The 144076-nt window shown below is 44.2% G+C and overlaps 1 protein-coding gene across 2 annotated transcripts; it reads right to left on the bottom strand.

The window, feature by feature from the left end:
- Positions 1-22979: 22979 nt before the first annotated feature.
- Positions 22980-90036, bottom strand: LOC147446473 (uncharacterized). Of its 2 annotated transcripts, XM_086526244.1 has the most exons (8): positions 89834-90036; positions 62732-62988; positions 62275-62425; positions 62149-62181; positions 61881-62063; positions 61748-61810; positions 23470-23673; positions 22980-23372 (listed from the first exon to the last, which is right to left on the bottom strand). In XM_086526244.1, exons 2-8 carry the CDS (start codon positions 62782-62784, stop codon positions 23202-23204), a joined length of 858 nt encoding a protein of 285 aa, XP_086382370.1. In that variant the 5' UTR covers positions 62785-62988; positions 89834-90036; the 3' UTR covers positions 22980-23201. The 2 variants fall into 2 exon arrangements, with proteins under 2 accessions (XP_086382370.1, XP_086382371.1); XM_086526245.1 differs by lacking the exon at positions 89834-90036 and having other exon boundaries at positions 62653-62791.
- Between the last annotated feature and the right edge of the window lie 54040 nt (positions 90037-144076).

Below are 144076 nucleotides of genomic sequence, written 5' to 3'. Positions count from 1 at the left end.
CACTCTCCCCCCACCCTCCAGCGCGCGCTGCCTAGCCCTGCTTGCCCGCTGCCTGCATTCAGCCCCAGCGCGCAGCAGACTCAGCGCGCTCTGAACCCACTCCAGCCTGCCGTGTCGCAGCGCCACAGCCCGCCTGCTCGCTCGCCTCAGCCTCAGCCCGTGCCGCCCCAGCTTCGCACTCCCTTTTCTTCCGTTTCGCTACCCCCAACCCCTCCCCCTGGGTCTTGCTCAGCTGAAGTCGTCAATAGTTTCGGCGTTTTCGGCGTGCTCGTCCAATAGAGGGCCATACCTCGTCGTTACCATTTCGCCCTTCTCCAGGGCAACAGACACAGATGGAGGCTCATGCTCCGCCCCAGAGGGACTCCTCAGAAGCCCCCTTGCCCGACCCTGCAGAGCCCACCATCCGACTTGCTCTTTCACCGATAGAGCAAGTGAGCCTCGCAGCAGAGGTGGAGCGCCTCCAGGCGACCTCCGTCATCTGCAAGATTCTCGGCACCACACCTAGCAGAGGAGAGCTGCGCGACCTTCTCCAGGCCCGCCTTCTTGCAGAGGTGGGCAAGATCTTGGACGTTCAGTTCCTCGGACGAGGCTGCTATCAGATCGAGTTTGATACCTCTAAGATGGCGTCCAAGGTCATCGCCATGAGCCCCTTGACCATCCGAGCAGTTCGAGCCCAATTTCGACAGTGGAGACATGGTTTTGACCCTGCTTCAGATGTTTTGGTAGAGGAGGCAGACCTTCCCATCTCCGTCTGCTTTCCTGGTTTGCGGCGGGAGTACCTACCACTTTTATCCAGGATAGGCTCAACGATTGGGACTGTCCTGGAGACACCTTGCACGGCAGCCTCAATAGCTACCAAGGCGGCCGGCATTCCCTCAGTTCGCGTCCTAGTTAGGGACACCCACACTCTCCCGAAGGTCATCCTTCTTCCTCGGGTGACTGGGGGTTGGTTTAGACAGAGCGTGGAGTATTCGGGCCTCCCGAATCAATGCTTCATTTGTCGACAGATGGGCCATCTTGCGAAGGCCTTGCCACGGAGGAGGCCCCGACCTACACCACAGGCCCAGCCCCAGCCTTCAAGGGCTGGCTAACAGCAACAAGCAGAGACACACAGCGCATAGGCAGAGCCACCCTCTGAGCCTGGGGCTCCAGCGGAGGAGGGTTGGCAGCAGGTTCGTGGTTGACGACGGCAGGGGCCACAGCGACAGCCTAGCACTCAGAGTGGTCCTCAGGCGCCTGCCCAGCATCAGTGGGTTCCCACGGGGATCCGATTCAGTCCTCTTCAGCAGGACGACGTCCCTGCCCCAGCCTCCACCTCAGCTTCACCCTTGATAACCCACCCCCCCGAGTCCCCCCCCTCCTCTTCAGCCTCCCGTCCGCCTACTGCAACCTCCGCCTCTCCTCCTCGCCCCCCTCCCCTTGCCAATCCCCCTCGCCCCTATTCTCCCCCCCTCCCTCTGCTCCCTCACCCCCCCTCCCGCTCCAGTCCCACTGTCGACCCAGGGGGCAGGGCCATCCTCGGCTGCTAGGAGATCTCTTAGCAATGCCTTTGCCACGAGTTGCTTGGCAATGGAGGGACAGCCTTTCTTGCGACCCCCTCTTCAGGTACAGACGTCTCTCTTTGCAGCAGTCCCTCATGGTCTGACGAGCTTCGACATTAGGCGCCAATGGGACTTCTTTGCCTATGACTTTACACGTTTTCTCGGCGACTCCTCACCAGACCTTGAGGCAGCCTGCTTCGGGGTACAGGTTCTGTTTCTTGCAGCTAGGGGGATAGAGGCCTTGGACTCGGCGGTTGGCTTCTCTTTTCCTCTTTGCGGCAGGGACCAAATTGAGTGGACTCTCGACTCAGTTTTGGAGTGGCTTTAGACACAGGCCCTAGAGTTCTCTCATCACATGGGAGACCTAGAAGTTACAGACATGCTTCAGACTCTTTGTCCATTGGCCAAGTTTACTATGACGCCTCCATATGCAGCAGGATGTACACACATTGTGGTTCACTTCTTTGCTGATACGCAGTGCCCGCCATGCTATGTACACATTCATGAGGATTCCTGGACAGAAGAGGTTGCTTTACGCACGGCTTGGTCTACTTGGGCTTGGGGCCAGGCACACTTTGCAGTCACGCCTATCTAGAGGACGCTCGGATGCGGATTACTCCCCATCCAAGCCAGCCTCGAAGATAGCACGTTTAGCTGCTGCGGTAGCATCTGCTCTCTCTCACTCCCCATGAGGATCATCTCATGGAACGTACAGGGATTAGGTGGGCCCCAGTTTCAGCGGCAGAGGGGCCGACTGTGTCAAGAGCTTCAGCGATGCCTTGTGGGAGGAGAGATTGACCTTCTTATGGGAGCACCATCTGTGTGAGAGCCGCATTAGACGTTGTGGTCAGCTTTTGCGTGGACGATATGATACTTTATGGTCAGCTCCTTTTGGACATTGAGGCATCCAGGGTGGGGTATGTATGACTATTGCGGATTCTTTGCAGTAGCAGGCCATTGTGGGCAGAGGGATTATTGTGCCAAGCACGGCTCAGTGGATCACTATGCAGGTTCAGGGTTGTCTTGTGGGCTTCCTGAACATGTATGCGCCGAATGTGGCGAGTGCCCGAGTAGAGTTTTGGTCACAGATTGTTGAGTCTTTGCCACAGGCAAAGCAGTGGTGCATAGAGGGTGACTTCAACATGTTGGAGAACCCCTCTGACAAAATTGGTGGTAGCCACGCTACTGTGCATGGAGTTGAGCTGGCAGCTTGGGAGAGGTTTTGTATGACTCTGAGGGTTTCGGATGTGTGGCAGCATTCTAGCTTTGTGAGGCCCCCAGACAACCTGGCCTTCTCTCGTTCGGACCGCAGATTGGGAGGAGTAAATCTATCGTGGATAGATCGCTTCTACACTAGTGATCATTTCTGTGACTTGGGTGGGACAGTCGGCATTCTCGCAGGGGCTTCCTTCTCGGACCATGCACCAATGATCCTCACAGTGGCAGATAGGCAAAGGAGGGGGAGCACGATGCTTCGCATCCCTGAGCGGGTCTTGATGGACTCTACACTCCGAGAGCGAGTGGAGGCACTTTGGACAGAGAGCTTAGACATGCAGGATTCTCCAGCTGACAGAGTGGCCTCACGACTAGCTCAGCTTAGTCGTTTCTTTCTCCAGAAGTCTATGGCTCGCCTGGCTGCAGCGAGAGAGGAGGGGCAGCGTCTTTGACGGGGCGTTGCTTCCTTGCAGAGGATGCAGGAGCAACATCCAGACAGTCCTTGGTTGGAGGAGCATTTACAGCAGGCTCGCCAGGAGCTTGTTAGTAGAGATGAGCGGCGCCATGAGTTTGCTTTCCATGGACAGGCATCTCAGTGGACATAGGTGGGTGACAGAGTGACTGGTGCTTTCTTTGAGGCAGTGGGACCTCGGCATGCCCATGCCAAGGTCAGTCAGTTGAGGAGGCCAAACGGGTCAGTTGCTTCTAAGTTAGAGGACATGCGCACAGTTGCTACTGACTTTTACCGTGAGTTACTGTCTACAGAGCCTCAGTCAGCGCATCAGGATGCATGCAAAGAGCAGGTGTGGGCACAGATGCCTTGTCTAGTGACTGAGGAGATGCGTCAGAGGCTGGAGCTACCACTTCAGCTTGAGGAGTTGCACACGGCTCTCAGTGCACTCCCCCGTGGTAGCAGTCCAGGTGAGGATGGCTTGACTCCCAGTTTTCTCTTAGAGTAATGGGACTTCCTTGGCCCAGATCTCTGTAGTGCTTTTCAGTACATCTTGCACACAGGAGAGATGCCTGACAGAATGAGTGAGGGCCTGATCTACCTCATTCCCAAGGAGGGTGGATGGGATTCGACAGTGGTGCCCCATCACCATCCTCAACTCAGCCTACAAAATTCTTGCCAAGGCTCTGTGTTTGAGGATTCAGCCACTTCTAGAGAGCCTGATACATGGGACTCAGACAGGTTTTGTCAAGGAGCGTAGTATCCTTGACAACATCTTTACTTTTTGGGAGGCTTCTGTCCTAGCGCGGCTTCGTGGTGAGGAGCTGGCGATTCTTATTCTCGATTTTGAGAAGGCCTACGACAGAGTTGACTGGGACTTTGGGCACTCTACGCGGGATGGGCTTCTTAGATGCTTGGATCAGAGGGCTGTCAGCTTTGTACAGACAGGCACACAGTCAGGTTCTTTTGTCAGCAGGTAGAGGTGATCGTTTCATGCTCACACGTTCGGTCAGACAGGGCTGCCCTCTTGCCCCCTTCCTCTTTCTGCTCTATACTGAGGCGATGAGCAGGTTTTTGGTGTCGCAGGAGGTTGGTTTACGGAGCTTAGCACGTCCTATTCGGGGAGATCAGCTACTGGACGCTGAGTTTGCAGACGACTCAGCCATGTACTTGGATGGCCAGGAGGCCAACCTTCACAGGTGTGAGCAGGCTCTAGAGACTTTCTGTTGTGCATCTGGCGCACTAATCAACTAGAGAAAGATAGTGGCTTTCTCGGTTGGTAGTGCTCATGTGCTCGATTGGATGCAAGGTGAGGGTTTCAGGTGGATTCCCCCGAGGACTGCACTTCGGTACTTGGGCTGTCAGGTTGGTTTGGACTTGTCTCCCGAGAAGCAGATTGCTCCCCTCCTCCTGTCTATCAGGAGGAAGCTGTTACATTGGAGCTCCGCACGACTTTCTCTGGCACGCAAAGTTGTAGTGGCCAACCAGGTGTTGTTGGCTACTATGTGGTACATTACTTCTTGCTGGATCTTTTCGAGTTCTTGTATCAGCCAGGTAGAGAGGCCGATCAAGAACTTCCTTTGGTCAGGGCGTGACACTAAGATAGCCCGGGCCAAAGTGGCTTGACAGGTCATCACTCTTCCTTGTTCTCAAGGAGGGCTTGGGATCATAGACCCAGCACAGCAGAGCAGAGCCCTTCTTGGTAAGTTCATCGTCAAAGGACTTCTTCCAAATGAGGAGCCCTGGAAGGAGTTCTTGCTGCAGCGGCTTCGTGCTAGGGTGCCTCAAGCTGGAGGCCCCTAGTGACCTTCGACCAGATGGATTTTCACAGAGTGCGCAGTGTTGGCTTGAGCAGGAGACTGGAGGACCGTTTCGCTGTGAGTTTGCTCTGATCTTGGGAGCATCTGCGGCAAGGCTTGGAGCAGCGTTAGCCTACTTGCACGGAGGAGCGCCTGAGAAAGCCCCTTGTTTGGAACCCCATGGTTAGCACTCAGAGAAGCCACTTGGTTGCTAGTCGGCCTCATGTTTCCTGGGGTCCCATGGCAGAGGATCCGGCACGCTCTTTAGGTGATTGGTTACAATTTTCAGGCTTGTCAGAGGAGCTTCAGGGCTTTCAACCTACAGAGCATGAGAGGGGTGCAGAGCATGTGTCAGGACATCTCAGAGGCAGTACCAACTGAGTGGCTCACACCTCTCGAATCTGCAGCGCCCAGATGGATGGGAGCCTTCACGCGACTGGAGGTTCTCATCTCAGTTCGGGCTTGCTCAGAGACTGTTCCCTCCCTGTTTTTCAAGATACAGGGTGAGGGACGCTTACACCGAGTTGCAATAGAGGCCCCGCACGTGACAGAGTGCTGTTTTCAGAGGATCCGAGTGGTGGGCATCTGTGGGAGGACTTGTGTCATCGATCGTGACCCAGCAGCTCTTGAGACTGGACACTGGAGACTGTAGGCTTGGGAGAGTTGTCCACTGGCATGGAGAGTGGCTTTGGAGGGACCCTTTCTCCTCTGCAAACCACCCAGGTGTCCCTTTCTTTCAGTACACCGTTCGACTGGGACGTCACATACTAGCAGCACAGAGAGAGGCTCGTCCTGCTTTGCAGCACTTCATTGGCAAGAGGAGGGTCTCACAGCTGAGTTCTTGGTAGCTTTTTGGGAGAGGTTGTGGGACTCCAGACAGCCGAGCCGAGTCACTTTGTTCGAGTGGCTGGTTGCACACAGAGCTACAGCAGTTGGGAGCTGGCTTGTACATAGTGGTCTCTCGGCCGTATGTGCAGCTTGTGACCATCTTGTGGAGAGTCAGCGTCATTGTCTTTGGGACTGTCCTTTGGCACAGCAGGTGTGGCTTCGTGTTCTTCGGTTGATGCCAGCTCTTTCCACGGCTCAGCAGTACACTTGGGGGGCAGTTGCTTGGTCCACTCTCACGGGCCCGGCACTTCGGTTTGAGCTATCTTCCACCAGCAGGATGATAGTGATGCAAGGGGGGCGACCTACTCTTCAGCCTGCCACAGAGCTTACTCCACAGAAGTGGTGTAGTGAGAGAGAGGAGTGCTGGGAGCTCATCAGTGGCCTGACACTCCGGTTCATCTGGCGGGCCCGCTGCTTCCGCATCTTCGAGGCTCGCCCTGTACCACCAGCAAAGACTGTTCGGGAACTTTGGCTCGAGTTGATCCATACTCTCAAAGGACAGCTCGAGAGACTCCAGGGCAGCTCCGACCGCATGAGGGAGCGCCGAGACGCTTTCCTTCGACTCTAGCGTCCTGGGCCTTTTTTCACCATTGTCCAGGGTGTACTCAGATGGCATTACCGTCCACCTGTGTGGCTTTTAAGTTTTCCCCCCTCCCATTTCTTGATTTAGCCTCATTGTACATATGCTTTTTTTTCATTGGGAGAGTCTCCCCATCATGATTGTTGTAGCCCTCTCTTGTAGAGGTGGTTGTAGCCCTATGGGCAGTTTCATTAACTAATAGAAGGATCTTTTTCTCGGAAAAAAAAAAGAATCTAGAAAGATTCACTCTTGATAGGGCAAAATTGTATGATGCAGCAACATTACAAAACCCATCAAATCTACTACAACCACATGCCCTCGTTTACAACTTTACCTATTAAAGAACGAACTCGAAGATGCCCTCACTCTCTCTCGTTCTCGGCCTGTATTCTCTTCCTCTCTCGTCCTCATCTACGATCTAAGCATTTTAGTTACAAGAGTCCAAACAACACCAAACAGCTCTGGCTTGTTTTTCAATAGATTTATCCTCTAGGGCTCTCTTTAGACATTGCTTGCGCTTTGAAGGCCTGCGGCACTGCACCCAACATTGACAAGGCTGACAGACTTCACAAATTCAGCACTTCTCTTTAACAGGCTGCTTGGGTCAAGAGACGCGTAGGCCTCATGCGAAAAAGGGAGAGTGTGAGAGAGAGAATCTTAGGAGTAGTATTTTATTTTACATTGAGCCAGTGGATATGTATGTCTGGAAGTTTTAGATGAGATGCTGTTACCAAGGAAAGTAATGTTTTCAATCTCTCTCTCTCTTACAGATTTCTTTTTACTAGATATGGGACAGCCACAGGAGCAGTTATCATTGCAGACTCGGCCCACACTCATTCAGCCACTACCGGCACTCTCATCGACCGAGCACAAGAGCTACGGAGATCCAGACGGCCACGATTGAGGAGGGGCTACACAGCATCGATGGAGACTACAGCAAAGGATTCGAGCCATACTCTCTCGATATCCAGAGTGCAGATGAGGATGGATTCTAGTAGTAGTATCTAGTTCTTTTGTACCCAGACATGGTATTAGATTCACCATTTTGTAACAAATTGGTCTCATAGGTCATTTTGGCCTTTTGAAGACGTTAATATAACATTTCATTTCATTTCCTCTCTCTCTCTCTCTCTCTCTCTCTCTCTCTCTCTCTCTCTCTCTCTCTGGTGGGCGGCGGCGTTGCTTTTATGAGCGAGGGACACAGGAGCACGACAACAGTGAGCGTGGAGGAAACGCAGGGGAGAGTGCAGGGTGTGCAGAAAGATCTCGACAACAACTGCTCTCTCTCTCTCTCTCTCTCTCTCTCTCTCTCTCTCATCATGGTTTCAGGCGCATGGGTTCAGCATAGACAGATTGCCTCTCTTCCAATACTCACTGGAAGCACCCTCTGACTCTTACACAATCCGAGATCACCAGGCTCATCCACCAGGACTTGACTCAGCTAGACACCAAGAGGACATGGATATAGCCAGCACCGGAGCTGGGCATGAAGATGGCTTTCTACAGAGAGCATCTCCTCTAGCTTATGGTGGATGGTTTTGTGACGAGGCCCAAATACATGGACACCCACTTGTCTCATGGGATACGATGTGCTATTGGCCAGATACGCACATCTTCACACCAGCTGCGGATCGACACTGGGAGATACAGCGGAGTACCAACAGAGGCCAGGACATGCCCCCTGTGTGACATCGAGCCTGAGACAGAGTTACACTACACATGCCACTGCCCCGTCTACTACGAGATACGAGGCCGCTTCCATTGCTTGTTCAGAGAGGGCTTTGGACCATTCTCCAGAGTCATGCGGTACGAGGATCAGAGATGCTTGGGTTTGTTTTTGCTCGAGCTGTGCAGACACAGAGAGAGCTTGATGAGAGGAGATGCGAGCCAGTCTCAGAGACAGATCACAAACTTCTTTAGAGCTGCCACTGGACACCCGGAGGAGTTACTACCACAGCAGAGCTCGTCACCTCACACCAGAGGCACACTGATTGACCGAGCGACTGAGCTGGGGAGATCCAGACGCCCACGACTGCAGAGGACTACACAGCATCGACGGAGGCTGCATCAGAGATTCGGATCACTTTGGCCCAACATGCACGATGCCCGGTCAGACTACTGACCATGGAGGAGATTGATGAGATCCACTAGCGATCGATGCTGGATCTCTTGTGATCTAGCTATCCCAACTAGCTGCTTAGTTCACACCTAGCAGTTTAGGATTCCATAGTACTAATTTTATTTTGTCATTCTGTCATTTCATTTCATTTTTGTCATCTTGCTACTCTGACTTTGTATCAGATCCACCACATTGTAACTTTCTGGTCTCATAGGTCACTTTGGCCTTTTGAAGACGTTAATATAACATTTCTCTCTCTCTCTCTCTCTCTCTCTCTCTCTCTCTCTCTCTCTCTCTCTCTCTCTCTCTCTCTCTCTCTCTCTCTCTCTCGCGCGCGTTCTCTTTCCTGCAGACAAGGACCAACAGGGCAAGCTAAGGCGAGCCGTGTGTGTGTGTGTGTGTGTGGTCTGCAGACGCACCCATGGAGAGTCTCTCTCTCTCTCTCTCTCTCTCTCTCTCTCTCTCTCTCTCTCTCTCTCTCTCTCTCTCTCTCTCTCTCTCTCTCTCTCTCTGTGTGTGTGTGTGTGTGTGTGTGTGTGTGTGTGTTGTACAGCACGCGAGCAGGCTTCAGGAGACCATGGAAGGCTACTGAGCGCGCATGCACACACCACAGCATGCGAGCAGCCTTCAGGATGCCATGGAGGGCTGCTGAGCGCACAGGGCTACAGGAGATCACAGCGGGCTAGTGAGCGCGCAACTGAAACGCAAGGAAAGCAGGTCGGGTAGGCGCACCCTCTCTCTCTCTCTCTCTCTCTCTCTCTCTCTCTCTCTCTCTCTCTCTCTCTCTCTCTCTCTCTCTCTCTCTCTCTCTCTCTCTCTCTGTGTGTGTGTGCGTGAAGCGCGTGAAGGGAAGGCAACGTGAGGGAAGCTCTCAGCAGTCCTACACGTAGCAAGTCCCACCCGGCACCCCCTTCATCTATGCGTAGGAAGTCAATAGCACTTACGTTAAAGTTCAAAGAATTTTTAAGGTTTAAGATAAGAAATTTTTAAGTTTGCCCTATTCTCAGTCCCTCACCCTAGTACCCTAGTACCCTACCCCACATTTGTGGCTCGGGTTTGATGGCTCCGCCTACCGAAGGGGAAGGGCCGGGTGTAGATAGCTACACCACCCCAAAAAAAAACAACAGCTACATTTGAACGGAGAAACAGAGATAATGTACTATCACCAGGATCCTTAAGAGTGGGGAAAACCTCCAGGATACATGATGATCTAATGATGGAGAAGGTCCAGGTGATGCTCAAATCAGAGCTAAACTATATGAGGGATGACATCAGGAAGGAAATGCACGCGAGCGCTGAGAGCTACAGGAACTCCATGTATGGAGACATGATGAGAGAACTAAGGAGAGAGATCCGGGGGATACAGAATGAGGAGATTCAGATCTTGAAAACAGAATTACGAAACCTAATCAAGGCCGAAGTAAATGTAACAGAATGCATTATGCAAAAGAAACTCGATGCGGCAGTAGCAAGTTTTGAAGCATGGAGAACAAATATGGAAAAGCACATGGGGGAAAAAGATGCAATAATCGAGGAGCTAAAAGGAGAACTTGCGGCTTGCAAATCTGCAACTAAGGAGAAGGGAGACGACCAACCTTCGGTGCTGAAGGAGCTCGAGGACACGACGGATCAGATGAAAGCTCTACAGGAAGGAGATGAACAGAAATCGAAAACGGCATCTTCATGGGCGGAATGTCTTTTTAAGACACAAGAAAAGGTTGATGAAGCAGAGAAATGGATTGAGGATGCGAAGAAAGGGAAGGCCCAGATGCTCGAGACCACACCTACTTCTACCATTATTAATATGACCATTGAGGAAGAGCAGAAAAGGAAGAATCGGGCTCTGCATGTGCGGGTCACAGGAGTCAAAGACAAAGAGAATGTAGATGAAGAAGTGAAGGAACTGCTACAACGCATGGGCATCCAAGAGCCTACTCACACAAGTGCATGGAGAGTGGGCAAGAAAGGAATCGATGAGAAGGGAAACGTAAAGGATAGGGCACTTATTCTCCGCTTCCCGAATATAGAAAGAAGAAAAGAATTTCTAAAGAAGAGGCCAACTCTTAAGAAAACCGGTATTTTCCTGGGAGATGACCTTACATTGGCACAAGTGGCACACATGCAAGAGTTGATGCCAGAGATCAGGGCAGCAAGAGAAAAGGGGAAAATCGCCTTTTATAGAGGAGGGAAAGTAGTGGTTCTGTAAAAGCGCTCACCATGACGGTGTGAGACCTACGCTCCAGATAGCGGCGTGGAATTGTAATGGATCATATAGGCTAGATGTAGGTGCCTTTGAAGACAGCTTTAGGGATAGAGACATAGTTTTCTACTCAGAGACACACCAGATACCGGGACAACGTATGCCACATGTGAAGGGTTATTTATGGGAAACAGCTGGTCGACCAGACAAGAGATCTCTACGGGGTAGCCGGGGTTCAAGAGGAGTAGCAGTCTTATTTAAAGAGGAGCTGAAACCACTACTACAGATTATCAGGAAAGATGAGCAAGCAAGGTATATGTGGGTGAGAATGAGAGCCGAGACAGGTAGATTTCTATATATCGGTATATGCTACTTCCCTCCAAGTACCTCAGTCTACTCCTCACCTAAAGGACAATCCCCTTTCTCCATATTGAATAATGACATCCGGGAGTTCTCTAGAGATGGAGACATCGTTCTCTTAGGAGACTTTAATGCCAGAACGGCCAACTCTCAAGCAGTACTCTATGATACTTCTGAGGAAATGCTCAGAAAAGTGGATTTATCACAGAAGGGGCTTACTAGAAACTCATAGGATAAAGAACACACTGAATATGGGAGACATCTCATGGAGATGGCAACTATACATGGTTTGGCCATACTTAATGGTCTAGAGAATTTCCCTTTATCTGGGGGATTCACATGCTTCCCGCACAAGCATAGGGCAAGTACAGTGGATTATGTCATGACTTCACCAAGCTTTATTTCTAGTATCAAGGACTTTAAGGTGGGACCTAGACCGGTTCGGATTGCAGTGGATCATGCTCTCTTGACCTTATCAATCTCCTTCCAATACAATGCCTCTCCAGTACAAAGGAAGAAGACACACACAAGATATACTTTCACGCCAAAGACTGATTCAGTCTATGTGGAAAAGATCTATAATAGGATGTGGGCAGCCGAGCTAGTATATATTGTAGAGGAGATTACTTCTCAGTTAACAGAGATACTACATGGAGCAGCACAAGAGGCATACCCACATACTCAACTTGAGAGGATCTGGGAACATGCCTCAAAACAGTTGGTATGACGAGGAATGCAGAGAGACGAGAACCCACATCTAGAAAGAGCTTACACTTGGGATCATCACATATAAGCAGTCTCGGATTGCTCTTCGGCGTATAGTACGTCGCAAGAAAAGGGCATTTTTAGCCAAACTGGAGAACGATTTATATCAGCTCTTCTTGAGTCAGGACTCACATGAGGCCTGGCACTTATTTCACAAGCACTCACCGCCTCCAACGATTACTTCTCCTGAGATTTGGGGTCAATATGTAACATCATTATATATGCTATCTGGACACCCTCCATTACCAGATCCGTTAGAGCCATGCCCTGCTACTAGTACTTTCTTTACTACGGAAATGGTGAAAAAAGCCATTGATGAGATGAAGACAAGAAGAGCATATGATCATGATGGTTTAGTAGCAGAACATCTGATCCATGCCAAGGATCTACTTTCAGAAGTCCTTGCTCGTCTGTTTAAACTCACCGCCTCCGACGATTACTTCTCCTAAGATTTGGGGTCAATATGTAACATCATTATATATGGTATCTGGACAGCCTCCATTACCAGATCCGCTAGAGCCATGCCCTGCTACTAGTACTTTCTTTACTACGGAAATGGTGAAAAAAGCCATTGATAAGATGAAGACAAGAAGAGGATATGATCATGATGGTTTAGTAGCAGAACATCTGATCAATGCCAGGGATCTACTTTCAGAAGTCCTTGCTCGTCTGTTTAATCGGGTCATGTGTGAAAGATCACCTGAATCTTGGAAATTATCTACTATCGTACCTATTTTCAAGTCAGGGGATCCTATGATACCCGGGAACTACCGTACCATTATGGTAGGTCACACATTGACCCGATTGTACGCATCCATTATTGAACAAAAATTGAGTAGATGGGCAGAGAATGAGGGCATAAGTGCAACAAGACAAGCTGGATTCAGAAGGGGTAATTCCACTTTAGATCATATTCTTACGCTCAGAGCCATTGTTGAGGAAGGAAGAGCAAACGGGAGAAGGATGTATTGTTGCTTTGTGGATTTTCGGAAATCTTTTGATACAGTACCAAGGGCCAGATTGATGCGCAGAATGCAAGAGTTAGGGGTCCCCAAAGAGATTATTTGGGGGATCATGGCCTTATACAGGTCAGTAAACTGGTTATGTACGTACTCCAGAAGGGGATTCCGACATTGTTCATTCCACCGTTGGAGTAAAGCAGGGATGCCAACTGTCCCCTACTTTATTTGGTATGTACATAGATGAGGTATCAGATTACATTGATAGAGAGGGTGACAGAGGTGCTCAACTAGCACGGTCATGGATCCCTTTGTTGTTGTATGCAGATGATATTGTATTGATAGCAGAATCACCAGATGGAATGCAGAGGCAGCTAGATGCATTACATAAATTCGCGGAGGACAGAGGACTGTCGATAAACTTGGGTAAAACCAAAGTTATGGTGTTTTAACACCACACCGCAGTGGGTTAGGAGATAGACACCTACATTTGCATATGGCCAGGATACAGTAGAGTACAAAGATGCATACACATACCTTGGCGTGGTATTTGTAGGACCGAAGTTTACTCTTAAGAAAGCAACGGATGCTAGATTATCCAGAGCCTCTGCGGCCTTGGGAGGGTTGGAGAGGATGTGTTCACAAGTGCAGTTTCAGGAACCACGAACAAAACTTTGGCTTTTTGATACTGTGGTGGCTTCGGCTATGCTTTATGGGGTCTAGATTTGGGGACCATCTGTGGATCGGGATAATTGAAAGTCAATGGAGAGACCTTTGGTATCTATGATTTCCCGAATGATTAGAGCCAAGGCCTCCGTACCACACGCGATTACCCGAGCGGAACTAGCTGCCCCTCCGATAGAAATTGAAGCTCTTACCAGATCAGTGTCCTTTATACATGGTTTGTGGGATACAAATAATTGCCGATATACTAGACTAGCCCTCGAATCCTCTCGACAATTAGCAATGAAAGGGGATACATCATGCTGGTATGCGCAACTGTCCTCGTGGTTTCAGAGACACAGGTTCAGTATGGAAAGATTACCCCCCTTCCAATACTCTCTTCAGGCTCCATCACTGGCAATTACACGAATGAAGATTAATAAAATCATCCGACAGGATCTTATACAGTTGGATACTAAGAGGACATGGGTAGACCCTACACAAGAATTGGGCACCAAGATGGCCGACTACAAAGAAAACTTTCTACGGCTATCTGAAGATGGATTTGTGATTCGCCCGAGCTACATGGATACCCACCTGCCTCATGGTTTGAGATGTGCTATTGGTCAGATTCGTACATCCTCACACCAGTTGGAAATTGAATTTGGCAGATTTAGGGGAATCCTACCTAAGAGCAGAATTTGCAAGTTATGCGGAATGGAGCCGGAGACAGAATTACACTACATATGCCACTGCACCGTATACTATGAGATACGTGGGCGTTTCCATTGCCTATTTAAAGAAGGCTTTGGACCTCTAGATAGAATCATGCACTACCAAGATCAAAGATGCTTAGGCTTGTACCTACTGGAACTACATCGGCACAGGGATAATCTAATGAGAAGACAAAGAGCACTACAGCCTCAGAGGCAGATCACAGATTTCTTCGAATCGAGAGAAACAGGAGTGGAAGGAGAAGCAAGAGGCCAGCAGCCAGCACAAAGGAGTACCCACATTCATACCAAAGGCACCCTAATTGACAGAGCGATTGAGCTTAGGAAATCGAGACGACCACGACCAAGATGCAGAAGCACACTTCACGAAAGGAGACTACAACAAAGGATTAGAAGCATTCTAGGTAGACACCCAGAATGCTCCTAAGAAGTTTATTTAATACTTTGTATTTAGTTTTTCACATTTATTTTCACACTTTCACACTTTTCACACTTAGTACTTTAGTACTAAGGTACCCAGACATAGTAACAGATTCACCACTTTTGTATCAATTTGGTCTCATAGGTCATTCTGGCCTTTTGAAGACGTTAATATAACATTTCATTTCATTTCATCTCTCTCTCTCTCTCTCTCTCTCTCTCTCTCTCTCTCTCTCTCTCTCTCTCTCTCTCTCTCTCTCTCTCTCTCTCTCTCTTCGATGCAAGAGTACGGACTTACATCACAGAGGATGTTGGGGGGGGGGGGGGGGGGGGGGGGGGGGGGGACGGAGGAGGGGATTCAGGTAGGTGAAGGGGGCTAGGGGAGCTCGTAGCTACATCGTTCTTTTTTTGGGTGAGGCGGATTATTTGGGGGGGGGGGGGGGGGTTTATATATCTTGGATATTTGGGTTCTGTTTATAGTTGTGCCATTACCTCTCTCTCTCTCTCTCTCTCTCTCTCTCCTCTCTCTCTCTCTCTCTCTCTCTCTCTCTCTCTCTCTCTCTCTCTCTCTCTAAAGAAGAGGCCAACTCTTAAGAAAACCGGTATTTTCCTGGGAGATGACCTTACATTGGCACCAGTGGCACACATGCAAGAGTTGATGCACGAGAAAAGGGGAAAATTGCCTTTTATAGAGGAGGGAAAGTAGTGGTTTTGGAAAAGTGCTCAACATGACGGTGCGAGACCTATGGGACGGCGCTACAGATAGCGGCGTGGAATTGTAATGGATCATATAGGCTAGATGTAGGTGCCCTTGAAGACAGCTTTAGGGACAGAGACATAGTTTTCTACTCAGAGACACACCAGATACCTGGACAGCGTATGCCACATGTGAAGGGTTATTTATGGGAAACAGCTGGTCGACCAGACAAGAGATCTCTACAGGGTAGCCGGGGTTCAAGAGGAGTAGCAGTCTTATTTAAAGAGGAGCTGAAACCACTACTACAGATTATCAGGAAAGATGAGCAAGCAAGGTATATGTGGGTGAGAATGAGAGCCGAGACAGGTAGATTTCTATACATCGCTATATGCTACTACCCTCCGAATACCTCAGTCTACTCCTCACCTAAAGGACAATCCCCTTTCTCCATATTGAATAATGACATATGGGAGTTCTCTAGAGATGGAGACATCGTTCTCTTAGGAGACTTTAATGCCAGAACGGCCAACTCTCAAGCAGTATTCTATGATACTTCTGAGGAAATGCTTGCAGGAGTGGATTTATCACAGAGGGGGCTTACTAGAAACTCACAGGATAAAGAACACACTGAATATGGGAGACATCTCATGGAGATGGCAACTATACATGGTTTGGCCATACTTAATGGTCTAGAGAATTTCCCGTTATCGGGGGGATTCACATGCTTCCCGCACAGGCATGGGGCCAGTACAGTGGATTATGTCATGATTTCACCAAGCTTTATTTCTAGTATCAAGGAATTTAAGGTGGGACCCAGACCGGTTGGGATTGCAGTGGATCATCCTCTATTGACCTTATCAATCTCCTTCCAATACAATGCCTCTCAAGTACAAAGGAAGAAGACACACACAAGATATATTTTCACGCCAGAAACTGATTCAGTCTATGTGGAAAAGATCTATAATAGGATGTGGACAGCCGAGCCAGTATATACTGTAGAGGAGATTACTTCTCAATTAACAGAGATACTACATGGAGCAGCACAAGAGGCATACCCACATACTCAACCTGATCAGAAGTGAGGAGCTGGGAACATGCCTCAAAACAGCTGGTATGACGAGGAATGCAGAGAGACGAGAACCCAGGTCCAGAAAGAGCTTACACTTGGGATCATCACATATGAGCAGTCTCGGATTGCTCTTCGGCGTATAGTACGTCGCCAGAAAAGGGCAGTTTTAGCCAAACTGGAGAAGGATTTATATCAGCTCTTCTTGAGTCAAGACTCACATGAGGCATGGCGGTTATTTCACGAGCACTCACCACCTCCGACGATTACTTCTCCTGAGATATGAGGTCAATATGTAACATCATTATATATGGTATCTGGACAGCCTCCATTACCAGATCCACTAGAGCCATGCCCTGCTACTAGTACTTTCTTTACTACGGAAATGGTGGAAAAAGCCATTGATAAGATGAAGACAAGAAGAGCATATGATCATGATGGTTTAGTAGCAAAACATCTGATCCATGCCAGGGATCTACTTTCAGAAGTCCTTGCTCGTCTGTTTAATCGGGTCATGTGTGAAGGATTCCCTGAATCTTGGAAATTATCTACTATCGTACCTATTTTCAAGTCAGGGGATCCTATGATACCCGGGAACTACCGTACCATTATGGTAGGTCACACTTTCAACCGACTGTACGCATCCATTCTTGAACAAAAATTGAGTAGATGGGCACAGAATCAGGGTATAAGGGCAACGGGACAAGCTGGATTCAGAAGGGGTTATTCCACTTTAGATCATATTCTTACGCTCAGAGCCATTATTGAAGAAGGAAGAGCAAATGGGAGAAGAATGTATTGTTGCTTTGTGGATTTTCGGAAAGCTTTTGATACAGTACCAAGGGCCAGATTGATGCGCAGGATGCAAGAGTTAGGGGTCCCCAAAGAGATTATTTGGGGGATCATGGCCTTATACGGATCAGTAACTGGTTATGTACGTACTCCAGAAGGGGATTCCAACATTGTTCACTCCACCGTTGCAGTAAAGCAAGGATGCCCACTGTCCCCAACTTTATTTGGTATGTACATAGATGAGGTATCAGATTACATTGATAGAGAAGGTGACAGAGGTGCTCAACTTGCAGGGTCATGGATCCCGCTGCTACTGTATGCAGATGATATTGTATTGATAGCAGAATCACCAGATGGAATGCAGAGGCAGCTAGATGCTTTACATAAATTCGCGGAGGACAGTGGACTGTCGGTAAACTTGGGTAAAACCAAAGTTATGGTGTTTAACACCACACCGCAGTAGGTTAGGAGATCGGCACCTACATTTGCATATGGCCAGGATACAGTAGAGTACACAGATGCATACACATACCTTGGGGTGGTATTTGCAGGGCCAAAGTTTACTCTTAAGAAAGCAACGGATGCTAGATTATCCAGAGCCTCTGCGGCCTTGGGAGGGTTGGAGAGGATGTGTTCACAAGTGCAGTTTCAGGAACCACGAACAAAACTTTGGCTCTTTGATACTGTGGTGGCTTGGGCTATGCTTTATGGGGTCCACATTTGGGGACCATCTGTGGATCAGGATAATTGGAAGTCAATGGAGAGACCTTTGGTATCTATGATTTCCCGAATGATTAGAGCCAAGGCCTCCGTACCACACGCGATTACCCGAGCGGAACTAGCGGCCCCTGCGATAGAAATTGAAGCTCTTACCAGATCAGTGTCCTTTATACATGGTTTGTGGGATACAAATAATGGCCGATATACTAGACTGGCCCTCGAATCCTCTCGACAATTGGCAATGAAAGGGGATACATCATGCTGGTATGCGCAACTGTCCTCGTGGTTTCAAAGACACAGGTTCAGTATGGAAAGATTGCCCCCCTTCCAATACTCTCTTGAGACTCCATCACTGGCAATTACACGAACGAAGATTAATAAAATCATCCGACAGGATCTTATACAGTTGGATACTAAGAGGACATGGGTAGACTCTACACAAGAATTGGGCACGAAGATGGCCGACTACAAAGAAAACTTCCTACAACTATCTGAAGATGGATTTGTGATTCGCCCGAGTTACATGGATACCCACCTGTCTCATGGGGTGAGATGTGCTATTGGTCAGATTTGTACATCCTCACACCAGTTGGAAATTGAATTTGGAAGATTTAGGGGAATCCCACCTGAGAGCAGAATTTGCAAGTTATGCGGAATGGAGCCGGAGACAGAATTACACTACATATGCCACTGCACCGTATACTATGAGATACGTGGGCGTTTCCATTGCCTATTTAAAGAAGGCTTTGGACATCTAGATAGAATCATGCACTACCAAGATCAAAGATGCTTAGGCTTGTACCTACTGGAACTACATCGGCACAGGGATAATCTAATGAGAAGACAAAGAGCACTACAGCCTCAGAGGCAGATCACAGACTCCTTCGGATCGAGAGAAGCAAGAGTGGAAGGGGAAGCAAGAGGGCAGCAGCCAACACAAAGGAGTACCCACATTCATACCAAAGACACCCTAATTGACAGAGCAATTGAGCTTAGGAAATCGAGACGACCACGACCAAGATGCAGAAGCACACTTCACCGGAGGAGACTACAACAAAGAATTAGAAGCATTCTAGGTAGACACCCAGAATGATCCTAAGAAGTTTATTTAATACTTTGTATTTAGTTTCACATTTAAACTTCACACTTTTCACACTCAGTACTTCAGTACTAAGGTACCTAGACATTGTAACAGATTCACCACTTTTGTATCAGTTTGGTCTCATAGGTCATTCTGGCCTTTTGAAGACATTAATATAACATTTCATTTCATTTTCTCTCGACACACACTCGGTACACCTTCACGAGGGAGACGGATTCTATGTATATGGATGAGATATACTGGCAACTATGCACTCAAGAGCCCGGACGGCCACTAGATGAACTTACTCAGGTACTGACAAAGACGCTCCATGATGCAGCATCAGAGGCATACCCCCATAGCTAGCCTACACGGAGACGATCTGGGAGCATGCCCCAGAACAGCTGGTATGATGAGGAGTGTAGAGAGACGAGGATCAAATTACAAAGGGAAGTGCTCATGGGAATTACCACACATAGACACTCACGGATTATCTTTCGCTGCCTAGTGCGACAAAAGAAAAGGGCTTACCTATCTCAGCTTGAGCGGGATCTGTATCAGCTATTTATAAATCAGGACTCGGGCAAAGCATGGAAGCTATTCCACGAGCATTCACCACCACCAACGGTCACCTCCACTGAGACATGGGGGGAATATGCCACATCTCTCTACACGGCATCAAGGCAACCACCTCTACCGGACCCACTAGAGACATGCCCGGAGACATGTTCTTTCTTTACTACCAAGAGGGTAAGGAAAGCCATTGACAGGATGAAGACAAGGAGAGCACATGATCATGATGGTCTGGTAGCAGAGCACTTCATCCATGCCAGAGATATGCTTGCAGAGCTCCTAGCTATGATGTTTAATCAAGCCATGTATGAGGGCTTCCCTGAGACTTGGAGTATGTCTATGATTGTGCCTATTTTCAAGTCAGGAGATCCCATGATTCCCAGGAATTATCACACCATCATGGTTGGTCAGCTAGGCTGTATGCATCCATTCTTGAGCAAGAGCTAAGTAGATGGGCAGAGCGAGAGGGCATAAGAGCACCAGAGCAAACAGGTTTCAGGAGAGGTTTCTCCACTCTTGACCAGATTTTGACACTCAGAGCTATTATTGAGGAGGGTAGACACCATGGCAAGAGGATCTATTGTAGCTTTGTGGATTTCCACAAAGCTTTTGACACAGTGCCGAGAGCCAGACTTATACGCAGACTACGACATGGGTGTGTCTACAGAGCTGATATGGGGTATTCTGGCTCTATACAGGACAGTGATGGGGCGGGTACGCACCACTGAGGGAATGTCTGACATGGTCCACTCCACTATTGGAGTAAAGCAAGGATGCCCCCTATCCCCAACTTTTTTTGGGATGTATGTGGATGAGTTTTCGGACTATGTAGAACGTCAAGTAAACAGGGGGGCTCAGCTAGCAGGGCAATGGATTCCGTTGTTACTATATGCTGATGATATTGTGCTGATTTCTGACTCTCTAGAGGGGATGCAACGTCATTTGGATGCTCTGCATACATTTGCTCGTGATAGTGGATTGTCTGTCAACCTGGGGAAAACCAAGGTAATGGTGTTCAACACCACACCACAGTGGGTCAAGAGGTCAGCACCCACATTTATGTATGGCCAAGAGATTGTGGAGTACACAAATGCATATACTTATCTTGGGGTAGTCTTCAGTGGACCGGTGTTTACACTAAGGAGAGCATCAGAGACTAGGCTAACGAGAGCATATGCAGCTTTGGGAGGGCTAGAGAGGATGTGTTTGTAGGTTCAGTTTCAGGAACCGCGAACAAAGCTCTGGCTTTTTGACACTCTAGTGACTCCAGCTATGCTCGATGGAGTTCAAGAATGGGGACCCTCAGTGGACCACCATGGGAGATCTGGCAACATAGATGGATGGAGATGTATGGAGAGGCCTCTGGTCTCTATGATCCCTCGGATGATTCGCGCTATTGGACAGATACGCACATCCTCACATCAGCTCCAGATCGAGACTGGCCGATTTCGAGGGGTGCCAACAAGGGCCAGGATATGTCACCTATGTAACTTAGAGCCAGAGACAGAGATGCACTACACATGTCATTGCCCGGCGTACTATGAGATATGCGGCCGCTTCCACTCCCTGTTCAGAGAAGGTTTCAGACCTTTTTCTAGAAACATGAGATACAAGGATCAGAGATGCCTCGGATTGTTCTTGCTACAGCTGCGCAGACTTAGCGAGAGCTTGCTGAGGACATCAGGGGAGAGACAGTCTCAGAGACGAATCACAGATTTCTTTACACCAGCCAGGGGAGAGCCAGAGGAGCAGTCATTACAACAAATCTCAGAACCCACCCATACTAGAGGTACGCTGCTTGACCGAGCCACTGAGCTAGGCAGATCAAGACGCCCACGACCTCGGGGGGTCTCCCACCACCGACGAAGGCTGCAACAAAAGATACAAATCACTCTAGCTTGACATGCACATCGCCCAACCAGAGTACTGACCATGGAGGAGGTTGATGAGATCCGACAGCGACCGATGAGAGATTTCATCTAAACCCACCAAACCCCCCCCCCCCCCCCCCCCCCCCCTATCTCGTCTCAATCCCGAATCAACTTTCTGATTTATTTCCTTTCTCCTTAGTGTTTTAGTGTTAGTTCTTCGTAACTTGGTACTTTGTAATTTCCGTACTCAGACATGATATCAGATTCACCAATTGTAACTTTTTGGTCTCATAGGTCATTTTGGCCTTTCGAAGACGTTAATATAACATCTCTCTCTCTCTCTCTCTCTCTCTCTCTCTCTCTCTCTCTCTCTCTCTCTCTCTCTCTCTCTCGCGGCAAGCCCTTCTATATCTTGGGGCATTCGCAAGGCAAGCCCTTCTATATCTTGGGGCATATAAGAGCAGGGAAAACAACTGGCTGATCTTGAAATATTAAAAAAATTGCTGAATAAAGAATTTAACCTGGCAGCATAGTACAACTATCATTTAGACAGCTGCTACTAAAATTGGAGTTGATCTCCCCCCACCTGGCAGCTCTTGCTCCCTCGAACCAGGTTTGAGCCAGGTGCCTTTATCCTCCTCGATTCTATTCTCACTTAGAGCCGCGTCACACCAAGGTGTAGTGGGGGAAGTGGGGGTAGAGCATTAGCCATTTTCGGAAAATGAGAAAAGCAAGCCATCTTTTTAGAGTGGGAAAGATAACCCCACTACCACTTTGGAAAAGGGAGGTACTAAGCTAAGTTTACGTTCAAGAGAAGCTCTCCTTATTTCTAGAAAAGGTAGACCAATGAGGAAGGAGAATATTACACACATGTTCTCCTAGATTCAAGATGGCTTTTCTTTCTCAAGTGGGTGCGACCCAGTGTTACAACTACCCCTCGCTAATCCCACTACCCCTGGGTGCAACCCAGCCCTTACACACATGCTACGCACATGAGGCGTTCGAGAGGTCTGTTCAGCAGGAAAGTGCAGGCTGGCTCACCACACACCTGTCTTCTCACGAACGGTGGGAGAACGACTGTACTGTAATGAAGCCTCCCCTCCCCCCCAAAAAAAAACCAATTCTTGCTCACGTGAATGCTTAAGCATTCACTGCGCGGGAAGAGAGAAGGGCCGCGCATCTGCAAAAACTGTGAGCGAGGAGATGTGCGGGGTGCTGATTGGTGGCTGGTCTGGATCACGGACGTCAGAATATAATCAGCTTAAAACGTTGGATGACCGACCGTCACCAATGTGCGCTAAGAGGCAGGCTTTGGGAGGGCATTCATGGTGCCAACGGCTGAACCATGAACGCACCATGTGCGCACTACACCAGACAGAAGCTCAGCAGGCCATGTAAGTAAGTGTCCATCCAAGTTGAAAGTCGTCGAGACAATTTATCTAGCTTTGGAACGGATGTGGGAGTGCTTACACATAAAGCACCAACTCGAGAATACTACCTACATTCTAGAAACAAAGGAATTGGTCTCACAAAGCCAACTTCCAAAGTACATTTACCATCAAAATCAAAACTGATGGTGGTTAAATTCAACAATGTCAATGCTAAGGGATGCAGCGAAACACTAGGCTTCCAAAAATGATCTCTTGCGGCTTTGCAAGGATCGCCAGATAAGCTCTGCTGCTATCTTTCTAGTTGGAAACTTTCCTCTCAGTACACAATCGGCAAAGCTCGGTTTTGATTAAATTTGCGCTCAGCCTGTTCCCACAGCTTCTGCATGCCTGTAACATGCAAAGCACCAACTATACAAACAATACTTCCCTTCATCTCTCTAAGCTTTTTTACCATGTGTTCATTCCTCTCATGCACGATGGTTAGTACCTGCCACAACTAAGTCACGGTCAGAGAATTGCAAGTACCACCACTAAAAAGATAATATAGCATGCCAACATATGTTTTACAGATAAGAAAAACACACCAGTCCAGGAAAAAACCTCTCCCCAATCTCTATAGCCTCTTTCAGAGCTTCCGGTTTCAGCATCGCTTCGGCGCAGTGGGTGACGTCTTTGTACCTTAGAGCTCCGAAAAAGTTGGGATACATACCATTAAGTTCCTTGTGGTCCTTCCAATATCTGTATAGTTCTTTAAGAGAAAAATTATCTGCAGCTCTTTGTATAATGACCTACAAGATCACATTCACACAAGCAAAACCTTAACGATCTCACAGAACCAATTCCAGAGAAATTGTTGCATATCTTACACATCACAGAATGCTGGCATCATAATTTGTAATTAACAGCCCAAACAACACTGACCTTGCTCTATTTGTAAGTTTAACTCTTCACAGTAAGAAAACGCATGCAAGATGCACACAAACATATGGATACATGTCAGGAGCAGCAAAAGTGTTTATCAATTCAGGCTTGGATCTAGTACTCCGAACAAACATAGGGATTACTTTACTTCACTTGAAAGAAATGAATTGAACTGAAAGAAAGAGAGAGAGAGAGAAATGAAATGAAATGTAATATTAACGTCTTCAAAAGGCCAAAATGACCTATGAGACCAAAAGGTTACATGTGGTGAATCTAATACCAGGTCTGGGTACAAAAGTACAAAGAACTGAAAAGAAAATAAAATAGTGGGTATGGGGGTGGGGTGAAAGCTGATACAAAGGGTGAGTTGATACAATGGAGCTCTCTGACAGTCGAGGCATCAGTATCCGGGACGGCTCCTATGTCGCGCCAGTATGGTATGGATCCTCTGTCGCACTCTGCGTCGATATCGAGAGGGCCCCCTCATCCGTGGGCGACGGGACCGCCCCACCTCTTATCGCCCGATCAAGTACTACGCCTCTGGTGCCTCTGGTGTTGTTATGTTGTGGGGGCTTCTCGAACTCCTCTGTCTGTGACTGAAAGAAATCTGTAATCTTTCGCTGTCGCTGGATCTCTCTCATTGTGCCCCTCTTCAAGAGGTCCTCTCTGTGTTTGTGAATCTCCAGTAAGTATAATCCGAGGGGGGAGAGAGAGAGAGAGAAAGAAAGAAAGAAAGAAAGAAAGATTTTTAACGTCTATGTCAGGCCGAAATCGGCCTATGAGACAAATCAAATGTACATGGTGTGTATGTCATCTGTCTATCGGAAAGACAAATGAAACAAAACTGATACAAAACTGAACTGAATGTAGGTAGTGGGGTATCTGAGGAGGGATGGAGCTCTATCTCTAGGGGTATATGCATGTCTATATGCTCAAGGTAGTACAATCATAAGAATGCATCAAGCTATCTAGCTCCATCCTGTACTAATGGGGGGATGTAAGATGTGGTACATGGGCGGGTCTGGTGCCAAGGCTACCCGAATGAAAGCTGTCGGGTCGGCCCTCATCTGGGCCACTCGCTCCTCAGTGGCACGGCGCTCCCGGGCTCGGATCTCCTCGATCTGTCGGTGGTGGGAGCTCGCGCCCCTGTAGCCTGTGACTCGTGGTCGTCGTCTAGCTCGGCTCACCTCCGCCTGTGGGAGTGTCACTCCCCTCTGAGTGTCGGTGAGGGAGGGGCGGCAATCCTCTAAAAGAAGTCTGTGAGTTGCGACTGTCTCCCCTCTGTCTGTGTAGCTGTGTGTGGCTGTAGTAGTGTGTCCCGATGGCTCTGTATCTCTAGTAAGAACCGTCCGAGCTGTCTCTGATCTCGAGAGTCCATGATCTCTCGGAGAGTGGGCTGTCCTCTGAATAAGGCCTCATACCTGCCTCTGATCTCAGTGTATGCTCTGCATCTACATACAAAGTGCTCCTCACTCTCCACCTCCTCTGTGCAGGCTCTGCAGACTCGCTCCTCCCTGGGAACACCAGTATGTCTCCCGATCTCAATCTCTAACCTGTGTGAAGCCACTCTCAGCTGACCAATCGCCACCCGTGAGCTATGTGGCATATATGTGTCCATGTAGCGTGGTCTCTGTATGAACCCCCCAGACAATATGGTGAGAAACTGGTCTCTGTAATCTGACATCCTCGTCCCCAAGCCAGGTGACTCCCAGACTCTCCTAGTGTATAGCTGCCACAGATCCTGTCTCAATACCAAGTTCCTCTCACTGCGAGAGAGGTGAACATATGGTGAGTGAAGGTCGTACTGGAATGGTGGTAGGCTCTCCATGTCAAGACCGTGTCCCTCAAACCATGCTCTGACCTATGAGTACCATGCTCTCTCATGCCCACTCTCTGATAGCTGTATAGCTGCCTCAAATGCTCTACGAGTAAGTCTGTCAGGAGGTAGCTCTCTCATCCTTTGGATGAAGCAGACTGTCTGGAATAGTGCCTCTACCACCATAGGTGGTGTGGCGAGCTCGGCTCTAATAATGTCATGTGGCACTGTCTTCTTGCTGCGGAGCAAGCGTGAGATCATACATACCTGTGGCCTCTCAAGCTGTGTCCACTGGTCAGCTGTCAATCCTGGTGCCCATACTGCCACCGAGTACATCAAGGCCGGGGTGACTAAGGTGTCGAAAAGCCACCCCTTCGTGCGGGGTTCCTGAAAGTGTGTCTGGTGGCATCTCCGCTCTAGCATGGCCAGAGCTGCATATCCTCGGGTGAGCCTGTCAGCAGCAGCCTGCCTCATAGTGAAGGGTCCTGGTAGGTTGGTGAATGTGATGCCAAGGTAGACATAGGAGGTGACTACATCAACCTGTCCTCCTGCTGCAGTGAAGGTGGCAGCGCTCCTCACTGCACTGGATGTGTGAAAGATCATAACCTTGGTTTTGCCAAGGTTCACAGTCAACCCCCTGTGTGTGCTGAATTCGTCCAAGGCCTCAAGATGGCGTTGCAAGCCCTCGGGTGACTCTGAAATCAACACAATATCATCAGCATATAACATGATGTGGACCGGAGTACCTGCCAAGTCGCTCCCCTCTCCTCCTGCTCGCAGTATGTAGTCGGAGATCTCGTCGATGTAGAGCCCAAAGAGTGTCGTGGAGAGTGGGCATCCTTGCTTAACACCAATGGTGCTAGCAATGGTCTCTGAAAAACCGCCTGGGCAACGAACTCGACCCGTCACCTTCTCGTAGAGAGCATATATGGCCCAAATCATCTCTGTTGGTACCCCAATGCTGTGAAGGCGCTGGAAGAGTCTCTCGCGTGGGACTGTGTCAAAGGCCTTGCGGAAATCCACAAAGCAGCAGTAAAGCCTCTTCTTCCACGCCTTTGCCCCATCAATGAGGCAGCGCAGAACGAAGATGTGATCAGTGGTGGAGAAAGCTCGTCTGAAACCTGCCTGGCCTGGAGCTCGTAAACCCTCGATCTCTGCGTAGTAGTTGAGAGGTGCCTCAAGTACTGCTCCATATAGCTTGGCCATCGTGTGGCCAATCATGATAGTCCTGTAGTTCCCTGGGTCCAGGGTGTCGCCAGATTTGTGGATAGGCACTATGGTGTGCTGTGTCCACTCCTCTGGGAAGCCCTCCCCTATAGCCCGGTTGAAGACATGTGCAATCAACGGGGCTATAGTGGAGGCCGCATAAATGATGTGCTCACTCTGTAATCCAGTATGGTCAGCTGATCGTCTGTGCTGCATGCGGCGTATGGCCCTCTCTACCATCTCTGCTGTAAAGAAGGAGGAGCACGTGGGGCATGGCTCGTGTGGCTGTGGGATAGGAGGCTGCCCTGGCACCTCGTAAAGTCGCTCAGCATAATCATGCCATATCTGTGGATCCTCAATAGCTGTAGTCGGACGTGGCTCGCGCAGGGTGCGCCATGCCGTCGCGCTATCCATGCTCATGAATAGGCGGTATAGCTCAAGCTCCTGTGCCTCTTCGAATGCTCGCCGCTTTTGGCGTGTCAGCGTCTTCATATGCCGTCTGGCCTCTCTCTCTGTGATCTCTCCTAAGGCTCGCCGTGCACGGAGGCGTCGGTATAGCTCTCTGCACTCATCATCATACCGGCGGTTCTGAGGCATAGTCCCGGGGGGGGGGGAGTGCGTCCTGTGTGAGTGGTGTGTGGAAAAGAGCTAATAGCTGAAGTGTGGAGAACGGAAGAGATATGTGATGTGAGAACTGAGAGTGGTGTGGATGGGTGGAGGAGGCATAGGCCATGCTCGACCTCGGCCGAGTAAAGAGAGGCTAGCTCATGTGTGAAATGGATGGTGGTGTGTGGAGTGTGTGCTGTGGAGCTGTGTGGGATGGTATCTCCGGTGATGGAGAAAGAGAGGTATGTGTGGTCGGCTCCGATGGGTATGGGTGGAATGGTGAAGGATGTGATAAGGTGTGCAGCCTCCCTGGGTCCCAGAATATAGTCGACTGTACTCCCCCCTCCCTCTGCAACTCCATGTGACATACAAGTCAGGCCCCCTGAGGTGGGCCACTGGACCATCCCGTTATAAATAACGAGACGGTGCTGGGAGCCAAGTCGAAGTAGATGTCGTCCGTAGGCTGTGACTGGAGCTCTGTCTGCTGTATCTCTCATAGTAGCCTCCTCATCTAGAGTGTGTAGTGCCTCTGGGTCCTCGTGGTCATATGCCTCACACTGCTCACTGCGCGTACGAGCATTGAAGTCTCCCATAAGGAAGACTTCACCCAGTGTGGAGTACTCCATAATCTCCTCCGTGAGGCATGCGTACGGTGACTCCTGCTCAATAGGGGCGAATCTGGAGCCTGTGGGAGCAAAGTAGCAAAGGGCAATGTAGACGATCCTGTCTCGTGAGAGCTCGAGGCGAATCCACAAGTAGCGGGCCTGTGGGTCCCGGGCAACAATCTGTAGTCTGCTGTGAAGCCCCTGTCTAAAGAGTATGGCCACTCCTCCTGAGCCGCGAGTGGTGGGCTGGCGCATACATCCCCGATGTAGAGACTCCCACTAGAATCCATGTATCCGTGGTAACCCTCTCTCTGGGCTCTCGTGTGTCTCTGTAAGTAGAATGATGTCTCGACCTCTCATCACCTCCTCAAGTCTCTCTGGGTGTGTCCATAGGTCTCCATTGCAATTCCAAACCGTGACATGAATCTCCTCGTGTGTCCCACAGGCCGCGAGTCCCTATGCGATGGTCTTGCCATCAATGATAACCCTACCATCTCGATATACTGCCTTCTTCCCTTCTTTGCGGGCTTGGTGGACTCTAGGCATGCACGCGCGACGGTGATCTTGTTGCATCTTTGTGAGGTCATCATCAAGATAAATCGGGGGGCCTTCTAGCCCTCTCAAGATGACCCTCTTTCGGAGGAAAGAAGTTCGAGACTCCTCGGAGATGAATTGGAGGATGAGAGCTCTCTTCTTTGGATCTTTGCCGGCTCTCCAAGCTTTGGAGAAAGGGATCTCTTCTTCCTTGTATCCCACTTTCTTGCATAAAGCTTTCCCATCGCTCTCGGGTGTAGACCCTTCTTCTTCTTTGATGCCGGTCACTCGCACATTGAGACGGCGAGCTTGTCGCATCTTCTCCTCCTCGATGGTTGTGTGTACGATGAGTACCTCATCTTTTTGGGCCTCTTGCTACCTTCTTGATGTTCTTTTTGACCACTTCGACCCATCCTTCTTTGGTGGCCTCTAATTTGTCCTCAATGCTTGCGGTGAGGGCTTTGGTGATCTCCTCCTTGAGGGCTTCCTTAGCCTCCTCTTTAATCTCTCCTTCCTCGGGGGTGAGGGATGTGATGGAAGCATGAAGGAGATCGATTTGTGCCTTCATCTCTTCTTGCTCTTTCCTCCATCTCTCCCTCTCCTCGTTCTCCCGTTCCCTTCTCTCCTTCTCCTCTTTGAGATTTTGGATGTCCGCTCTCATGTTCTCCTTCTCTTCGTTCCATAGCTTGATGAAGGTGGCTTTCTCCTCCTCCCATATCTCTCTCTCCATCCGCCATTCTTTCATGTCCTTCTCCAATTGTGCAAGCCTCTTGTTCGTGAGCATGAAGGTTGTCTTCATTGTCGATGCCGGCGTCTTGATGATGGGGGAAGACATGGTTGTCTTCGTAACTACCCTCTCTTCATATTGTGAAGAAGAGGGGAGAAGGGGAAGAGAGGGAGTACGTGTGTGTATGCGTGTATGTGTGTAGTGTGTGTGTGGGTATGTATCCATGTGTGAGAGATTGGGGGCAGCGGGCCTGGTGCACTTGGTAATGCTGCAACAGTGAGGCAGCGGCAAGTGCTACAGCCTTGGCAACGTGCAGTCGCAACAGGTCAGCCACAACGGGTTCAGCAGCAGCAGCAGTGGCGCGCGCAGAGAGAGAGAGAGAGAGAGCGAGAGAGAGAGAGAGAGAGAGAGAGAGAGAGAGAGAGAGAGAGAGAGAGAGAGAGAGAGAGAGAGAGAGAGAGAGATTAGAGTCGGAGAGAGAGAGAGAGAGAGCGAGAGGAGCCCGTCACCTGCGCGAACAGCGAGCCCGTCACCTGCGCGCGAACCCTACGAACAGCAAGCCTGCGCACGCGAACAGCTGCTGCTGCAAACCTGCGCGCGAGCTCTGCTGTTGCCACATATCGCGCACGCAGTCTGCTGCTGCAACAGTTTCTACACCCGAACCTTGCTGCAACAGTTTCTCGCCTACTGGCCTCTGAGTCCCCCCTGAAACCCTAATCTCTGCAAACCCTAATTTCATGAAACCCTAATTCCCCGAAAACCCTAATTCTCTGAAACCCTGACAGTCTGTCAACCCCACCTGTTTCAACCCTTCCCGTGTGCATCGTTCTAAACCTTGCAAGGGAAGGAGAGAACGAGAGAGAGAGTGAAAGAGTTCAAGCTTCGCTTTGGGTCTTGCTTTTCCCGTTTACCAGTCTAGCCCATTCTTCATGGCGGCTTTGCCGGTCTTGAGTGCCACACACGGCGCTCCATCACCAATTGCCTATCGCGTGGATTGTACTGGTGACTTGTTGACACGCATTGACTCCAAAATTCAACACTTGGCACAGCATGCCTTGGTTGGCCGGATGATTGGACAGTCTCCACCTCGCTCTTCTATACGTGATTGGTGTCAGACTGCAGGGACGTGTCTTGGAACTTACATTACTTGGGAGAGGCATATTCATGGTACGTCTTTCAGATCCCGCCACTGCCTCAGCTCTCCTGGCTCGCTCCCCGATACTCTCTGATCGCAGAATGATATACTTGACAAGGTGGTATCCAGAGTTCACTATTGAGGAGTTTGACAGTAGACATCTTATCCCCCGATTCCCTCTGACGCTTTCCTTCCCGGATATGCCTCTCCATTTTATTGATGAGCATCTCCTTCAGATGATTGCTGCTCATTTTGGCACAGTAGTCCCAGGATCCTGTATCTTCTCATCTGGTCCACCTCGCATTCAGGTCTTGGTGTTTGGGGATACTACATTGCCAGATAAAGTTACAGTGGCGGTGCGTGATCGAGACTACTCTTGCCGAATGGTAGTCACTGGACGCCCAGGACAATGTTTACATTGTCATGAGATGGGACACTTGGCACGCGATTGCCCCACTCAACCACGCCATCGGCGACAACAACAGACAGCTCGTGGCACCCACACTCAGTCACGTGGTCAGCCACAGCCGGCTCCTACTGCTACTACTCGAGCACCTCAGCAGCCTAAGGGTGCTCCCAGAGCTTCAATCGTCCATGTTCCTCCCTCTACTTCAGTTCCTACTGAGACTGCATGGCAAACAGTAGGTCGTAACCATTCCTTCCGTCCTCGTCAGCAACCCACTCCGCAAGCAACCCCCAGTGTTAACTCTCCTGCTCCCTCTCAAGTTTCTGCCACTCCCTTATCCCCAGCTTCTCCTCACCATTCTTCTTCCTCAGCCCAGGATCACTTACCTCTGCTACCAGCTCCTCCTTCCCTTGTCGTAGTTCCCTTGCCTGCTCCTTCCCCTATTCCCGAGGTTCCTATTCCCATGCAGATGGATCCTTCACCGTTGCTCCCTCTTCCTTTTCCTCCTCTCCCTCTCGCCCTTACTCCCCCCCCTCCACCTTCTGGTCCACCCCCTCCCTCAGCCACCCATACTTATGTCCCTCGTAGTTTTCTAAGTTCTTGCCCTCTTTCGTGGGGCACTCATCGAGCTGAAATGTGCGGTGACTCAGAAGGACCATTGCGGGTGCAGCTCTACCTTATGCATCACAAGTCAGGTTGTGTTCCCTCTTTAATAGGCAGTCGCTCTCAGCCTACCCATTCCTTTTTCCTTCCATTCCATGCAGCACAGGAATGGAACGAGGATCAGGTTCTGCATTTTGTGCATGCACAAACTATGGTTCAGCTTAATTTATGGTTGACTACTTCCGCTCCAGATGTATTGTCTCCACACTTCCCTTCCTGTATTGGTGCAATGGAATGGAGTGATGTTTATGCTTGCTATTCATTGCCTATGATCATTCATGTATCCTCAGATGTGGTGCTTCCTATGTCTATGCACATTTGGGGTGTTAAAGCTGCAGCATCGGTCATGCAATGTAAACAAGCAGTTGGTGCAATGAGACGCCATATTTTAGAGAGGGCTTACGTGTTGCTTTCCTCCCGCCAGAAGCTCATCCCTTGGATGGCCCAGCTGCCTCCAAGAAGATGCGCAGTTAGTCAGATGCTTTATCAATTCTTCCATGCAGACTATGGATTTACATGTAGTTTCTTGGAATACTAATGGTTTACAGACTTCTCGGGTAAGAGGTTCACGCAAGCTTTTACTTCGCAGAGATTTACATGCTCATGTAGTAGGCACTGTGGATGTATTACTAGTATAGGAGCATAAGATTGCCAGTCCCTTTGGTAATCTCATGCCCTCGGGCGCTCACACTTTTTGGGAGCCTGCTCTAGGCATTCATGGACAGAGTTGCGGTGTATGTATCTCAGTGGGGTCACGATACTTGGCATCAGTTCAGCAGCATGGCACCCTTGTTGCTGGCAGAGCAGTCTATGTTTCTATTCGGATTCGGGACTCTACCATTGGCTTTATGTCAGTATATGCACCCACTACTCCTCGGGAGAGAGCTACTTTTTGGTCGTCCTTGGTTGCTGCTCTACCTACTGTGGACTCTTGGGTTGTTGGAGGCGATTTCAACAACGTCGAGAGCGACTCTGATTGGCGATCGCTCACTCCCCCAGTTCTATCATCCATTTCTCCAGATGAGCAACCGGCTTGGGATCGATTTCTTCTAGCTATTCAAGGTGTTGATGCCTGGCACATACCCTCTTTCGGTCATCACCCCGCTTCACTTCATTACTCGTGGGGGTTTCAGAGACAACAGGGAAGACTATTAGAGCGCCTTGATCGTTTTTACATTGGCCCTTGGGCAGCAGCTCTAGGTGGATTTACTACTATTTGGCGAGGGAACAGCCTCTCAGATCATTTTCCCAGCTCATTGTTTATCTCTTTCACTAGATCCACTACACAGAGACGAGGCTGCCGCATCCCTGACAGTGTTCTCACCACTGAAGTTTTGCAGCAGCAGATTCGCGACTTGTGGTCCACGGGAGCTTCTTATTGTGGTTCCCCTGGAGAATTCCTTGCCCATTGCATTACTCAGTCTAGTATTTACTGCCGTGCTCAAACTGCTAGTATTCATCGTCAGTTGAGAGTACGTGAGTCTGACCTCCACATTCCTCTTGGTTCCACACAGCGCTTGCTTGAGGAGTGGCCTCAGGATGCTTATCTCGCTGCTAGACAGACAGAACTCATACAGGAAATTCGTAGCATACAGGAGGCTAGGTCTGAGTTCACTCATCATGCTTCAGTATCTCATTGGATAGCTAAAGCTGATCGAATGAATAAGGACTTCTTCACTGTGCATAAAGAGCGCCCTCCTGGCACCACCCTCAGGACTTTGTGCGATGCTCAAGGAACACTTCATATGCATCCTGATGTTATTCTTGATATGTCTGCAGATTATTTTGAGGCATTGTTCACTGCTGATGTATGCACTACTGAGGTTTTACTTGCCCGTGAGCAGATTTGGCAGCACACTCGCTATCGTTGTACAGACACTATGGCAGAGATCTTGTTAGCCCCATTCACACTTGCAGAGCTTCATGATGCTATCGAGAGTCTAGATCCATCTTCCTGTCCAGGAGAGGACGGCCTCACTAGAGCTTTCTTTTTAACCTATTGGGATGTATTGCATATACCACTGCTTCGTGGTTGTCAAGATATCTTTTCATCAGGCTATATGCATCCAGATCTTTGTTCAGGACTCATATCTCTTATTCCGAAAGGGGGTGACACCAATCAGCTTCGCCAGTGGAGACCTATTACTCTCCTCCCTTCGATCTATAAAATATTAGCGTTACTGATCAACCATCGCTTGCGACCGTTCTTACCAGATATTATTCACACTTCTCAGACAGGCTTTGTTATGGATCGATGCATACTGGACAATATCTTCACCTTTTATGAGGCAGTAGAGTGGGCCAGATCATCTTCGGAACCTCTCACTTTTTTCATCCTTGACTTCGAGAAAGCATACGATCGTGTTGAGTGGGAGTTTCTCGAAGGATCATTGGCTAGGATGGGTTTCCCTTCAAGATGGATCTCAGGCATTTCCGCTCTCTTCAGAACTGCCAGCAGTGCTATTACTATTGGTGGTCGTGTCAGTCGCAGTTTTGAGCTCTCTCGATCTGTCCGTCAGGGATGCCCTTTAGCAGCATATCTGTATCTGTTTGTGGGCGAGACTATGTCAGACTTTCTTCGTGCTCAGAGTCATGCATTTCGTGGCTTGACCATGCCAGTACCTTCAGCTCCGGACCTTATCGATCAGGAGTTTGCTGATGACACTATGCTGATGTTGCGCTATGAGTTAGCAGCTCTTGATGCCATGCGGGGAGCCCTGGAGGTTTTTTGCATTGCCAGTGGTGCACGCATTAACTAGCATAAATCCTATGGGTTATTGGTTGGCAGTGATGACTTACCTACTTGGGGGGTAACTGATGGTTTCACATGGCTACAGCCAGGTCAAACATGCAGATATCTGGGCTTCCAGGTTGGATTTGACGTTTCCTCACAGCAGCAGTTTGCACCTGTGCTACAGTCTATTCGCAGGAAGCTTTGTCATTGGTCTTCACGTCATCTGTCGTTGGCTGGCCGCGCATTGGTCGCCAACCAGGTCATTCTGGCTACAGTATGGTATACGGCCTCCTGTTGGATGCTACATTCTGGTGTGATAGCTCAGCTACGCAGACTCGTGCGGAACTTTTTATGGAGTGGCACAGATGGGACTACTGATACTCGTGCTCGAGTTCGCTGGTCCACGATTATTCGTCCTAGATCAAAGGGGGGCCTTGGCATTATTGATCCAGAATTACAGAGTCGCGTCAATCTTACCAAGCTTATTGTTCGGGGTCTTTTTCCCGGCCAAGAACCTTGGAAGATGCTTCTTCAGGCCGCTCTTTCCACAGCGACTCCGCACCTTGGAACTAGAGATGGCCATACTTGGCAAACAGGGTATCGTTTTCTCTTCACGGATGCCCCCTTGTGCACCAGCACTCTCTCACCCTTCATTCGTTCGCTCCTTCAGATTTGGGTATCCATGCGACGCGCTATCAAACGCTCACCTCCCTCATGCCGTGAGGAGATTGAGGGCCAACCTCTCATTTGGAATGATGCAGTTCTTGATTCTTCGGTTAATCCACCTCGTCAGCTTGGAGAGAGGACTCACATTGACTGGGCTGCTTGGGACACTGGACCTGCTGCCTCTATGCGGTTGTTTCATGAGACGCGTATGCTGGAAGCAGATTTTGTGGCAGAACATTATGACATTGGTCGCGGGGTAACAGACAGACTGCTTGAGATTGGCTCCGCCATTCCTTCACACTGGGACACAGTCATGCGCGGTACAGTTCAGATGCCTCCACATTGTGGCTGGGAAGGCCTCTTCTATCAGAGCACTCTCTTACTAGTTCGTTTCGACACTATGCTGTTCACAGTTGATACTGACTACTCTTCGGGGATGCATGCTAGACTGACTTATGCTACTACCTCTCCGCACCTTGTCTACCCCGATGCTCGCTGGGAGGCCATACGAGTAGTTGGCTCCCGCGGGAAGCGTCGTTGTGTTGACCCCCGTTTCGCTTCCGCTGATGCTGCACTCTGGAGGCTTTGGGTGTGGGAGGGTTGTGCCCTATCTCAGCTTTATTGGGACCCAGGAGAGTGGCATTGGCCTCACTCTAACCCTACCGGCGCACATGTATCATTCTTTGAGTATACAGTCAGAATTGGAAGATTCGCATTGATGAGACAACACCCAGAGCAGCCCACTCGTATGCGTTTCTGGTTACATTCAGGTCTCTCACACGCCTATCTACGGCAATTTTGGTCAGCCATCTGGGATTTACATGTGGCTCGTCGTATTTCCTTTTTCCTTTGGATGATTGCACATGCAGGACTTCCAGTTGGGACTTGGTTAGCTTCTATGGGTCACGATCTGTTATGTACTCGATGTTCTTTGCGCCTACCTGAGTCACCTGCGCATTGCCTTTGGTCATGCTCGTCTTCTCATGCAGTTTGGCTAGCAGTTGGTTTTTTACTTAGCAGAGCTGGAGTTCAGCATGGATTTCTCACTTGGGGATCTGTTTCCTGGTTGATGCCGATACTCGGACCGCATCTTTTCTACGAGGGCTCAGACACAGATCCAGCTCTTATGCTTACCGCGACTGGTTACAGACGAGGGACTTTGGCTATGTTACCACAGATTGCTTGGCAAGGAGATCCTCAAACACGTGATGAAATCTTCTCAGTAATCACCAGCATTGCACTCTGGAATGTTTGGAGAGCTCGTTGTCTTCATATTCTCAGTGCGGCACCGCAGCTCCTTCAGGATACCCTCACTATCATTTGGCTGGACATCATTCACACCCTCATCTGGCAGTGGGATTCTTCCTCAGGCACATCTAGAGCAGCCGAGGCTCGTCGATTTGATTTCCTTCGGCGTTGGGCAAGATCTCCACTCTTCTTCACACTTACAGGTGGACAGATTACATGGCATTATGCGCCTCCTCAGTGGTTTCTCCTCCACTCATCACACAGACCACCATGAGATTGTACTAGTCGAGTTGTCACTATAGTGGCTCTCATCCTTACATTCAGCTTGTACACCCCACGTGACAGGCTATTTTGGCATCCGTTGGGGATTCTGTTGTACTCAGTAATATACAACCCTTATTTTTCCAAAAAAGAGAGAGAGAGAGAGAGAGAGAGAGAGAGAGAGAGAGGACACGGTATGTCGGGTCCCAAACCCTCAAGGGCCCCCTTGCTCTGTTGCCAGAGCAAGTACTTTCTTTATTCTTGCACAATGCTGATACAATGACTAAATGCTGAGATGTTGATGCTAATGGGTACTGACGCTACTGATGTTGGGTACTGGTACTGATAATACTGATGCTAGGTACTGCCGAGCACTGAAGGGTACTAAGGTACTACGGGGACTATCGGGTTCTATGTCGTCGACGATGATGTTGCCGATGACGACGACGGCGGCGCCACTATGGCTGAATGCGGGAACTGCAACCATGACGAGACCAAGGGCTGAAATCTGATGCAATCGTGCTGGCTGAAAACGCTGATCCTCCTGGGCTGAAAACGATGATGGAGAACTGCTTGTTCCCGTGGCACTTGGTACAGCTTGGTTCTTGAGAGGCTCCTTCACTACTCCTTTGCCTTCTACTGGTGCCCAAAGGATTTCTTTTATAGGTCCTTCAGCCATTTGCCCTACCTACATTCCAACAAGGGTAAATGAAAAGTCACTTATTAATAAAATGCACTTTAAGAGGTGGTTCACGCGCAGTAAATGCCTAAGTGCTAAAATGCGGTATTGTGCAAGAGAGGGTATGCTACTATGACTAGCTTGGACATGCACATCTTGCTAGAGGCTCACAAAGGTGCCAGGCTAGGTCCTAAACTAATGACTCATGCTTGACTGTCGCAGAAGCATGTCTACGTAGCGCAAGTGAAGTGATCACGTGACAATATATATTTTTGCATCACACATACACACATTGTTCGAGACTTTGTAAAAAAATTCCCTTGAAAGCATCATAATTTCCTCTGCTATATTCTTACATTTGCGTTATGCTTAGCATTCCTCCAAAAGAAAATAATTGTACTAATAAATTAATTTTTAAAGGATGCCTTAGTAAGGAGGAGGTTCCAATTCATCATTGTGCATGTCAGAGTCTTACATTACACGTTACATCGCTTGAAAGACTAGGAGCTAGAGACTAACAAAATCTTTTCGAGGTCTTAGGTCCCCTCCATCTCTACCAATAGCTCTCCAACTCTCTCCATCAGATCTTACATAGATTTATCATTCTCTATAACAGATCTCCATCGAGTGTACAAATTATCCTACATTGGATGCCAAGTGGATGGAGGGGGATTTGAAGCATCATCAAGCATGTCAATATGAGTAAGGGGCCGAGATTATTTATCTAAAGTTTGGGTGAAGCAAGGACAGTGTGTGTGAGTAACTCTATCTCTAGTTCTATATGGTAGAACTGGCAAATTTTGGCCTCTCTTGGTACTCTCCTAAATCTCCCAGTCTCAATCTCTAACTGATGTGATGATGTGCGCATCTGACCAATACCACATCGTATCCCATGGGACAAATGAGTGTTCGTATAGGCCGGTATGATCACATATCCATCCTTTGTTAGTTGGAGAAGATGCTCTCTATAGATAGCCATCTCGTGCCCAACTCCTGTGTCGGCTGTATCCATGTGATCTTGATCTCCAACTGAATTAGATCCTAACGTATGGAGTCTAGTGGTCTTATCCGTGTGAGAGATAGGGAGGGTGCAATCTAAGGAGTACCAAAACAAAGTCAATCTATCCATGATGAAACCATGATGTCATCTGCCCATGCCAACATGTTGTATCTGTCACAAACTGGTGACGTGGCTGCCCATGTGTACAAACACACAGTGGCATGGACAATCCCGGATACAATTGGCTGAAATGCTGACGTGGCTGGCTGTACGGCAACCCCGGAAAATGCGGCTCACTTTGTGGAAATTCAGCCACATGACAGCATGTACGGACGCCCGCGTTTTACAGTGCTGATTTTGGGCAGCTTTTGCGTGGCCTACTTTTCTACGCAAAAGAGGGGAGAGAGCTAAAAGCTCTGCTTTATTTACAAAAAAGAGAGAGCTTGTGAGAGACAGAGAGCTTTTGCTTTATTTGGCAAGGCTTTTGATTTTGAAGCTTTTGGGCTCTGCTTTTAGCATCCCTTGTAAAAACCTATTTATTAGTGGTTTGGGCTCTCACTTCTCAGAGCATTTGGACGCAGAGTCTGAGAGTGAGTCCCGACCACTCCTTTGTACTTTGAGTTGCAGATTAATATAAAAAGAAAAATTGGCGCCGATCTTTGGGGCCAATATCTCTAGGCATGGAACTCCGTCGGGCTAGTGTCGAATCAATTGTGAACTGTGAACTGTTTTGAAGTGAATTCTTGTGGTGTTGCGGTAGAATCTCGACTTGGAGTGTCCAAGTCTGTTACAATATCCCCTTGTAGCGCTAGCTGTCGGGATGACTCAAAGGCTAGCCGAGCATATCTGTCTTTGGGGAGGTGCCATAAACTATGCATGAAGGATACTGATCTAGTAAGTGCCTCAACCACGAGAGGGGGGGCAGCTAGCTCGACTCGAATAATCTCATGTGGCACTGAGGCCTTGGCTGAGAGATCATAGAGACTAAAGGCCTCTCCATACATCTCCATCCATCAGTGCTACCAGATCTACCATGGTGGTCCACTGAGGGTCCTTAAATCTGAACTACATAAAGCATAGCTAAAGCCACTAGAGTGTCAAAAAGCCAGAGCTTTTTTCGAGGTTCCTGAAACTGAACCTGTGAACACATCCTCTCCAATCCTCCTAAGGCTGCATAAGCTCTCGTCGGTCTAGTCTCTGCTGCTCTTCTCAATGAAAACATTGGTCCACTAAAGACTATCCCAAGGTAGGTGTACGCATTTGTGTACTCCACCGTCTCCTGGCCATATATAAATGTAGGTGTTGACCTCCTGACCCACTGTGGTATGGTGTTAAACACCATAACCTTGGTTTTTCCCAGGTTAACAGACAATCCATTATCATGAGCAAATGCGGACAAAGCATCTAAGTGACGCTACGTTCCCTCCAGGGAGTCAAAAATCAACACAATATCATCAGCATATAACAATAGTGGGAACCATCTCCCTGCCAACTGTGCTCCTTTGTAACCATCCCTCTCAATGTAGTCAGAAAGCTCATCCACATACATGCCAAATAGTGTAGGAGGTAGCGGGCACTCCTGTTTCACTCCGATAATGGAGTGAACCAAATAAGAAATCCCCTTTGTATAGAGCCATGATCCCCCAAATCAACTCTATAGGTACCCCCAACTCCTGCAGTTTGCGCATCAATCTAGCTTTGGGCACTATATCAAAGGCTTTGCAGAAATCCACAAAGCAACAATAGACCCATCTCCCATCTCTCCTGAAACCCACCTGTCCTGCTGCCCGTACACCCTCTCTCTCTGCCCATCTACTCAACTGTTGTTCAAGGATGGATGCGTACAACCGTGCCAATGTGTGTCCAATCATGATAGTGCGGTAGTTCCCAGGCTCCATGATGGGGCCCCCTGACTTGAAGATAGGTACGATAGTAGACAAACTCTAAGTATCATGTAAGCCCTCGCACATGGCACGGTTGAACATTAATTGTTAGAGGCTCTGCAAGCAGATCTCTCGCATGTATAAAAAGCTTTGCTACTAGGCCATCATGATCATATGCTCTCTTGGTCCTCATCCTGCCAATGGCCTTCTTTACCATCTTGGCGGTACAGAAAGCACATGTGGGGGACATAGTTCTGGTAGATTTTTATTTATTTTTTTTGGGGGGGGGGGGGGGGGGGGGGGGGGGGGGGGGGGGAGAGAGAGAGAGAGAGAGAGAGAGAGAGAGAGAGAGAGAGAGAGAGATGAAATGATATATTAACGCCTTCCAAAGGCCAAAATGACCTATGAGACCAAACCATTACAAACTGGTGAATTTGATATCATGTCTGGGTACAAAAAAGAGATGCTAAAATGAATCTAGGGATGCTACTAGCTGGAACTATGTGGGGTATGTGTGATCATTGATACGATGGGTGCCCAGTACAAGAGGGTGATATAATGGGTCATAAGTCTATCCTCATCTATACTCTAGATGTCGAGATAGTATGGCTCAAATCCTCTGCTACAGTCTTCATCGATGTTGTGAAGCTCCTCTCCTTAGTCGTGGGCATCTCGATCTCCCTAGCTCGAATGCTCGGTCAATAAAAGTACCACGGGTGTGAATATGAGCCGAGCTTTACAATGGCAGTTTCTCCTCTATCTGTCCAATGTTTGGTCTGAAGAAATCTGTAATCTATCTCTGGGATTGTCTCTCTTCAGATCTCCCTTGTAAACTAACTTTGTCTGTGTAAGTCTAGTAGATGCAGTCCAAGGCATCTCTGGTCCTGATAGCTCATGACTCTGGAGAAGGGTCCGAAGCCGTCTCAAAATAGACAGTGGAAGCGACCCCGTATCTCATAGTATACTGTGCACTGACATATATAATGCATCTCCGTCTTTGGCTCTATATGGCATAGGCGACATATCCTGCTGGCTGTCGATATTCCTCTGAATCTACTAGTCTCAATCCAAGCTGGTGGGAAGATGCTCGTATCTGACCAATGGCACACCGTAACCCATGAGATAGATGTGTATCCATATAGCTAGGTCAAATCACAAATCCATCACCTATGAGTTGGAGAAGATTCTCTTTATAAAAAGCCATCTTTGTACCCAACTCCAATGTCGGCTCTATCCATGTCCAACTGGGTCAGGTCCTGGTGAATGAGTTTAATAATTTCCACCAGTGTAAGAGACAACGATGGCGCATCAAGGGAGTACTAGAAGGGGGGTTAGTTGTCCATGCCGAAGCCATGTATCTAGAACCATGATGACCTCTGTTCATACTAGCATGATGTGTCCCCCTATAAAGCTAACTGTTTGGAGGATTCAAGGGCCATTCTAGCATATCTCTGGTAGTATCCCATAAGTTGTGCATAAAGGAGACTGATCTAGTAAGCGCCTCTATCTCGGGGGGGGGGGGTCGTCCCTGCTAACTCTACTCTAATGATCTCACATGGCACGGAGGCCTTGGCTCTAATCAGCCAAGAGATCGTAGATACCGAGGGCCTCTTCATACCTCTCCACCCATCTTGGCCTATAGAGGGTCCCCAAACCTGAACCCCGTAGAGCATAGCTGAAGCTACCAAGGTATCAAAGAGCTAGAGCTTTGTTCGGGGTTTCCTGGAATTGAGCCTGCAAACACGTCCTCTTCAATCCTCCCAAGGCGCATATGCTCGAGTCAGTCTAGTCTCTGCTGCTCTCTTCAAAAAAAACCTTGACCCAGTGAAGACTACCCCAAGATAAGTGTATGCATTTGTGTACTCCACAATATCCTGACCATAACTGAATGTAGGTGTTGATCCCCTAATCCATGTGGTGTGGTGCTAAACACCATAACCTTGGTTTTACCAAGGGACAATTCACTATTCTCTACAAAGCTACGTAATGCATCCAAATGTCGTTGCATACCCTTCGGTGAGTCAGATATCAACACAATGTCATCAGCATATAGCAACGATGGAATCCATGTCCCTACCACCTCGGCACCTCTTTCACTCTCTCTGTCAATGTAATTACAACCTCATCTACATACATACCAAATAGAGTAGGGGACAATGCACAACCTTGTTTCACTCCAATAGTGGAGTGCACAAAATCAGATATCCCCTCTGAAGTGCGTACATGTCCCACCACTGAATTGTATAAATCCATGATCCCCCAAATCAACTCATTGGGCACTCCCATCTCCCGTAGTCTGCACATCAATCTGGCTCTAGGCACGTTAGATGCTTTTCAAAAATCCACAAAGCTATAATAAATATGTCTCTCATGTGCCTTACCCTCCTCAATAATGGCTTTGAGTGTCAGAATATGGTCAAGAGTGGCGAAGCCTCTCGTGGAATCGGCCTGCCCGTCTCCCCATACGCCCTCACTCTCTACCCATCTGCTCAATTTCTGATCAAGAATAGATGCATACAACATTGCCAATGTGTGTTCAATCATAATAGTCTGGTAGTTTCTAGGCTCTGTAAGATCACTTGCCTTGAAGATAGGCACAATAGTAGACAGTCTTCAAGTCTCAAATAGACCCTCACACATGACACGATTGAACAAAACTACAAGAACCTCTACTAGCGTATCTCTAGCATGTATAAAGTGCTCTGCTACTAGACCATCATGATTATATGCCCTCGTGGTCCTCATCCTATCAATGGCCGTCTTTACCATCTTAGTGGTAAAGAAGATACTCGTAGATGGGCATGTCTCAGGAGGATCTGGAAGGGGTGTCTGTCCAACGATCGTATATAAGGATGTTGCATACTGACCCCATACATTGGGGGAAGTAATCACTAGGGAAGGAGAGTATTCATGAAAGAGACGCCATGCCTCATGAGTCTTTGCTCAAGAACAACTGGTATAAGTCTCGCTCCATCTGAACTAGGAACGCTCTCTTCTTCTGTCGCACAAGGCGCCGAGGCCCGAAAGGCTATTCGAGAATGTCTGTGATCAATGACCCCTATGAGAAGATCCCTCTGAAGTTGTACTCTCGTCTCTGTACATTCCTTATCATACCAACTATTCTCAGGCATGATGCTCCCAAGACGGCGTCTCTGATCAGGCTGAGTGTGTGGATATGCCTCTGCTCCTACATCATGCAATGTATCAGTCAATAAAGTGGTGAGCTCCTCCACTGAATGTCCTGGCTTGGCTACTATACATAGACAACCACCTCTGTATAGACAGGGTCAGTCTCTGGTGCAAATGTATAGCGGGTATGTGTCCTCCTTCTTGACACTTGAGTTGTACTATATTAAAAGGAGATTGAAAGTGTCAAAAGAGCCTGATCCAATGCTACATCCACTGATATGGGTCCTACTGTGAAATCCTGAATGCAGGGGATGAAGTTCGGCTGTGTTATGATATAGTCCATTTTGTTGACCCCATGCCCATGTGAGAAGCAAGTAAAACCAACTACTTCGGCAAATTGTTGTAGGCCATTAAGTATGGCCAATCCAAGTGAGGTCCCCCATTTCCATCATAAATCTCTCGTACTCAATGTATTCATCCTCTAAGCGCTGTCAAGCCCCATATCACTCTTATCTAGCTCTCTCAGTATCTCATTTGAGATATTATGAAAATTTGTCTCATGACTTCTTGTGCGGGTATTAAAGTCCCCCAAGAGACTGACGTCACCATCTCTCGAAAACTCCCAAATATTCTCGTCTAATGCAGAGAAAGGGGACTATCCTCTAGGTGCAGCATACACTGATGTGCTGGGAGAAAAGTAACATACAATAATGTACAAAAATCTGACTCTCTCAGCTCTCAATCTCACCCACATGTAGCTGGCCTGATCATCTCTTCGAACAATGTGCACAAGTGGCTATAACTCCTCTCTGAATGGAACTCCTACTCCCCCTGACCGTCTTTCCATGAGCTCTGATCTCATCTCTGCTCGACAAGCTGTCTCCCACCTATCCAGTCACATGTGGCATAAGCATAAGCTGTCCCAATGCTTGATGTGTGTGTGTGTATGTGTGTGTGTGTGTGAGAGAGAGAGATTTAAATGTCCTAATTTTATTAAATATTACTCAGAATATAAGACAATAGTCCATTTAGCAACACAAAGAGCATGATACACTAGACTATGAAATAAATATAATTTTAATGCAAATGCAAAAACTATTACTGATGAATTTTTGGATTCATTAACTTCTCCTGAATCAATTCATGAGGACAAAGATTATTTTGAGCAAGAAGTTTTTCCAAGTGATACTTCGTTACCAAATAAAAATATGGTTGCAGATTCTAAGTCTGAAGACAATTATGCTTTCTTTTATTCTTTGTTGGATGACGTGTCAATTGCAATTCATGAAGTAACAATTTCTCAAGATTATTTTAAAGAATTTTGGGATTCATTATTTGAGATGATCAATCTTAGTCAAAAATCCTCTCCACAGATTAGTGAAGTTGAAGGTACCCCCTTAGAAGAACTCTTAGTCGAGTCATGTCTCTTCATCAACAAACATGCCTCTTCATATGTGTGTTTTCATCTCCTACATAAAGGAGGCTATGTATACATTTTAATCAATCAAATCAATTCAGTATTCTCGCATCTTGAGTCTTAGTTTAATTTTAAGTATGAAGTTTTAGTCTTAATTATAGGATTAGCACCCCTAATCCTCACAAGGTGTACTCTCAAATACAAACTTCTCCACTCAAATTTTGTATGGAAAGAGTACATAACAATCGCAAACTATGTCTTTGAGCCATGCTCTCACATTGCTCCATATAGCTACATCATGTCGCTGTGGGTTCCATTTGGAAGGCTTTAAGATATAGTTGCAACTACTGAAGCCTTCCATTTAGAAGGCTTCAAGGTATAGTCGCAACAATTGAGAGGAATCAACTAACTCAAATTCTTTCATCCATTTGGCATCCAATGATAGATAGTTCTTGAACTTCACTAAGTAGCGCCTTATAAACTTTTCTCTAACCTCCTTTTCCTTATGTGCCAATATATGTTCATGAACAAAAATCTCATCCAATTCTTCTACTTCGGGTTGTTTCTCATCAAGCATATTCTTTGGCACATTACCAACAAAGGGTCTTAGAAGGCTCAACTGAAAAGCATTATGCACTTTCCAACCTTTTGGTAGCTTTAACTTGTAAGCTACATCGCTAATCTTATCCAAAATTTGAAAAGGACCATAATATCACATACTGAACTATGGAAACAAACGTTCTTTGCCTTTTCTTTTCCTTAACATTTTCGTTTCCTTAACTTGGGCTTTTCAAAGGACAAAAGTATCCAATCACCAAGTGAACATACCAGTTCACAATGGTGACAATCAACAACTTTCTTTTGCTTGGCATATGTTATATCCATATTGATGCATGCTTTTCACAGCCCCCTAGGAGCAATCACTTGTACATAACTAGGAGCCAAATTCAAAAGGGAGGGAAAAAAAAAAAAGTAAAAGAGAAACTTGGCTTCACTAAAACTCTAGTTTTTGCTAGGGTTTGTACAAATTCTAAAAATAAAAGCAAAAGTAAAATTAAAAGAGTGGATCCTGTGGCAACGATGCTCGGTGTGCCAAGGAGGGTTCGACAACGGCTAACATAACTTTTATGAGGAAACGAAGGCTATACAATAAAGAAGCTATGGGGAGAGAAATGAAAATGGTTTTATTTATGAGTTTCAAACGGTGAAGTGTTGGAAACCACCATCTGTGTATTTTCTAATAAGTTACTAGTTGTCTACAAGGTATTCTACTAGTATGCATACAAGATGCCCTCGTGACATCATGAAGATAAAGAGCATCTATAGGTGTCCAATTCCATGTGGTGCATAATGAACAAGTTCAAATTGAATTGCATTAGTGGGTCATCTTCCCTTTGGCTCATAAAGAAAAGAAGGAAAAAACAAGCCTATTTCATCATTTCGTCAATAGATTGCTAAAGGAATAGGTACCCTATCATAAGTAGACCCCTTTAAGATCCTCTCCACTCCTTTTCGAATTCGGGAGGGAATCAATTAGAGCCCATAATAGAACCATTTTAATTTTGGATTGTTTTCTATCATCTAGTCTTCTCTCATCTTACCAAGTATACACAAATTTCCTTCATTCCTCACTCTTAATCAACTCTCTCAAGCTTCCATGGCTGCACTTCGACCCCTTCCCTTGCTTGTGAGCATGTACACTAGTTAACTACACACACTATGACTAAAAACATACAAGTATTAAGGACTCGTTATGAATTCCCATTGTCCATCACAAGCCCCACTTTATTTCGTTCAAATCATCGATAAAACCTCAAAAAAAATTAATCTCTTCACCCTTCCCCACCCAAATCTCACTCACCCTCACATATATGCATCAACCTCTCTACTATGCCTCATTTATCACCTCTCTCTACCACCAATGGTGAAATGGAAGCACAATATATTCAAAATGCCCAAAAATAAAGATAAATTTTTGCAAGTGATTGATGAAGAAGTACCATCTCAAGTAGCAAGGTGAAGCTTTTAGGAGGAGTATCTACAAGGTCAAAGTGGTGGCTCTTAAGGCATCTCAATTTGCCCCCCTAGTTTGACTTTGTAATTGTAATTATCCCCAAATGTAATCACGCAAGAGAGACGATATAAAGAAACACAATCTCAGCGATCGGAGAGTCCCTTGACATTGTAGATTGCCATCATTAGGCAGTTTGTGCAACACCAAGCTACCACTAGTGTAGTGATGAAGAGGGTTTTCATTCACCTCTTGTTGTTAGCAATTTTAGTTTTGTGTGTATGTTTTAGTACATGCAATCTCTCCCTTGATAGAATCGTAATGGTTATTCTACTCCACTTATCTTGAAGAGTTTCTAATGTTTAGATTCTTTTCTTATTGGTGTGTGTTTTGTAAACCATAGATGAGTATGTTAAGCGTTGTGGAGGTTTGATTTAGGTCAAGGCATTGTACCTCATTGTCCTTCATCCTTCTCCCTTTCCCTCTTCTACTCTCCAATATACTCTTTTTTCCTCCTCTCTCTCTCTCTCTCTCTCTCTCTCTCTCTCTCTCTCTCTCTCTCTCCCCACATATACATAAGAGAGAGCAAAAGGGAGATAGAGGGAGAAACGAGAACTCTTAGACACGCACACACACACGAGAGAGAGAGAGAGAGAAAGCGAAAGGGAGATTCAAGGAGAAATGAGAGAGAGAGAGAGAGAGAGAGAGAGAGAGAGAGAGAGGGGGGGGGTGGGAGGGAGAGCAGAAAGCAGAAAAAACTAGTGTATTAGAGAGTAGAAGAGGGGAAGAAGGAAGGATGAATGAGTGAAGGGGTGAAGAGACGGATTTTTTTTAGCTTTTATGGCTGATTTGAATAGAACAAAGTGGGGTTTGTGATGAACAATGGTAATTTATAACGAGTCTTTCACACTTGTGTGGTTTTAGTCATAGTGTGTTTAATTGACTAGTGCATATACTCACAAGCAAGAGAAAGGGATGAAGCTAAGCCATGGAAGCTTGAGAGGGTTGATTAAGAGTGAAGAATGAAGAAAATTTGTGCATACTAACTATGTGAGAGCAAGACAATGACTAGGGTAAGATAAGAGAAGAGTAGATGTTAGAAAACAACCCAAAATAGGTGTTTTTTCACTAAAATGGCTCCAACATGGACCCTAGTTGATCCCCCCTCCCCCCTGAATTCTAAGTGTAGGTGGCAAGCAAAAGGTGTGGAGGGGATCCTACGGGGGTCTACTTATGATAGGGTATCTATTCCTTTAGCAACCTATTGACAAAATGATGAAATAGGTTTGTTTTTTCGTTCTTTTGTATATGAGCAAAACGGGAGATGACCCACAACTTATGCAACTCAATTTAGACTAGTTCATTATGCACCACATTGGGTTGGACACCTAAAAATGCTCTTTATCTTCATGATGTCACGAGGGCATCTTGTATGCATACTAGTAGAATACATTATACACAATTAGTAACTTATTAGAAAATACACAAATGGTGGTTCCCAACACTTCACCATTCTACACTCACTCATCCTTTAAATAAAACCATTTTCATTTATCTTCCTATAGCTATTATATTCTCTAGCCTTCGTTCCCCTATAGATGTATTGTTGTCGCCGTTGAAACCCTCCTTGACGTGCCGAGCATCGCTGCCCATAAGATTCACTCTTCCAATTACACTTCTGTTTTTATTTTTAGAGTATGTACAAACCCTAGCAAAATTAGAGTTTTATTGAAGCTCAAGTTTCTCTTTTACTATTTGTTTTGTTTGTTTTTTTCTTTTGAGTTTGACTCCTAGTTATGTGCAGGTGACTACTCCTAGGGAGACTGTGAAAAGCATGCATCATATATCTTACACATACTAGTCTACCTCAAATATCTTGTCCTTAGTGTGTAAAATGGGTGGGACTTTCTTCTCTCCTTTCACTATCTTAAATGGCGCCTTGCCTGTTGATGTATGCATAGTGTTATTGTAAGCATATTCAACCAGTGGTATATGGTGCTTTCAACTTGCCTTATGCTCGGACCCATAGCATTTACGCAGATCAAAGACAGTAGAATTTGCCGCTTCTGAGTGTTTATCTATTTGTAGATGAAACGAAGATGAGAACTTTAGCGTTGTGTCCATGTTCTCAAACAATGCCTTCCAAAAAAGTCTCGTCATACGCGGATCCCTGTTACTCACAATGTGCCCAAGAAAGTGAATGTCTTCCAAAAAGAATTTGCTCTTCTTTGCACTAATGAGTATTAATGAGTAGAACGTTCCTGCGTAGCTCACTCAAAACTACGCTTAAATGATCCCAATGCTCCTCTTCAAACTTTGAAAAGACAATCATGTCATCAAAGAATATACCCACAAAGTTTCTATGTGGTCTAAATATTATGTCCATCATTCTATTAAACATGGCAGAAGCGAATGGCATGACAAGTAAGTCATTAAGACCAAAATGTTGTCCTGTATCTTCTCGCATAATGCAGATTTGATGGTATCCACTTCTTAGATCTATCCTGCTAAACAATGATACTTCCTCAAGGCGATCAAGAATGCCATCTATCCTCGGTATAGGGAACCTATATTTGATGGTATTCTTATTCAAAGCACGGTAGTCGATGCATATGCGCCATGAACCATCCTTCTTTTGCACTACGGGTACAGGCGAACAACAAGGGAATGAACTGGGCTAGATCAACCCCTTCTCTAAAAGCTCGTTGTCTTGACTCATAATCTCTTTTTGTTGGGTTGCAATAACCCTGTATGGTGGCCTATTCAGCGGACTAGAACTTAGCACAAGATCTATGCTATGATCCTCATGTCTCTCAACAGGTAACTCCCCTAGCAAAGAGTTTTCAAGAAAACATCATTGAAACCACTTAGAAAAGTTGTCCTATCTTTATCTAAAGTAGACAAATTAGATACAACTTCATGTACTTCTTTTGCAAAGATCAAAGACGTAGAAAGATGATACTTTATTATATATGAAATAGCAGAAGCAAAAACAATTGAAGCAGACTCGTCTTAAAGCTTAACATCAAGGCCATGAGTCTTTCCTCTATGCAACACCATGGGATACCCAATAACACATTTCAACCCTCAAGTGGCATAATATGAATCAACATAACTCTAAATGTGCCGACGAAGCAAAATGGGAGTAGCACGCTCTCAATGACCTAGACATGCGAAACCTGCTTTGCCCTTCATACCCATCTCCACTGCTCGAATGCGTAACTTTGATGCCAATTCTGATGATATGAAATTTGCACGGGCTCTTGGATCAAAGAAAACCAACATTGTTTGGTCCCTAGCTTTGCCCCAAGCTCTGCACAATTCCGTGGCATCTGCGTTTGGCTGATCACCAATTAAATCTGGGACAAGTCTTGCACTCGGCTTTAGCATTTTGCCTTTATGCTCTAACTTGTCATTCTTATCCTATGACTTCATTTGTGGGCATTCACTTGTAAAATGTCCCTCTTGTTCACAAATGTAGCATTTCTTGGCTTCTCTTAGAGATTTCCTTTCTTCCAAAGATTTGCCAAAAAAGTGTCTTTTCTGTTCTTGTTCTCACCCAAAAGAAGGTTTGAATTGCTTCTTGGACTTGTCAGCTACATCAGTGGAGGGTTTCTCTGAGAAGGCTTTGTTGCAATATTGCCCTTGGCTGAAAATTGTTTGCCCTAGGACTCTCTCTCTTATTGCCCTTAAATCTATAGGAATTTCCTTTCGACAAATTATTCGCCACTATCACATTTTCAATCAACTGCGCCATATTTGTGACCTTAGTCTTTGTACAATAGTCCCTCATTTCCTTGGGCAATCCACAACATTACTTCTCAATCTGTTCTAACAATGGCAAAAACCTGTAGGAGCTTACTGGCAACAGTGCGGCCAGGACTATTTATTGTACTCTTCAAGGTTCGCATAGTTTGTCGCATTTAACTTGTGCCATGTTGTCATAACATCCACTTCTGAAGTGTTTGTAAGCCACACAAGTGCGAAAAGCTGCTTGAACTAGACCCATATTGCAGGTACTTGACCCTAGTTCAACACGCGGTCCACCACCGAAGCGCATTTCCTTTCAAGAAAGTGGCAGCCTTGCGTATCTTCTTAGATTCTGTGAAGTTTCCTTCTGCATGAGCTGCATCAAATTGTTGTATGAAGGTCAAAGCCTTCAAGTGATCCTCTGTTCCTTGAAAGTTTCAATTTTCACTGCTTGCCCAACCTTCCTTGTAATCGTTACTTTGACTCAAAGGAGTCAAATTGTCATAAACAGGCACCCTTAAGAGTGGTGCTCTAGAATTGACCATTTTGGCACTCAGATCACCTGTTTTACCTGTCATCTACATTTTGGGATTATGGCTATGAAAAAACAGCAATACCAAAGCGTGTTCCAAGCATTCGAAAATGGCCTTAGGCACCCTGAAAACCTAGTTGGACACCTATGTTTCCATACATAGAGTTAACCATGCCTGGTTGCATTGTCCCAACGCATTCCCTGGCATATAACCTTGCAAACTTGTGGAAGGTCTAGCCATAGCTTGAAACACTCAACCACCTTGACAATAACATAGGTGTGTGTGTGCACTTCCGTCAAACAACTATCAGCGTGAGACAAACCAGAACTTAGAACCAAACATAAAAGGACAGTCTTACCACTTATATATGTGGCAGTGTGCCAGTGTCTATAACCCGTAAAAAAGTTTGGCCTGACAATAACTGACAAATGAGAGGCTAAAACAAGGCTTGGACATTGATATTGACAACATACCAAATTTAAAATAAACCTATGACACTTAACATAGAAAAATACTTTTTGTATGTTGTGTTGTTGATGGATCAAGTGCTCGGAGAAAATCTTCTTTGAAAGCAGTCTGTAGTTGCATCTTGTAGACATAGCAGTATCTGTTCCAAAAATCTTACAATACTTCATAAATTTTTTGCATCGAGTAGCCCTTGATTTTCATCTACCAAGGATATAAGCCGAGATGTGTAGAGGTGAATATCATATCCCCTTCTTTACCTTCAATCGGTTGTGCGAGCGCAATGAACTGCAGCGTTTTGATAAACTCCTTATCGAGAAATGAATCATAGCAAAATGTAGATCAAGTTGGTGATATCAAACTCAGAAGATTTGAAAGATTTGAATTTGCTTAGGCCAAAGAAAGGCCGAAGAAACACTTGCTTTGTGTGACTGCCCACTTGCTTGAAGAATTTATATTTAGTCTGGTTTCCTTCAAACAATGAATTACACCTTGGAGGCTTTTACTACTCACGATGTTTAAGAGGCTTCGCTTGCTGAGATACTGCCAAGCTACCACATTTTGATATGCTCCGACAAAGGACTGTTCCAAGGCAGCGTTGTGAGATGCTATCGACTGCAGTCCAAGGGCGTTTCGAAAAGCACTTAATGGCCAACACTGCAAAGCAACGTTTTGAAACGCTTTGCCTTCCTGTCACAAGGCGGGCACCACGTGCCAATAGAAAAGAACAGACTGAACAACTTTTAGCACTTCAATAGCAACTGAACTGAAAGAGAGAGACGACACGCGACACAGAGTGGCGAAATTCCACCCGAGAGTATTGACCCCAAACCTTGGCGCCCCTTTTGGTATTTCTTTATATTGCATCAACTCAGTACAAGCCAGTAGTCCAGACTCTGCACCTTGTCCAGGAAGCATGCCAGAGAATGAGCCCTAACCTCATGTTTAAAGGCCCTTGGCCTAAAAATCAATTACAATGAAAAGCCTTCAAAACTCAAAAGCTCCTGGTCCAAAAAGCAATGCCAAAAGCTGCCAGCTTTTTGTAAATTGCGTTGGTGTCCGTACAGCAGGCCACGTGTCAGCCCGCCACGTCAGCAAATCAGGGTTAGGGTTTCTGATTTTAGGGTTAGGGTTTCAAAATTAGGGTTTTGGATAAAATTAGGATTTTGGGCAGAATTAGGGTTTCTGATTTTAGGGTTAGGGTTTCAACAAAATTAGGGTTTCGGGTAAAATTAGGGTTTTTTATTTTAGGGGTAGGGTTTCAGCAGAATTAGGGTTTCGACACGTCAACAGTTTGTTACATCTCCCCTTCTTGAAAGAGAGTAATCGTCCGCGATTACAGCATATCTGCAAAACAACTCAAGTTAGCTCAAAAATTTCCGAGGGTCATTCTGAGGGACAATTAGTTTGCTCTTTTTATTAAGGAGTTAGCTTCTCCTTTTTGCTCTTTTGATCAAGGAGTTAGCTTCTCCTTTCGGCTGTTTTGATCAAGGAGTTAGCTTCTCCCTTCGTCCAGATCGGAACTCTTGATATTCCGGCGTAGTAAAATTAGCCATCAAACCCAGACCGTACTGATCTTCCACGAGTGTCTTGATGCATTAAAATTACATACCCAGACAATCTCATCCATTTAGGAATATTCAATGGTTGGCACATCACAATGCAACACAAATGCTTACATATGCATGTTACAAGACATAGAAACATAAAGCCACCGATGAACACTCCGCCCGTATAACCTAACAAGGTCCGGGCCGGGAGATATTCAACGACTCCCTCATCACTCCTCCCGCATAACCTAAAAGGTCCGGGTTGGGAGATATAGAGGCCTTTTACAACCAAACACCCCCCAAACCGCAGCCTGCGTCGTTTGGAGGTGCTGAGAGTAACCACTGCTCAGACTTCTCAATACTCCTCCCGCGTAACCATCCAGGTCCGGGCCATGAGTAACAACAACAATACTCCCCGCGTAAATAACCACAAGGGTCCGGGCAATGAGTAAAAACAGCACTTTTCAACCATTCAATACTCCCCCCGCAAATAACCACAAGGGTCTGGGCCATGAGTAAAAACATCACTTTTCAATCATTCAATACTCCCTCCGCAAATAACCACAAGGGTCCAGGCCATGAGTATGAACAAGCATTCTCAAACGTAATTTCTCACTACTCCACCCGGAAGTAAAATCACCAATCATTGAAACCAATATTAAAACCAGAGTCAAACAATTCAAATCGGCACCAAGACGGGTTCAAAACAGATACCATCCATTTCAAACAAATTCCAAACAAGATCAAAAGAACTCAAACTTAAAAAGCAATCTCGACATCAGTCGACCTCGAAAAGTCGACTAAATTTCTATCCTGAAACCTGCACCAAAAATTAGAGTTAGGTTTCTTGCATAAGGTTGTAGAGAACCACAGCATGGTCCATCAGCTCTGGCGGCGATGGTAGTCCCAAGATAGCAATTGCACCTAGCCACCAAGGTTATCAACTCGAGAAGAGACATCTACTGAGAGATGTCAAGAAATTTCAAGATATAATCTGCTAGGGTTTTCATGGAAAGCATTTCAAGATACCCCACTCTGCCAAAAGTTGCACTTCGAAGGAAGATGTATTCGGGCAAAAATTTTCTTGAAAGCTTTCCAAGTGCTTGGAAGTGTGCGGCTTGGTAGCTATAGAAATCAACATCTGCATGGCACTGCTTCTGAGAAAAACAGTGACTCGAAACAAATATGGATCCTTCTCTTGTAAGTGATCTTTATGGCTTATGCCCTATAAGACATGAGCGGTGAAGACGGGAGCGCGCCCGATGCGCGATGAAGTAAGGGTGGGAGTGGCTAATAAGTCCAGGTTGGAGGGCGAAAATCTCTCCAATAAAAGTCCATCAATAGCTCTGTCTGCTCTTTTGTAGGACCGGTATGCTTTCAAAAAAGCACACGCCTGATGCTCTGATACCACTGTCACAAGGCGGACACCACGTGCCAATAGAAAAGAACAGACTGAACAACTTTTAGCACTTCAATAACAACTGAACTGAAAGAGAGACACGATACGCGACACGGAGTGGCGGAATTCCACCCCAGAGAGTATTCGCCCCAAACCTTGGCGCCCCTTTTGGTATTTCTTTATATTGCATCAACTCAGTACAAGCCGGTACTCCAGACTCTGCACCTTCTCCACGAAGCATGCCAGAGAATGAGCCCTAACCTCATATTTAAAGGCCCTTGGCCTAAAAAGCAATTACAGTGAAAAGCCTTCAAAACTCAAAAGCTCCTCGTCCAAAAAGCAATGCCAAAAGTTACCAGCTTTTCATAAATCGCGTTGGTGACCGTACAGCAGGCCACGTGTCAGCCCGCCACGTGAGCAAATCAGGGTTAGGGTTTCTGATTTTAGAATTAGGGTTTCGTGCAAAATTAGGGTTTTTTATTTTAGGGTTAGGGTTTGAACAGAATTAGGGTTTTGGGCAAAATTAGGGTTTTTGATTTTAGGGTTAGGGTTTCAGCAAAATTAGCGTTTCGGACAGAATTAAGGTTTCTAATTTTAGGGTTAGAGTTTCAGCAAAATTAGGGTTTCGAAATGTCAACAGTTTGTTAGACTTCCTGCCGGCTTGAGAGCCTGATGCTCTGATACCAGATGATGGGAGTCGAGGCTATGGTGGGTGCAGTCGGTGAGGTGCCATGGCTAGGAGAAGAGCAGAACGAGAGAGAGAGAGAGAGAGAGAGAGAGAGAGAGAGAATTCAACACAGAGGAAAACAAACAACACACGCTATGCTTGATATTATTTTTTTGTGTAAACAACCTTACAATATATAAAGCCAAACTTGCCATGAGGCCTGTTCCTACGGGTTTGACACTTGACACACTGGGCTTGCATACCCAACAGACCAATTGCTGAAAAATTTCCATGAAGCTAAGTAGTTGAGCTTTGAACAACCTGTCCTCTTCTTGAAGGGTTGTAGAAACTTTCTCTATGCCATGTGAGGAAGATCCCTCTTCAAGTAACTAGTCTCTCTTCTATGCCATAATGATATGCTTTGTGTTGCTCTCACCACTAACAATCCACACTGCACTCTTTGAAGAAAAAATGACTATCCCGTCGATGGAACCATATAACCGGTTAGGACACAGTAGAGGGTCGTACTAATTCAATTACCTATTATTTCACGCAGAGGATTGAGAAGAAGAGAGAACACAGATGCATCCAAATCTTTGTAGGTCAAAAGTACAAGTTTAGGACGGATTCCCTTGCATTTTAGAAGCTTTCCGATGAGTTGTAGTAAATTTCAACATGTTGTAATTTCCTGTTTTGGTCACTAACAGATGCCCAAACTCTTGTATACCCAGGCCAAGGCTTCCCCAAAGCTTCCCAGGTGTTATCATGCAGTTTCAATGCAAAACCCTAAACCTACAAATAAACGCAAAAAGCTGAAATCTCTTGTTTTGGATTGTTTTGAGCAAAGCAAACACGTCTATGAGTATCTTAAGAACTCTCGCATGCAATGGAACACTTCCCTTTGTTTTGGACGAGTTTTCGCATGAGAAAACTCTCCTATTTCGCAATGTATCGTGATAAAACTGTGTGTACCTGTGGGGATTAGCAATTAGCTAATCTAGTTTTTGTTCAGATGGTTCTTGCCTTGGCAAACGCACATAAAATCCACAAGACTGCAGATAGTCATCTATGGAGCCCAACTGGTGGGGTAGTACCAAATACGTAAGGGAGGGAGAGATGTACGAGAGCGGAATCATGCTATACGAGACAAGGGAGAAGGAAAGCTTTGCATTGAAGCTGTGCACCTAAAAATCCACTCACAAAAGAAAAAAAAAATCAGCCCCCACCCTCTTTTGGGCGCCCCCAAGGTGGGAAAGAGCTTTTGGAGAGTGTGTTGTTTTGTCCAACAGGTTGATCTCCTACTTACATGTATCCACTATGTCCCTTGTGGTTCAATTTCCTAACCCCTCCCAGCTTATAAGGTTGTCAAGAACTTGCCGCGTGGCCCAAATTCCATTTAGGCGCACACATGCTTCCATACTCATTAGAATTTAGTGCTGACTGTCCTCGATTCCGGATGTGAGAAACCCATTTGGCTACAGCCATTTCACACTGGCCATGCAATGTCCACTTGCACCTTTTCAAGGGTTTCGAGGAAAACAAGCAAAAATAAAATAAATAGAAATATGTAATACATATTTAAAAAAGCCAACAGTAAAAATACACCTCCTAGTGACAACAAGTATCTACCATTGGTGGAGTTATCTTACAATAACACTAGCCACATGTCTACTTTGAAGCCACCTTTTGTGATAGTTGGGTGGCAAGAAGGTACCGCCTATCTTCTGTAGCAAGAACAAGATCTTTCAGACAGATCACTTTGTTGAGGATTTAGCAACATCTTTTGCTGAGGTTAAGGAGGCTTTGCAAAAGTCTTAAGATAGGCATAAGAGAGCAGCGGATAAGCACCAACATGACTTGCCGTTGAAGGAAGGAGTTTGGGTGCTTCTCAAGTTTAAGCAAGGCAGATTGCAAAAAATGAAGGGAAAGGAGAGGCTTCGCCCAAAACTCAATATGTGATACTATGGACCTTCACATAGCTCAAAGAAGATCAACGGCGTATCCTTCATATTGAAATTGCCAAATCACAATGCTTTTTATGTGAGTCTTCTACAACCTTTCAAGGGACAAGTGCCAAAGGATTTGGAGCTCAAGAGTAGCCAAAGATAGAAGAGAAAGAAGAATCCTTCAACTTGAGCACATCCTAGCACACAAGGAAAGGAAAGTGAATGGTCTAGAAATAATTAGTTAAGTCCAGGATCTATCGTGCACAAATACTCCTCTGTTGTTACAGCTTTACCTTGAGGCTTTTGGATTGCCAAAGACCGCCAAGATTGCAAGCCAATTCAGCCGTTAAAAGAGCCTCGTGTAGTATGTGGTACACAAGAGGGGAGCCACTCTACTCACTTGTCATAGATCGACACATTGAGATAAAAATTAACCAATTTTTTTGGGGCACTGAGCTGATGGTACTTTGCATGATGACTACTATTTAGTGCTATATATGTACATATGATATGATTTGATGTGAAACGATTGTTGCAAGAAAGATGTTTACTCTTTCAAATTGTAATTTTTGATTGCGTATGTGAGATAGAATGTCTGCACCATTTTATCATTGTTTACTAGCGAGGGGATACTAATGATTCTAGTGCATCCAGACATTCGTCAAGAGGTCAGTGACACCTAGATAAGATGGTTAGAAAGCTGCATATGAAGTCCAATGAGGACCAAGATGTAAATGTGACTAATGATGTTGTTTGAAATCTAGTGTCCATTAGGATATGTGCCAGTGCATGCTTAGAGAATGTACCGTCTTGTAGGGATGGTTAGTGGCATTTTTGCATGCAGCGAGTGTCTACGAGGTGTCTACTGAATCTTGGTTTTATGTATGTCATGTAGGCATAATCGAGGACCCCAATGACCCTTCTGAGCAATCATAGCATGCTCTCACACATCATGCTTTCCAATTCCGCCCAATACATGACCACGAATACGCATTCCACTCTTCTAGCTTAATGTTTTTGGTTGCACGATTGCACCATATACAATCTCGTATGCAAAGAGGGTTATGCAGGGGTTTTAAGTGATCTAATGGAACAATCCAGACATGGAGGTCGGCAAAGAGGCCCACAATGGTGCCGGCAAAGAATCCGCTACGTTTCCTAGTCTATAAATTGGCTCTAAATTGTAGTAAATGTCCATGTGGCACATTGAGCCTATGTGCGCACGACATTAAATTGGGAGCAGCAATGCTGTCTCCTAAAGGAAATTCACTAGTAAGAATAAGAAAGGTTGAGTCGCAGAAAAAGACTTATGAAAACTTAGTGGTGGCTGCAAGTTTTTCAACAGCGAGGGTGAACAAGCTTCCATGCTTCTCCACATAGTGTCACAAATTGCTGACGTGTCAAGTCACTCAAGACCCTAGCCAACCTGCAGATCCTGGCCGAGGGGCCTAAACCCTAGCAAAAGCTCAAGAAGTCCTCACCAACTTACAGATTCTTGCTGAGTGGCCTATGGGTTAAGATTAAAATCCTAACCCCCAACAACTTATGGAACTCCGGTCGATAGGGCATAAAATAAAGAAGGCACACACTCACACAATAAGTTGTATAAATATTAAAGGCTCATGACGTGGCATGCTATACGGACGTCCGCGTTTTGCATTAACATGATGACGTGGTACTTGTACGGATTTCCGTGATTTATGTTGGCCGCCTTGGGTGCTAGCGCTTTTCGGACCAGATGCTTTTAGACTCGATGCTTTTCATGTAAATTGCTTTTGGCCAAGGGCCTTTGAATATGAACTAAGGGCTCACTCTCTAGCATTCTACCTACAAGAGATGCAGAGCAGAGCATCAAGTGTTGTACTGTGTTGAAGCAATATAAAGAAATACCGAAAGGGGTGCCACTGTTTAAGGCCAGTGCACTCTGGGTGTGGAACTACGCCAGTCCATGTCTCATTTCTCAGTTGTCTTCAAGGGTCTAAAGTCTGTTCAATCTATTCTTTTCCGTTGGCATGTGTGCCATCCTGTAATAGTGGTATCAGAGCTTCAGTCATATGCTTTTCTAAAAGAATATTAATCCTTCCAAGAATTGACAAAGCGAGATACAATCAATTTTATAATTGCATTGTACTTAGATACTTTTTGACCTTTGATTGAAAATATTGTTTGGAATTCATTTGAAATGGATTTCGTATGTTTTAAACTTGCCTTGCTGCCGATTTGAGATTGCTCGATTTTGATTTTGATACCGGATTCAATACTCTTGGACAATTGTTAGATACTCATGGCTATGCCTTTCTCGGGAGGAGTATTGAAGAGACTAATTGATGTTTGATAGGGTCTGAATATACTCATGGCCCGAACCTTGTTGGTTATTTGCGGGGAGAGTATTCAATGATTGAAAAGAGGGGTTTTTACTCATGGCCTGGACTTTCTTGGTTATTTGCGAGAGGAGTATTGAAAATAAAGTTGGATACAGCCTGAGAAATGGGACCTCCAAGCGACGCAGGTTGTGGTCTAGGGAGCGTTTGGTTGTATATATCTCATGGCCCAGAACTTTTTAGGTTATTTGTGGGAGGAGTGATGAGAAAGTCGTTAAGTTGCTCATGGCCCGAACCTGGATGGTTATTTGTGGAGGGAGTGTTCATCGGCGGCTGTATGTTTCTGTGTCTTGTAACATGCATTGTGCCATCCTACTTGAGTGAGATTGCCTAGCTATGCAACTTTTGCGCATCGAGACACCCGTTACAGATCAGTGTAGTCTGGATGTGATGGCTAATTTTACTACACCAGAATATCAAGAGCTCCGACATGGATTGAGAAACGAAATGACCCTCGGATATTATTTTTATCTAACTTGAGTCTTTTTGCAGATATAATCGCGGACGATTACTATTCTTTCAAGAAGGGGGGACACATAAAGGCTGATGACGTGGCAGGCTGCACGGACGTCCGCGTCTTGCGTTGACATGATGACGTGGTAGCTATACAGATTTCCAAGATTTACGTTGGCCGCCATGGGTGCTAGCTTTTGGGACCAAATGCTTTTAGACTTGATGCTTTTCATGTAAACTGCTTTTGGATGTTGCAGAGCAGAGCCTCAAGTGTTGTACCGTGTTGAAGCAATATAAAGAAATACCAAAAGGGGCACCATAGTTTGGGGCCAGTGCAATATGGGGGTGGAACTACGCCACTCCATGTCTCATGTGAAGTGTCTCTCTTTCAGTTCAGTTGTTTTGACGCGTCTAAAGTCTGTTCAATATGTTCTTTTCCGTTGGCACATGGTGCCGTCCCATTACAAGAGGTTGAGTAAGAATGGTTCAATGTGGGGCACACTTCTGAAAAGTTTTGAGTCACCAAAGGTGAGTAAACAGATAAAGTTCATCTTTTTTCATTTGCAATGAAGTTGGGAAAGAGGTTGAGAAGTACCGTTAAGAATTAAGAGTTCAAAGAAGCTAGAATATGGCATTAAAAAAGCACAAAGTTTAAGGTAATGAGATGTTGAATCGACTCGAGACAAATCAGCAAGATACGATATGCAGAAGAGACTCCAGGGGTCTGGCACAAATTTCATTGAAGAATATCAGGCTTGTTAAGAGAGAAACAAGTAGAGCTCATCAATTTACGTATCAACCACAAAAGTTAAGTTTCAAGAGGAGGAGGAAATTTCAGAGTTAAAGAGCCATGGAATGCAGAGAGGATGTAGTTGCATGCAAGAAAGTCATCGGCATCATTAGAGAACTATACTACTTAGTCACAAACCGTGGTGGATGAGGAGCTACCAGTTTTGTGTGAAAAAAATATGGCTTTCCAAGTGAACAATCAAACAATTGGCGTACTCACACCAATTAAAAATAGGTGCTTGTAGGTAAAGAAGTGGATGTGCAGGGTGTCTTGATATCAGAGCCTGACCTGAATGTTATGAGAGCGGAGTTGACAAGCAAGGTGAAGATGTTTTGGATAGGGTTTGGATTGAGCAGGTGATTGCAAACCCTACCATTCTCCGAAGGAGGGAGTCTTCTCTGAAAGAAATGTAATAAAGTTGCAACAAGGGTTGTAAAAATTAAATGCAGCAAGTAAAGAGAGTGGTGAAGAGGGGTCAGAGTCTATGACTCCAATGGCAGATATTCATTGAAAGAAAATCATTTTTTCTAATTGAGACCGAGGAAAGCAGTGGGTAAGAGCTCACTGATGTCAGTCGAGCAAGAGTTGCAAAAGAAATAGTGGAAGAGGAGAAGAAGAATCGGGAGAGGGATCAGAAATCCGATCTCTTAGGATCGAATGGACCATGGACCTTAAGTGATGCTGACAGATTCAGGACCTATGTGAATGTTGAGGGAGTTGAGAGCAAGCACTAGGAGACGTTTCTAGTTGTCGATGTCTAGCCTTTGAGCCATGATACACATGTACTTTTCACTGAGGTTATAACACAATCACTTGCACAAACACACACAACCAACCCCCCCCCCCCCCCACCCACCCCCCCGCCCGGCACCGGGCGCCTTTTATCCTTATTTCATTTTTCCTTTCTTATTTCTTTCGCATAAATCAAAAGCCAGAGCCTCTCTAAATAAACAACTCTTCCTGACGTCACTTCCCAGTTTGATAGACTAGAGGGAAAGGAACTGAAGTCACTTAATGATCGAGCTCAATCAGGGCATTTTTCTTATTCCTTCTAGACATGGACCATTTGAACATTTCTGCAAAAATCCTCAATATTATTACTCATGTCAGGGAGAAACTCCAAGCTGCACAAGGACTCTGGATTATCCTTTCAGCTTGAATTTGACCATGATTCTTAATCATAGCTTGCTCAGAAAATTCCACCCTAACACATAACTATCTGCTTAGTCAACACAATGTGAAATTAGTACAATTAGCCAAAAAAGATACAAGCTTTCTAACCTCAAAATCTTCATCAATAAAAGCAATTTTTGCCCCAACATCCTTTCCCTGCTGGATTGCAAGCTGCAAAACACTAATGTTTGCTTTAAGTCCATGTATTAGAACAGGAGCTCATCAGAATGTACCTTCTTACCCTTGTCTCTTCTCCAGGCTTGAGACCAGTGCACGCAAGGTCCACATGCATGTTGCGAATAACAGAGGTAATGAGCTTTTGGCCAAAGCTCCCTTTGATCGCCAAGAAATCCCTCAATCTTAACTTTTCAGGTTTCTCCTGGCCAGCCATTAGTCGTTTGGCTCTCCCCTCACAGAGTTCCACCTACAAAAAAACCAATATAGTATCATGCATGCAATCACACAAACATGTGCCTGTTGCAATCTCCAAATGAAGGTCAAGGCATTACCGCAACCACATGTGGTTTAACGTCTTTGATCAGCTGGGGCCCAAAAAGGCCAATGTTACAATTCAAAAATGTGAGTTAAATGAAAAGAAATAAACAGAAGTAGAAAAGGAAAAGGTTGAGTCTCACATTTTGAACAATCTCTGCACTTTTTAGAGTAACATGGTCGACACCCATAAGAAACAGCTCAGCCCTTGTACTCGAGTTATACAAGTACAATGCTGGCCGGATGTTAATGGAATAGTAGCGGCAAGGATTCAAGAACGCATCGGTAATGTTTCTGCCAAACAACCAGCGTCAAAAGTTTCACAATAACCTCAACAAAACAACTGTAACACTTCATAGACCATGAAATATCAATGCTTGCTCACAGACACCTTTCTGTTACTTTACACTTCTGTTCCAAAATTGTCCAGTTCTGTCTTTCTTTTTTTAAATGCATATAAAGCACAGAACAAATAAATAGCTGTAACAGCAGATTTAAAATATTGATGAAGCAAAGTCTACCTTTACACACATAAAACATAGATAAGCCATTTTGCAACAGATTCGATTCTTTTTCAGTTTGAGGTTGAAAAATCAAAACCTTGCATTCGGCAAGCCCACCAATCGCAATTGGCCAACACCTGCTCTCCACATGGCAATAGGGTTAAACTGCTTCCACTTAACCTGCTCTGCAGAGGGTCGAAGAAACAAAAACTTCGGTAGGGAGTGATAGCTACTTTAAGTGCACACCCACGTTGCACCCAATTACTAACTAACTAGAGACCCTTCAAAGATGTCTGAAATATGATTGTCAGCATCAACCACCCAGCCCTTCAGCTTTGATCACTAAGCCTGAGTCTGTATCATAGTAAGAGAGAGCAAGTTCAGTACATAGTATGTCTTAAGAATCCAAACATGTGTATCGTCTTAAAGCAGACAATTTATGTAAAGGGATCACAAACATATCCAGGCAAAGGCAGTGCAAAATTCTCTGAACATATGCAATGCTCAAATAATGCAAGGGCATGCAAGGCCACTGTCTCACCAATGGTAGCCAATGTAACTATTTGACTTCAGTTAAATCAATGAAAAATAATTTCATATATTTTAATGTTGTGCACATATAATTTATTTTGGATCCTAAAAGACTTGTAAACAGGAAAATCCCTGGTGCACTATTTATGGAATTTTCCCTGTTCAGGACAAGAAAGTAGTAGATAAGTAGCCAGACACCGTGTAGAGGACACAAGTACAAGCACATCTGTGAAGTTGGCTTCTCATGACGGCAGAATGAATTACTCTATTATTAATTGTCGATACCTAATGGCACCCGAAAGTTGCCAGCACAGTTAAATTAATGGTTTCTCATACTGATAGACTATTGCCAGTGAAGAACGGGTATTTCTCGCTTGGAAAACGCTCTGTAAATTATGTTGATAGTTTATTTTTGAGGGGGAGGGGGGCGTGTGTGTGTGTGTGTGTGTGTGTGGGGGGGGGGGGGGGGGGGGGGGGATTAACCCCAAGGTGTTAAAAACCTTAAAAAGTAATGGTCACGTAAGTGTGAAAGTGGCCAAAGGCCCTTAATATACAGAAACGTAAAATGAGCCTCCAGCACTCCTTGCCATCTTGAGCCAATCTCTTGCTACTTATTGGAAGCGCCCCATCTTCTAAGATGGTTGGCAGAGGTTGCTACAAAGAGCAACACTCCCACCGAAAGGGACATACACTCTCCCTCTCTCACGCACAAGCTTGAGAGAGCTTCAGGCAAAAGAGAAGCAACCTGTGTGTGCTCTCCTCGTGTGAGCACACTCAGACAGGCCCCCTCTCTGATGAATCTCCACATCCAAACATGAAGAATCATCACAAAAGGAAGCTGAATTTCATTCATTTCATAGAAGAAGATGGCTGTCCAAGAAAATTTCAGCCCTTCAAATCCTTCTACCAACACAAATTCAGCAAAGGAGACTATTGCCATGCATACACAATCAACTACGCAACGGAAGTAGCATAGCAGTCTACCAGTGCTTTTCGGATACAAATCAGCCCATTGAAGTGTGGGTGAGAGAAAATTCAGCCTGTGCTATGTCAAAATTAAATGTTTTGAAGATTCATTAGGAACTTCCAAAGGGAATTGAAGCTCACACAGCCGGAGGGACTTCCAGCCATAGCGTCCTTAATGAAATTTCAGCAGAGAGGATCTCACTATCCTCTCAAAAAGTGAATATGGTCTATTACTGCATAGATTTCTATGTCTATGGAGGAGGCAAAGGACTAAGACTAAGACTCATGACAGAGGAGAGAGCAGTAATATTGTCACAAAGTGATGATGTGGCTCACACGACTGGAAAGAACTAGCCAAGAGGACAAGAGGAACTGAATCCAGAAGATAAGCCGAGAGGCCTAAGAGGTTAGGGATTAAAATCCTAACCCCTACCGACTTATGGAGCACAGGTCGAGGGGCCTAAAACCAAAAACTAAAAAGCTTGAACCCTGAGGCTGATTTTCGTAAATTGCGCCGACATGCTGATGCGGCAGGCTGTACAGATTTCCTCGTTTTGCTATGGCAGTTTTGGCAGCTTTTCACCGTAGGCTTGTGAGGGCAGATGATTTTGGGTACAAGAGCTTTTAGAACTGATTCTTTTGGGGCTTTGCTTTTGGGTATCCCTTGTACGTTCACAGGTGCCTTAGGGCCACTTCTCAGAGAGGATCTAGACACAGAGTCTCGGAGAGAGTTGGACTCTCGGGAGTTGTACCTTGGCGAAGTAATAATAAAGAAATACCAAACGGGAAACTAGTCTTTCGGGCCAGTGCATCCAAGGACGGAACCCCGCCGTTCCATGTCGTCTCTCTCTCTCTCTCTCTCTCTCTCTCTCTCTCTCTCTCTCTCTCCAAGTTCAATGATTTTGCAGTTTTTGTTCGTGTGTTGCTATTGATTTCTCGCTTGGAGTGTCCAAATCCCTAATGATGGTATCACAACTCAAAACCATTCTTCTTCTACAGATGAACCAATCCTTTTTAGAGCACACATGGGTTCTCGCGAAGAATCAGACAAAGATTACACCCCTTCGACCTTTGAGATGAAGAAAATGTCTGACGTGGCAGCAGACTGTACGGACAGATGATGACGTGGCAGAGACTATACTGACAGATGATGACGTGACAGAGATTGCACGGACAGCAGACTAGAGATTCGCACTAACAAGCCACGTGGCAGCAGTAAGGATTTCCGCAATACGACTGGCATGCTGACGTGGCTGCTGTACAGGATTCCACAAATTACGTTGCTTGCTTTTTGGGGCAGATTTTAGACCAGATGCTTTTGGGGCTATTTGCTTTTGAGTTTGGACGCTTTTGGGGCTCTGTTTTTGAGGCATCCCTTGTAAGAATAAATAGACCCAAGGGGCCTCACTCTTCAGGGCATCTGGACGCAGAGTCTGAGAGCAGAGGACCCCTCGGGTGTTGTACTTTGCTCAAGCATTAATACAAAACTAAATACCGAAAGGGGCGCCAGCTTTTGGGACCAATACCTCTGGGCACGAAACTACGTCGAACCGTGTCAAGTAAAATTCAAATATGATTTAAAGTTGTGAAGTGTTTTAAGGGATTCTCTCTTGTGTTGTGTGAGACTTCTGACTTGGGGTGCCCAAGTCTATTACATGGTATCAGAGCAAGGCCGATTTCTCTTCTATCGGGAAATCCGATCCACTTACCACGACACACATGGATTCAAACGACGAATCCCGCAAGAATCAGACGAACCCTCTTGACACTTCTGAAATGGGAGGCAGCACGGGAAATTCAAATGAATCAGCAGATCTAGAGTACGGGCCACCTCGGCCTACGGGATATCAATTGATGGAGATGCAGCATCAACAACACGTTGATGATTGTGCAAAGCAGATGCTTCAGTTTGCAAAGGATCCCTAGTATGCCAAATTTTTGACCCGGCACCCGATTGATGAGGTGCATTCCCATTGGCAAAAAGCCATCGATTCGCGATAAAGTCAGCCCTCAAGAAACCTCCTGTCTCACGGATGTTTACTGAAGATGAACTCGAGGACGTTGTCGAAAGACGAGTCAACCAACTGTTGGGGGTAAAGAAGAAGAAACTAAAGAAACGCAACAAGGGAACTGACTTCCTTGGTTACTTGGGCCAAAAATCCTCTTTTGTGAATGCAAGAAAACAGAAGAAGCATGTATGTTTCGAAGGATTGTCCAGTTCATCCTCGTCTTCTTCTGACGCTCGGACAACTCATCCTCTTCTGACCCAAAGATTGGAAGATCAAGAAGAAGGCCAAGAAAAGCGGATGCCGACACTTTTCTGACAGTTCTAATGAGGATCCGTCCTCTTTTGAGAGTTCGGACTCTGATGACCATACGTTTTACTCAAAAAGGAAGCACTTTTACAGAGCCAACCAATATGGTTTCCTCGAAGACAAGGGCAAAAAGACCAAGGAATTCAAAGAGGGTGGACAAGCAGTAAAGTTTCAAACCTTTTCACGGTTTCGAGATGCTCCCAAGGCTTTAGCCTTTATCCAACAATTTGATATAGCATTTTCTGGAGGCCGCTATACAGAGCACTCCAAGATTAGATGGGCAACGTCCTTTTTAAAAGGCAATACACAGACATGGTGGTCCACTCTTTTGTTAAGAAAAGAAGCATCCACAAAGTGGCTAAAGTTTAAGAGACTCTTTATTTCTTCGTGGCTCACTCAAGAATACGAACGGGACGTGATTACTGACTGGAATCATCTTCGGATGGTCAAGGGGGAACCCTTGGATACTTACTGTGAGAGGTTTTAGAATGTTTTTCTACTTGCTTCATCCTTTAAGAAGATCCGTTTCAAGCAGCAAATCGAGCGGTTTTGCTGTGGACTTCCCAAAGAGATCCGAGATTATTGCCTTGAGCAGAAGTCCAAGTCCATACAAGAATTGATGGGACATGCATTTGTTTTGCATTCGGGTAACTTGACTTATCCACCAGATGAAACCTTCAACAAGTCATAACAAAAGCAAACGATAGAGAGAGAAACGATCTCGACTGACTGAAGAACAGAAGGACGAATATTTCAAAGCGCGAAAGTGTTTTGAATGTGGAGAACAAGGACATATCTCTGCACAATGCCCCAAAAATGCACAAGAATGAGAATGACTGACAGATTCAAAAGAGAAGTCGACGAGGAGATACTCGTTCCAGGACAGATATTAGGACGGATGAACTGGCATTACTTTTGCTTTGTGAATTTATGAATGAATAATTTTGAAGTAGGACTTTTTGAAGATGATTATGATGAAACTAATGTTTTATGGAAGATCCTACTATTTGTGACAGACAACAGGATCAAGAATGCGACGATGATGATTTCAGAGCAATGACAGCTCCGGAATGAAGTTGATAACGATAAGAATCATGAATTTTGAATCATGATGAATGATTGAATGGAACTGTCGTAAGCGCATCAAGAGTTCCCGCGGGATGAGATGGCCACACAACTAGAAATGATGATTGAAACACTCTATTCAGTATGAACTCGGTGTCTGATTGATGTATTGGCATTCCCGGAAATGATTATTTGCACATGACTGTACTAGAGTGAAGATGGAATGATTGACGAAATGACTGCAATATTTCAGTCTCGAGAAATCCAAGGACATGATCGCAATATGGGAGTTAGTTAATCCGACATAAGTGAGGTCCGGTGCGGATCTAGTGTCACAAAGTGGTGACGTGGCTACACAGTGTACACACACTACCCCTTGGTACGGGAAAGGTGGACAGTTTGCTGACGTGGCAGCCCACGAATCGCGGCGCAGATTCCAAAGGCTGACGTGGCAGCACTAGCAGCTTTTGGGCGATGCTTTATTCCACGCACTGGCAGATTTTGGCATTGCTTTTCCCTACGCAAGATAAGAAAGAGAGATAATTCTTTTGCTTTATTTTATTAAAGCACCAGAGAAAGAGAGAAAAAAAGAGCCTTTGCTTTATTTTGAAAGCTTTTAAACTTAGAAGCTTTTGGGGGATTTTGATTTTCAGCTTTTGGGCTCTGCTTTTAGCACCCCTTGTAAACTATAAATAAGCAGGTAGGCCTCTCACAACTCAGAGCATCTGGACGCACAGTCTGAGTGTGAGCGCTTGCCCACACTCTTGTACTTTGAACTCAGATTAATACAAAAAGAAATACCGAAAGGGGCGCCAGTCTTTGGGGCCAATACCTCTAGGCATGGAACTCCGCCGGGCCAGTGTTGAATCAATTGTGAAGTGTGAACTGTTTTTGAAGTGGTTATTTGTACTGTGGAGTGTCCGAGTCTGTTACAGTGGTATCAGAGCACGGCCGATTTCTCTTCTACGGGAAATCCAACCCCAATTTTTTTTCCGCGGCACCTATGGCTTCAGGCAATGATCAGTAGACTCCCCCTGCGTCCGAAGATGCGGGAAGGGATCACAATGAAGATTCACGCGAGGAGTATGGCCTGCCTCGGCCTACTCAGGCGGAGCGTCAAGAGATGGAGCGCCGACAATTGATCGGCGATGCAACAAAGATGATGCTTAATTTTGCCAAGGACCCGAAATTGGCTAAACATATGAGCAAGACCTCTTTGGAGGAGGTGCACACGCAGTGGCAGAAAACCGCACGACCACCCCCAAAACCCGCTCTCAAGAAACCTCCTACTCCGAAGAAGTATACAGAGAAGGAATTAGAAGAGGTGGTTGATGCACGAATTGCTCAGCTTTTTGACGCGCAAAACAAAGCTGAAAAGCACGGCAAAAAGCTTTCCCGGGCTGTTTGGGTCATCAATCGACATTTGAAAAGGCAAAGAAACAGAAGAAGCGTGTTCGATTTGAAGGAGTACCCAGTTCTTCTTCTTCTTCTTCTTCTTCTTCTTCTTCTTCTTCTTCTGATAGTTCTTCTAGCTCATCTGACTCGAGCGAAGAAGACCGAAAAGGCAAAAAGCGAAGCAAGAAGCTACGCTTCGGAAAGGGCAAGAAAAAGACAAAGAAGTCTAAATCTCGCCCCATGAGTGACAGTTCTACAGAGGACTCGTCTACAGACAGTTCAAAATCTGATGAGAGCAACTTTTATGCAAAGAAGAAGAATTTTTACAAAGCCAACCACTATGACTTTCTCGAAGACAAAAGCAAGAAAGTCCGATAGTTTAAGGAAGGGGGACAGTCAATTAAATTTGACACGTTTTCTGGATATAGAGATGCTTCGAAGGCTTTGTCTTTTGTACAGCAGTTTGACATCGCTTTCACGAGAGGGCGTTACTCAGAGCACTCTAAGATTCGAAGAGCTGCCTCTTACTTTAAGGGGAATGCTCGAACTTGGTGGTCGCTTCTATTAAGCAAGACTGCACAAGTTAAATGGCTAAAATTCAAGAGGCTTTTTATTTCTTCTTGGTTGACTCGAGAGTATGAACGTGATATACGAACTGCTTGGAACCATCTTCGGATGACCAAGAAAGATACAGTGGACGCTTATTGCGAGAGATTCTAGAGCTCTTTTCTACCCGCCTCTTCATTTAAGAAGATCTCGTTCAAGGAGCAAATTGAGAGGTTTACCTTGGGTCTACCTACAGAGATCCGAGATCACTGCTTGGAATAGAAGTCAGCTTCCATTAAGGAGTTGATGAGTCATGCGAAACGGGGTTTTGCCATTCACTCTGGCAGTCTGACTTACCCCACCGATGAGATCGTGACACAAAGAGCTGAACAGACTTCGACAAATGAAAGTAGAAAGAGAAAGAGCAACTCAGAAAAGAAAGATGCACGACCCAAGCTTACTCTTCAGGAGCGAGCTCGCTTCATCAGGGAGGGGAAGTGCTTTGGATGCGGGGAAACTGGACATATCTCCTCGAAGTGCCCTAAAAAGGCACAAAAAGAACGAAATGACAAGGACGACGAAAGGCCTGAGAGTTCAAGAGCAGCTGAGGAACATGGAAGGAAAGGCAAGATGAAAACAGGACTGGTTCCAAATTGCGTGGGTACCGATCCCAGCACGATGGACGAGAATACAGAACTTTGCCGAGCTTGGGGCAAAGTGAAAGACCAAGAAGCCCTGATCTTCTTTGATGGAGGAGCCAAGGCCAACTTCAGTTCACCGGAATTGGCGGCGCGGCTCGAGATCACTTCCGATCGGATGGGACCACTTGCGGAGGCAGTTCTAGCGGCACCCGACAAGGACGTAGCCATTACACCTGTCATTGGCAAACTTCGGTTGCATTCTCAGGGGTATTTGGGGCATGAGGACTTTTACATTATGCCTTTGGAAGGTTGTGATGTCCTCTTGGGAATTCCCTGGTCAACTCCGTGCTCGACTATCGGGCGAGGAAAGCCACATTGACTACAAAGAAGGGCAAAACAATTGTACTTGATATTAAACTTAAGGGCGAGTCTGTCCCTATTGTATCGGCTTCGACCATTTCAAAGTTAATGAAATCCAATTTGTTTGTTTACTTAATCTTTATGAAAGAGTTGAGTGATGAGGATAGGACACATATGTCTAAACTTGATAAAGAAAGCCAAGATTTTCTCCACTCTCATGCCGATTTCTTCTCAGAGGGCCTGTCAGGCGAGTTACCACCTGCTCGTCCTGAAGATCATACCATTGATCTGATACCTAGAAGCACGCCACCGAACCGGCCACCTTACCATGTGAGCCGAGCACAGAACGAAGAGATTATGAACCAAGTCTTCGAAAAGGGTCTTGTCCAACCTAGTACTTCACCGTATTGCTCTCCAGTGTTGTTGGTTTTGAAGAAAGACGGATCTTGGAGAATGTGCATCGATTATAGAGCTCTCAACAAAATCACCATCAAGATCAGATTTCTGATTCCTAGGATTGATGATATACTCGACAGATTACAGGGATCCTCGTGTTTTAGCAGGATTGATTTGAAGAGTGGATATCATCAGATCAAAATCGCGCCAGGAGACGTCTATAAGACAACTTTTCGGACGACTTTTTGGTTATTTGAGTTTTTGATGATGCCTTTTGGCTTAACCAATGCTCCTGCGACATTTAACCGGATGAAGGACAGGATTTTTCGAGAGTACAGGCTATTTGTTGGCACTTTCTTTGACGATATCATTGTTGTCTCTAAGAATGAGGCAGAACATAGAGATCATCTGTTTCAGGTCTTTCAAGCATTACGAGATCACAAGTTAGTGATTAATGCAAAGAAAAGTGAATTTTTCCTACCAGAGATACACTTTTTGGGACACATTGTGTCAGCAGCAGCAGGAGTGCAAAGGGATCCGGCCAAGATAGAGACTATCCATGATTTGGCCCGATTTGAAGAATGTCCATGAAGTTCGAAGCTTCTTGGGATTGTGTTCGTACTACAAGCGGTTCATTCGAAAGTTTGCAGAGGTTGCTTCCCCTTTGCATATCTTGACACAGAAAGGAGTCCCTTTCTCATGGGGACCCACGGAGGTGATTGCCTTTCAGACATTGAAAGAGAAATTGACTACAGGACCAGTTTTGACTTTGCCTGACTTGCAGAAGTCATTTGAAGTATATCGTGATGCTTGTGGTCGTAGTCTCGGTGCGGTCTTAATGCAAGAAGGCCATGTCATTGCTTACGAGAGACGATTGTTCTCAAGGCTGGAAATGACAGCACAGATTTATGAGAAAGAGCTTTTGGCGGTTATCCATGCTCTTACTCAGTGGCGGCATTACCTACTTGGAGCAGATTTTATTGTCTTTACAGACCATCAAAGTTTACGCTACTTCTTGTCACACAAGAAACTACCGAAAAGCAGATGCGGTGGACGAACATCTTGTCACAGTTTCACTTTCAGATTGTCCATGTTCAGGGACAGAAGAATGTGGTGGCAGATGCTTTGTCTCGGAAGCCGTTGGTTCTGGCTATTCCCGCGATACATCATAGGAGCTTCGAGGATACGGTAGACCAGTATGCCACAGATCCGGATTTTGCATTCGTTTTCACACGGATACGGGATGGGGAGACAATAGCGGGATATTCCATTCGGGATGGCTATTTGATGAGAAAAACCATGTTGTGCATTACACAGCCGTTGAGGAAATAGGTTATGACCGAATGTCAATATCCACCTTTTACGTGTCACCGCGGCATTGCTACCACCATGAAAGGGATAGAGAGATAATTCTTTTGGCCAAGACTCAAGAAGGATGTGGACGAGTTTGTGCCCAGTTGCTTAGTATGCCAGAAGGTCAAGTTGGACAGGCATAAAGCACAGGGATTGTTACAGCCTTTGCCCATACCCACCTACCGCTGGAAAAGTATTGCAATGGATTTCATTTTTGATCTCCCAAGAACACAGAGTGGTCACGATGGTAGTTGGACTGTTATTGACAGATTTAGCAAACAGACTCATTTCATTCCAATAAAGAAAACAGTCAGGATCACTTAGCGAGACTGTTTGTGGCCCAGATTTTCAGATTACATGGCATGCCTGAGACGATCGTCTCCGACAGGGACCCCAGGTTTACGAGTTTGTTTTGGAAGGCAATTTGGAAGAACATTGGCACGCGGTTGCAGTTCTCGTCATCTTTCCACCCGCAGACTGACGGGCAATATGAGATTGCCAATTCAGTGGTTTTAGATTTATTGAACTCTTATATCTCGGATCAGAAGACTCAATGGGAAAAGTATCTACCTTTGGAGGAATTTGTCTACAATAACACGATACACTCTTCGACGGGGAAGGCGCCATTTGAGATTATTGAAGGTGTTGCGAAGGTTCCACCCTTCCTGAGAATGAAAGATAAGATTTTTGAAGCTGATGAGTATACGCACGACTTGGACCGGCTTTTACCAAGGTCCGCGAGGCTTTGCAAAAACCTCAAGAACAACAAAAAAAGGCAGCAGATCGCCATCGTCGCGATTTGAAATTGTAGGAGGATGATTGGGTGCTCTTACGTCTTGAGAAGGCACGCCTGAGAAAGAAAAAGGGAAAGGAGAGGCTTTTTCCAAAGCTTAGTATGAGATACTACGGACCTTTCCAGATCTCTGAAAAGATCAATGATGTCTCCTTCCGACCGAAACTGCCTGACACTTGGAGGATTCACAATGCATTTCATGTGACTCTCTTGAAACCTTTTAAAGGAGATGTGCCTGATGATGGGGAGCCCGATTAGCAACCCGAAGTGGAAGAAAACGAGGAGATCCTTGTTCCTCAACAGATTTTGGCACATAAGGACACAAAGAATAAGGGTAAAGTAAGAAGGCGGTCCTTGGTTAAATTCAAGAATTATCCTGCATTGGATGCGAAGTGGATGGAGGAGGACCTAGCAGATACTCCTCAGATTGTGAACCTTTACCTCGAATCTTTTGGTTTAGCATAGCCTACTCCAAATGGAACCCAGAATTCAGCTTGGCCGCAGATCTGGTGCAGTGGGATGCACAAGAGGGGAGTTACTCCGCTCCTTTGTCAACAGATACCTTGATTTTTGTATATTAGAGTCACTAATATCTCTTTGAGCTTCAGGGATACTGAGAGCTGACAGTATTCTGCTGTATGACTTTATGAAATGGAATTCCTCAATATGAAACTGATTTGGTCTTGACTTGTTTTTAAGTGCAGGAACTGATAGACAAAATGACTACAGCATTTTGGTCTAAATGATCTCGAATAGACATGGTTGCAATAGGGGTTAGTCAATCGGGCATCTATGAGGTCCCGACTAGATCTAGATGCGATTGCTAGCTACATTATCGATAAATCATGCTCTAAGATACGAATGAATGTTTAATGTCATGTGATGTCCTGTGATGTTGAGTGATGTCCTGTGATGTCGTGTGATGTGACTGTCGATTGGTACATATGCTAGATGCGTGTTCCTAGTGCGTCGGTACTAACAGTCAGTGTCTGCTAAGACAGTTTATGGCCTCTGTCTGTTTTGCAGGCGTAATCGAGGGCGATTACAATGCTTTCAAGAGGGGGGTATGTCACAAAGTGGTGACGTGGCTGCACAGTGTACACACACACACTACCCCTTGGTACGGGAAAGGCGGACAGTTCGCTGACGTGGCAGCCCGCGAATCGCGACGCAGATTACAGAGGATGACAGCGCTGGCAGCTTTTGGGCGATGCTTTATTCCACGCACTGGCAGATTTTGGCATAAGCTTTTTGGCATTGCTTTTCCCTACGCAAGATAAGAAAGAGAGAGAATTCTTTTGCTTTATTTTATTAAAGCACCAGAGAAAGAGAGGAAAAAAGAGCCTTTGCTTTATTTTGAAAGCATTTAAACTTAGAAGCTTTTGGGGGAATTTGATTTTCATCTTTTGGACTCTGCTTTTAGCACCCCTTTTAATCTATAAATAAGCAGGTAGGCCTCTCACAACTCAGAGCATCTGGACGCAGAGTCCGAGTGTGAGCGCCTGTCCGCACTCTTGTACTTTGAACTCAGATTAATACAAAAAGAAATACCGAAAGGGGCGCCAGTCTTTGGGACCAATACCTCTAGGCACGGAACTCCGCCGGGCCAGTGTTGAATCAATTGTGAACTGTGAACTGTTTTTGAAGTGGTTATTTGTGCTGTTGCGGTAGATTCTTGACTTGGAGTGTCCAAGTCTATTACATCTAGATGCGATTGCTAAATACGTTGCCAAGAATCATGGTCCTAGATCACAATAGATTTTATGTGATATGATCTGTATGTAATGTGAATGTGATGTGACTGTCGTCTTTGTACAAGTGTTGGATTTGTGTCATCTAGTGCATCGGTACTTAGAATCAGTGTCTATTGCATTGGTTTATGGCTTATGTCTGATTTTGCAGGCGTAATCGAGGGCGATCACAATTCTTTCAAGAGGGGGGTTATGTCACAAAATGATGACATGGCAACAGACTATACGAATAGATGATGACATGGCAGAAATTGTACGGACATCAGGCCCGGGATTCGCATTGGCAGGCCACATGGCAGCAATACAAATTTCCGCAATATGCGCTGGCATGTTGACGTGACTACTCTACGAAATTCTGCAAATTATGCTACTTGCTTTTTGGGACAGATTTTATGCTTTTGGGGCTATTTTCTTTTGAGTTTGGACGCTTTTGGGGCTCTACTTTTGGGGCATCTCTTCTAAGAAATAGACCCAAGGGGCCTCACTCTTCAAGGCATCTGGACGTAGAGTCTGAGAGCAGAGGACCCCTCAGATGTACTTTGCTCAAGCATTAATAAATTCATATAAAGATAAATACCGAAAGGGTCGCCAGTCAATACCTTTGGGCAGGGAACTACGCCGGGCCATGTCGAGTAAAATTCAACTATGATTTAAAGTTTTTTTTTGTTCCGAGAAAAAGATCCTTGTGTTAATTAATGAAGCTACCCATAGGGCTACAACCACCTCTACTAGAGAGGACAACAAGGGGGAGACTCTACCAATGAAAAACAACATACGTACAATGGGCTAAATCAAGAGATGGGAGGAGGGAAAAGCCACACAGGTGGACGGTAGTGCCATCTCAGCACACCCTGGACCATGGTGAAGAAAGGCCCAAGGCGCCAGAGTCGAAGGAAAGCCTCTCTACGCTCCCGCGTGCGGTCGGAGCTGCCTTGGAGTCTCTCGAATTGTCCTCTGAGAGTATGGACCAGCTCTAGCCAAAGATCACGAGCAGTCTCTGGTGGTGGTACAGGGCGAGCCTCAAAGATGCGGAAGCAACGGGCCCGCCAAATGAACCAGAGTGTCAGGCCGCAGATGAGCTCCCAACACTCCTCTCTCTCACTGCACCACTCCTATGGAATAAGCTTTGTAGCAGGCTGGAGTGTAGGTCGACCCCCTTGCATCACTAGCATCCTGTTGGTGGAGGATAGCTCAAACTAAAGTGTCGGGCCCGTGAGAGTGGACCAAGCAACTACCCCCCAAGTGTATTGTCGTGCTGTGAAAAGAGCTGGCATGAGCCGAAGGACACGAAGACAAACCTGCTGTGCCAAAGGACAATCCCAAAGACAATAGCCCTGACTCTCCACGGGACAATCCCAAAGACAATAGCGCTGACTCTCCGCATGCTCTGCCGAGAGACCACTATGTACAAGCCAGCTCCCAACTGCTGTAGCTCGATGTGCAACCAGCCATTGGAACAAAGTGACTCGCCGTGGCTGTCTGGAGTCCCACAATCTCGCCCAAAAAGCTGACAAGAACTCAATTGTGAGACCCTCCTCCTGCCAATGAGGTGTTGCAACAAGACGAGCCTCTCTCCGTGCTGCCAGTATGTGACGTCCCAATCGAACAATGTACTGAAAGAAAGGGACACCTAGATGGTCGGCTGAGGAGATAGGGTCTCTCCAAAACCACTCTCCAGGATCCCACTGCACTCGTGCCAGTGGACAACACTCCCAAGCCCACAGCCTCCAATGGTCACTCTCAAGAGATATTGGGTCAGGATCTATGACACAAGTCCTCCCGCAGATGTCCACAACTCAGATCCTTTGAAAACAATACTCTACCACATGTGGGGCCTCTACTGAAACTCGGAGTAAGCGACCCTCACCCTGTAGCTCAAAAAACAGGGAGGGCACAATCTCTGAGCAAGCCCGAACTGCGATGAGAACGTCCAGTTGCATGAAGGCCTCCATCCATCTGGGCGTTGCTGACTCGAGAGGTGTGAGCCACTTAACTGGTACTGCCTCTGTGATGTCCTGACACATGCTCTGCACCCCTCTCGAGTCTCATGCCCTGTAGCTAGATGCTCTGAATATCCTCTGAAAAGCCTAAAAACTGTAGCCAGTCACCTAAAGTGCGTGCTGGACCCTCTGCCATGGGACCCCAAGAAACATGAGGTCTACTACCAACCAAGTGGCCTCTCTGAGTACTAACCATGGGGTTCCAAACAAGGGGCTGTCTAAGGCGCTCCTCCGTGCAAGTAGGCTAATGCTGCTCTAGGCCTCTCCGCAGCTGCTCCAAGTAGCGGAGCAAACTCACAGCGAAACGGTCCTCCAGTCTCCTGCTCAGGCCAGCTCTCCACATCTCTGTGAAAATCCATCTGGTCGAAAGTCGCAAGGGGCCTCCAACCGAAGGCACTCTAGCCCTAAGCCGCTGAAGCAAAAACTCCTTCCACTCCCCTGGAAGTAATCCTCTGACAACAAACTTCCCAAGAAGGGCTCTACTCTATTGTGCTGGGTCTATGATCCCCAACCCTCCCTGAGAACAAGGAAGAGTGATGACCTGCCAGGCCACTTTGGCCCGGGCTATCTGAGTGTCACGCCCTGACCAAAGGAAGTTCCTGGTCAGCCTCTCTACCTAGCTGATGCAGGAACTCGAAAAGATCCACCAAGAAGTGATGTACCACATAGTAGCAACAACACTTGGTTGGCCACTCTGCCTGCCAGAGAAAGTCGTGTGGAGCTCCAATGTAACAACTTCCTCCTGATGGATAGGAGGAGGAGAGCGGAGCAATCTGCTACGCAGGAGACGAGTCCAAGCCAACCTGACAGCCCAAGTATTGAACTGCAGTCCCTGGGGAATCCATCTGAAACCCTCACCTAGCAGCCAATCAGGCGTCGGAGCACTATCAACCGAGAAAGCCACTGACTTTCTCCAGTTGATCACTGCGCTTGATGCACAACAAAAGGTCTCAAGAGCCTACTCACACCTGTGAAGGTTGGCCTCCTTGCCCTCCAAGTACAAGGCTGAGTCGTCAGCAAACTCAACATCCAGTAGCTCATCTCCTCGAATAGGGAGCGCTAAGCCACGTAGACCAACCTGCTGTGAAACCAAAAACTTGCTCATCGCCTCAGCATAGAACAGAAAGAGGAAGGGGCCAAGAGGGCATCCCTGTCTGACCGAACGTGTGAGCATGAAACGATCTCCTCTACCACCTGACAAAAGTACATGACTGTATGTGCGTCTGTAAAGAGCTGACACACCTCTGATCCAGGCATCTGAGAGCCCATCCTGCGTAGAGTGCCCTCCAAAAAAGTCCCGAACAACTCTATCGTAGGCCTTCTCAAAATCGAGAAGAAGCATCGCGAGATCCTCACCACGGAGGCGCGCGAGGGCAGATGCCTCCGAGAAAGTAAAGATGTTGTCAAGGATACTACGTTCCTTGACAAAACCTGTCTGTGTCCCATGTATGATGCTCTCTAGAAGTGGCTGAATCCTCAAACTTAGAGCCTTGGCAAGAATTTTGTAGGCTGAGTTGAGGATGGTGATGGGCTGCCACTGTCGAATCTCATCCAAGGAGCCACCCTCCTTGGGAATGAGGTAAATCAGGCCCTCGCTCTTGCAGTCAGGCATCTCTCCTTGTGTAGGATGTACTGAAAAGCGGTGCAGAGATCTAAGCCAAGCAAGTCCCTGTACTCTAAGAAAAAGCTCGGAGTCAAGCCATCCTCACCTGGATAGCTACCACAGGGAAGTGCTCTTAGGGCAACGTGGAGCTCCTCTAACTGAAGAGGCAGCTCAAGCCTCTGGCACATCTCCTCAGTCACAAGACAAGGCATATGTGCCCACACCTGCTCTCTGAATGCATCCTGGCGCTCTGACTGAGGCTCTGCTGAAAGCACGTAACGGTAAAAGGTCGGTGGCAACTGCACGCATGTCCTCTGGCTCTGAAGCAACTAACCCGGCAAGCCTCCTCAACTGGCTGACCCTGGCATGCACATGTCGGGGACCCACTGTCTCAAAGAAAGCCCCTGTCACTCTGTCACCCACCTGGGTCCGCTGAGATACCTATCAATGAAAAGTAAACTCTTGGCGCCTCTCCTCTGTGCTGGCAAGCTCCTGGCGAGCCTGCTGCAACTGCTCCTCCAACCAAGGACTGTCAGGATGCTGCTCCTGCATCCTATGCAAGGAAGAAACGCCCCATCGGAGACGCTGCTGCTCCTCTCTCGCTGCAGCCAGGCGGGCCGTAGACTCCTGGAGAAATAGCCGACTAAGCTGAGCAAGTCCAGTGGCCATTTTGTCAACAGGAGAGTCCTGCATGTCTAAGCCCTCTGTCCAAAGAGCCACCACTCTCTCTCTCTGAGCGCAGAGTCCAGCAACACCCTCTCAAGGATGCGAAGCATCGTGCTCCCCCTCCTCTGTCTATCTGTCACTGTGAGGATCACTAGTGCATGGTCCGAAAAAGAAGTCCCAACCAGAATGCAAACTGACCCACCCAAGTCACAGAAGTGGTCACTAGTGTAGAAGCGATCTATCCGAGATAGATTCACTCCTGCCACTCTGCGGTCCGAACGAGAGAAGGCCACGCTGTTTGGGGACCTCACAAAGCTAGAATGTTGCCACACATCTAAAACCCGCAGAGTCATACATAACCTCTCCCAAGCTGCCAACTCAACTCCATGCACAATAGTATGGCTACCTCCAATCCTGTCAGAGGGGTCCTCCAACATGTTGAGTCACCCCAATGCACCATTGCTCTACCTGCGGCAGAGACTCTACAATATGAGACCAAAACTCTGCACGTGCACTCGCCACATTGGACGCGTAGATGTTCAAGAAGCCCATGAGGCAACCCTGAACCTGCATAGTAAACCACTGAGCCCTGCCTAGCACAATAATCCCTCTACCCACAATGGCCTGTTGCAAAGAATCCGCAATAATCATACATACCCCACCCTGGATGCCTCCAGGTCCAAATGCAGCAGACCAAAACGTCTCATAGTGACCACGCAAAATCTAACCACACCCTCTAATGCGGCTCTCACAAAGATGATGCTCCTGTAGCATAAGAATGTCAATCTCACCACCCACAAGGCATCTCTGAAGCTACTGACGCAACCGACGCCTCTGACGTTGAAACTGGGGCCCTCCTAATCCCTGCACATTCCATGAGATGATCCTCATGGAGTTAGTGGGAGAAAACAGATGCTGCCACAACAGCCAACCTCGCTATCTTTGAGGCCGGTTTGGATGGGGAGTAATCCGCATCCGAACGACCTCTAGACAAGCGCGAAAGAAGTGACTGTCCCGCCCAGGCCCAAGCCGAGCGTGCAGCCCAAAGGGCTACATCCTCTGTCCAAGAATCCTCATGTACAAATACATAACAAGGAGGGCTCTGAGTGTCAGCAAACAAATGCACCAAAATGTGCCTGCAACCCGCTGCATCCAAAGGCGTCAGGCTGAACATGACAAGAGTCCAAAGTGTCTGCACCAGATCTGTCACCCTTAAGTCCCCTGTGTGGTGTGAGAACTCGGTAGCCTGAGTCTGGAGCCAATCAAGAACTGTGTGTTGGGTCCACTCTGTGAGATCCCAACCGCACAGTGGAAAGGAGAAACCCACCGTTGTGTCCAAAGCCTCAATGTCTCTAGCTGCAAGAAAGAGGACGTTGACTCGAAAGCAAGCCTCCTCCAAGTCAGCAGAAGAGTCACCCAGAAACCGTGTGAAACTATAGTCGAAGAAGTCCGGACGTCTGCGAATGTCAAAGCTAGTCAAACCTCTAGGGATTGCTGCAAAAGAAGTCTGCACCAAAAAAGGCGACCTCAAGTGGGGATGTCCCTCTCGAGCCACACGGCTCGTAGCGAAAGCACTACCAAGAGATCGCCTCGCGGCCAACGCGTGACCAGTCCCCTGCGTCTGGGGAGGAGTGGTGGAGGGGTCGAGAGATGAGGCTGTGGGCCCCACCGAGGAGAGAGGAGGGACGGGACGCGAAGGTGAAGGAGGGGGAGGGGGCGAGGGAGGCGGAGTGGCAATGTCTGAGGGAGGAGGGGTGGAGGTGGAGGAACTCAAGTGGACGGGGCCTCCTCAGGCGGGTCCTGCTAAAGGGGGTCGAAATGGTTCCTAGTCGGAACCCAATGCTGCTGAGCTGCAGAAGGTCAGCCACCAGGGGGAGCAGTGGGACGAGCCCGCCCCTATCGGCGGCGGCCAGGCACCTGCTGCCAACCGTCAGTTGTCTGATCGCTGGTCTCAATCGAGGTACTAGCCAGTGCGCCCTGTGTGTTTTGCTGCTGGGCTTGCTCAGCCTTGGGAGGCTGCGCATGCACTGTGGGTCGAGGTCTCCTACGAGGACAGGCCTTTGCCAAATGGCCCATCTGTCTGCAAATGAAACACTGATTTGGGAGGCCCGAATACTCCACGCTCTGACGGAACCAACCCCCACTCACCCGAGGTAGTAGGATGACCTTCAGGAGAGTGTGAGTGTCCCGAACCACAACACGTACTGAGGGGATGCCCGCCGCCTTGGCAGCTACAGAGGCTGCCGTGTGAGGTGTCTCCAGAACAGTCCCAATCTCTGAGCATATCTTGGACAAGAGTGGCAGGTACTCCCTCCTCAAACCGAGGAAGCAAACGGACATGAAAAGGTCTGCCTCCTCTACCAGAACATCTCTAGCTGGATCAAAACCAAGCCTCCCCTGTCGAAAGTGGACTCGAACTGCTCGGATGGCCAAGGGGCTCATCGCAATGACCTTGGACGCCATCTTGGAAGTCTCGAACTCTATCTTATAGTAGCCACGTTCGAGGAGCTAAACATCCAAGATCCTGCCCACCTCTGCGAGAAGGCGGGCCTAGAGAAGATCACATACCTCTCCTCTGTTGTACCTCTCCTCTACTGGGTCTGGTGCCGGGAATCTTGCAAATGACGGAAGTCACCTGAAGGCGTTCCACCTTTGCTGCGAGGCTCGCTTGCTCTGTCGGCGAAAGAGCAAGTCAGATAGTGGGCTCTGCAGGGTCGAGCGAGGGGGCTTCTTAAGAGTCCCTCTGAGGTGGAGCATAAGGCTCCATCAGTGTGGAGAAGGGGCAAGGTGACGTCAGCCAACGAAGGCCTTCTGCTAGACCGAGCATGTCGAAGGTGCTGGCGAGACCAGCCAAGAAGGACCGGGAGTGGGCGAGGAGGTGGACAGGGGCAGTGGGGTAGTGGGCGCAGGCGGCGGGCAGGTGGGGGGGGAGGGCGGGATGGTAAGCAGGGGGGTGAGGGGGAAGAGCAACAGCAACGAGCGTGTTGATGTGGATTTCATGGTTTCAATTTGTGTTCAATTGCAAACCTGTCGTATGTGTATTACTTAGGTCAGCTATACTATGATTTAAAGTTGTGAGGTGTTTTAAGGGATTCTCTCGTGTGTCGTGTCAAACCTCCGACTTGGGTGCCCAAGTTTGTTACAGAAAAGTTGAGTTCCAACGTGAGAAGAAAAGAAACTGTCACAAAATGATGACGTGGCCATGCTACCCGAACACACATACACACAGCAGTCTACTGACATGCACGGACAATACAGATTGCCCGCAAATTATGCCGACGACAGGCTGATGACATGGCAACTCCGCGAATTGCGTTCACATCAGTGTTGACGTGGCAAAACTGTACAGAAACCCAGTTTTTGCACTGGCTCATGACGCGGCAGCCTATACAGATTTCTGCAATTTGCGTTGGTGCTTCTTGGCAGTTTTTGAGAACCAGTTGCTTTTGGAGCAATTTGCTTTTGAGTTTTAATGCTTTTGAGGCTCTACTTTTGGCATCTCTTGTAAGAATAAAAGGAGTCCAGGGGCCTCACTCTTCAAAGCATCTCGACGCAGAGTCTGAGAGCCGAGGACCCGCAAGAGTTGTACTTTGATCAAGCATTAATATAAATGAAATACCCAATAGGGCGCCAGTCTTTGGGGCCAATCTCTCTGGGCACGGAACTACGTAGGGCCGTGTCGAACTGTGATTTAAAGTTTTGAAGTATTTTAAGTGATTCTCTCGTGTATCGTGTCCGATTCCCGACTTGGGGTGCCCAAAGCCTATGACAGAAACCAACGAAGATTTAAGCAAATTTCAGTCGCGGAATCTCGACAAAGCAGTGTAGAAGCGTCAACTGCAAGTTGAAACATGTGTGAAAAGATTGATGAAGTGCAAAGACCCGAAAAACGTCAATCACCTGAAGTCAATTCTCCTCTCAAGACAGTAAGAAAGTAGAAAGAAAAGTCGAGTGCAGAAAAGCAGAAATTGTACTCGCAGAAAGAGTTTGACAAAGCTCTTGAAAAGGAGAGAAATCGATTGATGAGTAGCTTAAAGCGTTCTCAGAAGAAGAGGACATCGACGGACTTCCCAATTATTTGGGCCGGAACTCAACTTTTGAGGTGGTAAGCAGATCCAAGAACCGTGTTCGTTTCAAGGATGACCCAAATTTTTCTTCGTCTTCAGAGAGTTCCGATAGCTCGTCGTCCTCTAGTTCCAAAGAGGATAGGAAAAAGCGGAGAAAAAACAAGGAAAGTAGATTTTTGGAAACATCTAGAAGGCACTAGGAGCCATCCAGCAGTTGAACGGAGGAGATTTCATCCTCTATTGAAAGTTCAAACAATGAGCAAACCAACAAGAAGACCAAGAAGTTCAAGGATGGGGATCAAGCAATCAAGTTTGACACATTTTCCGGCTACCAAGACACGTCACACCCATCGAGCTTTTGAATTCATTGATCAAGAGGTCAATTCTCGGAACGCTCCAAGATGCGAAGGGCGGCATCTTACTTGAAAGAACATGCACAGACATGGTAGCCTACTCTGCTGTTACGCGGAGAAGCACCTAAGAAGTGGGTAAAATTCAAGGGAGTTTTCACTTTTGCCTGGATAACGGAAGAATATGAAGAAGATATCATTACGCCTTGGCATCATCTAAGAACGACTAAGAAAGACACTTTGGATGACTATTGCCAGAGGTTTTGGGATACCTATTTGCAAGTATTCTCGTTCCGGAGGGTCGCTTTGAAGGACCAGATTGAGCAATTTTGTTGTGGTTTGCCAAAAGAGATTCGACGGTATTGTTTCCAACAAAAGTCTAACTCCATTGAGAGACTTATGGGACATGCCAAGCAAAGGTTTTGGTATGCATGCAGGCTCATTGACCTATCCTATGGACACGCAAGTGTCCACCTCAATGGGGCAAGAGTCTTCCAGGGAAAAGAAAGAACCAAGGAAACTGGTTAAAAGTTCATTAGAGAATTCCGAAGAAGTAAGGGAATCAAGTGATAGTGCATCCCGTAATTAACATACTGGTAGCTGCAAATATCTCACACCTGAGCTCGCTGCCGCTGCCTCCACCCCCTCCCTCTGCGAAGGTTTCCTGCAGTCCCTCTCCCTCGCCATCGCTCTCTCCTCTCCCCCCCCCCCCCCCCCCCCCCCCCCAAAAACCCGCTCTTGCGCTGCCCTGCCCTGCCCTGCGCAGCCTGCCAACGTGCAGCCAGCCAGCGCGCAGTCCGCCTCAGCCCTCAGCCCCCACCTTCAGCCTTCAACCTACCCCAGCCCGCATTCAGCCCGCCTCAGCCCTCAGCTTGCCCACCCGCTCTAACTGGCCTATTAACTTCAAAAAGGGCGGTAGACTTTACTTCAAACCTTGATTTAGCTTTCACCCATTATTAGTCGTCTATTCTACCTATGCTATAATGACACAAGAGAGGGGAATGGGATACAGATGCTAATATGCATCTGTATGCGAAGACCGACACCAGACTGGCCCCTAAATTAGGCGCCCCTTTCGGTATTTCTTTATTCTTTAACAAAGGGAATAAAAGTTGTGGTTCCCTACAAGCTGCCCCGCACAATCTTGGCTGAATTTCAACTGTTCTGGCCTGATTTCGACAACATAACTGTACTAGGACCCTTCACAGTCAGTATTCCCAAGCATTGGATGACTTTCCCGACGCATACGGACACTTTGCAAAACCTGGCGAGAATCTGCAGCAGGCTGAATTCTCTGTTTTCTGCCCCGAAAATGCGCCACATCACCTATACAGCGGTCCCCTTGCGTCCCCGAACCTCCTGGGGGTATTAGGGTCCGTTTAGGGCCAAAACCCTAAACCTGCAAAAATACACAGCACGCTGTAATTCACTGTTTCGGGCTCCGTTTCGCATGCCGGTCGCATCCGTAGCAAGTCCTCGAGCTCCCGCACCTGTAGGGCTACTTGCCCTTTGAATCGGACGAGATTTCGCACGTGAAACCTCTCCGAATCACCTATATCTGCGGGGGATTAGCCGCTAGCTAATCCAGTACCTGTGCAAGAGGCAAGAAGCCTCGGCAATCGCGCATGAACCCACACAACTGTACATGGTCAATCTGATGAGCCTACTAGAGGGGCATAACCATAAAGAATAGGGGAGAGAGAGAGCAGTGAGAGGTATGCAGGTCATGACATCCTTCACCTCACTGTACATAGAGGGTAAGCCAGCACTCCATTGAAGCTCTCCCACCTGTGAGAGCACTCAAAAACGAGCTCACAGTTGAAAATCACGGTTTTGCCTTCTCTTTTAGTAAACTGGCCTCAGAGTGCCAAGTGTCAATCATTTGTGCATTTTCCCGCTTTAGACCCTCGGGTCTAAAAATATCTCACATGCAGCCTCTATTGACTTGGCCACAAAGTAACAAAATGATCCCCATGTCAAACTACACGTAATGACGCGAAGACATTTTGCCGTCCAAAAATAGCAGTCCCTAAAATTTAGGAGTTTCTGCCATTACATTCTTCTAGGTCATCTGACCCTCTTTGTACACTGCAGCCACACCCAAAACTGAAATGTAGCCTATGTAGCAAAGGATTCCGCTTTGGCTGGCCAATGACCCCACTTTGGCTAACCATAGTCCTTGTCCAACCTTAGTGCTCTTTACCCCTCAGGCTTGGACTCTCTCTGAACAGTTCCACACTGGCTATGCAATGCAAGGCAGTTAGATTTCCAAAGGGGTGTTTCCAAAAGGTAAAACAAACGAAATTCCCCAAAGAAAGAGAAAATAAACAAAAATGGAATTGCCATTGGCTGGTGACATACCCCCCTCTTGAAATCTCAAACGTCCTCGTTTGCACCTATGTCGTACATGCTTACAGTCAGCACTCGGGTGTCCGGACACCGTGTCGACACATGTACGACACATACATGCTCACAGTCAACACCTCGTTGACACATGTATTGTCTGCGTGTGAACCCTGTCCCAATGACATAGTGGAAGCGTCACACTCTGCCATTGCTTTGAGTCCATAACTTTCCAATGACAAAATGGAAGGGTCACATTTTGCCACTGTCTTTTAGTACACGTTGGATCCAGTAACCTTTCGAGCATACCCAAACCGACAGTTTAAGAATGCAGTTACACATGTACTCTTCAATAGAAATAATTGTTGTACCCTTGACAAACTGACAAAAAATACTCACTTCTATAGCACTAAACAAACTTTTGGACATTCCATAAGAGCAATTGCCAAACTGACAATCTGTACAGCTCTAACATTCATGTAACATGCACTTCATTTGAGCTCACTGTAAGTAACATGTACATCATTTCTTTCAGAAGCCATTGTCACACTGACAATCCATGTAGCTCTGAATCTCAAGGGGTCAAGGTAGGTTGCAAACCAAGGTTTTAAGTTTCCATACTTTTAGTGACTCTGCAAGTTCACTTTTTTCTATCCACTTGACATCCAGAGGTGAATAGCTTTTGAACTTTACCAAACAACACCTTGCAACCTTGCCTTTTCTTTTCTTTCTTTATGTGCCAAAATCTGTTCCGGAACCAAGATCTCGTCAAGTTCCTCGACTTCCGGCTGATCTTCAGCTGGCATATCTTCTGGCACATCACCCACATAGGGTCTGAGAAGACTCACGTGAAACGCATTGTGAATCTTCCAACTCTCAGGCAATTTCAGCCTTTATGCAATATCACTGATTTGCATACTGAGCATCGAAAACAATCTTTCTCTGCTCTTCATCTTGATCTTTGGAGATTAACCTGTGATCTACCCTTATGCTGTCACTTTTATTGGGCTGAGAATTCTCTTTTTGACCCAATTTTGGTAACATAATTGTAGTAGAAACCTTCACAACCAAAAATCCACATATCCAAGTGATTATCCACGCATAATAGAGCACTTTTGCAAACTTGTCCTGGAAATTCAGCACGCTGAATTCTCTGTTTTTAGCTCCTAAAATGCTCCAAATCACTTGTATTACTGTCCTCTAGCTTCCTCGAAGCTCTTGGGACAAAAAGGCATCAAATAGGGTCAAAACCCTAAATCTGCAGAAAAATACAGCAAGCTGTATTTTCTTCTTTCGGGCTTTGTTTTGCGTACCAATCGCACCAATTCGTAGCCTTTGATCTTCTGCATCAGTAGGACTACTTGCCCTTTGATTTACACGAGATTTCTTGCAAGAAATCTTGTTAAATCATTCTGTACCTGTTTTGAATTAGCCTTTAGCTAATTCGGTACCTATATGAAATCATTCCAAGTGGAAAGGAGTCTGTCCTTGTAACAACAGTGTATTCCACCACTGACTTGCTTTTTTTTTTCAGAAAAGTGGCAGCTTTCCTGACTTTAAATGCTCCTTCCAACAAATGCTTTGTCAAACTGTTCGAGGAAAGAGAAAACCTTTGTCCTCTCATCAAAGCCATTGAATGTGTCAATGGACTCATTGATAATCTTCTTTGTATGGCTTTAGCTTATCCATTGACTCCAAATTGTCAAAAGAGGCAGTTTGTCGTCGTCATCGCCATCCTCGCTGACACAGTGTCAGAGATCAGCAGAAAGTCAGCCTTTTGCAGATTTCAGCATTTCAGCCCTAGCATTTTCAGTTTTCAGCCCGTCATCGTCGGCAAGTCCATTGCATCTAGACCATTGTACCAGATTTGTGCAATCTATAGCATAGACCTCTCTCGCCATGGGGTGGGGGGGGGGGGGGGGGGCGCTTGGAGGAGGGTTTGAGAACCGTCTCATGTCGTATTCTTCTCTCTCTCTCTCTCTCTCTCTCTCTCTCTCTCTCTCTCTCTCTCTCAGCACCTTCATTCACAGTAGCATTCACTTTGTTTGTGATCATTGCACTCTCTCACTAAAGGAACGAAAGGCTTTCCCTTCCGTTCTCCCTTCCGTAGGTAAAGGAACCCTTGAGCACAGTTCGGAGCACTCGTCTTGAGCAATATCAACGTTCACTTCCGCTGCACCTTACATCTATCATACGTAGTAGCTGAATTTCTCTTTGTAATATATGTTTAAGAAGTCTACTTACGTTCAAGTTTGCTTTTATGCATGTGCAGAAATGCATCTGGCATGATCTACAAGTGTGAGTCTACTTAAACTCACTCTCAGGTTGATTGTAATTGAGCTCAATCCTATCGTACTTGGATTGAGCAGAAATATATTTCCTTTGGGGGGGAGGGGTTGCCCATCTTCAACCCTCATTCTGTCTCGTCTCTTTCTTGTGTTGTGATTTAGTTGCACGAGCGCTTATGCCTTTAGCTTTTTGGCAAGTGTAATCAAGGCCGATTACAATTCTTTCAAGAGAGGGGAATGTCAAAGTGATGACATGGCACGCATAAAAGCACTTCAAATAACAACGGAATTGAAAGAGATGCACGACACACGAGACGTGGAGTGGCGGAGTTCCACCCCAAGAGAGCACTAGCCCCAAACCCTAGGCCCCTTTCAGTATTTCTTTATATTGCTTAAACTCAGTACACGTATCTGCACCTTCACGCATAAGCATGCCAGATAGTGAGCCCTTGCCACATATTTAAAGGCCCTAGGCCCAAAAGCAATTCATGAAAAGCGGTATGTCTAAAAGCATCTGTTTCAAAAGCATCTGACTCAAAAAGCTGGCAGCCCAAAGACTCGAATTCTGTACACATCTGCCACCTCAATAATCTGCTAGCTCAAAGTTTGTACAGTCCCACTTGGCATATCAGCGCAACTCACGGGATGTCCGTACAAACCTGCAATGTCAGTAATTTTACGCTGTGAAGTTTTTTTCTCTATGTGTAGGTACTGTTTTAATCACTAGGGACTTGGGCCCCATCGAACAGGTCCCAAAAGTTGGTAAAACTTTAATAAGTTGTTTGCCCCACTCGGTGAAGTTGGTGAGAACTCTTGCTTGTTTTATTGTGTGAATGTGTTGTCTTGTGGATATGGTCATGTGCATGGTTTGCTTGATCGAAATGTGAAAATAAAGGATATGAATATGATAGTAGCCAGATTTAGTAAACCAGGACATCCGTGAAAAGATCAATATGGTTTAGATGTGAGTGCTAAATGGTTACAATGATCATAATTTGTATCTGAAACCCTGGACAAAAATGTGATTGATCAGTGTGACTGATGTCTTTGCATAAGTGCTGGATTTGTGGAATTCTAGTGAGTCCATGTCTACGCAAGAAAGTTTCTGTCCTTTGGCTGTTTTGCAAGTGTAATCAAGGGCGATTACAATTGTTTCAAGAGGGGGGACTGTCACAAAGTGATGGCGCAACGTGCCCGACTAGAAAGAACTACCAAAGAGAACAAGAGGAATTGAACCGAGAAGATGGGCCTTAAGTTTTGATATTCAAGTTCAGAGTTTATTAGTCGTGAAGAATTAACATAACACAAGATCAACCTAAATCCTCACGTTGCTATAGGAGCTGGCACCTACATGCATATACAATGTAACTCACTTGAAGACTTATGAATGCAACCTATGACACGTAAAAAAGATGTCAAAAACTCGCATGTAATGATCATCCATACGACGCATGTGGAATATCAGGAGGTCAACAGAAAACCCCTTTATGCGACCCCCTTGCAAATGAGACCTCATGCTGCTGCGCATCCCTCTTGACTTTTTTCAAAGTAAACCAAGATTCAGAAGAAGCATCGTGATACTACAGCAATGAGTGGTTCAAAATGATCAAAATATAGCTGCCCAGCATCAGGGGGCAAATAATAAATCAGATATGCAGAAATTAAAGGTGAGTGGCCAACTTGGGGCCAGCAAGGGAATCAAAACAATGCCCGGCATATAATAAAATACTGGCACAAAACCTTGAGCAGCAACTGGGTGAAAAACCTAACCTTGGTCAATCAATCAGCTTCGTAGGAGTTGCATTGTTGGTGTTTCTGTCTGGCAGAAGTCGAGAAATGCTTCTGAAATGTCAAGCCCGAACCTTCCAGTGTCTTCGAGCTGGGGCAGCCGAGCAAAAGCTTGCATCGCATGATCGCAAATGCTCACAAAAGCATGCCATCTTTTTTTGGGTGTGCCTTTTAGGCTTTGGGCACACCAATACCGGGCCCATAGTGAGCGGCCACTATATTATTTATAATCACCTTGATTCTGTAATAGCGTTTTTCAAAACGTCCAAATGAGAAGGCAGCCACTTGGCATGCAGGGATTGGGTCCCATTACAGGTGGCAACGCCTTCAAGTTGAACAAGGCAAAAAGAGCAATGTAAAGGCAAGGGGAAATTACCTAAGTTTGGAGCGCATACATAGGTAGGAGAGAAAGAGAGGTATTGCGACTTAGAGAGACAAGCTGCAATTCTTTGTGCTCTACGGAGGTGAATTTCTCCTCATTCTAGCTACTCCCTTCCCATGTTCACCTCCATAAACCTAACCTTCAATGACTTCTTTGGGGCCCCTTCACTCTCATTTCTGCAGCTACACAGCAACAATCTCTAAGTCACTATCACTTCAGAGATTGGTGGGGCTCACAACCGATCCACTTTGAAGCTTGATGACAACAATTTTTATGGCACCTTGCCTGTAGAGGTCTTCAGGCTACGAAATCTCTCCTACATGTCATGATTTGATAACCGCTTCTCAAGATTATTTCCATCAAAAATTGGTAACTTACATCAACTGTCAAACTTGTACATCCAGTAGAACATTGATTTCTCGGGCGAGACTCTAGAGACGCTCTCGAAGTGCTCTCAACTAATTGTTCTTCACCTAGGGGACAATGAGTTCTATGGCCCCCCACAAACCTGAAGGTACTGCATCGAAAAGCTAATTGTTGTTGAGCCACACTCCCTGAAGAGTGAGACTTTCGTATACGTTGCTAGGATAGTACCATCAAACCTGTATTGCAAGGCTACCAATCTTTACAGAACTCCTCAAGAGCATAGAAGGGCGGGCAAAGGACTTATGAAACCATTGGTAGAAACATCAAAGATTGCCCGCCTAATCCCTACTTCTTTGGCTACGCTTTCTACCATTACATCGCTTGACAAGGCAATGGAGTTATGATTGAGGATCTTGCTACAAATGAGAAGAGGAGGAGCACAACAACCTACAGAATGGCTCGCACAAGCCAAATTCCACCACTGATCCTTGTGAAGCCACCTACTAGATATTTGCTACAGAACAACAATTCAACTCAGCTACTTGTGTTGGCACCGCTAAAACCCTTGAAGCTCACACTATCTATAGCACGCATGTGGGCCTTGTCTACGACACCTTGCTTTCTCAATACATAAATCTAGCATCCTCGCCAAAATACAAACATTTTTTATAAGCTCTCTGTCTGAAATGTCCTCTCTTGGAACGACGTATTGATTGTAGGCTATGCCCAGCATGGACATTGTGCAAAGGAATCTTGGGCTGCTATCAAAAGGTTGTACGGTTTTCTCAATAGAGAAAGCCATTTGTAAAGCACTTATAGGAGAATATAATGTGCAATAAGTGTTTCTATTGGATGCAAAGATGCAGAGAAGATAGTACCAACAAAATTGGAGGTTAATTTGTCATGCTCAATGTATGGTACGATCTGGCAACGGATGTTCCAATCCCCATGCAAGCACACTCAAAGAAGTTTCAAGATTGTACTTACTCATAGAAGTTTCAAGATTTCCCATTAATAATTAAGAGATCAAGCTCTTATTCCCTAGAAAAGGCTTTTCTTCTTCTTGAGCAAATGGTTGCATGCTACATAGGCTCTTGGGTGTTAAGTATGGATTCCTTATTTACCCTTATAATTCCAATTTTCTAGAAAAGGCTTTTCTTCTTCTTGAGCAAATGGTTGCATGCTACATAGGCTCTATAGCCCTGGGTGTTAAGTATGGATTCCAATTTACCCTTATAGTTCTCATTCTAAGAATGCACATTTGTAAGGCCCACGTTATGAGGAGAATCCATCTTGCGTGAGAAAAATTCACACATGACCTTGAGCAAAAATATTCCCTTCATTCAATGGCCGAAAAGTAATCAACAAATACATGGTTAGAGGTTAATGGTCTGTGGTCGGTGGCCGGTAGTCAATAGCCAGTGGCCACGTTCCACAATCGATGGCCAATTTTGAGTGGATGCGTCAACACATGGGCGGTTGCCTCTTAGATGAGAGGGCAGTCCATAGAGACTCCTTTGCATCTATAAAAGGAGGCCTCTTCTACACATGAAAAGTAGAAGTGAGAAGAAGTAAGAAGTGCAAGGTAGAAAGAGAATCAGGCGAGATGATCATTAAGGGTTTCTAAGCCCTTTATAAGTTACTTCAAGTTTGAAGTGTAAAGCCATTGAGTGGTTGCTTTCCCATGGACGTAACCCGCATTTGGGTGAACCACGTATATAATACATATGCTCTCTCTATCTCTCCCTCTCTCCCCCCCCCCCCCCCCCCTCTCTCTCTCTCTCTCTCTTCTTTATTATCTCTCTTGTGTATGTTTTATCTCTCTCCAGTAAGTACACCACTCTAATTTCTACTTAGTAGCTCATTAATCTTAACAACTAGTATCAGAGTGAGGCTGACTAATAATTATTATATATAAAGAAAAAGATTCATTGAACTGAGTGGGAGTGATGATAGAGGAAGTTCAAGATTGAGAAATTCACTGTGTTGCCATGCATCATGCAATCCTCTCTCCCATTTTCTCCTCGCCCTCTCTCTCTCTCTCTCTCTCTCTCTCTCTCTCTCTCTCTCTCTCTCTCCCCCCCTTGCCACACATCAAATCTCTATATCTCTCTCACAATTCATAAAAAAAGTCACAAGAACATAATAAATCCATATAATTACAAGAGAATTCCATAATAAATTCAGCTCTGATGTATTGCATGTAAAAAACTACCATTTATAACGGTTTACAAAAAAATTCATTGTTTGCAAAAAATTCATTGTTTGCACAATGTAATGCGCAGCCTAAAATATCTACTCTGAGGCATGGCCTACTGGATCTAACTCTACAATGTTTGGCAACAGCTCCACCAAACATGCCTCTTTGAGTGCATGGTCTACCGCTTTTGCATGCCTCTTTCCACGTTCATGCATCTCTCTAAGCTGAAGGGCTTGCATATCAACGTTGTGCAACTTGGTGGCAAATAGCTCGTTGCTCTCAAATATTGTCACCTTATGGCCCATCTGGCTCCCTAGTAAAGCCATTGCCCCTCAGTCTCCTCCATACTGGATGACAACGTCGTGCTCGTTTGTGTACTACGTAAGCAATTGCCAAACAAAGCAATGCCTACATTCTACACAACGTTGTGCTCGTTTGTGTACTATGTAAGCAATTTCCAAACAAAGCAATGCCTACATTCTACACCTCTTGTAAAACAAAAGAAGGTCAAACAGCGTTTTAAGATAAAAGATGCCAAAGTGTACCTCGTAATGCTGTACCATATTCATCTTTAGAACCAGGTATCGTCCTCGGGCATCTCAATGGCTTTTGTTGGCTAATTGTGCAATTTCCTCATTGTGGACACTAACAATGTGCACACAGTCCTGTTTTCTTTCTTGCAAATTGTGTCTTGCAAACAACTACATTTAGATGGTATTCATGCCAACCAGCAGCTGTCTGCAGTGATATCATGAACCATGCCGTAATTATCAGACTAGTAGACTAATACAAACACGCCCTTGTCATCGACTGTTGCAAGCGCGAGTCATGCGAGCTGTCCAAACGGGCATACTTCCATTTTGTTCCAGTCTAGCACCTCAGAATCAAGAAGCCCATACACCGTAGTACTGGATGGCAAAAACAAAATAGATGCGTTCACTACATACTCGCCTGAAAACACGAAACAAATGAAGGCATTTATCCACAACGTGTGGCTTCACAATGTTGAGCAAAGCATCCTTTATGTCATCCTTATCCTCTCTCTCTCTCTCTCTCATTAGAGAGAGAGAGAGATAAATACATAGATGGATGAATAGATAGATTTTATTATCATCCTCAGAGGTCAAATATGACCTATGGGACCAAAGTTACATGTGATGTAGTATGTGTATGGTTGATGACTGACTCTCAATGCTCCAAAATTGTGGTGATGAGAGTCGCAATGGAGAGCCCACATTGTGGTTGGGAGATGAAAGTGTGTAGGTCTAAGTCATGGCTAAAAATGTGAGGGAAGCAAGTTTGGATGTGACCAAAAGCTGACCACTCTAGTAGTGTGTGGTACTCAGACTCGAACTTGTAGTGAGCATAATGTGCATAGGTGATTTGACTCTTCTCCATTGACCTCAATGCCCTGTCTCACATTGAAGGGAGTGGGAGCTAAGTCGAATGGCTGTGATAGTGCGTATCGCAAACAAGGGGATATGCTCAAGCATTTAAGTGTGAGCACGGTTTCCCCTTTCAATGAAGAACATGATTTTGTAGTTGGGGGCAATATGGGTGGTGTAATGTATGAAGCGTGACCCACCGGACTCCTCCCAAGCCGTAATACATTAGCGTTGTAGAAAAGGTTCATTCACTTGCGAGTCAATTGAGGCATCATGTAGCAAGTGTAATGCATCCCATCTCTCAAACCACATGTTTATGTGTTGCATCCATCCTGTACTCAAGATCTTGCTTTTATGCGTCATTTGAATTTTTTTGTTGTCTTCCCATGCAATTGTAGGAAGTCGATGTGAGGGGTTTTGACGCATCTTTATCATGTACTCCACAACCCTTTACATGACCATAACCTCAATTGGAAGAGATCCCAACTCAAGAAGTAAGAGCATATATATTGTTTGTGTCTTAACTTAGAGAAAGCTTGTAAGAAAACGCTTTTGGACATTCTCAAACTCTTTCCAAGTAGACTTTGATACGCTCCCACCCCACACTTCAACTCCATAAAGAAGAACCGGTGTCACCAATGTGTCAAAAAGGTACTTCTTGAGAACCCAACACTTGATGTTTCCCGCATTACACATGTTCTCAAATGTATAGTATGCTCTCTTTCCCGCTTCCAAACTATGCATAGCACATTCATGCCACTTGTGATTGGCCGGAACCCCAATGCCAAGGTACTTAAAGCTCTCAAAAACTTCAAGTGTCTCATTGTTGTACACAATGCATGGCTTCTCCTTATGGTTGGTTTTCATAAGCATAATCTTTGTTTTGGATTCATCCACAATCATTTCACTATGCAAGTAAAAGTTCTCAAGGACAACCATAAGCTTTTGTGCATCTTCTAAAGTGTGTGCTAGAAGCACTACATCATCCGCATACAACAAAAACATGAAAATTGCATTGCAAATAGTGACCTCTTCAATGTCTTCTTCTTGCATAAATTCAAGTACCATTTGCTCCAATTGACTGATGCATAGACCAAAGAGAGTTGGTGACAACGGACATCCTTGTTTAATTGCAATGGTTTTTACACAAATTTTTGAAATTCCTCTTTCCATGCGCAATTGACACATCACCTTCTCATAGATTCGAGAAACCACAAGCATAAACTCACTTGGCACTTGGAGTTCTTCCATCCTTCTCTACAAATTGTTACTTGGAATCATATCAAAGGTTTTCTTAAAGTCCACAAAACAATAATACAATTGCTTGCCTTTCAATCGACTTTCCTCCATGAAACCACGAAGAGTGAAAAGATGATCAATGGTACTATGGTATCAATAAAAACCCACTTGTCCTTTTGCACGCTTTTCATTCTCTTCAACCCAATCATCTCCATTATGTACCCAAACAATGTTTCCATAAGAGACCCAATCATTATAGTCCGGTAGTTGTTTACATTCTTTACATCCCTTCCTTTATGCAAAGGCTTGACCAAATTAGTATTTCAATCATGGCATACCATGTTGAAGTGCAAAGTTGAACATATCACACATCCACTCGTGTAAAATCTCTTGTCCATTTGATCATCTTTGGTTTGATCCCTTGAAGATCTCCCGCTTTGCGAGTGGCCAACTTTTCAAGCCCACCGCATACACCCTCAATAGTAAAAAAGAGGGCATACATGGGAGTGAACCATAAAATGACATTTTTTCAGCATTTGGTTGCTCATATAATTGCCTACAATGTGTGTACATATCCATAAGGCTCAAGTTACCAAAATGCTCAACCTGCTTCCCCCTCAAGTTTCTCCAAAATCTTTCACATGCACATGCCTTTTCTTTAACTTGAAAAACTTGTTGCTTTACTTCCCGTCTTCTTCTCTTCTATTGAATCAATGCCTTGTATGTATGCAAATGACTTTGATAGTAGTTGCACCAAGCTTTATCCAGGACTTTTGAGCATCTTGACATTCTTTATCAAACCACCTTTTGCGTGATCTATCTTTGTTGATACCATGGACATGCTTTATGGCAAAGCATTCTTCGGCACAAGAACAAATAACTTTCTTGAGAGCTTCCCATCTAGTTTTTAACGGTGTGTCATATTGAAGCTTTGTCATCCATAACTTTTGCTCAACCATTTCAATGTACATTGGTGCCCGTTTGAAATCCATACATAGTGATAACTTCTCTTCCCCTTGGCTGAGATTATTATGCTTAGTTGCTTCTCCACATGGAAGGTCAATACATAAGGTCCGATGGCCTGATTACGAGGTCCATTGGCCAAACATAAAACTCTTTATGCGATACATGATGGCTTCGGAGAGTAGCTTATAGTCAACCACAGTATCCCCATTATATTTTCTACATGTAAAGCCATTGGTTCCACTCCACAAAAATACACCAATGACAATGAGCATACCCGTGCTATTACACATGTGTATAAGTAACTTTCCATAGTGATCCGGCTCTTTCTCATCCGTTGAAGTACGATCATACAAGTGAACTTCCTCCAACTCCCTTGAAATATAAGGCATATCAAATTGTTGAGTATCATGTTGCAATGTTTTTGTGCAAGCATTCATATCCCCAAAGACAATAACATCACCTTTGCCTTTGAAATAAGGAATGTCGTCTTCTAAATCAAAAAATGGTTGATCTCTATCCATGCAAGCATAAAAGGGGGAATCATGATGAGGAATGTAGCAACCGGCTATAAAAATGGGTGCTTTTTTTGGTGTCATAATTTTCAGCCATACATAACGTTTGTACTTGTCATCTTTCACAATTCATACAGAATTTTCCAATCTGGGCTACCCCTCCTTGCCCTCTTCGTTGCTTGAGATTCTTTGACCACATCAATGAATGTACATTGTAATCCTTCAAGCCGTTAATCCTTTGTGTATCATGCTCCCAAGTTTCAACAAGAAACACAACATCGGCTTTGCTTGTTAGTTCATCAATGTCAACCTCCGCGTTCCATGGGTATCCATTGCAATTCCAAAAGCATATTTTCAATTGTAACTCAGACTCATAGGTCGCGTATTCCTATTTGCTCGAGGGAGTTGCCTCCTCCTTGGGCACATTTTCCTCATGAGAGATCTGCTTGTTTTTCTTATTCCTTTCCTCATATGCCTTGCAACACATATTTTATTGCTTAATAGTGCGATCTTCACATACAAAACATTTTGTATCCATGTAATAGATCCAGCTATTATCAAGGATAATTTTTTGTTTGGTCTCATCTAGCATGGTGCATACCATTGCCTGTTCTCCCGAGCGAGGAGCTCCTTGCTTACCCACTCTATGTGCTTTATAGACCATAACTCTAGACATACCATAGTGGGTTTTAAAAGAGAGAGAGAGAGAGAGAGAGAGAGAGAGAGAGAGAGAGGAGGTAGAGAGAGAGTGGTGAAGAGACAAGTGGAGAGAGAGTGGGGAAGAGAGAGAAAGGGAGCCAAATAGAGAGAAAAAGGAAGAGAAGGAGATAGAGAGAGAAAGAGGGGGAAGAGAGAGGTAGTGAGAGAGGGAGATGGAGGACTAGGTAGAGATAGAGAGTGAAAGGGAGGTAGAGAGAGAGGAGGAGGGAGGAAGATGCATGGGGTGAGAGAGAGAGAGAGAGATTTTATTATCGTCCTCGGAGGTCAAATATGACCTATGGGACCAAAGTTACATGTGATGTAGCATGTGTATGGCTGATGAGTGACTCTTGATGCTCCAAAATTATGGTGATGAGAGTCGCAATGGAGAGCCCACACTTTGGCTGGGAGAGGAAAGTGTGTAGGTCTAAGTTATGGCTGAAAATGTGAGAGAAGCAAGTTCGGATGTGACCAAAAGCTAAGCACTCTAGTAGTGTGTGGTACTCAGATTCTTGAACTTGCAATGAGCATAATGTGCACAATCCATTTGACTCTTCTTCATTGCCCCAACGCCCTATCTCGCATCGAAGGAAATGGGAGCTAAGCCGAATGGCTGCAATAGTGTTCATTGCCGACAATGGGATAGGCTCAAGCATGTAAGTGTGAGTACGTTTTTCTCTTTCAGCGAAGAACGTGGTTTTGTAGTTCGGGGCAATATGGGTGGTGTAATGTATGAAGCGTGACCCACCGGATTGTAAAGTATGGAGCCTAATTTACCCCTTGTAATTTTCTGTGTTAAAAACACACATTTGTAAGGCCCCCATTATAAGGAGAAGCCATCATGCGTGAAGAAAAATAACTCGCCGGAAAATAAAATCACTCGTCGAAAACCAAAATTTTCACGCCCAGTCTCGAGCGGTCGGAAAGTGATCGGAACACGATCGATCGGTTGGCCAGTTGGCCGGACGGCCGATAGTCAATGGCCGGTGGTCGGTGGTCGGAAGTCAATAGCCGGTGGCCGAATTCAAACGCGGACTTGTCTTCTCAAGGGCGGCCACACATGGGCGGATTGGAGGGTACGATTTGGACTTATCTACACAAGGGCGGCTACACATGGCTGCCTCTCATGAGAGAGGGCAGTCCTTTTGGCCTATAAAAGGAGGCCATTTCTACACACATTATATAGTGTGGTGTTGATGCAACAAGATGAGTGTGAGGTAGTGAGGGTGAAGCAAGGCGGGAGCTCCAAAAGGGTATAATCCCTTTGTAACCTACTTCTTGTTTTGAAGTACTAAAGCCATTGAGTGGCTGCTTTCCCGTGGACGTAGCCCACATTGGGTGAACCACGTATATCGTGTGTACTCTCTCTCTCTCTCTCTCTCTCTCTCTCTCTCTCTCTACTCTATAATCTCTTGTGTGTGGAAAATTATCTCTCTCCATTAAGTAATCTACTCAATTATCTACTTAGCTACATCATATTTCCCAACAATTGGTATTAGAGCAAGGTTTGCTCGTAGCTAAAGTATCTCAAGGAAAAGATTCCTTGAATTGAGTGGGAGTTATGGCGGAGGAAGGGAAGCTCAAGATTGAGAAGTTCAATGGCAAAAACTACCAAAATTGGAAGATACATATTGAAAACTATCTCTACCAGAAGGACCTCTATTTGCCACTACGTGGTCTTGCAAAGAAGCTCGCAACAATGATAGATGAAGCATGGAATATCTTTGATCGAAAGGCACTGGGAACAATCCGGTTAAGCTTGGTGTCAACGGTGGCCTTCAATGTTTCGGAGATGAAGACCACGGAGGACTTTATGAAGTCACTTGACAACTTCTACGAGAAACCATTGGCATCCAATAAGGTATTTCTTATGAAGCGCTTGTTCATTCTAAAGATGGCAGAGAATGGCTCAGTTGCAGAACACCTAAATGACTTTATCACAAACATAAGTAAACTTAGATCGGTGAAAATCAATTTCGATAACGAAGTGCGAGCTCTCCTTATACTATCATCTCTACTGGATAGCTGGGACAGCCTTGTGATGATTGTAAGTAGTTCTATTTCTGGCACAAATACTCTTAAGTTTGATGATGTTGTGGGTGTTCTCCTAAGCGAAGAAATACAAAGGAGAAGCACATGAGAATCATCAAGTGCTGCACTGTCAGTGGAAACAAGAGGAAGACGTAAGGAGAGGTTCAAAAATCAAAGGGTTGTGATCGTTCAAGACGGAGCAAGTCACGTACAAAGTCAGTTCTTGAATGTTGGAACTGCGGCAAGAAGGGCCACGTCAAGAAGGATTGCTGGTCCAAGAAGAAGAAGGAGACTGAGTCTCAAGACAACAAGCCAACATCGGAGGCCAATGTGGCAGGTAAAGTAGAGCAAGATGCTCTAATTCTCTCATTAGACAATGTGTCTAATTCCTGGATAGTAGATTCCGGGGCTTCATTCCATGCGACACCACACAAGCAACATTTCCAAGATTACACCAAAGGTAACTTTGGGTACGTATACTTGGGAGATGATGAAGCTTGTGAGATTGTCGGCAAAGGTACAATTTCTGTCAAAGCTGCTAACGGAAATGAATGGAAGCTTAAAGATGTTAGGCATGTTCCTTCTCTTCGAAAAAATTTGATCTGTACAGGACAATTGGACGATGAAGGTCACAACATTGCATTCGGAAACAAATGGTGGAAGATCTCAAAGGGATCTTTGGTGGTTGCCAAGGGAGAAAAGGTCGGTACACTTTACATGTGTACTAGCAGCACGCAACCTTCAGCTTGTGCAGCAACTACAGAGGTTGACAGTGCGATGTGTCACTACCGGCTTGGGCATATGAGTGCCAAAGGAATGCAAATCCTTCAAACAAAGAAGATTCTACCAGGTTTGAAAGAAGTGGACTTAGAGTTCTGTGAAGATTGTGTTTATGGTAAGCAAAAGAGGGTAAAATTTCAAAAATCAAGAAATGAAAGAAAAATAAAAAAACTTGAGTTGGTTCATTCTGATGTTTGGGGTCCTGCGAGTACACCATCACTTGGTGGCTCATTGTACTATGTAACATTCATAGACGATGCGACTAGAAAAACATGGGTTTATGTCATGAAGAATAAGTCTGATGTATTTTTCATATTTCAAAGGTGGAAAGCCTTTGTGGAGAATGAAGTAGGTACCAAGGTTAAATGCTTCAGATCCGACAATGGATGCGAATATTGCAGCCAAGCTTTTGAAAGCTTTTGTGCTAGCAATGGCATTCGGGACACCTCAACAAAATGGGATTTCGGAAAGGATGAACATGACAATTATGGAGCGAGCATGAAGCATGCGGCTACATGCAGGACTACCGCTTGAGCTTTGGGCGGAAGCTATAAGTACGTATGTGTACTTAATCAACCGGTCACCCTCAACGGCATTGGATGGGGGAGTTCCAGAAGAGGCATGGACAGGTAAACTGGTGAATTATGCATTTCTCAAAGTGTTTGCATGTGAGGCTTTCATGCACATAGATAGAAACCTAAGATCAAAGCTAGATGCAAAGTCCAAAAAGTGTTTCTTCATTGGCTATGGAGAAGGTGACTTTGGGTATCGCCTATGGAATCCTGAAGATGGTAAAATCTTAAGGAGTAGGGATGTAATTTTTAACGAACAAAATATGTACAAAGATTACTTGGAAAGAAAACAAACAAAAGAAACCAGTGATGAGTACATGGAGCTTGAGGACAATGAAGACTCAGGACTGCAAACAGTGACAATGTGCAACAATGTCAACCAAATGAGGAGCCTCAACCTATTCCATGAAGATCTACAAGAGCAATTAAACCTCCATAAAGGTTTGTTCCTTCCTTCAACCATCTCTTGATATGAGATTCTGGAGAGCCGGAATCATATGAAGAAGCTATGCAACATGAATCCAAAGAAGAATGGACGAAGAGCATGCTAGTGGAGATGGACTCACTACATCGCAACCAAACATGGGAGTTGGTTGAGTTGCCTAATGGTAAGCGGGCACTTCAAAACAAATGGGTGTACAAGCTGAAGGAAGAAGAAGGTGGGAAGAAAAGGTACAAGTCTAGGCTTGTGGTAAAAGGGTTTTCTAAAAAAAAAAGGTATTGACTTCAATGAAATATTTTCTCATGTTGTAAAAATGAACTCAATTAGACTTGTTTTAAGCCTTGTGGCTGCTTATGATTTAAATCTCAAGCAAATGGATGTAAATACGGCATTCCCTCACGGTGACTTAGAGGAGGAAATCTACATGCTTCAACCAAAGGGGTATGAAGTAAAAGGTAAGGAGAAAATGGTTTGCAGATTAAAGAAGAGCTTGTATGGTTTAAAGCAAGCATCAAGACAATGGTACTTGAAGTTTGATTGATGGATGTTGGAACATGGATTCACAAGATGCAACTTGGATCACCGCGTCTACACAAAGAATTTGGGAGATGGGAAGTTCATCATCCTAATGTTGTATGTTGATGACATGTTGATTGCAAGTGCTAACATGCAGGACATCAAAGACCTAAAAGAGGATCTGTGTAAATCTATTTCAATGAAAGATTTAGGTGCTGTAAAGAGGATACTTGGTATGAAAATATCAAGAGACAAGACGAAGAAGACAATAAAGCCATCTCAAGAGGATTACATCAAGAAGTTACTAGAAAGGTTTGCAATGCAAAATGCAAAACCCCAGTTTCTACACCTTTGGCTGGTCACTATAAACTAACCAAGGATATGTGTCCAAAGACACAAGAGAAGATAGCCTATATGTCTAAAGTTCCATATGCTGCAGCGGTAGGTTCTCTAATGCATGCTATGGTCTGGACAAGGCCAAATATTGCACATACAGTGGAAGTTGTGAGTAGGTTCGTGGATAACCTAGGTAAAGAGCACTGGCAAGCTGTGAAGTGGATACTTAGGTATCTAAAAGGGACAACAACAAATGCTTTGTATTTTGGAGGAACATATATTTTTCTAGAAGGGTATGCTGATGCAGATATGGCAGGTGACAAAGATACTCGAAGGAGAACTATTGGCTATGTCTTCACGGTTTGGAGGCATAGCAGTAAGCTGGGCTTCAAAGCTGTAGAAAGTGGTCTCACTTTCTACCACGGAAGCAGAGTATGTAGCAATGACGGAGGCAAGCAAAGAAATTCTGTGGCTTCACAGATTCTTAGAAGAGCTTGGATTCAACCAAGACAATTGTGTCTTGTACAGTGATAGCCAAAGCGCTATCCATCTTGCGAAGAACTCAGCCTTTCATTCAAGGACAAAGTACATTGAGGTGAGATATCACTTTATTCACACTCTTTTGGAAGAGGGACAGCTAAAGCTAGGAAAGGTGCATACAAGTGAAAATCCTACAGACATGTTTACAAAGGTGGTCAACAAGGAGAAGTTGAGCTTTTGCTCATCTTCAATCGGCATTCAAGGATAAGAAGCCAGGATGGAAAGCAGCCACAGGTTTGGTTTGGAGATATGTCTCCAAGTGGGAGATTGTTAAGTATGGAGCCTGATTTACCCCTTGTAATTTTCTGTGTTAAAAACATACATTTGTAAGGCCCCCATTATAAGGAGAAGCTATCGTGCATGAAGAAAAATCACTCACCGGAAACCAATATTTTCACGCCCATTGTCGAGCGGTCAGAAAGTGATCGGAAAACGACCGGTTGGTTGGCCAGACGGCCGATTAGTCAATGGCCGGTGGCCGAATTCAAAAGCGGACTTGTCTTCTCAAGGACGGCCACACATGGGCGGATTGGAGGATACGATTTGGACTTATCTACACAAGGGTGGCTACACGTGGCTGCCTCTCATGAGCGAGGGCAACCCTTTTGGCCTATAAAAGGAAGCCATTTCTACACACATTATATAGTGTGGTGTTGATGCAACAAGGTCAGTGTGAGGTAGTGAGAGTGAAGCAAGGCGGGAGCTCTAAAAGGGTATAATCCCTTTGTAACCTACTTCTTGTTTTGAAGTACTAAAGCCATTAAGTGGTTGCTTTTCCGTGGACGTAGCCCACATTGGGTGAACCACGTATATCGTGTGTACTCTCTCTCTCTCTCTCTACTCTATTATCTTTTGTGTGTGGAAAATTATCTCTCTCCATAAAGTAATCTACTTAATTATCTACTTAGCTACGTCATATTTCCTAACAACTAGATTTCTCCCAAGCCGTAATACATTGGCGTTGTAGAAAAGCTTCATTCACTTGGGAGTCAATTGAAGCATCATGTAGCAAGTGTAATGCATCCCATCTCCCAAACCACTTCTTTATGTCATCCATCCCGTGCTTAAGATCTTGCTTTTATGCATCTTTTGAACTTTTTTGCTTGCTTCCCATGCAATTGTAGGAAGTTGATGTGAGGGGTTTTGATGCATCTTTATCATGTACTCCACAACCCTTTCCATGCCCATAACCTCAATTGGAAGACATCTCGACTCAAGAAGTAGGAGCATATATGGTGTTTGAGTCTTCACTTGGAGAAAGTTTGCAAGAAAACGCTTTTGGACATTTTCAAACTCTTTCCAAGTAGACTTTGAGATGCTCCCGCCCCACACTTCAACTCCATAAAGAAGAACCGGTGTCACCAATGCATCAAAAAGATACTTCTTGAGAACCCAACACTTGATGTTTCCCGCATTACACATGTTCTCAAATGCATAAAATGCTCTCTTTCCCGCTTCCAAACGACGCATAGCACATTCATGCCACTTGTAATTGGACGGAACCTCAAGGCCAAGGTACTTAAAGCTCTCAACAACTTCAAGTGTCTCATTGTTGTACACAATGCATGGCTTCTCTTTATGGTTGGTTTTCATAAGCATAACCTTTGTTTTGGATTCATCCACAATCATTTCACTATGCAAGCAAAAGTTCTCAAGGACAACCATAAGCTTTTGTGCATCTTCTAAAGTGTGTGCTAGAAGCACTACATCATCCGCATACAACAAAAGCATGAAAAGTGCGTTGCAAATAGTGATCTCTTCAATGCCTTCTTCTTGCATAAAGTCAAGTACCATTTGCTCCAATTGATCGATGCATAGCCCAAAGAGAGTTGGTGATAACGAACATCCTTGTTTAATCTTGATGGTTTTTACAAAAATTTCTGAAATTCCTCTTTGCATGCGCAATTGACACTTCACCTTCTCATAGATTCGAGAAACCACAAGCATAAACTCACTTGGCACTTGGAGTTCTTCCATCCTTCTCCACAAATTGTTACGTGGAATCATATCAAAGGCTTTCTTAAAGTCCACAAAACAACAATACAATTGCTTGCCTTTCAACCAACTTTCCTCCATGAGAACACGAAGAGTGACAAGATGATCAATGGTGCTATGGCATCGACAAAAACCCGCTTGTCCCTTTGCACGCTTGTCATTATCTTCAGCCCAATCACTCAATTTCATCTCCATTATGCACCCAAACAACTTTGCCATAAGAGACCCAATCATTATAGTCCGGTAGTTGTTTACATTCTTTACATCCTCTCCTTTGTGCAAAGGCTTAACCCAATTAGTACTCCAATCATAAGGCATACCATGTTGAAGTGCAAGGTTGAACATATCACACATCCACTCATGGGTAAAATCTCTTGTCCATTTTATCATCTCCGGCTTGATACCTTGAAGATCTCCTGCTTTGCGAGTGGCCAACTTTTCAAGCCACCACATACATCCTCAATAAGTAAAAAAGAGGACATACATGGGAGTGAACCATAAAATGTATTTTTTCAGCATTTGCTTGCTTATATAATTGCCTACAATGTGTGTACATATCCACAAGACTCAAGTTACCAAAATTCTCAACCCGCTTGCCCCTTAAGTTTCTCCAAAATCTTCCACATACATGTGCCTTTTCTTGGACTTGAAAAAGTTGTTGCTTTACTTCCCATCGTCTTCTCTTCTTTTGAATCAATGCCTTGTATGTATGCAAATGACTTTGATAGTTGTCTTTGTCCATAGTTGCATCAAGCTTTATCAAGGACTTTCGAGCATCTTGACATTCTTTATCAAACCACCTTTTGCGTGATCTATCTTTGTTGATACCATGGAGATGCTTTATAGTATAGCATTCTTTGGCACAAGAACAAATAACTTTTTTGAAAGCTTCCTATTTAGTTTCCAATGGTGCATCATATTAAAGCTTCTTCATCCATAACTTTTGCTCAACCATTTTAATGTACATTGGTGCCCGTTTGAAATCCATACATAGTGATAATTTCTCTTTCCTTTGGCTGAGATTATCATGCTTAGTTGCTTCTCCACATGAAAGGTCAATACACAAGATGCGATGGTTGGATTCCGGGGTCCATTGACCAAACATAAAACTTTTTATGTGATACATGATGGCTTCGGAGAGTAGCATATAGTCAATCACACTATCCCCATTATGTCTCCTACATGTAAATCCATTGGTTCCACTCCACAGAGATACACCATTGGCAATGAGCATACCCGTGCTATTATACATGTGCAAAAGTAACTTTCCATAGTGATCCGGCTCTTTCTCATCCATTGAAGAACGATCATACAAGTGAACTTCCTCCAACTCCCTTGAAATGTATGGCATATCAAATTGTTGAGTATCATGTTGCAATGTTTTTGTGGGAGCATTCATATCCCCAAATACAATAACATCACCTTCACCTTTGAAATAAGCAATGTCTTCTTCTAAATCAAAAAATGGTTGATCTCTATCTATGCAAGCATAAAAGTGAGAATCATGATGAGGAATGTAGCAACCGTCTACAAAAATGGGTGCTCTTTTTGGTGTCATAATTTTCAGCCATACATAACGTTTTTACTTCTCATCTTTCACAATTGATACAAAATCTTCCAATCCTTTCTTAACCATACATGCTACCCCTCCTTGTCCTTCTCATTGCTTTAGATTCTTTGACCACATCAATGAATGACATTGTAATTCTCCAAGCCGTTAATGATTTGTGTATCATGCTCCCAAGTTTCAACAAGGAGTACAACATCGGCTTTGCTTATTAGTTTATCAATGCCAACCCCCGCATTCCATGGGTATCCATTGCAATTCCAAAAGCATATTTTCAATTGTAACTCGGTCTCATAGGTCACGCATCCCTATTTGCTCGAGGGACTTGCTTCCTCCTTGGGCACATTTTCTTCACGAGAGATCTCCTTGTTTTTCTTATTCTTTTTCTCATATTCCTTGCGATGCATATTTTGTTGCTTAATAGTGCGATCTTCACATACAAAACATTTTGTATTCCTCGAATAGATCCAATTATTATCAAGGATAATCTTTTGCTTGGTCTCATCTGGCATGGTGCATGCAATTGGCCGTTCTCCCGAGCGAAGAGCTCCTTGCTTCCCCACTCTATATGCTCCATAGACCATAACTCCGAACGACATGCCAAAGTGGGTTTTGAAGAAATCTTCAATAACAATGGCAAGAGAAGGAGGTGTCTCTAGCTTCTCTTCGGGGATTCCACGAATAACAATGTTCTTGGAACGTCGCTCCCGTTCCTTCAACTCCTCCACATCCACATTCTCAATATTCTTTGTTTGAGCCATATCTTGCATGAGTGAAGAATTAGAAACCACATTGCTACCACATACATCAACCCAAGACTTGTTTGTGCATACATTTTTCATGTTGCATACATCCCGGCTCATGGTGTCAAATTTTTCCTCTTTCAATACATAGTCATGCTCTACTTTGCTCATCCGCTCCTTGAAAGTATTCAAGTTCACAAGAGAGCGTTTACATTCCTTAACTTCCTCTTCAAGTTGCATCAAACGTGTTGTTTGCATCTCAAGTGTCCTCTTGAGATTCTCATTCTCAACCACAAGTACCCTTAGTGTGTCATTCTCCATTGCAAGTGCTCGTAAGTCTTCACCTTGTTTGTTTACAGTCTCTTGCAATGATACCAAGTATGCCATGATCATGCTTTTCGATGTCGTTGGTTGGGCGGTTGTGTTGCTATCTCCACACTTAGGAGATCTTGAATTATTTTCCACAATGGTTGTGGACCTTGTTGAAGAAGAAGAACCCTTGTGAGTGCCGGAAGACAATTGTATGTAAAAGAAGAGATGAGGGTCGATTTTCTTGAACATGTTTACTTTGGAAATGCTGTTACAAAAACGCCTTTCATAACTCTAAAAATTTCTGTCTTTACATCAATGCGTAGAGGGCTTTGTGCTCTTCGATTGAGGCTATAGTTTCACCCAAATCGGAGTTCGGATGTAGAAGTTATGATCAAAAGAGTGAACTGTTGTCTACTAAATCAAAAAACGGCTGTGTTTTTTGTTGAGAGAGAGAGAGAGAGAGGGGGGGGGGGGGGAGGTAAACAGAGAAAAAAGAGGTCAGATAGAGAGAAAGAGGGAGAGAAGGAAATAGAGAGAGAAAGAGAATGGAAGAGAGAGATAGTTAGAGAGGGAGAGGTAAATGTAAAGGTAGAGAGAGAGTAGAAAAGAGAGAGAAGGGGGGCGAGATAGAGAGAAAGAGGGAGAGAAGGAGATAGAGAGAGAAAGAGGGGAAAGAGAGAGGTAGAGAGGGGGGGAGATGGAGGGCTAGAGAGAGAGAGAGAGAGAGAGAGAGAGAGAGAGAGAGAGAGAGAGAGAGATAGATAGTTCTATTATCGTCCTGGGAGGTCAAATATGACCTATGGGACCAAATGAACATGTCACGTGGTGTGAGTGGAGTTCATAAGTGACTCTCGATGCTCAAAAATGGCTGAAATGAGCGTCGCAATAGAGAGTCCACATCGTGGTTGGGAGAGGAAGGTATGTAGGGAGAGATCATGACTGAATATATGGGGAAAAGAGGACCTAATGTGGTCAAAAGCTGAGCACTCAAGTAGTGTGTGGTACTCACTCTCTCGCACTTGACGAGGGCATAAGGTGCAAAGTCGATGACACTCCTCGCCAGTGCCCTAACGTCCTGTCTCGCAGCGTAGAGAATGGGAGCTAAGACAAATGGAGGCAATGGTGCGGATCGCACTCAACGGGATGGGCTCAAGGATGTAGGAATGGGTTCGGTTACCTCGTTCCGAGAAGAAGAGAGATTTGTAGTTTGGGGCAACGTGTGTGGTGTAATGGCTAAAGCGAGAACCTCCGGATTTCTCCCAAGCCATGATACATTGGCGTTGTAAGAAGGCCTCATTAACTTGGGAGTCGATCGACGCATCCTTGACCAAGTGACATGCATCCCATCTTCCAAACCATTTCTTGATATCAAGCATCCACCCTGAACTTAGTATTTTGCTCTTGCATGTCTTTTGAACCATTTGACTTGCTTCATATGCGATTCTAGGAAGTCGATGCAAAGGGCTACGTTGTGTCTTACGCATGTACTCCACAACCCTTTGCATGCCCAAGACCTCAATGGGAAGCAATCCGGACTCAAGAAGTAAGAGCATGTAGGGTGTTTGTGTCTTGACTTGGAGAAAGTTGGTGAGAAAACGCTTTTGGACATTCTCAAACTCTTTCCAAGTAAACTTCCCGATGCTTCCACCCCACACCTCCACTCCATAAAGAAGCACCGGTGTCACCAATGTGTCAAAGAGGTACTTTTTGATAGCCCAACACTTGATCTCTCCTGCATTGCACATGTTCTCGAATGCATAATAGGCCCTCTTTCCGGCTTCCAAGCGACGCATTGCACAATCCTTCCATTTATGATTGGATGGAACCTCAAGGCAGAGAGAGAGAGAGAGAGAGAGAGAGAGAGAGAGAGAGAGAGAGAGAGAGAGAGAGAGAGAGATAAGAGAGATATTGTGGGAAAGAGATAGGTAGAGAGAGAAAAAGAGGCCATATAGAGAGAAAGAGGGAGAGAAGGAGATAGAGAGAGAAAGAGGGGGATGAGAGAGGGAGATGGAGGGAGAGATATAGAGAGTCGTGAAGAGACAAGTAGAGAGAGAAGGGGGCCATATAGAGAGAAAGAGGGGGGAGAGAACGAGAGAGAGATATAGAGAGATGCAGGGTGTTAGAGAGAGAGATACAAAGAGAGAGTGAGAGAGAGAGAGAGGGAGTGAGACAATAAGAGAGAGAGAGAGAGGCAGGGTGTTAGAGAGAGATACAAAGAGAGAGAGAGAGAGAGAGAGAGAGAGAGAGAGAGAGAGAGAGAGAGAGAGAGAGAGAGAGAGAAAGGGGGCCAGATAGAGAGAAAGAGGGTGAGAAGGAGATAGAGAGAGAAAGAGGGGAAAGAGACAGGTAGATGGAGGGTTAGTAGATATAGAGAGATAAAGGGATATAGAGATAGAAAGAAGGTAGAGAGAGAGGGAGATAGGGAGAGGGAGTAGAGAGAGATGGAAAGAGAGAGAGAGAGAGAGGGAGAGGGGGAGAGAGTGGGGAAGAGACAATAAGAGAGAGAGAGAGAGAGAGAGAGAGAGAGAGAGAGAGAGAGAGAGGTAGTGAGAGAGGGAGATGTAGAGATAGAGATAGAGAGAGAAAGGAGGTAGAGATAGAGTGAGAGAGAGAGAGGGAGATAGATAGATTGAATTATCATCCACGGAGGTCAAATATGACATGGGACAAAAAAAAACCATAACAATTGCTCCAAGTATGTGAGGCGTTTGATACATATCAGTTAAGAATTGAGGGTCCATCAAAAGGGTAGAGGAAAATAACAAAAATCTACGGGGGGTCAGGTGAAGAGATAGCTGGTTTGGGAGTTTTGAATTCTTGGATGTTGGTTTTGCCGCCTCGATAGACTTCACATTTACCTTGCTTGCACGCTTTGTGCATCCTCTTGAGTTGTTTTGCTTTCATCTTGAGTTGCGTCGTGGTTAATTCTTCGACGATCCAAAGCTTTGTTCCCTTCAAGAGTCGAGATTGGCATAGCAACTTGATTTGCTCCTCTTTGTCCTTGAAAGTGAGAATAAAGTGCTTGGGTGGCACATGCCTATGTGTGTCATTAATCCAAGAAACGGTTTTGGGTTTGATCAGAAATGGTTGAAGAATCTCATTAAGTTTGGTGATTGCTTCTTCAAGGGTGTCCTTGTTAGTGCACCATGGTGGGTCGACCTCCCAATTCTGACCTTGAGGCTAAGAGATTCTTGTAGTTGGCACTCTTGCAAGGCCGCTACCTCGTGAGCTTTCTTTTGGACCACCATGACACTCTTGGCGAGGCAGGATTCAACTTCTTGTGCTTTTGCAAGCAGAGCTTGGCTCTCTACTTATTTCCCATCCTCAAGTTTACGCAAACGTTCCTTTAGTTTTTTGTTCTCCTCAATGAGTTCTTGAACCTTAGCCTGTAGATTTGTAATTCTTGCTTCTTGCTAAGTGATGGGGTCCTTCCTTGGCGCAACTGCCACTACAAAAAAAATCTTGCTTGTGCAAGAGATTGGAGTACCAAAAGACATGTTCGACACCACAATGGCCTTAACTTCTTTGTGAACATGGTCTAAGAAATACCTAAAGCTAAAAAAGAAATGTTGAAGCAAACTTCAACCTTAGCCTTTACCTTCGCTCTGTTGAAACCTGCAGCTTCAGACCGACAACTCTTTGTTCGTACACGGCGATAGACTCACAAAGGCGATAGACTCGATTTGGGAGCAAGGCCAACTAGGAGGCCAAATGTGCTGCCAAATAGAGCCTACTACTATGAGTAACGACGCTGCAGCAGATAGGACTGTCGACGGACCCGCTGCCAACTGAGCTGCTATTAACGGAGATTAGCGGGCCTGTTGACGGATGAATGATGCCTGTGTACTAAGGTTGAGCGCAAACTGCTGAATGCCTACTGTGTTTCGTGGGTTGCTGTCAGCATAAACTGCTTAACACTATTGTAGTAGGGCCTGTTGAGGGATGAATGATGCGTGTGTATTGAGGTTGAGTGCAAACTAATGAATGCCTACTGTGTTTTGTGGGCTGCTGTCAGCGTGAACTGTTGAACACTATTGTAATAGGGCATACCTTAGGTACTAACGCCCCCCCACTGGCTGCCCATTTCCTGGGAGAGACTATGGATCTAGGGTGTGAAAGAGAGAGAGAGAGAGAGAGAGAGAGAGAGAGAGAGAGAGAGAGAGAGAGAGAGAGAGAGAGAGAGATTAGTTGGTAAAAAGAGAGTCAGATTGAGGGGAGGAGAGGGGAAGAGAGCGGGGGATAGAGTAGAGAGATAGAGTGGGGAAGAGATGGAGGTAGAGAGAGAGAAAGAGGGGGAGAAGGAGATAGAGAGATAAATAGGAAGGGAAGAGAGAGGTAGATAGAGGGAGGGGTAGAGAGAGAGGTAGATGGAGGGAGATAGGAAGAGGGTGGGGAGAGTGTTACCATATACATGTGGTAGTGATGTGTGTGAACCCACTAGGACCGCTGGGGCATTTTTTCCCTCTTTAGGAGGTTTTTTCTCCGTGCATTGTATATATGCCCATCACTCTAGGGCTATCTATCTTCTCATTGCACACTAAGTAATTCACTCTCTATTATGTGTCTTGAGCTTCCTTCATCTTCTCCAACCTGTGTGTGTTTTCTTGCAACCCTAATTCCAACAATTGATATTAGAGTAGGTTGCATCCTCCGGGCTTAGTTGCCAGTAGCTCTAGCACACGCCTGCTCAATTTCTCCGATTTTAGTGAGCTTTAACAAGCGTTCGCAGGTCCATAAAAATTTCGGGCAAGCGCGAAGAGCTAAGTCTGCTGAGATTTTTGATTCGGGCTCATTTCCGCCTCTGTTTTCACTAGAGCCAGGTCTGCACAGGCAATTTCATCATTTTGTGCAGAATTTCTGTCAGTGCTATTTTTTGCATAACACGGTCTTCTATGGTTTGTGCTATATAGCACATGTTGTTGCCGCTCCGTTTCTCCTCTTTTTGGGCAGTTTTCACATGAGGTGCAGCATTTACCATGGTTGACAACAACACAGATGTGTTCAAGATGTTTGCTGCTGAGGACAGGTTGGATGGCGACAATTACCCTATGTGGGCTTACATGATGCAACATGTCCTTGTATCAAAGGGCGTCTAGAATATTGTGCAGGGCATTGATGCATGTCCTGGTTCTGAGGATGTAGTTGATGTTGAGGATGTGGCAGGTCTTGCTGCTATTAGAGTTGTTTTGCCTACGACAGAACAAGCTTGGTGGGATATAAAGGATATACAGGCTCATGCCTTGATTGTGTTCTCTGGGATCAAGAAGAATCTTTTGTTTGTATCTGCACTTGCTAGACTTGGACTTGTAGTCAAATTTGTGGATGACAGATGGGTGATGAAATTGTTGCATCTGGCCTTTTGTGCCGTGGGCTGTATAAGCTCACTTTGTATGACAAGTGTGGACAAATTTTGCAAATGCAGTTGCAAATTCAAGGGCTATTTCAGATGCAAAACTTTGGCATGCACGTTTTGATCATCTGAATTTTGCTAGTTTGCTGCATTTGCAAAAATCTGATATGGTTGCTTCTTTGCTGCCTCTTGAAGCACCTATCAAACATGTTTGTGAAGGTTGTATTTTGGGTAAAATGCAGCGTTCTAAGTTTCCAAAGGATGGTTCAATTAGGGCCACATGCAGGTTGCAACTTGTGCATAGTGATGCAAACTCCATCCTTGGGCAATTACATGTACTTCGTGACTTTCATTAATAATTACTCCAGGCATGCATGGGTATTTTCGATTAAAGCGAAGTCCGAAGTTTTTATGTGCTTCAAACAATTTCTGGCTATGGCTGAAAATGTCTCGAAATGTATTATGGGCACCCTCCGTTCCGATCGAGGGGGGGAGTATATGTCTCATGAATTTAATGCATTCCTGGCTAGTCGTGGGATAAAAAACACCAATGTACAGTGCCTTACACACCTCGGCAAAATGGTGTTGCTAAGAGGAAAAATAGGTCACTTACAGAAATGGCACGATGTATGGTCAAATGTCAAGCTTTGCCGCATTCTTTTTGGCTTGAGGCCATCATGTGTGCCACTTATGTACTAAACAGGTGTCCTACAAAAGTTTTGCAGTCTATTACTCCATCTAAAGCATGGCATGAGAGAAAGCCTTCTATTGAGCACATGCGTGTTTTTGGCTGTTTGGCATATGCTTTGGTGCCTCAAACACAACACAAAAAATTGTATGATAAGGCTGTCAAATGTATTTTTGCTGGTTATAGTGCTGAAAGAAAACGTTATAGGTTGTATCATCCAGAAACAAAGCGTTTTCTGGTTTCACGGGATGTAGTGTTTGTGGAAGATTCTGTTCAGCCCTTGCTGTCATGTACTAGAGACAATAATGTAAGCTCACAGGAAATTTATGACACTTTGTTGCTTCTTTTCAATGGTGGAAGTTCGAATGTAAACTCCAATGAGGCAAATGTACAACCTATGGGGCTTCCGAAAATGTTACAGATTAGCCTATTACTGATGCAGATGTACATGATGTACTTGATGAGGAAAGGGCTGAAAATGAGTAGGCTAGAGGTATGCCAAAATGGCTCGTGCATACATTGCATGACAGTAAATTGGATGCACCTTTGTCTAGTCGTACTCGTTCAGACTCTCGCCATGCATCTTATGCATCAGATTGTTATGCTTTGGCTGTGTCTAGCTTACATGATGTTGAGGAACCTTTGTCGTTTACAGAAGCACAAAATTCAAAATATTGGATGGCTGCAATGCAATCATAATATGATGCACTTATAGAAAATGACACATGGACTTTATGTGATTTGCCTCCTCGCAAAAAGGCCATTGGTACGAAGTGGGTTTACAAGTTAAAACGCAAGCCGGATGGTGAGATCGATCACCATAAGGCTCGACTTGTTGCAAAGGGTTATGCACAACAAAAAGACATAGATTATGAAGAGACTTTTGCTCCCACTTGTCGTATGATCTGTGCAGTTTCTATGTGCATTGGCAGCTCATTTTGGTTGGGATGTACATCAATGACATTGTAATTGCTTTCTTGAATGGTGACATATTTGAGGAAGTGTATGTAACGCAGCCTCGCGGTTTTGTCAAGAAAGGACAAGAGGACAAAGTGTGAAGACGTAAGAAGGCTTTGTATGGGTTGAAGCAATCTCCTCGTGCTTGGTATGAGAAAGTTGACACTCATTTGGTCAAACAAGGCTTTTGTAACAGTCCAATAGAAAGCACATTGTATGTAAAGAGTGAGGGTGATGTACTTCTCATTGTGGTTCTTTATGTAGATGATTTGCTGATTACTGGACCAAATGAGAGACATATTGCTTAATTTAAGGTTGATTTCAATGCTACTTTCAAGATGAAAGATTTGGGGTTGTTGCATCATTACTTGGGCATACAGTTTAAGCAGTGTGATGGTGGTATTGCCTTGTGTCAGAAAAGTTACATAGAAACATTGCTATGTAAGTTTGGACTTGAGGATTGCAAACCTATTGCCACTCCCATGGAAATAGGTTTGAAGGTAAGTCTACATGATGGTGGTGATCCTACCGATGTCACTCTTTACCAAACTCATGTTGGCTGCCTCATTTATGTATGCAACATGAGGCTGGATATTTAGTTTGTAATGTCCCAGGTCAGCAGATTTATGCATAGCCCAGGGTCTAAGCATTGGAAGGCTATCAAGAGGATTTTTCGCTACCTTAGTGGCACTTTACATCTTGGCTTGTTTTATCCCAAGGGGGGATCATTGCCGCCAGACTTACATGCATTTTTGGACTCAGATTGGGCTAGTTGTTTTGACACTTGAGTGTCCACAAGTGGTTTTTGTTTCATGCTTACTAGTTCATGTATATCATGGTTGAGCAAGAAGTAACCTACTGTGGCCACTTCTAGTTGTGAGGCTGAGTACAAGGATGTCTTCACAGCTACGTTGAGTGTGTATGGCTCAGACGCCTTACGCGACTGATTTGGGTGTTGGACATGACACTGCCAACACTATCTACACTGATAGTCAGAGCGTATTGGAAGTTGCAAGAAACCCAGTTTTTCATGCTCGTACAAAGCACATTGAGGTGCATTACCACTATGTCAAGGAGAGTCTCTTAGCAAGAGAGATCAGCTTGGCTTATGTGCCAACATAGGACAACTTGCATATATTTTCACAAAGGCATTGTCTTGTGAGAAGCTTGAAGCTTTCCGCAAATCTTTGGGCTTACTCCCCTTTGTGGATTGATCATGTCCTCAGGGCATGGCACTTCCCTTTACTCATGTGCCAGCTCTCGTTCACCGCATCACTCCACGGGGGATTTGTTACCATATACATGTGGTAGTGATGTGTGTGAACACATATCACTACCCGACGGTCCTAGTGTGAACACAGTAGGACCGCCGGGGCATTTTTTCCATCTTTAAGAGGTTTTTCCCCCCGTGCATTGTATATACGCCCATCACTCTAGGGATATCTATCTTCCCATTGCACACTAATTCACTCTCTATTGTGTGCCTTGAGCTTCCTTTGTCTTCTCCAAGCTGTGTGTGTTTTCCTTCAACCCTAATTCCAACGGAGAGGGAGGGGTAGATACAAATGCATGGGTTAGATGAAGAGAGCTTCAATATTTGGATTTGAATGTGTTGATTATCTATAAATATGGGCTTCTATGTTCCAACAAATTGTATCTAGCCATACCATAGTAAAATTTCTTGGGGATGGCTTCCTCTTCATCATGCAAGGTGAGTTTATTCTTGAATACAAGATGGGGGACTTGCTAAGGAGTTGGGTTTGCTTCGATCACGTGCAAAGAGTGGTGGGGTGGACAACAATGGCAGCACATGTCTACAATCATGTGTAAGCGCTATGCTAACATCCTTCAACCCCCTTTTATTTCGTTAGTGGCATTACTTAATCATTTATCTATGCAGGATTCAAGAGATGCAAACAATTTCCATCTGTGAGATGAAAGAAGAAGACACGCATGCACAAACCATGTTCTGGAAATGATGAATGTTGTGTTGTGGACAACAAACATCCTCCAATTGATTTTAGAGGAATCATGGCACATGAGGCTAGGGCAAATGGAAAAGCTATTGAAACTGTTTTCAATGGAGATCCTAACAATGTTATGGAACGAAGAGAGCGCCCATCCTTGTTTCATTGGGAGTGGAGCTTGCACATTCACACCATGAAGTACGTGCATAAGAATTTCCAAGGTGGGCACAAACGTATGTGCGAATTATGGTGCTACACAAGAAGCCAGAAAGAGGCAACCATCTTGTACAGAAATATGCAAGTTTGACGGGTTTCTGGAAAAGTATTTGATTGTATCTTGTCGCAAATGGATTGTTGGCTAAGTTGGTGGCATGTATAGTACTGTCACTGGAGAAAACACTTCACTGGGGTAAACTTTACCTAGCAATATTTGTGGAAAGGTTTTTTTAATGATTCGTATACTATCTCTAAAATACAAATGTGTTGCAGGGAGTGGATGATTTGTCATACATTCCTACATAAACCTTGTCAAAATAAAGCATGTGATTTGGCTTGCTGGCAAGGAAAACAAAGAAATGTTGAGCTTGTATGATGCATGCGTATTTGATCTATCAAACGCTTTCCTTCAAAGTGTGAAGATGCTTGCTTTTGTGGAGGGTAGATACCATGGGGCCAGACCTTATGCAAAAAAAACTTGCTCGTTGGACACAACAAGGCCAAGCAACGGGCCCAGCTGCTATTGCAAGAGAGATTGAGGATTGGCTCCGAGATACGTCCCTATATCATCAAAACAACCAGTAAGGAACAAGTCCAGTATCAGTATGCAGCCGGGGCATACCCCCAAAAAAACCCAACCAACTATAAACAATCCAACATTTGTATGCTACCGGGCCAAACCCCCAATATACAATTAGCTAGTATTTTACACGATCTGTAACCACTAGCAGTAACAAGTCTAAAAGCAGTTAACACTCGGGGTATACCCCCCATCCCAAAAGATTTAATTTGAACAAGTTCAGTGTTAGTATGCAGCTGGGGAAATCCCCCAAAAAATCCCCAACCATTGTGTATAAAAAATCCAATAACAGTACACAGCCAGTAGGCCAAAACCCCACTACTCAATTTGGCTAGTAATTTTGTGCGACCTCCAACCTCTATCAGTAACAAGTTAAAAAAACCAGTAAACACGCGGGGGATACTCCTCGTCCCATAGATTTTTATGCACCATCAGTACGTCATGCCATCAACAACAGAGCCCTACATTGCCAAGCCAAGCGGCAACAGTTATTTGCAACATACCCCAATATTTTTAAACCAAATGAATAGTTAACACAGAGTAGCCGAAAATCATAGTTTTGCTAAGTCAAGCGGTCAACAATCCTTAATCCACATCCCAATTATTTAAGGAGTACCTTAAACCACTGAACTATATTATGCAGGGTTACTCAGAACCAAAACCCAGTAGCGGGATCATTAGTTTGCCACATGTGTATTAAATCATTCAATGTACTGTTAGGTATAGCCAACCCATACATTGGGCCTTACCAGGCTTTGAGCGACATTTATTACCATAGCCGGTTGTTTACATTATCTTAAGACAAGCAAAAAAGAAAATAAAACCTTAATAACAAGCTTAGTGGCCAACATGTGTCGGTTGAGTTGCAAGCTCCATGTTTGGTGCAACAGAGAATAAACAAACACATGGTCCTATCTCTTTATGCAAGTAGAACACACACAAGGCTAAGTAAGGGGCAGAATGCACCCTCACCTCTTTAAATAGAAGAAGGAAGACCACCATCACTCATGGCATGTAGCACACAGAGGCATTGAGTCGAGCACGCTCCTCCTGGGGAATAAAAAATGAGTAGCCGCCTCTGATGCGGTCCAACACAGTAGAGCGGAGCCTCACGCCAGGGTAGGTGAGGCCCAAAATAATTTTAACCACGTTATTTAGTTTCCAGCTAGGGTCTTGCAACCATTATGACCCTTTAAGGATTCTATCCCACGGTGGATACTGACTCAGTGTAACTAGGAAAAGTGTAGGGCTATAGTGGAGATATATAGCCAAAATGACAACATTTAATGGTTAGTATAGCTTTTCTAATGTGCTAAAAACATGAAGGCAAGTAAAAAAGTGTGTGTGTGTGCGTGTGTGTGTGTGTCAATGAAAAGACACTAGAAATTATGGCAATGAAAAGGCGGTATAATTCCCATTCATTGTACAAAACGGACTTTATACACAAATACAAGAGGGTTAAGAGCTTGAAGATATATAAGTCTGCCATCTTCAAGCCAAGGAACTTTGAAAACCATAGTTGAGAAGGTAACCCTCACCTACACCCATGGAAACAAGACAACTTTTAGATAGCATTGGAATCATATGCAAGTGATGCATGGGTATCCCACATGTTATAGATGTCACCCAACTAAATTTCTTTCAAAGATAAATAATAAGAAAGGTGAAGCTACTCATTTATTCAGAGATGGTTTCATTTACAAGGGAAAAAAACATTTGGAGCTCCTTTTGCTTTGCAAGCTCTCATGAGATAAGGCCGGAGACGAGTTTTATGAGGCAATTTAGCCTCGAAATGGGCTACATATACCCGTTTCTTGACTTTATAGAGTTTGGCATTAATTATCGCTATTTTTTCAGGGTCAATGACAGTTCTCATACGTGCAGTCAATCTATACTTTGGAGTCACCTGTAACATAAAAAGATGTTAGTAAGTAAATCCTACACCTCCCTAGACAGAGTCGAAACGACATGTAAGGTAGTAAGTATGAGTGCTAATCCCCTAAACACATACAACATATAGAAGGGATATTCCATGGTTCCATCTTTGTTCCAAAATCTAGGAAAGAGAGCTTCCATGGCCCATACCCTCGATGTAATAAGCAACCATTTACAACTTCATGAGCAGCTCATTTGCAACCATGTCTACCATAATGCACAACCTTACAAAACTATACTCTTAACCATATTTGGTTACAATCAATCATAACCCTGTTTCCCAACCAACCATTTAAACCATTTACGGCCAAGTTGAGCAGTTTTTTCAAGGGATCACAATACTAAGATGGCATAGACCATAATTGAGCAAGAATAGTAAGCTCGGTACCAAACCTAGAAGCTCATCAACAGTAGAATACCGGTTGCGGCAGTTTTCTTAAAAACCAAATTATAAGGCCGCGATTTTTCACCCACAAGTAGGTCAACCCTACCATATAGGTTCCTTCACCAAGTGTTAAGAAGGACTTGAATCAAAATTTTTAAGATGAAAAAAGGGAAATTCAAGGCAGCATTCATCCAGAATTGGAAGAGGATACCTCTATTCAATGGTTTTTCTTTTTAACATGCCTATGAGGCAGGATCCTATATATGCTAGGCCGTTGTTTCTCACCCCACAAGTAGGTCAACCCTACCATATAGGGTCCTTCACCAAGTGTTAAGAAGACCTGCAATCATTATCTTAAGCTTTTTAAGGCACCATTCATCCAATATTGCAAGAGGATATCTCATTTCAATGTTTAAACAAACCAAGCCTATGGCAAGACCATATATATACATTGACAGAAAAACCCTACACTTGAAAGGGAATCACAAACCAAGGCCACAGATACAAACGGGTGCACTTATTTATGATTCATCAATAAATTGAAAGCATTTCCTAAAGGTGAATAAACCAACAATGCCGTAGACATAAAAGGATCAGTAGAAGTTGCCATTTATGTAACATTACAGTATATGCATGAGGAATAGTACCATAACATCAAGTGAATAACACCACACAATACAGACAATAGTCCATGACAATCTCTTAAGTCACTTGAGATGGAGTCGGAGCTACCAACTCCACAATAGCCTGCTTATCCTTGCCTTTTTCCATATAGCCGACAACTTAATGCTACACCCTTGCGGGTAAAAGCCTCGCAATCCCAATGTACATAAGTATTCACACGCTCTTCAGAAACTCACAGTACCAATGCTAAGTGAGCATGGATGCTCACCTTTATAAGGTTGGGAGCCAGTGGCCGTATTCCTTTACAGCAGTGTGGTGGACCCAGCTTCAAGAGGAAGACAATACAGCAGCACCACCCTATTCAATGACCACATTCTATCACAGTAGTGAGGTGGGCCCAGCTTCAACAACATCGCCATCTTATACAGAGAGAGGGGGGGTGTAACATTTAATTGTCTAGTAACTTGTGTGTAGTGGAAAATCGCATGAACATAGTGAGCATTTCATTAGAATAGCTTCCTAATGAGAATAACAAGAGTGCTTGGGTGGAGAGAGCAACAAAAATTATAACACCTAGTTAGGTAGCATGAACAATACTTCAAAAGAGAGAGAAATTAAGCAATTGAAAACAGTTGAGGACCGGATGTGCATGGAGCCGGTCCCCCCTCCAAAAGGCTTTGTATTATGGTTTTTCCCATCAAGAGAGACATTTTACAATACAATTCTTTGTGTTCCTTCAAGACTAGCTAGTGCAATGAAGATGGAAACTTCATGCACTAAGCAAAATACTTATCAAACACAACATCAATTCCCTCACGGTCTCAGACCCAAGACCTCACACACCTTCGAAGATGGTGAGAGCTAGCGGGGTATGAGAGTAGATTGAGAGGAAGAAGGAGTATTCTTGCGAGAAAGATGTACATCTCCTCACATAATCACTGATATTAGCATAGATTAGCTTAGTAATTAGCATGGTAGAGGAGATGAGCATGCATTGAAGCTTGGCTCTTGGTTGGATTTGCATCACAAAGCCAAGAGCTGTTGGTGTAGGCCTCCCTTGTCACAAGCTTGGAGTAGGTGGAAAGCTTTCCATTAAAGCTTGAGAAGGAGAGAGAGTCTTATTTGCTTCACACATGAGATTTTGTGAGTGTGTGTGTGTGTTAATGCCTTGCAAAAATCAGCCCCCTCTCTCTCTTGGTCGACCTCTCTTGCTATTTGCTCATCCTCACACCTCATTGGACCTCCCCAGGCCTAGCCAATGGAAATTTAGCAGCATAAGTGATAGTCTTCTGACATGTGTCCCCCTTTCCCCTTTTGTGAGAGCTTTAGGTAATTACTTACTTTAGCTAAACTCTCATTGGACCTCTTTGCCTCCTGGCCAATAGGAATCAGGCAAGCCATTAGGTTGCCGAATTCTCATTGGACCCCTTGGAAAACTGTCCAATAGTCTTCTAGAGAGCTTAATTCTTATTGGTTCTTTTATTAAGTGTTTTTAAATTAATTAAACTAGATTTACTCTAGCTTAATTCTCATTGGTCCACCTCCAACCAATAAGAATTGATTACACCTTGTGAGCATCTGGGCTAGGGAGCTGACATGCGTCCCTCACTCCCTTTGTGTAAAGGGAGCTTGTGTGTGTGTGTGTGTGGGTGTGAGTTTCTCTCTCATCTCCTACTTCTAGGGCTCATCCCCTCCTATGTAGGGATGGTTGAAGACTTTGGGAACACACACAAAGCATCCAATTTCCCTAGGCTTTTGACCTTTGGACACAACCTTTGAATTTTGGAACCTTAGCATTTTGGAAGTCTTAATGGGCTTAACCTTAGGGTCTTTTAAGCCCATTGGTGCACATTGCTTATTCACAGCTGGCCCCCCTTTTGGATCGCTATTGTGGTCGGTCTGCTAACTTAACCAATATTCTAGCTTTTTCTCCCCTGGCACTTCCCCATATTAAATGATCAGTTTAACATGAGAAAATCATTTAGGAGAATTAGATATTGATTATTATGATAGGGGGAAAGAGAGAGAGAGAGAGAGATATATATAGAGAGAGGAGAAAAAGGGAATTTAGATAGCGCAGCAGAGCAGACCGCCAAGGGGGCCACTGTGGCATTACGTAGAAGAGGGCAAAAATGATAGAACCAGGCAGCCCGTCCTTCCTCATAACCCTAGTTAGCTAATAAGGTTTAGGTGCCATTTAAGGTACCTCCTACTAAAAGAGTCACCTCCTGAATTTAATACATTTATTCACCCAAGGTTCCCCAAGCCAATCAGTCCCCAATTAATAATATCACAGGGGTACCTTTGCTTACACCTAATTGCAACTTGTATGCAAGGCTTTGTAGCCTCTCTTTTTTTATGTTGTTTCAACCATCCATGACCTCACAATACCACGAGAAGTTGGTGTTAGCTGATGTGTCAAGACTAAGAAAGCATAGATTATAACATTATGAGATGCATAGAAATGGAATTTGTGCATGGGATGCTTGTGAAAAAGCATACAATGTTTGGTGTGGAGTTGGCATAGCTTCCAATATTGGTTCACACTAACCCAAGCAAACCAAGAAAGCAATGTAAGTCATGTTAAATCCACAAGGGGTTGCACCAGAGAGTTAGGTTTTTTTGAGATATTCATTCAGCCATGCTAAGATAGCCTAGTAGGTCAGCACAACAAGGAATTAAGTATCAATTTAGTGATTCCATACTCAAGGAGGAGGTCCTTATGCTAAGAGTAGGCTGCTTGTAATCAAGCAGCAAAGGCTTAGTCAAACCGCCAGAAGTGTGTTGGGTAAAGTGTAATCAACATACATAGTTAGGGTGGGTAGTAATACCAATAGGTAAAATTAGTGTAACTACAAATAGCTAGCCTGGTCCGAAGCAGCGACCTAGTGTGTGTGTGTGTACCCGCCCTAACCCAGGTGCCATACACAATGGGTTTTGGTAGTAGGCCCATTGTGTATGGGCCTACTGCCTCATCGAAAAGATGAGTTAAACAAAAGTCTTTAGCGAGAAGTGCCAAATTGGAGTGTCCCTGAAGAGGGTAGAATTGTTTGCAATAGTACAAAATCAGATAGCGTCTTCAAGCAAGACATTACTCCTGTAGGAGTTTGAAGGCTTTGTCAACCAGTTTGAAAAAAGTATGGTTGTTTTTTAGTAGTCTTTAGGTGATATATGCCAAGCTTTGTCCTCCAAATCCCAAAAAAGTCTTCATATGTGTAATAGGTAGCATGTTCTTGTAATGATCAAAATACTATTTTTTAAAGCATGGGTGAGTAGAATTGGATTAACTTGCTACTTAAAACCGACTGAGCCAAAAGACTACAGTAGTTGTGAGTAGGAATCCAGTCTATAGTCAAGGAGAGACCACCTAACACTTGTCAACCATCAAGGAATTATAGACAGTGGGTCAATCCAAGCCTATAGATAAGAAGTATCCAAAGCCAGCGTCTCGGTCCACCCAGTTGCTTGGGAGGGCCTGGTGTTTAGGTGTGTGTGTGTGTAGCTATTTTACTTTTTATAAATACACACCAAGGAACAATATGTTCAAAAGATGACTGGCTAAAGATGTCTAGGCAAAGATTAGTACGAAAACAACTCAATTTTTGATTCATAACTGTACAACATAATAGGAATGAAGTATGATCCCAAATGAGTTTATACAAACGTATCAGAACTATCCCAATTGAATCATCGGGCGTTTTCAAAGTCAGACTACAGCAAGTTAAACCTCACTAAGCCAAGATAGAGTTCTCACCTACATCCATATAGTCAAGACAATAGATATGTTAGACTTGGCTACGTATGGTAGGCTTCAAAGAACCTATCATTTGTTATCCATGTCAAACTTAAAAATTATTAGACTAGCTATTGTCCTATACATTGAAGTAGATAATATCTCAAGGTTTTTTTTGCATACAAAGTAATCCTACCAGAATTGCTTCATATGTTTATAGTAGTTCTTCTTTATAATAACCGTTTACTGTGAGAAGAAGTCGTCTATACCATATCATTCAAAGCAATTTTTTGTATGAAAAAACAAAAAGCTTTTAGATAGTTTTTTTTCCAGTGAGCATGCTCAAAGTATAATTATCCAGTTTTAAGCCGTATTTGGCCCAAAGAATTCCAACCAATTTTGTGCTGAAGCCAAATTTCAATATTTTATTTATGTTAAACTATAGAGACCAAGTGAGCAGATTTGCCAAGATTATAAAAGATATTTTCTCAAACATTTCAAGTAAAACTTCAACTACTCAGTGCACCAAAACCAGGTGTAGTAAACTACCACCAGAAAAATGAGCTAGCTGTAAAAAGTTTTGGGACTAAGCCAGATATCCAAGACCCAAAACGCTAGCCAATAATTAGCAATCAAGGTGCAGGTAAATCAAAGCAAACCAGTACCCCCACCTTAGTATTTATTGTAATTTCTGCCACGAGTATGTACCATAAACAAACTCAGATTTCATCAGTATATCAAACTAAGTCCAAGTATATTTAAAGCTAACAAAATATCCAGTGATGAATCTGGCATTCTTCAAACCAGATTTTCAAACCTGGACCAGATTAAAGGCATTAATCCAGTAATCAGTAGCATGTTGTATGTTAGATATTTTTCAAGTCAAGGCAAGCGAGACAAAGTCCAGCAAGGTCAATAAAAAATAAGTGAAAGGATCTTGCAAAAAAAAAAAACTCAGAGAGGTTTTAGCCAGAGCCAAAGAAGTGCCAGCCAGAGCTAGAGCCAGAGCCAGAGCATGCCAAAACATTTATGGTAGTAACCCCAAGAGCTAGCTGTAGTAGAAAAAAGATCAGGACTAAGCCAAAAATCCAAGACCCAAAAAACCAGCTAGTAATCAATAAACATGCTGTAGGTAAATCAAAGCGGACAAGCACCCCCACCTCAGTAGAGAGATTAAGCCAAATACCATTAGATAGTCATGGTATTACCACCAGGTTTTCAACACCATACTCACCATAAGTATCAAGTAATGCAAAAACACCAATTTTTCATAAGTTTCCATGATAAGCCACTACTTCAGAGATTGCATAGAGTAATTTCTTAAGTAAAGTGACTGAAGCCCCACAAAAAACCAGTTTATTTTCAAGTCAGCAGCATTTCAAAAGCTTTCTGTATTGTGTCCAAGCTTCAGTTTAACCACTGTCCAAGCCTAGATTAGTAAACAACATTCCTTTAAAAGCCTCTAACACAAAATAGGGCCATATTTTATGCCAATTTTCAGTAGAGCATCAAATTTAGAATATGTATGTATGTATAATTTATGGCAGTACCCTCAAGAGCTGGTTGTAGTAAAAAACCAGATACCCAAGACTCAAAAAAGGCAACCAGTAATGAACAACAGGTTGTAGGTAAAACAAAGCTAACAAGAAACTCCACCTCAGTATAGAGATTAAGCCAGATATCCATCATGGTATTATCTGTATGTATCATAACCAAATTTAGAACCTGTAATTTCCAAACTCAGCTTTTAGCAGTAAATCACTTCATGTGGTTTTGTACAACAAACCTTGTAAGCGAAAGTCATTTCTCAAGAAAACCCGAAGTAATTCTCTGAAGGATTATGAATCAACTCATGACATTCCAGAATATAAACCAATGTTCAACATCTAAACCACCTCAGTAGAAGTAATAAGCCAGAAAACAATTATGGTATTATATGTGACATGTATGTATTAAAACCAGAACTTGCAAATTTATCATTTGAGTGAGTTACCCCTTATCCTCCTATATCAAAATATCAACCATTCAATATCAACCATCATTTAAAAATCAACAGCACAAGGTTCTATCAAACCTAGATTAGTGGTAAAAAGCCAATGTGGTAAAAATGCACAGTACACGCTAAAGATGGTGAATAGAAAACCTTTGAAGTAGAAAAAACCTGTTATAATCACCCAACAGAGCAAGGGTTTATTTAAGCATTGAGGTAAAAAATATAGATAACCTACAAGCAGACGTAATCACAAGATTCTCTTCAAAAGTGTCGGGAGGGAACCAAGTCTAAGGGAAGCGAAGAGCCCCTCACATTATATAGTGGAAGAGGCAAGGAAGATCTCCAAAAGTACTCAGTTGTGGAGGTGCTGCAGCAGCCAAGCATCGATCATACTCAATATGAGTGTAGGAGGTTTAATAGCTAAGCATCATTCCAAGAGAGGCAGGCAAAGAATCTGTGCCAAGTAACCCTATCATCAAGCAAGGTCATCAGAACGAGAACGTGACGCACTATGAGTGCCACGACATAGTGAATTTTTAGGTAAATCAATCTGATTCCACTAACGTCCAGGTAAGGGGCCAAAAAATGGGATCTAAGTGAACTTGGTAAGCGCGCTATTAGGGGGTGATACCCATAAGGTAACCACTGAGCCCAAAATATTGGTTCATACTAACCCAAGCAAACCAAGAAAGCAGTGTAAGTCAAGTTAAATCCTTAAGGGGTTGCACCACAGAGTTAGTTTTTTTTGAGATATTCGTTCAGCCATGCTAAGATAGCCTAGTAAGTCAACAACAAGGAATTAAGTATCAATTTAGTGATTCCATACTCAAGGAGGAGGTCCTTATGCTAAGAGTAGGCTGATTGTAATCAAGCAGTAAAGGCTTAGTCAAACTGCCAGAAGTGTGTTGGGTAAAGTGTTATCAACATACATAGTTAGGGTGGGTAGTAATACCAATAGGTAAAATTAGTGTAAAGAAATATCTAGCCTCGTCCGAAGCAGCGACCTAGTGTGTGTGTGTGTGTGTGTGTGTGTGAGAGAGAGAGAGAGAGAGAGAGAGAGAGAGAGAGAGAGAGAGAGAGATAGTGCTATTATCGTCCTCGGAGGTCAAATATGATCTATGGGACCAAATGAACATGTCACGTGGTGTGAGCGGAGGTCATAAGTGAATCTCGATGCTCAAAAATGGCTGAAATGAGCGTCACAATAGAGAGTCCACATCGTGGTTGGGAGAGGAAGGTATGGAGGGAGAGCTCATGGCTGAATATATGGGGAAAAGAGGACCTAATGTGGTCAAAAGCTGAGCACTCAAGTAGTGTGTGGTACTCACTCTCTCGCACTTGACGAGGGCATAAGGTGCAAAGTCGATGAGACTCCTCGCCAGTGCTCCAACGTCCTGTCTCGCAGCGTAGAGAATGGAAGCTAAGACAAATGGAGGAAATGGTGCAGATTGCACTCAATGAGAATGAGAATGAGAGAGAGAGAGAGAGAGAGAGAGAGAGAGAGAGAGAGAGAGAGAGAGGTGTCGTCGCTTTCACACTATCAAGTTTTAATTTTCAATATGTTTGAAGAAGATGAATCTTGCTTTTGAATACCTACTAACAAACTAAATAATCAATGGTTGATCTAAAATTTGAGATGACACAAGGAAAGTGAGAGAAAATTGTGGATTCACTGTTTTTAACAATAATAAATGTTTCTATGTTCAAAATCATCAAATCTATTTTCTACCATATACAATGTGCAAAGTCTCATTGGTGTCCTCCTTGGCTCATTTCCAAACTTAAGAATTTGTCACACTAATCATTGGTTCTTTGTCTTGTGTGTTGTAGATTAACTTATTTTTTTCTTTTTTTTTGGAAGAAAAATTAGAAAGAAGAGTAGGTAGATATGTACCTTTGCTTGTACCTAATTGGAGAGGAGGTAGATGTGTACCTTTGCTTACACCTAATTGCAACTTGTATGCAAGGCTTTGTAGCCCCTCTTTTTTGATGTTGTTTCAACCATCCATGACCTCACAATACCATGAGAAGTTGGTGTTAGCAGATGTATCAAGACTAAGAAACATTATGACATTATGAGATGCATAAAAATGGAATTTGTGCATGGGATGCTTGTGAAAAAGCATACAATGTTTGGTGTGGAGTTGGCATAGCTTCCTTCACATTTTTCACAAGCATAGATTATAACATTATGAATGCATAAAAATGGAATTTGTGCATGGGATGCTTGTGAAAAAGCATACAATGTTTGGTGTGGAGTTGGCATAGCTTCCTTCACATTTAAAGATGATTTCGTAGAAAGCATGCCCCTCTCTTGCCACTTTTTTCGTCTCCAATGTTGGAGCCGGCCGACTCATGCTTCTTCAGCGTTGGAGAGTCTTTTAGAAATAGATTGTGATTATGCAAAGAAGAGTTTATTACCTTTAAATTGATGTAGACTTATAATGGTCATTGTTCCTATGAGTGTTTAGCCATATACCCTTGGTATGCATCAAGCTACCCAAGAGGCATTGCCTTGCGTCCACTTAGGGGGCATTTAGACTGCATGCTCATGGTTGTCTTGCCTAATTCTCTCTCTACCTTGCACTTCTTGCTTCTTCTCGCTTCTATTTTTCATGTATAGGAGAGATCTCCTTTTATAAATGCAAAGGAGCCTATATGGGCTGTCCTCTCACATGAGAGGCAACCCCCCATGTGTTGAGACGTCCACTCAAAGCCATTAATGAAAGGAATGGGAACACACCTAGAAACACACCAGAATGCCTCTCTATAGCCCAGGGTACTCACAACATCCCCATCCACTAGAAATCACCTTCAAAAATTCACACTTCCGCTAGCAAACCACTGCTTACATGCATACAAATGCACACACGCTTCTCACAATCACCAGACAATAATCACCTTGATTTTCCCCGCTTTTAGCACTTACACAACCCAACACCTCTCTCTTTCTCTCTCTCTCACAAACACGGTCTGAGGGGCACACACCGCTCACACACACCGGCACCACATGCATTGGAGCGAAGCAAAGAAAAAAAGGGAAAAGGGGGAAGAAACAGTGGCGCAATCGGCGATAATAGCTTTAATTTCCTTCGAAAACCTCCATATACATACTCGTATCCTTTGATGTAGGTTCCACCATGGTCATCACCTTCGCACAAAGGGGCACACTCCTCCCTCACAATCCTGCTTCGCTATCACACCCTCAACGACCAAAAAATTCTCCTATGCAAGCTTCTTCTTCCTCTCAAAGCTCGTGCTGCAAGAACCCCCCCCCCCCCCCCCCCCTCAAATGGGAAAAATTCGGTCCCTTATAGGGCATTTGGTCTTTTTTTTGGTACCATCTTTTTTTAGCAACCATTCGTTCATAATTAGCTTGCATGGGGAAACCCCATGTGAGATCCCCAACCCACCAAGATTAAGATTGAGATGGGGTCCTTGACATGTCTCTAGGCCTATTGAAAGTCAGAGTCTCTAAACAAGAAAAATCCAGGGAATAGTCCTTTACCATTGACAATGGCTTGGGTCTATAGCCCTAGAAGAAATACCTAGTCCTGTCTCACAACGGAAACGGGACAATATTTAAATCTAAGATTGTTTCAGTCCTATAACTTCAACAAGTTGGGCTAAGGTATTCTCAACCAACACTTTTTTCCCCCTAACAGATGTGAGGGCACAACCACTGGTGAACTCCTCTTCCAATTGGAGAAGTTTACTAAATGCTTTTAGTGGGCGGGAATGGATAGGTACTTGACTAATCAGGTCCACCCGTCCATGATTGACAACCTTAGTCAATCCCCACTTACCACCTCGCACTTACACATGATCCTTTTGTTTCCTAATTTCTACCACATGTGTTTTAACACTTAAAATAATGGATCCCTTTTTAACTTTTCATCACAATTATGCATTAAGACAAGTCAAAGAAGCTAGCATTGAAAACAATCTTTAAGAAAACAAACATTTTTAGACTTAAGACAAGGTACGGTCACTTATAATATATCTTGAAAACTCCTGACACATACTCCACTTGTCTCAAGCACACCTATACATGGGTGAACAAACAACACCCTTCCTTATTTATAAACATGGTGGAAATCCATCACCCAAAAGTTCGGGGCGCCCATACACCAGTACCAGCTGCCCATACAACCGGACGGTTCCCCTAGGATAAAAACGATATCCTAAGTAGTATCCACAAACATACACATGTAGGAGGTACATACTCCATGTACATGGGGGAAACCAACTCATCCATGGCTGACCAGCCACCAGCCATCATTACTCATCACCTAAAGTAAAAATATTCCAAGGAATCAGAGGTGTCTTGATACAAGCTGTCTTAAGGATGACCAATCATTTCTTTCCTAAATCAACCAACCTTACCCCAAACATTTCCTTCCTAATTTATAAACAAAAGCTCGTAGATTTCTTGGAAGAGATCTTTCGTTTTAGCCAGTTTTTCTTTTCTAAATTCCTTACTCCCTCTTTACGTATGCAATGTTAATAGTTAAAGAAACTTAAATTAACTAAAATTAATTATAACGAAGACCCACGTGGGCCTGATCTGGCATTTGTTGTAGCATCAGGGCATGTACACTCTCATCAGTCAGCCTATTACTAGGTCCAGTTTTGTTGTTGTGCGACGCTCTAGTTCTTTTTGGAGCTCCGTCCTCATCATCAGATGTAGGATTTGCTCGGGTCCTTTTAGGTGCCATAACTTTTTATCCTTATAAACAAGGACGTCTAATCATTAGGTAAATTATCCAAAAGCTAGACTTAATCTTAGTATTCAATCTTAACCCAATCAAGGTTAAATTTATAGTCTTAATTGGTAAATTCTTGATCTAGTAATTTCTTATTTGCTTATATAGGTATGATAACTTTATCCAAAGTTTCCCTAAGGGTTTTTAAAGCTCTTAATTTTCTTATAATTTTTTGTATCTTTTTCCTAAATTTCCCATTGAATTTTAAGCTTGGAATCCACTTTTTTTGAATTTAATCTTTATTCTATTTATTTTCTCTTAAAGATTCCATTTCCTCAACTTTATATCACTGCTTTACACATACTATAAGTTTCCTAGAAACTTTTGACCGCACAATCTATTTATTTTAATTAATATTTAGCTAAAAAGACGGTTTTTGGTCAATTATAATTTCCTAACTGACTAATTGACTATGGTATGATTATCACAATTAGATAATGATATTTTTGACCTTTGGTAATTATCTTTTAATTTTTCAACTTAATTATCTAATTTTCCTCTTTCTTTTTCAGATAGAACTAGTCTAATTTGACGTAGATAAACAACTATATTAATTTCCTAATCTTAAGATAATTATCATGATTCTTTTATTATGTAAACTAACTCTGATAAATAACACCTAAATATCTAACATGATTTATTAATTTCCCTCTTTAAGTTTTAGCTAGAATTAGTCTAATTTAACTTAAATAAATATCTATATTAGTTTTCTAATCTTAAGATAACGATCACGGATTCTTTATCATGTGAACTAACTCTAATACATAACACATTATTATATAACATAATTTACTAATTTCTCCCTTTACTTTTTAGCTAGATTTAGTTTAATTTGACTTAGATAAATAGCATTACTAAATTTCTAGCCTTAAGATAATTAACATGGCTTCTTTATCATGTAAACCAACTCTGATAAATAGCACATAATTATATAGCTTGATTTACTAATTTCCCACTTTAATTGTGGCTCAAAATAGTTAATTTCAACTTAATTAAATACTTAGATTAATTATCTATTAATGAGTAATTTACCTCGTGTAATAGTGTTTTTTTATTGTGATAATTAACTTAAGAATATTTGAGTTAATTAAGTAGGTTTTCCATCAGTTTTTTGATTAAGAATAGCTAATTTCTGCCTAATTAGCTACAAAAACTAATCAAAAAATTATGATATAATTTTGCTAGCTTCTTAACAATCTACTACAGCTCTGATAATTATCTTATATTAATCTAAGTTTAATTAGTATAATTATCCTTGATTTAAGACTAAAAAGATTAATTTCAATCCTAATATGGTTTAACAATTAATTAGATTAATATCCCTAATCTTAATCTAAGTAATCAACATAGTATTAAGAGTTAAGAGTAATTTATAATGTAAAGAAGTTTAATCTTCCTAATTAATTAGATTAATAAAAAAAGAGGTAAATTAGCATACTTTTACTAATTAAAAAAGGATTAGGTTAATTACCGTGGATAATCAGCTAGAGTTTTGCCTCTCTAGTAATTTTTGAGTAGAGTTCTCTCTAGGTGAGAGAGAAATGGCTAGGACTGCAAGTCTGAGTCAGAATGAGAGGCCTAGGGCCCTATTTATACTTTTCTGGGCCTTCTGGACATTCCCTGGCTGGAACAGGCAGCTGCTTGCTTGTAGCTCAAGGAGACCCCAAGCTGAAGAAGACGCCATCTGCTGCTAATCCTGTCTCCCTCGTAGGTCCTGCAACCTCCTCCCACAGCCTGCATGACTTAAAAAATCAACCCTGCTAATTTTTTTGTTATTTTCTGCTAACTTCATAAATATCTAGGGAAAATATATGGGAGGCCTTAGCAAAAGTCTATGCTTAAATGATTACTGCAACCATCCAATTTTTCTTAACAATTTAATTTACATCGAACATTCCAATGGAACTAGCGGGGTTAGTTTTTGTTTAATTTTAATTTTGAAAATTCCTAGCCCGGGTTTGTTGTGCTTAAGATTCCAAAAATACCATTTTTTATTGCTTTTGAGATAGTGTTTTTACGTGATGGTAAGAGAAATACATTCTCCTTAAGCTTTGAGTTTATTCGTGGCTGCTAGAAAGGTGGAGACCTAACACCCCACTTATATGCGACTTTTCTTGGCTTTCATGCCACGCAAGAAACCCCCCCTTCCTAGGGCAGCCGACGATGCCGTCCTTGCTCAAAGGTAAGAGCATGTTTGCCCTCAAAAAATCTTGGCCCTTATTGGGTGTGGGACCTACACAACAGGACTACCATGTGAGAATTGTGTTTCACCACCACCCCCCATTGACGAACAACGTCGCCAGAGGTGCCTCCATTGGCCCGTGCATAGCGCCCGTGGGGCACCGCCATGGCCACAAGCTCCAAGAGAGAGCTCTCTCTCCATCTTATACCCTACAAATGGGGCACAATATGGACTATATACCACGAGTTTTGCCCCCGAACATCACATGTGTGCTCATTGTGCATGCCACATGGAATCTCCTAGGCGACCTTGCTCCCCATGGCTTGAAAATCCACCAAAAAACATGGGAGTCGAAGATTATGCATGAGAAAGATGATATGGACACTTTCCTTGCTGGTGTCAAGGATATCAATGAGAAACTTATTTTTGCATGTGAAGTCATTTCAAACAGTTCCCTTGTGCAGGCTATTCTTGATGCTTTGCCAGATTCTTACCAGACTTTTGCTAGTACTTGGAGACTTATGACCCAAGGAAATCCTGAAGTTGTCAAGTTTGATGCATTATGCACATTGTTGTTGCAAGAGTCGGTTTCCAGGAAAAACAGGACTAGATAGGGTGCAGCTGAATAGGCCATATTGCTACTCAAAGAAAAGGTGGTAAGAGTAATGCAACCACTTCTCATGGTTCTTCTGCGAGTGGAAAATCACATGTTCCTAATGCCTCTGTTGGAAGAAATTCGTGCGTGAATTCTGGTGATAAGAACAAAAAGAAGATGTGTTGCCATTATTATCAATAACTAGTTGAGCATGTTGTCCCTCCGCAACATCTTGTACTACAAGGGGATTCTGACCTTGTTGTTCAACATTAGGCACTTCAACCTCATTGTGAACAACTCCATCTTCTTGGAAGATAACTCTCCTAACCTCCATTGTATGCACATGCCTCTTATACATCTTCACTTCATTGAAATATATGTCAATGCCGCAAACAATCTTTTTAGCTTCTGGATCCCATAACCAAAATCCCATCTTGCCACGATTTCCATAGCCAAGAAATATGCATTTCTTTGACTTAGGAGACAACTTGGTTCAAAACTCCTTTGGAACATGGCAATATGCTTCACAGCCAAATACTCGAAGATGCTTGTAAGAAGGTGTCTTCCTAGACCGAAGCTCTTCAGGTACCTTCTCATCTAAAGCCTTGTCAGGGGATGTATTGATAAGGTGGACAATCGTCGCTAACACTTCTGCCCAAAATCAATTAGGCAACTCTGCATTAGACAACATCTATGTAACTTCTCTTGTATGGTACGGTTCATCCTCTTAGCAACACCATGTTTTGGAGGGTTATATGGAGCAATCAACTCTCTTTTAAAGCCTTTAAAATCACAAATTTTTTGAAAGGCTTTAGTGACATACTCACCACCATTATCTGACCTTAAGCACTTGACTTTCTTGCCTGATTCTCCATTAATGCCACAAAATTTTTAAATTTTGAAAGGACTTAGTGATCTTCCAAGAAATATTACCAAATGTGCAATAATATCATGCATCACCTAATTTTCATGTACTAATCTGGATTTGGTAAGCTTTGGCACATGTCTCACATTCTTGAGCATGAATGAAGAACTATTTTGAAATTTCAGCTACACATCGTCGACACCAACTATGTCACAAGTAAAATCATTGCCAAGACAAACATAACCTTTATGGGCTACATCATATGTATTGAACCACTCCCTATCAAGAGTCACATGAAACGATGCATCTGAGTTAAAAACCCAATCACGTAATGCATAGTCATCATTGGCAAACAAAAATGTTGAACCTATGGCAGATGTGAGATAAATGTCTCCATCAAAATCTTCAACAAAAACATTGTTGATCTCTTCAATCTTTATATTGCTTTCTTTAGTCTTGTCTTCTTCCTACTTCTTGCCTTTACCTCTCTCTTGTTTCCACTTTCAACAATCTTTCTTCATGTATCCCTTTTTGTGACAATGATAGCACTCAATGTCTTTTTGGCCATATGATTTGCTACAAGATTTTCCTCTCTTATTCTACTTTCCCTTTTCCTATAATCGACCACGAACAACAAGATCATTGCTAGTACCACGAGAAGCATTAAGATTCTTTATGCTAACTTCTTCAGTAAGAAAACTGCCCAGCACATGTTAAAACATCAAGAGGTGATGAGTTACTTATGGTTGTGCAAAAAGTATCCCAAATTTTTGGCAACATAAGTAGCAAAAACATTGCTTTGATTGAATCGTCGAAATTGATTCCATGCGCAAAAAGCTGACTGAAAATTGTGCTAAAATCATTGAGATGGTTGTGTATGGGTGTGCCCTCATCCATCTTCAAATCAACTAACTTTTTCAGCCAATAAACCTCTAACGTTGCACTTTGCTTCTCATACATGCCAACTTTTTCCACAACTCATAGGTAGTCTTTTCCATGTTTACATTGAAGTAGACATTCTTTGACAAAGTCAGCATGCTGGTGGACCTAGCAAGCTCATCCAACTCATGCCAATCATACTCATACATATCCTCAGGCTTTATCCCCTTTATCTTTATCGATCGGATTTGTTTTTCCCGTACTAAGATATTGTAACTTTGTTCTTTCCAAAATGGGAAGTTAGGGTCATTTAACTTCTTAATGTTGAACAAAGAGTTCTCCAATGATGAAGCCATTACTCGACAAGGAACAAAAGTGATAGATCTGCTGAATTAAACAAGGTAATAGGAAACCTTAAAAAGTTTGGCAATCTCCGGTGCAAAACTGACTTTTGAACCTACTTTAAATGTGTATGATGACTAAAACGTTGATCAAAGTGGCTAATCTAGCAAGATAGAATCTCAAAAGCTGTTAGTTTCACTGTCTCATTGTCTCCAACTCGAGAAGAACTTCTCTCATCAACCAAACATTGTCAAATGCATACGCATAAAGATGACAACAATGCCAACAATGGCGAGTTAGCAAATGCACACCGATACTGCATTAATCGCATAAACATATATCCTATGTCGATGCCAAAATTGTCGGGATGTCGCAGGCACGCTTCGAAACTTGTATCATTAAAAGGATCTCCACATTTGAGAATGCCTAGCTCAATAAAGCCTTACCACGACCCTCAACAATCTGCTTTGCATATTTCTGTTGATACATAAACCGCATAAGATCTTACATCAACCACATAAATACCTTTTTGTAACCGCTGCGGCGGTTTGTCAAAATTAATAGACCTTCAAGATTTTACATCAAATATGCATGTGACAGAGATTGCAGAAAGAGTTTTCAATGAAAACTTGTGTACAGAAGAACCGACAAAATTAGACCATCCCGCTATTTGAAGTGGAGATCTCCCAAACTGTGCTGAATTTGCAAAAATTTCCTTCTGCAAAGAGAAATCTGATCTACAAAGTTTGCAACCTGTCCTACACGACCTACAGGCAATCTAAGAGACATTACAAAAATCGATAAGGACCAAAGAGAATGAGCCTGAACATATATCTTTTGACAGACCAAAATAGATCTGCAAGAACATGCTGAAGTTTTTGTTTCTTTCTTGCTTGCTTCTCTGCTAAGCTCCAATGGTTCTCTCCGATCCTCAAGCTCTGATATCGATTGAATTGTGAGTGAGAGTGTGTGTATGTGTGAAACAATGGAGAAGAGAGAAGAACAAACAAGATAGAGGTTTTGGTGACTCCAAACAAATAGTGTTTAGGGTTATAAGTGCTTATTACTTTATGTAGAATGGTCAGTGTTAGTTCTCGGTTAGTGTCTGATTGCCCAACACTTAGGCGTAGCACATTGGGATTTACCACCCCAACACTTTAAGCACATCTGTCCATCTGAAATAACTTCCAATAGTATTGTGCCCAATCACATAGCCATTCATGCACACAATAATCTCATAGCATTCTTGCACCTCTTTGAGTATCAACTTGCCTCTATCATGCTTCAAATAGAGTACCATTGTGCACACCATCCTGCTCCATACGCTCGTGTAAAGTGGAGTCCCTCTCAAGAGAACCTCGTATCTAACAGATAACCCATTGCACAACTGCACTCACAAGCATACCTTTCAACCATGACTCACGTACCTCCTTTGAAAGCAAAGCTGCAACCTGGGATTTCCTTTCATGCACCATGGAACATACCTGTTGCATCGGAAACTCTTTCACCTTTGGCTCCACGCTTGCTCCCATGTCTGTAACGCACTCAATCTTAGCATTGAGTTTTCAAAAATTTCCTCCCCAAATTCTCTCAGCTGCAACTCCGTGCTCAGAGACCTAATACTCGAGCCGCAAAAAGGCACCAACGGTTCCCATGCCAACTCCAATTTGTACAAACCCCACCGCATTTTCACTTCATCAAGCCCTCAAACTTCAAGCCAAATAAATGAAAGAAACCATTTGGCACCATTGTCGTACATCTGCTCTTGAATTTAGACTTAAGTATCTCCACAATCTAAACTTTGATTGATGTGCCATAACTTTCTATGACCTTCACATGCCGCGTTGAATCCATATAGACCCTAGTGGACCTAAAAAAATTCCAGATGACACACCTATTGAGGCAATCAAATTGGTACATAACTAGCCCTCGGTGAAAGTTCAAATGCTCATCTCTTGGCCGTTTGAACTCCAATTTTTGATGCAAAAAGATCGACATGCAGTATATGTTAAGCACTTCACGCACATGCATTCACTTCAATTTTGACCATCCATCTCTAGTAGGCACCATAACAGAGCGATCTGGCCCTGAAAACCACATAAAGCATGTATATTCACTAGTCCTTGCCTGCTCTTGATCTTCATAGCTGTATGACCACTTTGGCATGCCCTTGAGAGCCCACACAACCTGGATTTGCACTCTTCATAGCATTGACCAATTTTAGCTACACCACCGTCCACCGATCGTTGAACACCGCCCATTGGCCATTGACTACTAGCCTCTGGCCATGTATTTGCTGACTACTTTTCATCCATCGTTTGGCTAGTATATTTTGGTAAAAGTGAATATTCTAGCTCACAATTGGGTATGAATATTTTTCACTCATGATGGCTTCTCCTCATAAGAAAGGCCTTACAAATGTGTGTTTCTTAGAGTGGGAATTATAAGGGTATGGCGGACTCTATACTTAACAATCTCCCACTTGGAGACTGATCTCCACCAAACCGGTGACTGCTTATGTTTTGGCATCTGAATATCAATTAAAGATGAGAGCAAAACCTCAACTTCTCCTTTTTAACCAGTTTTGTCAATATGTGTGCAAGATTCTAGCTTGCATGCACCTTTCAAAGCTTCAATTGCCCCTCTTCCAAAAGAGTACTTATGAAGTGATATCTCCTTCTACATGCTTTATTCTTGAGTGAAATGTTTAATTATTTGCAAGGTGAATGGCACTTTGACTGTCAATGTACAAGACACAATATTCTTGCTTATATCCAAGGAGTATCAAAGCTCCTCCCAAAATTTATGAAGCCACAAAATTTGAGTGCTACCCTCTATAAGAACTACATATTTTGCTTTCATGGTAGAGAGAAAGACCACTTTTTGCAACCTTGAAGCCCAACTTATTGTTGTGCCTCCAATGGTGAAGACATAGCTTGTAGTGCTTCTACGGGTATCTTTGTCACCTACCATATTTGCATCAGCATATCCGCAAAACATAAATTATTTGTGGTTGTCCCTTTTAGATACCTAAGTATCCATCTCATAGCTCACCAATGTTCTTTACTTGGATTCTCCATGAATATACTTACAACTCCCAATGCATATGTGATATTTGACCTTGTTTAGACGATAGCATACATTAGAGAATCTGCTGCTACATCATATGGAACTTTAGACATATAAACTATCTCCTCTTGTGTCTTTGGACACATATCCTTGTTTAGTTTAAAGTGAGTAACCAAAGGTGTAGAAACTAGTCTTGCATTTTTTATTGAGAATTTTTCTAGTACCTTCTTAATGTAATCCTCTTCAGATAGTGCCAATGTCTTCTTCAACTTGTCCCTTGATATTTTCATACCAAGGATTCACTTTGTAGCACCTAAATCTTTCATTGAAAAATATTTAGGCAATTCTGCCTTAACTCTCTTATATCTTTCATGTAAGCACTTGCAATTAGCTTTTTATTGACATACAACATTAGAGTTATATATTTTGCATCCTCCAAATGATTTGTGTATACACAATGTCCTAAGTTGCATTGTTTAAATCCATGATCTAGCATCCATTGGTCAAATTTTAGGTACCATTGTCTTGATGCTTGTGTTAAACATATAGTCTCTTTCTCAACTTACATACCATTTTCTCCTTGCCCTTTTCTTCATACCCTTTTGGTTGAAGCATGTAAACCTCCTCCTAAAAATCATGATGAGGGAATGCCCTGTTTACATCCATTTTCTCAAGATTCAAGTCTTGAGCCACAAGGAACATTTCATTAAAATCAACACCTTTTGAGAAAACCCTTTTACCAAAAGCGTTGACTTGTATCTCTTTTTGCTATCTTCTTCCTCCTTCAACTTGTACCTCCATTTATTTTATAGTGCTCGCAAATCAACCAATTTCCAAGTTTGATTTCGATGCAATGAGTCCATCTCTACTTGCATGCTCTTTGTCCACTCCCCTCTGGATTCATGCTGCAAGGCTTCTTCCTATTACTATGGCTCTAAATAGTATAAGACCAAGAGAGAAGGAAGGAATGAATCTCTCTGGAGGTCTACTAAATCTCTTAGACCTTCAAGATATAGCTTGAAGTTCCTCATCTTGTTGGCATGATTGCAAGATGTAACCACTTACACTCTTTGAATCTTCATTGGCCTCAAGCTCCATGTCCTAATCACCTGTATTCTTTGTTTGCTTTCTTTCCAAGTAATCTTTGTACATATTATATTTGTTGAAAATAACATCTCTACTCCTAAAGATTTTACCATCTTTAGAATTATAGGTAATACCCAAAGCCCGCTTCTCCATAGTCAATGAAAAAACATTTTTTTGACTTTGCATCTAAGTTAAACCGTAGAATTATGTCTATGTGCATGAAGGCCTCACATATAAATACTTTGAGAAATGCATAGTTCACCTTTTGCATGTACATGCCTCTTTTGGAATTTCTCCATCCAATCTTGTTGAGGGTGGTCAGTTTATCAAGTAGACAGATGTACTTACTGCAGAGAGGGAACATGCCTAACATCTTTAAGTAGACAGATGTACTTACTGCAAAGAGGGAACATGCCTAACATCTTTAAGCTTCCATTCATTTCCATTTTTAGTTCTCACAGAAATTGTGCCCAATTTCACAAGCTTCATGATCTCCCAAGTACACATACCCAAAATTACCTTTGGTGTAAACTTGAAAATAGTTCTTGTGGGATGTTGTATGGAATAAAGCCCTAGAGTCTACTACACAAGAATTTGACACATTGTTCAATGAAAAGAATTAGAGCATCTTACTCTACTTTACCTACCACATTAGCTTATGATGTTGGCTTGCTTTCTTGAGATTTCAACTCCTTCTTCTTCTTAGACTCACAATCCTTTTTGATACGGTCCTTTTTGCCACAATCCCAACACTCTAGAATTGACTTTGTTTAGGACTTGTTATGCCTTGAACGATCACAACTCCTTTGGTTCTTGAATCTCTCCTTTGGTTTTCCTCTCATTTCTAATAATAATGCAACACTTGACGTCTCTCTTGTGCTCTTCCTTCACATTTCCTCACTTAAGAGAATGGCCATAACAGCATCAAACTTGAGAATATTTATACTAGGGATTGAATTATTTACAGCCATCACAAGACTGTCCCAACTATCTCACAAAAAGGATAATATTAAATGAGCTCGCACTTCATCATTGAAGTTGACTTTTACCAATCAAAGTTGACTTATGTTGTTTTTGAAGTCATTTAAATGTTCTACAACCAAACCTAGAAATGGGAATGGAGCGAGCCTTTTCACAAAGACTTTCACTAAAGTGGTGTTTGAAGTGAAAAAGCTTTCCACACTATGGATAGAGAGAGACTTTTGAAAGGAGATTTTCTTGTAATTTTTGATTCAAATAGAATCTTCAAACGAATATGTACAAAGGCAAAAAAGTATGCTTTTGATTCTATCCACAAGGTTCAACATAATGCCCTCTGTTTTGGATACTGTAGACTTTCTTTATACAACACCAATAAGTTGCAAAACAAGATAACACAAGCCACATACTGCCCTCCATGTTCTCATGGGCTTTGAAAAACATAAAGTTTGTATTGTAAACAAGTCTCTCTCAATGGGAGAATTTAGCATATACTAAATTTCTTTTTAAAAAAACTATATTAAAAGACCGATTACAATCCCTGCTATACAATTGCATGATTGGACCAAGAGATTTGAGGGATACAACTCAATTGCACTCCTTGTTTATGCCATATGACAATATTTGAACACATGAAGCAGATCCTCATTTGATAGATTGCTCTCATGGATAAACATATTGTGTTTTAAATCTAAGACAAAGTCGCGAAGGAAGATGAAGTAGATATGGTTGCAGGCCATATACTCTTTGCTTTGTGCCACTCATTTTGACATGTAGACATCGGACTACTTGAAATATAAACTTCATACCTCTCGCCCTATACTTGTGAAGAAGATATTTCCACCATGAATTTCTCATGTATATTCATCTTTACGACAACGTGCTGCACAATTAGGACTTCCATGGTTACTGTCAATTCAATTCTCTTGGAGGCTTGGATTGATACTCTTGGCCGATAATGCACATTGTTTATTTCCTTAACTACAATCTTCTTTATTGTGTGTAGCCTCCTCACTCCAATTCTTACAACTCTAAAGCAGTCATATTTGTTCGCTTTTGCACTTGCTATATATTGGGGACTTTAACAGTACGACATTGATTGATTGTGTTACAAATATGCCATGTGTGATCCACACTATCATTTCAAAACCACATGAATTGCTCCTTAGAACTGCTACCATGAGCACTGTCAACCCCTCTTTCCTAAGTTCAAATACCCCAAAAGGATAATGCAACAACACCTGCACCATGTTCTTTATATTCTTCTTACATTCATCAACTCTAGATCCCAACCACTCTTGACATTGTACCCTACTTCCCTTTTGTATATGGCACATTTCCCACATTGTCTTATGAATGTCTATCTCCTCAAACACCACCCCACCCTCCTGTTCATCGACTACCTGACCGGCCACTCTGGTAGTTGCTTGAAAACCTCCATGATTTTGCGAGATGTTTTGTGTGAGATACTCAGGTCGATGTGAAGCATTCTCCTCCTCATAGCTCTTTCTACCAACATGCTTTTGCTTTTTGGCTACTGTAATATTATCCCCCTCCCCTGCTGGTTCTTGTAAGATGTTACAATACTTTTACATTCACATGGTTGGGTATAGTTGGAAAATAAACCCATAAAGGCATATATTCCTTTTACTTCATGGTTTGACATTCGATCTAGCTGGATATCGCAAGGGTTCTCTGCCACTTGGTTTGCTAAGAGATGTATAATTATAGTTATTGACATACAAACTGGGAAAAGGATTGGTTTCCATGAACCCTAATGGGCATAAAACTATATCTATCCTAAATAAACAAAAACAAGCTTGATATTCTTGAACTATAAATCGAAATTTTTAGGCTTCTTTTATGGCTTCATGTGGTGGAGCTTCACTAATTTGGAAAAGTAAAAACTCAAAAAAACTGATATAGATGTTGATGGGGGAATAAGACACTTGGATTAGAAGGGGTTATGGCCTTCTAATTAGAATAATATTTATGCTAAAATATAAAAACTTTTTTGTCTTGGAACACATAAATACTTTGGACTAAGCTTGTAAGTTAAAAAAAAGTTGTAATGGACATGGATAACAATTGGTATAGTCCATGGATAGCTGTAAAACACATCCAAGGCTAATGTATCTGTTGTCTTGTTTGGATGGATACAGGTAAGGACTCTATCTTATCTTGGAAGTTTTTTTTGGCTTAAAGCAATTGTCCACACATGATTACACATACACCTACTACAGGGGAAGTACTTATGATATCTGTATACTAGAATGAGGCTTCATTCTTATAAACATTGTACAAAGATAATTCTAAGACTGAGTTGTTTTTGTACTTATCATTCCCTTTCTTTGCAGCCAGCTATCTTTTGAATGTAAAAGTTCAATTATGTCTTATTATTTATGTTAAAACAACTACACACACATCCTAAACATAAGGTTTTTCCATTCTTATGGGAAAACCGGGATGCTAGCTTTAGAAACTAGTTTTGAAACTTAGTTCTAAGTTGGACCCACAGTCTGTAATCCCTTGCCGATTGGCTAGTGTTAGGTGGTCCCTCATAGACTATTTTTCTAGTTTCCTGCTCTGCTCACAGTTATTATAGTTTTTGACTTTGCCGGTTTAAGGATTGCACGCCCAATCTACAAGACTAATCACTTTTATGTTTATATATTTCCTTTCAGACACTTTAGAACGACAACCCACATGAAAGTAAAACACAACCCAGAGAATCATACAAGGATTCTAGAGCAGATTAAGTTTTACCTAAAAGACCATACTCCAAAAAATGGTTAGCAGTTAGAACCCGACCTTTCCTGGCAAGAAAGACCAAATATTGTGTTACTTACTACAATAAGTAGTCATAGCCTTACTAACTTTTTGTATATTGCAGACCCTTGCTCTCTTGCAAGGCTTGGAATTTGTTGGGGTATAGGCGCCTGTGCCTTGCCCGGCCGCCCAGAGTCTGGGCGCCCACTGACTTGTATACCTTATACATAGCATAAGTGTATAGGGGGCTGCTCACTCTTTGAGTCTCCCCACCCACATCGTGTGTGTCTCTCCTTCTCTCTCTCTCACTCTCCGTCTGTGGTGCTCCCCGATCCCCTTCAATTGGTATCAGAGCTATGGCGACAGCGGAGAGCCAGTTTCATTCTCGAAATCGTGTCCGTGCGCGCGCGCACTTTCAAGAGTGCAAACAGGGTTTTGACTTTGGCATCGGCAAATTCAGCTTTCCGAGAGCGTTTCCAGCAGGTGTCTTGGCGTTTTACCCCCCTTTCGAAGCCATTCGAGCCATCAAAAACTTCATTCGAGCTACGGTTGAGGAGCTGCATTTTTCAGCCCTCTTTTGGCATGGAGAGAGTGTATGCTTGACGCATTGACACAGCGAGGGTTGCATCGACCATTGAGTGGTGATGCAGGTAGACCTTCAAACATGTCTGACGATCAGTGGC

Source organism: Adiantum capillus-veneris, chromosome 12 (genome assembly GCF_014529385.1).
Source record: "Adiantum capillus-veneris isolate H3 chromosome 12, ASM1452938v2, whole genome shotgun sequence".
NCBI classification, from domain to species: domain Eukaryota; kingdom Viridiplantae; phylum Streptophyta; class Polypodiopsida; order Polypodiales; family Pteridaceae; genus Adiantum; species Adiantum capillus-veneris.
This window is presented reverse-complemented; position numbering and strand designations above follow the sequence as displayed.

What these genes read in the sequence shown, in the direction of transcription:
- LOC147446473 (XM_086526244.1), bottom strand. Translation starts at nt 62,784, where the DNA reads ATGTGGAGAGCAGGTGTTGGCCAATTGCGATTGGTGGGCTTGCCGAAT. An exon ending in GTGGGCTTGCCGAATGCAAG is followed by an intron (nt 62,426 to 62,731) that starts GTTTTGATTTTT and finishes GTTGTTTGGCAG; the next exon opens with AAACATTACCGATGCGTTCT. An exon ending in TTAAACCACATGTGGTTGCG is followed by an intron (nt 62,064 to 62,148) that starts GTAATGCCTTGA and finishes GTTTTTTTGTAG; the next exon opens with GTGGAACTCTGTGAGGGGAG.